The 140,992-nt window shown below is 37.9% G+C and overlaps 2 protein-coding genes, 1 non-coding gene and 4 pseudogenes across 5 annotated transcripts; 2 read left to right on the top strand and 5 right to left on the bottom strand.

Annotated features, from left to right (window-relative positions):
- The first annotated feature begins 1,357 nt into the window (after positions 1 to 1,357).
- On the top strand, positions 1,358 to 1,750 carry LOC143890187 (calvin cycle protein CP12-1, chloroplastic pseudogene; annotated as a pseudogene).
- Positions 1,751 to 4,688: 2,938 nt separating this feature from the next.
- On the bottom strand, positions 4,689 to 5,123 carry LOC143890183 (bZIP transcription factor 53 pseudogene; annotated as a pseudogene).
- Positions 5,124 to 37,468: 32,345 nt separating this feature from the next.
- LOC143883423 (ribosomal RNA small subunit methyltransferase-like) lies at positions 37,469 to 41,322 on the bottom strand (annotated as a pseudogene). The gene is made up of 2 exons (XR_013252382.1): positions 41,018 to 41,322; positions 37,469 to 38,430 (listed from the first exon to the last, which is right to left on the bottom strand). The product of XR_013252382.1 is annotated as a ribosomal RNA small subunit methyltransferase-like (transcript).
- A 1,292-nt stretch (positions 41,323 to 42,614) lies between these two features.
- On the bottom strand, positions 42,615 to 42,686 carry TRNAH-GUG (transfer RNA histidin (anticodon GUG)). The gene has a single exon. It is a non-coding gene; the product is annotated as a tRNA-His (tRNA).
- A 4,959-nt stretch (positions 42,687 to 47,645) lies between these two features.
- LOC143890173 (F-box protein SKIP23-like) lies at positions 47,646 to 49,457 on the bottom strand. Its single transcript, XM_077394751.1, has 3 exons — positions 49,442 to 49,457; positions 48,527 to 48,910; positions 47,646 to 48,367 (listed from the first exon to the last, which is right to left on the bottom strand). Exons 1-3 carry the CDS (start codon positions 49,455 to 49,457, stop codon positions 47,646 to 47,648), a joined length of 1,122 nt encoding a protein of 373 aa, XP_077250866.1.
- Positions 49,458 to 52,261: 2,804 nt separating this feature from the next.
- On the top strand, positions 52,262 to 62,998 carry LOC143851729 (pyrophosphate-energized vacuolar membrane proton pump 1-like; annotated as a pseudogene). Its single transcript, XR_013236493.1, has 9 exons — positions 52,262 to 52,666; positions 55,545 to 55,788; positions 56,835 to 57,165; positions 57,941 to 58,320; positions 58,781 to 58,867; positions 59,005 to 59,335; positions 60,327 to 60,543; positions 60,578 to 60,789; positions 62,455 to 62,998. The product of XR_013236493.1 is annotated as a pyrophosphate-energized vacuolar membrane proton pump 1-like (transcript).
- Positions 62,999 to 64,025: 1,027 nt separating this feature from the next.
- On the bottom strand, positions 64,026 to 129,062 carry LOC143851645 (uncharacterized). Its single transcript, XM_077361157.1, has 25 exons — positions 128,783 to 129,062; positions 125,058 to 125,138; positions 119,031 to 119,130; positions 118,863 to 118,947; positions 118,704 to 118,753; positions 118,542 to 118,607; positions 116,538 to 116,617; positions 114,809 to 114,868; positions 106,675 to 106,774; positions 106,495 to 106,572; positions 101,010 to 101,077; positions 100,866 to 100,934; positions 100,699 to 100,776; positions 100,528 to 100,623; positions 93,762 to 93,832; positions 85,777 to 85,854; positions 85,542 to 85,635; positions 85,144 to 85,242; positions 80,143 to 80,360; positions 79,930 to 80,044; positions 66,500 to 66,631; positions 66,301 to 66,408; positions 65,964 to 66,073; positions 65,783 to 65,881; positions 64,026 to 65,263 (listed from the first exon to the last, which is right to left on the bottom strand). The coding sequence occupies exons 1-25, from the start codon at positions 128,825 to 128,827 to the stop codon at positions 64,741 to 64,743; spliced, it is 2,703 nt and encodes a 900-aa protein (XP_077217272.1). The 5' UTR covers positions 128,828 to 129,062; the 3' UTR covers positions 64,026 to 64,740.
- Between the last annotated feature and the right edge of the window lie 11,930 nt (positions 129,063 to 140,992).

The raw sequence follows: 140,992 nt of genomic DNA, 5'->3' as shown, positions 1-140,992 counted from the left end.
AATTTTGGTAATTTTAAAATTTCGGCCGAAATTCGGTATAAATTTTGGTTCGATATCTTCTTTTTCTACATGTTATTGTAGGTGTTCCATGCATGAGGAACACACCAATCCCAATTTGGGCTAAAAAATCTTAGAAAAAGTTCTGATCGTCCTTTCCAAGCGGTACGAATTTAACTTTGGTGATTCTCCAACAATGTGTTTTATTTCGCATCTTAATTGAAGGGTAATTTCAAATAAAACCCGTTTTCTTATCCTATGAAAGTTAATTCTACAGATATACCAATCAAGATGTTGCATAGTTGCAGTCTTCATGTGAGTATTCATAGATCTTTTGTGCTCTCTTCATGTGGTTTGAGTTACACTGGGGATGTGATAACAAGCATCTTGGGATCATGAGCAAGTTTGTTTACCCATAGGTTAAAAGCATAGATATGGCTTGGGTTTTGGGTTTTGTTTTTTTGTTTTTTAAACCCGACCTGATTCGAGATTGGGCTGGGTTTTTTTGACCTAAAAACTGACCCAAGCCATGACCCATGATGTTTTACCCATGATTTAGAACGGGTAAAACATAACCCAAGTTCCAACCTTACAAAATGAGGTGGAAATACTGGAGACCAAATTTGCAATCATACAACATGAGGTGGAAATAGAGGAAAAGTTGGGAATATTATTTCCTGGAAAGGAAACATTAAAACCTATTTTGTAGCTATGCAATCTATTCTCATTATCCTTTTGCTAGGAAACAATAAAATTAAGGCTCCATTTCTCTCTAGGTAAGATGGGCATAAAACAAATTTTACACCCTTTTTAAATGGAAAATGGGCAGAAAATTTGTTTTACGCCCAATTTATGTTGAAAGAAAAGGAGCCTAAGATACTTAAGTAAAACAAAACTAAGGATTCACTTCATGTTACTAAAGAACATGAATGATTCTTTGATCAACCCCAAAAGGGAGAAATTTATGAGATCTTAGCCGTTCATAAGCTTTAATCCAAAAATTAACCTGATTAGACAATCTTAATCTTCCAATTAGAGGGTTTTTAATTGCTCATATTTCTTTGTTATTGAACACCCAATTCACATTGGACCATTGTTATTCTTTGGTCAAATGAATAGTCAAGGATTTTTATATACTCAGTGAGGGACACCAAACTTTGGTGCTCCTCAAGGACACTGAACTAAACATGTGAACTTTCCAACTGAAATATCTTCAACTTAGACTGACGTGCAAACCTTCTATTATTGCCCATTCTTTAGATAAGATTTGTGTGTACACAAATAAATCATACCACAATCAAAACCCTCTTATTATCATACAAAATTTTATCACAATTCCTCTCAGTTCTCAGCAACAGCAATGGCAACAACAACACTATCTGGGGTGAGTCTCTCTACCACAAGGGTAGTGTCTATAACAAAAGAAGACACACCAAAGCACTCCATTTCCTTCAATTACCCATGGAGGACCACCTACAAAGGTTACCATTGTGCACACGTGCGACCGATCAGTAGCTCCCCGTCTTCCCCTCCGGCGAACCTTTCCGGCAAGATCGAGGAGAGCATTAAGAATGCCGAGGAGGTTTGCTCCGGCGATCCAGTGAGTGGCGAGTGCGCCGCCGCATGGGACGAGGTGGAAGAAGTGAGTGCCGCGGCGAGCCATGCACGTGAGAAGGCTAAGCAGACTGACCCTTTGGAGACTTATTGTAAGGATAACCCGGAGACCATCGAGTGCCGCACGTACGAGGACTAAGGGTGTGTGAGTCACACGTGTGGGCATATTTGAATTTTACTTGAATTATTATGTTATTGTCTGAATTATTAGATGTTTATTAAGAAGGATTAGTGTTTGTGTTTTCTGGTGTTAGCATGCTATAAAACATACCAACATACCATGTTAAATGATTAATTGGTTATAATTAGCTTTGCTAAGTGAGTGAGTTTTCATGTTTATACTTTGTATATATTAGTTTATGCACTTTGGAAAGTACTCATGAATTGTACTGATTTTCATTTTGTACATACACACACTTCTTTTGATAGATACACTCTGTTAAAACCTTTTTGTTTTGTTTTGGCTTGCTGTGTAAAATCGATTTTGGACTAAAATTGATTCTACAGATCAATAATTGCTTTTGGTTGCTTGTAGAATCGATTTAGTCCAAATTCAAATCTACAACTGCTCAGCAAGTGCCCAATTCTGCAAAGAATTGATTTTGGGCTCAAAATCAATTTTAAGTGATGTTTTGGATGATCTTTAGTTCTTTACCCTTTGATTATTGGAGTTTTTATTGCCATGCGATCCATTGAAGGTCTAGGATCACTCTAAATCCCCCATTTTCAAAGCACGGTCTATCTACCCGGCTCTAATCCTGGCTCTAGTTTGGTTCTTCTACGTGAATCATTTTCTTCCATTCTATCCTATCCAAGGTCATGTTCTCTGTTATGTTCCTAGCTATCAAGTCTTTCCTCACTGTTTCTACCCAAGTTGTTTTCGGTCTGCCCCTACCTCTTTTTACTCCATCAATTTGGCACGAGTCGTCTCTTCTCACTGGAGCATCCAGAGGCCTACGTTGGATATGTCCAAACCATCTTAAGCGGTGCTCTCTCATCTTCTCCTCAATCGGTGCCACCCCCACCTTTCTACGAATGTCTTCATTTTTAATTCTACCTAGCCTTGTGTGGCCAACTTATAGTATTTCAGATTGGTCACCATTTAAGTTTCGAATGAATGTCAATTTAGACGCACTTTGGCCCAATAACAGAGTTTCCACTCTCATGTGTAAAAATATAAAACTATCCAACATTGTTGGTATAGTTATATTCCAAGACAAACTACAATTATTTCCAACATCATAAGAAACATGCTAATCAAGCAACCATATATCTCGGACATGGCAGATATGATGTAAAATAGAGAAACAATACAGGCAGTCAACCCAATTTATGTTATTTTCCCATATCAATCTAAATAGGGGAGCGATATCCCCCCCAATGCATGGGTATTTTCCCACCTTTCAACAGAAATCGTTAACTTTTATGCTTTTGGAGTTAACGGTTGCTTCTCCACCCCATTCTCCAATTTTATTCTGTGACACCATGACAACAAATCATCCATATTGTATACATCATAAACTAAATCGATATCAATTCATAATTACATCTATGTATTTCACGAGAAATTATATGATGCCCGACTGTGAAATCCCATCAAGGTGGTAGGTCAGAGGTACCACCCTCATATTTGATCCAACAGCAGCCTCTTAAAAAGTGGTCTGCTGTTGGATCAAATATCAATGGTGGTACCGATTTGACGGTACTTCACAGTCGGGCATCATATAAAAACTCGTATTTTGTAATGATCTTCAAAATAATCTTATGCATGAATTAGAAATAAAACATTCAAAGTAGATGGATTTCAATCCAATACACGATTAATTTTGGGGAATCATTCTAATTCATCTACTTAGAATGATCTAAAACATTCTAAGTAGATGAATTAGAGAGGGGAATGATACAAATCACCCATTTCTAACATTTCCCGCTAGAACCGTTCACTGCTTGAGGATAAATTCATCCCCTTTAACATTTTTCGTTGCCTTTGAAAGTTGATGACGTTGAGGGGGGTTAATTTTGGGAGATGACTTGCCCCCACACACCCGCGGGCCCAAAACCCCTTGGATAATGCGCCCCCCTTTAACGTGAATTGTGGGCAGTTTTTAACGCTTTTTGACATCAAATCACATTACAAGGGGGGCGCATTATCCTACAGGAGGGTGGAAAAATCATCGCCCTTAATTTTCCAATATTGTCATATCCACGACAATCATTCATTGACGAACATTGTTCGAATAATATTACTACTCAGATGCCCAAATTCAGAAAAGTCTCCACCAAAACTCAGCATGAATTTCAGCTTAATAATCCAGAAATTTTCCGTGCATTTTGTACGGCAAAAACAACCAGTTAAATGCTTGTATTTCAGGCCAAGCTATGTTTAATTTCCACCTACTCCAAACCACTGATACATTTCGAAACAAATTAATCTAAATGCATTACTTACATGAGGAAAGTGTTCCTAAGCTATAGCTTAGATAAGCTTATCTAAGCTATAGCAGCTTATCTAAGCTATAGCTCAAAAACACATGTGGCCCCACATTTTTTTGGGGACCCAAAGCATTCATTTGGAAGGCCCTTCCATGGATAACCAAAAATCAGCCTTCATCCTAACTTTGATTGGGTTAGGATGAACCTGTAGGGCTGATTTTTGGTAGACACCCTATCCATATTGAGGGAAAAAATGGGCAAAAATATGGACACAGTGTCTGTCCATTTTCCACTCCACCTTTGATTGGGTTAGGATGAACATGTAGAGCTGATTTTTGGTAGACACCCTATCCATGGAAGGGCCTTCCAAATGAATACTTTGGATCCCCCAAAAAATGTGGGGCACAAGTGTTTTTGAGCTATAGCTTACATAAGCTTAGATAAGCTATAGCTTAGGAACACTTTCCTCTATTTACATTCACCAAACCCACTATTACATCTGTAGTAATACACCAAACACTATCATTTTAATGGGAGAACTAAAACAACAGATACAGCTAAAGTTCAAAACTAAAATGAAAAGGTAAAGAACAAAACAAAAGCAGAATACAAAATAAACTTGGTATTTTCTCAACATACATGATTCAACACTGAAACATGTTTGGAGATGGCATGATAGGCTTGGATGAGCAAGGAAGCTGCCATGGTCTAGGCAGAGGTTCTGGTATTTCAGGGATATCCATTGCGAGCCCACTAATTTCCTCCATAGTATGAAGAAAAGAGCTGTGAGACTTCAATCTCTCAGTCAATTCCGTAACCTCTGTCCTCAAAATTGTATTCTCTGCATCCACATTCAAATACTGTTGGGTAGCAACATTAATCTGTGTCTCAATGTGATTATTATCAATTTTCAACTGAGTCACTCGATTTATCAGATCATTCATATGATTCTGCTTTTTCATTCGCGATCTCCTCGCAGATTCCCTATTAGCAAGCAACTTCCTCTTTTTCCTTAGATCCATCACATTTTGAGGATCTTCATTGGATAGAGAATTTTGGTGTTGTTGTGTAGCATACATTTTTTTTTTTTTTTCGCACAAAAAGACTGAGAAATTATGGAGTTCAAACTTCAAATGTAGAAAGTTTGGTGTTATAAGAAATAGACTAGATCAGAAGATACACAGATCAAAGAAGTAAGAACACATAAAACCAGTAGAGGAATGCGAAGGAGAACGATTGAGGAAGACACATTTTATAGTTCATAAAACCTAGAGATGACTTTTCCACTTTATCAGACTTAAAACCATTGAGAATATGGGCAGAAATACAATCAACAGATCTTCTAAGTAAAAAAAAGAGAAACTAAAAATATAGAATTGAAGAGGCCTAGTTTCAATTCTAGGGTTTGGGGGATAAGTCTAGAATTGAGAAACCCTGGCTATGAATTTAGGGCAAAAGTAATGAAAGGGTTTCAAATCTACAGTTTTTGGGATGAGTTTAGAAAGTGAAAACCCACAAAATATTGAGGAGCAATGCAATTGAGAAACCCTAGCTACTATTTAGGACAACAGTAATGAGACAGAATACAAAGAATAGGAGAATTCACTGAAATCAAAACAAATTGAATCCACAACACAAATAAAAACTATAAACTCAGGATTTTGGAATTAGGGTTCTCTCTAAGCAATAATTCTGAAAACAAAATCAAATCAAAACCCAACCTTTACCCAAAAAACAAAGATTTTTTAACTGGGTTTTTCTCTAAACAAGAAAAAAAAAACAGATTTTTTTTTTCTCAAAACCCAGAAAAAAAAAACAGATTTTTTGTAATTGGGGTTTTTCTCTAAACAAGAAATCTACCAAGAAAGTAGAGGAAAAGCACAAGAATCACCTAAAAACAAGATTTTTGGAACTGGGTTTACTATAAAAGAGTAATCCGTCCAAGAAATCTTAGAAAGACCTGAGAAAATCTCTCACAACCCAAGTAAAAAACAAAGAAAAAAAGGAATACTTAGCTTGAATCAATTTGGGGGTTTGGAAAAAAACAGATTTGAGTGAGGAAAACATGCTCACCTACCCAACCCTTTTTATAGCTGCAAGAACATTTTTAAAAAAGGTAAATATTTTAAAATCAGATAATTACGAGTATATATGGAAGAAAAATCTATCCTTACAGCTTGATAGTGTTATTTTTAGTAAGAACAGCTTCGGTTTCTTCACTCGGCTATGAACGCAGAGATTTCTCATGCAGTAAAAAGTCTATGAAAATTAATATTGGCACTACCCTTGGTTTCTAGAGAATTGACAAATATGACAAGAATTGACAAATATAGCGAGTCCCTTAGACTCCCTTCTAGAGATTTTACATGATGTGTGGCCGTATAAACCCGTATTTTTTAAATACACCTCACTCCTTAGAATGATCCAAACCGTCCATTTATTGAACCTGTAGGTTGTGCTTCAAAAATCATGGATGGATGATCCTAACCCTCCGATCTATAAGAAAAATCCATAATGTGCAGTCCCTCTAGAGATTGGAGGGTTATGATCATCCGTGATTTTTGGGGCACAACCTATTTATGTTGTGGCACAATAAGTGGACGGTTTTGATCATCGCCGCACTTTTTATTATGCAGTCCCTCTAGAGATTGGAGGGTTATGATCATCAATGCTTTTTGGGGCACAGCCTATTTATGTTGTGGCACAATAAGTGGACGGTTTTGATCATTGCCGCACTTTTTTAAAAATGGGGTTTATACTGCCTCACATCATATAAAAGCTCGTCCCATAATCCAACTTCTCCCAATAAATGAAATTTCGCGATCTTGGCTTTTTTAATCTTATGCCCACATTAAAGTTTAATAAATGTCGAATGATTCAAGGGAAATGATTTCAGCACTCCATTGTTTTGATAAGATGCGCGCATCTTGTCGTTTAGTTGGTGTTCGATATTTAAAGGGTTTATAAGAGCTTTTAGAGTACTGTAAAATCCTTCTGACACCCCTTTAAATGCTAAACGATAAGATGCTTCGCGCATCTCATCAAAACATTGCAGTTTTGATATTGAGAGTAGGACCTAAAAGAGGACCGAACAAATTGATTCACACCACAGCATCACTAGTGACGTGAGATTTCTCTTATGTTTAGGGGTTCTGTTAACGAGTGCCTTAAGGTGCAGTTAACGAGTGCCTTAAGGTGCATTGAAAACTAAATCTACACATTCTACTCAAAAACTATGTAAAACTCTTAAATTTTGTGTAAATTTATGATAGATTTAAGTTTTCAATGCACCTTAACAAGTGCCCCCGGGGGCACTCGTTAACAAAACTCTATGTTTAGGGAGATCATAAAAATGTAGATTTTTTTAACACAGCACATTCTCATTGCAGGTCCGCTGCTAGATGGTACTCTTGGTCTCCATATCATTTTCCTTTCGCTAATTCGAACCTCTCTATTTTTTTCTAACTAAACCGTAATTTTATCGAGGGACTTGCTTGGCAATTTTGTGTAAAGCCATTTCGTGGTTCACTTTTCACCTTTTCAGGAAAGAACGGCCACCTCATAGAAAATTTTGTCTTATTCATTTAATTTATCTAAGGGGCTGTTCTCTCTTGAAAAGGTGAGCCGCAAAATGGTTTTATGTGAAATTACCTAGCAAGTCCCAAAAAGGAGCCTTACCTAGTTTTTGAGCCCTCAATTGGACTCAAGGTCCCTAATAAAAGTTGCTTACTCTCCTAGTTAGGGCTGCAACTTGAGCCGGGTTTTACCCGACCTGCATCAACCCGACCCGAAAATAGTCTGGGTTGGGTTGATGTTTCTCGGGTCTTGGGTCGAGCCGGGTTTAGAATAAAAAAGCCCACATGAATCTCGGGTCGAGCCGGGTTTGAAGGGCCCCGACTTGACCCGACCCGACCCGAGATACTTAAGTTTTATAATATGTAAAAGACTAAAATTGTAATACAAAAACGGTAAAAGTAAAAAACCCACGCATGCAAACAAGGACTCTTTCCATCTTCGTTTTCTCTTTTCCCCCTTTGGTACTAGGGTTTCATTGTTTCAAGAGAAGTAGAGAATCAAGGAGATCTCAGATCTGCTATGCTACTCTGCTACAAAACTGAGCCTCACACGAGATCTCAGATCTGCTATGCTACTCTTCTTTCACATTGTTTCTGATATCTTTTCTCTCAATGATTTTGTTTTCTCCACCATGGATCTACTGTCTTTGATTTCATTTCTATCTTTGATATATTCTCCATCTCTCCTTCTCTGGATCTCTACTTTCTCACTTGATTTGGGCTGAGAGAGAAGAAGAGCTCTTTTGAAAAGGGTTTGGAAAAAGAGAAAACAAGAAAACTTCTCTTTCTAGGGTTTGAGGAGAGAAGAGTTGGGGTTTCAAGGTTTGAGAAAAGGTCCTACATGATTTTGCAGAAAGGGGTTTTTGGGCATTTACGGTTTCTAGGTTTAGAGAAGAAGGAAGAAGAAAGGTTGCTCTATCTCTTCATTTTTCTTCCCATTTTCCCCGTCTCCACCTCTCAGCAGCCTCCACATAACAAAGCCCTCTCCATTACTTCGCCCATTTCAGAAACATCTTTCCATCTGATCCGGTCTTGGCGAGTTCCGCCATTCAATTACGAGCAAGGAATTGAACTTGAAACCTTCAACGAAGAACTTTGATAAAGGAACCCAAAGTGCAAAGCCCAATCCATTGCAGAGAGGAACGGGTAATCTTTATTCTTTTCTTTCTATGTCTGCACAGTGGAATGTGTTGGTTGCTTACTTCATCTCTTTGGTAATGTTAGACTAGTTTGCTTCTTTTCCTACTTGGATTGATTTCTTCGATAGAGGGTTTTCTTCCAATATTATTCAGTTTTCACTAAGGCCTTATAAGTTATAACACCCTAGTTTTTTATATCCACGGTTTTCATTTAAAATCTGTTTGGATCCTTGATTTCATAAAAGCCATGACTAAATTTACATGTGTGAACTGTTTTCATTAAAAAAAGAGAGGAAAAGACATAGGTCTGGTATGTAACTAGAAGATTCAAAATGTATGTAAGCTAGGCCTTTAGATTCATTACCTTTTTTTTTTCTTCAATTCCCTTGCAGGTTTGTTCGAAAGCCTCAAAAGATCCCGTCTGATTAGTGATTACACTACACCTCTTTTGAAGTGAGTCCCCTTATTAAATGATGATGGAGGATGATATTGACGAGAACTACGATATTCCGGTGAGAATTGCTTCTTATTTGTTTATTATAACGATGCATTCATTTCATTCTTGTAAGATTTACTTTGTATTTTATTTCCATCAAACTTAAGAAATGATAATTTGTTCATATTTATTTAGGTCTTAGATTCTTCTGAAAATGCTACTAATGCTGTTAGCACTCCTGACGACTCCTCAACACAAACATCTAAAAAAAGGGCATATCCAACCAAATTTGTTGTATGGAATCATTTTACTAAGGAGAAAGGATCTGATGGGCTAAGTGTGAGGGCCAAGTGTAATTATTATAAGAAATCCTTTGCATGCCCAAGTAGTAGTGGCACCAGCAGTCTTAAAAGACATTTGAGTAATGCATGCATCCCTTATACCTCACAAGATAAGAGCCAGAAGTTATTGTCTTTTAAATCCGTTAGAGATGGTGATGATGTGGAGGAAGGGGAGGGTCTTACGCCTTGGATGTTTGACAACGACCGAGCTCGAAGAGAGTTGGCTATTTTGGTAATTAAGCTTGAACTTCCATTTAACATAGTTGACAAGGCTGCCTTTAGAAATTTTTTGATGGTTATCCAACCTCGGCTCAAAGTTATATCACGCACAACTATAAGAAAAGAGCTGTTGAACATATATGGAGATGAGAAACTCAAATTGAAAAGATTGATTGGTGTATGTGTAGACACCCCATTTTGACCGAACCCTAATAGAGTCGTTAGGATGGAAACCCTATCAAACTAGTGTTTTAATGTCCCAAATTTGTTTCTAGAATAGGTTAGGGTCTTATTTAGGTCCCCATAAAATTTCATCAGAATCTGTCACGGTTTGCCTAGCAAACGGACGAGTTGGTACAGTAGTGTAGTGTAGGAATAAGGGTGGCGACTTAGCCAGAAATAGGGGTGCGCTGGAACCTGAAAAACCAGTTCAAATTTTCCGTAATGGGTTGTCCAAGGAGATACAGGGGGTATACGGATTAATGTGTATCAAAATTAGTTAGGGGAGAATCTTAGGAAGCTTCCTTCTTAGGTGGTTAGAAGGCTCCAAATCCTCACAATTGATCATAAAGGGGATTTGGAGGGTTGAGATCTTTTTTCAAAAGAGGATATTTTCACAAAATTTTTCCTCCTGTTTTCTACTTGGGCCGCCTCTTATAGAATAATAGTTGTTATAAATTTGCCAAGGGGGCTTCCTGGAAGGAATGGGGGTACAAATATGTCATTTCCCTTTTCACCTTGGACCACCCCTCGCAGGATAAAAATTGTCAAAAATTTTACTAGAGGGGGCTGTCCAAGTAATGAGTGGGGGGTATGAATTTTTGATTTCTCTTTTTTTTTTAAATACCCAAATCGATTAGGGTTGGGGAGGAGAAGAGAGCCTCAATTTCGTTGAGAAAAAAACCAGAGAGAGGAAGAGAAATTCGCCCATTAACTCCGGCCATCCCCTCCAGCCCCACCATCTTCTCACCTCCGGCTCCATCTCAGCCGCACCACGTCCACCTCTATCCCACCACCTCAACCACCACCATCATCTTCCATCTCCTTTTCCCCTAATCCGAATCCTAGATTTACCCCATCATCCATACTTCTAAACCCACATCCATTAAGAATCACCATCTCCTCTTCTCTGCAAAATCCAAAAAAAAAACCCAAACCCATTTCCGTTGAACCCAAACCTTAACTCCGGGCATCTTGCCGGAATCTGGCCACCCTTCCCTCTGCAAATCATCACTATCATCTATACCTGTGGACCCCGATCCGAGGTGCGGCGAGGGAACGAGTCCCTAACACCCTCTGGATCATCCAAGTGTGAAGGAGAGCTCTACCAAGGAACTCTCAAAACGGATGCCACCCTCATAGCATAGCACGAGTGGCGATATAAAAAGAAAGAGATATGTCTCGATCCGGAGCCAAGGCTCGAAACCAAGACATACCTGAAATAAACTCAGAGTCGCCATCCATGGATATGCCATGGAACCCTAAAATCAAATCCTCTGTGCAATGGATAACCAGAAATATATATGGGTTCGTGCCTGGTTACGAATGGAGAAGGTCTGAGAGCACCCCCAATTCGTCCGAGTGCAAGCACTTGGTCTCTTATGCCATTTATTATTAACTCCAAAGAAGTTTGGGTAAAAATCATGTGAAATGAGAACAATCCTCAGGAATCGTCTACCTAAGCATGCATTTCCTGAGGATAAAGATAATAAACACATATAAAATAAAATGAAAGATGTGTCACCTAAGCATAGCTAGGTTATGAGTGAGAAGCCTAATGACTGTCTAAGTTCTGATGTGCAAACACATGCAAGCTATACCTAAAGGTATAGGATCAGTACAAGGAAGTAAGAAAACATATCAAAACATACAACACAAATCAATCCTATATATGACAGGACAAAACAAGTCCTAACTCTAATGCGACTTGACTCGGACCAAGATGGCCGTCCATCCCAGCTGCTCTACGTATCCCGGCCTCGGGAAGAATCGGAGTCAACGTAGTTCGATGACCTATTCTAACTACGATGCCTAACCATCTAGAACCACTAACCTAGACTCGACTGATTTTAAAGCTTTTTGTATAACTGCTTAAATTCATGTGAATTGTAATTTTTAGGACTCTCTATATGTCCTAACTAATGCAAGTTGATTAGCCTTAAGCTAATGCGGGTGGGTCCTATAACCTATGTGTATCTAGGCTGTGCAACCTAATGAAAACCATGGGCTGACTATATGCTTCCTAGTCTAGCCATTGGTTCGACTAAATGTCTAACCGATCGACTCGAGGCCTCCTAACTCTAGGGACACTCACACGACAGGACACACCATATCAAACAAATCAGGACAGACTCCTAACTCTAAAACAAACCAAACGACTAGGACAGACCCCTAACTCTAGGGGAAGATCTCTTTGAAAAAAGGTTTTGAAGAAGTTTTTGCATTTTTTGAAGGTTTGACAAATTTATTTTTAAAGGTTTGGATGGACTTGGGATAAAGATCCCAAGCTGCACTACGTACCTCGTGAAAGAGGATCAAGCCAACGTAGTTCGAAACGAACTCTCTTAATTACTACTTCTAAAACACTCAACAGTTTAAGCTTTTTTAAGGTTTTTTAAATATTTTTGATGTTTTAAATTTCTACAATTTTTTAAGTTTTGAAATATTCAATGTTTTTGGATTTAAAACTGTTTCCAATGTTTTTGAAAATACAAAGAGTTTTCACCCTTTTGGTCAAAGACCTAAGGGAATATACAAAGCAAAACCCTAGGGTCAAACCCTAAGGCTAACAGGGGAAACCCCTAAACCGAATAAGCTAGCTATCAAAAGTAATGAGATGATCTAAGATTACAACCAAGCAAAGCTCTAATAAGACTGAGTTAGTCTCTAATAAAAGAGAAAAGACACCAAAACTAAAGAGAAACTCCTACTTAAAATACTAAAGAATGAGTCAAAGACTCTCTAAAAGGAGCTGTTCTAATATAAGGCTGGGTAAACCTTCTAAAAAAAGAAAATCCTCTAAATGAGACAAGATTTGTCTCCAAATAGGGGCTCTATAAATGAGGCAAGGCATGCCTCCTATGGGTATACTCTCTACCAAACTAAAGTGACATCCTAAAGCGGGATACTCTAAACAACAAGGCTCGTCTCCAAGGGAGGATTACCTTAATGAGACAAAGCATGTCTCCTATCACGGAACTCGCTAATAAGACCACAATGGTCTCCTAAATGAGGAAGAGAAACTGCCATTTAAAGGTTTCTAAAAGACTGGAGAAGTCTCTAAATAAAAGAGGGGAAACTACACTAAGATTGAGCAAGTCCTCTAAAATAAAGGGCTTGGGCTATAGAGACACAAATTGTCTCTCTAAAGGGGGAGGCTCCGACTATCGCCATCATTGCCCTTGCAATGAATAGAGAACTAACATTTGAAGGCACCCAAAAGATTAGACAATTGCTTCAAATACTCATAGCACACAAAAAGGAGTGGATTATATTCAAAGAAAACATTTCATAACATGCAAACCTGATCAAGTTATAATTACAAAGCCTATAAAACGATTGACAGTAATTATGCATTGATGGACGACAGATATATGCATCTTAACTCAAACAAAATCATAATTATGAAGCATAGAAATTATGGGACAGCAGATATGCGTTTGTGGACAACAGATATGCCTTTTGGCTCAACTAAAAATTTCAATTCTAAAGTAATGAAATTATGGGACAGCAGATACCAATTATGGGACAGCAGATATGCTTTTTAGCTCAACTAAAAATCTCAATTTCAAGATAATGAAATTATGGGACATCAGATACCAATTATGGGACAGCAGATATGCTTTTTTTTAGTTCAACTAAAAATCTCAATTTCAAAGTAATGAAATTATGGGACAACAGATATGTGATTGCGGACAACAGATATGCCTTTTAGCTCAACTAAAAATCTCAATTTCAAAGTAATGAAATAATGGGACAGCAGATATGTGATTGTGGACAGCAGATATGCCTTTTAGCTCAACTAAAAATCTCAATTTCAATGTAATGAAATTATGGGACAGCAGATATGTGATTGTGGACAGCAAATACGTGCAGCTGTGGAATGCATGAGCATACAGAATAACAATTGTGTCATAATATCATCATTTAAGAGCATGCCAAATATTAGCTTTCTCATTGTAATTTTATGATCAGATCATGAATTAATCAATGTAAATGATCACCTAAAATGCAATCTGACACAAATCCATCTATCCAGTAATGTCTTAAACACTATAATTGCTACAAAGTAATTCCAAGCAGTGCTATCCCAAACAAAAAATAAAAATAAAAATGAGATTTATAAAATGAATCTTTTACTCATCAAACGAATGTCAAATATTTAGTACTCCCTTTCAAAGACAACAGCCATACGGCTCATTTGACTCCTAAATTTTAAACAAGCTCAATGTATATAGCTGAATGAAAATTCGATACAACTTCATGAGAATGAGAACAAACTTTCTATGCAATACTTACAGAGGCACATTGGCAAAGGAATTCCAACAGACATACAAATAGGTTATTGCTTTAACTATCCAATCCTTTTGTTTATACAACCATCAAGGGTCATTTCAATACCCCAAAATCAATTCTGAGACAGCAAATAACTTGGACATTTATCAAGCTTGAGCATTTTAAGATCAGATCTAAGGTAATTACTAAAAATAAAGTTCACTTATCCTTAGTCATTGCATATTCTTTCCTTGTGATGATGAAGAAAATACGCACCCACACTCATTTATACACGTAAAAGACACACAACATATGATTTCTGACATATACATCAAAGAATTTCAGCACATTCTAACTGAGCCACAATCATACATCTGAAATGTACATCGGTGACATATTGCTAAATTATGAGTGCCTTTTCATAGCTATTTTCAAATGGAACTACAACCCACTACTATTAAGTGAATCTCAAGGATCACAAAATCCTATCCACATATCCAACAGCGAATAATTATAGAAAATTACCACAAATTGCAAAAGCCTTATTACAAAAATCCAAACAACTGACTAATCATTTATTGTATGAAAACAGACCTATATTAAAGAAGAAGTATCATAAGTTTTAACCAAAGATCATGATCATGTATCACCAAATAAAGATCTCAAAGAAAACTCTTCATCTACAGATCAAAACATTTGCAATTCCTGATAAATTGAAGTTAAGGTCAACATAAGTTCATTCACTGATTATTCAATACTAGGATATGATAAATCACAACATAGTAACATGCTTGAAACTCAAATTTCCATAAATAAATAAATATATATGTGTATTTATATATATATATATATATATAATATATAAGCAAACTTACCTCCCAAAGCTTCTTCAATCTTTTTTAATTTTAACCCCGGAAATGTTCAGATCTAAATGAATTGAAGGCCGATGATGATTGATATCCTCCGAAGCATCAGATCTTAGGCTCTAGGGGTTAGATCTATCAATGGACAATGAGGATCTAGGATTTTGAATGGAAAATGAAAGCTAGGTCGGATTTAGTTTCACAGCTCAGATCTAGGGTTTCGAATGTAGAAAATGAGGTTTAGATGAAGGAGATGATGGCAGATCTTGAAGGAGAAGATCATGGAAAGGTTTTTAATGGAGGAAATTAATAGATCGGGGTTGGATCGGATCTCAGGTGAGATCAATAAGAAATTTGATTTTCTAGATCCAGATCTACTCTCTTTCTTAATCTCTCTTAGATCTTTCAAATAAGGTTTTGAACAAGAACAAGAGTAGAACTAAATCATTTAGAAAAATAAAAGATATCTGACCTGAGAAGAAGAATTCCACCGGAAAATAGTTGGAGATCCACCGGAGTATGGCCGGAGCTAAATCGGAGAAGACGATCGGAGGAAAAAGAAAAACCCAAATCTCTCTCTCTCTCTCTCTCTCTCTCTCTCTCTCTCTGCTTCGGATCAGAGGTTGGATTTCCGATTAATGATCGGAGGAACGATCGGCGGAGGAAGAAAGATGAAAGAAAACCCAAATCACTCTCTTTTTCGCTCTCTCTTTTCTCTGATTTTTTCAACAAGAATGAACAGTTCTTTTTTTATTTTCTTTTCATCGATTTTTATACTTTAAAAATAGCTGCGATATCGGCACTACCATATTGATGGGGGCACAAAATTTGATTGGCGCGCCCGTCAATTTGTCTTATTAGTGCCTGGGTTGGCCCGCTGCAGGATAAATCACCCTCCTTTCACCTTATATATATACAATGACATATTTACCTCCTTTCTCCCGCGGACAAGCCCCCTTTCAGATGAATCACCCTCCTTTTGGGTCTGCATTGCGCTCACTCTCTTGACCTGTTCACTGAGCAAACGTGCTCGAATCTCTACGAAATTTTACGGAGACCTATGGGAGACCTTAAGCTACCCCAGGGTTCAATTCGGGACCCCAGCTCACTGATTTGACAAGGTTTCACACCAACGCTACGAGTTTGGGTCCAGTCAAAATGGGGTGTCTACAATACCACCAAATTCATCACAAACCCCATCTTCCTCTCCATCCAACCCACCTATATTAAATCTTCACAGATCCCAACTCCTCTACTCCCCACACCACCCTCACTCTGCAATTCGTCCGAAACCCATTTTAGCCACCATCAGCTACCATCCCATATCCCCCATCTCCACCTTCTTAGGCGGGGTTGCCGGAATCCGGCGAGAAGCCACCAACCTCCATCCCCGTTATCTCCTCCCATCAGCCCCTTTTCATCAAAAGGGTTTGCAGAGAGAGAGAGAGAGAGAGAGAGAGAGAGAGAGAGAGAGAGAGAGAGAGAGAGAGAGAGAGAGAAATCATCGGGAACTTTGGCTTCTCCGGCAACTTTGCCGGAATCCGGCACCGTCACTCTTCTTTGCCCAATATAACCTCCCATTCACCATTTTCTTTTACCTCTGCCCTACCTTCATGGACACCATTTTTTTCATATATATCTATGAAACCCCATTCCATTTTCCCATCTCCACCACCGGTAGCCATCAACCCATCTATCTCTACCATCTTCTACCATAAACCCTAACTCCGGTGAGCTCACCATTGATTCCGGCAAATTCATTAGAGCCTCATCATCTCCACCTCCATTCACCATTTTCGCCCCAACCACCATCCTCTTCCATCACCTCTTCAATCTCCTCAAAATCTCCCGTCATCTTAACTACCCCTCCATTAACCAAGATTTCTTTTACCTTTGAGTTTACTTTGTTGAAGGAGAGGAGCTGCAACGAAAGCTGCAAGAGGGAGGCTCATCCATGACAACCACCATCTCCCTTGACCCTAATTTTGGCCGGCACCATCTCTACCTCTGTTACCGACCACAATCAAACCTTAATTTCAGCTTCTACCTCTCTTTCTACACCCTCCTTGCTCCTACACTTACCGAAACCGTAATTCTTTCCAACCCTAGCCCGAATCCCATTTCTAACACCATCATACCCATCATTAGACCTAACCCTCTAACCTATTTCAGCAAATCTGAGCGCCCTTTTTGTCAATTCCAACCTAAACTCCATTGCTCTTCAGCCATTATCACAATCACCACCATTAAACCACTTTATTCCTTCCAGCCGCTCCTCTATCACTAGCTCGAACTTTCGTGTGAAAAATTGCAGCAGTAAAACTCCTTTGTGTAAGCAATTTCCACCTTTATCCAAGCTGTTGCTCAGGTATTCGTGTCCCCTTTTCTCTTATTCTTATGAGTGTGAATATGATGGTTGTCATTGGTTATTTCCATTTTTATTATTATTATTTACCAGGTAGTTTTTTTTTAGATCATTGATTGTCTATTTTAATTGTGATCCAAGTATTTAGCTTCTGTCCATAGATTAAGGAGAATATATCTTTCCCTCATGTTTTCTCTGGAAGACCACATTACTTCACTCATCTATTTTTCATTTCCCTGAAATCAATTTCTGGTAGTAGCTTCAAATATGCATCATGTAGTCTATGAAATCAATGTTAAGTCTGTTGAGTAGAGCTAGAAGAGTAGTCATTAAATGTCATAATAAGGGTATTAGTCCTCTGCTATTAATGTTGGCTTCACCATGTTTCAATAAACACGCAAATTCAACCTGTCCTTTCCATTTTAATGGGGTCATCATAGCATTGTTTTGGTGTATGGAGATAACTTTTTGTTATTGTGTCCTTGAAGGAAAGACCGGACGAGTTGTTGTACTTGGAGGAGCATGGTGGTCATAATATTTTCTTTATGACATTTTCATAGGAAACTTACATTTGCATTTCTCCATTCCAGTGAAGCACTATTACACCTTTGATATTGATGAAATCAATTTTGATCACAGATTTAAGTGCATGATATGAGACTTGAATACTCCCCACAGAATTGGAAAGGTGCTTAAATGTTTGGCCCCAGTTTTGGCACAAATCTGTCCCATAGTTTAGCCCCAGTTTTTGCACAATTTCACCCATAAAACAGCCCCTGTTTTGCACAAGATCCCATGAATCGGCTCCTGTTTTGCGCAAAGTGCAGTCCTAGAAATCATTTCCTGTTTTCCATAAATCATTCCTTTTTTTTTTGCACCAAATCAGTTCCCCATCATTCTCTTATTTGGAATTTGGCCTTCAAAAAGGGTAAAACTGAGACGACTATTGGTAAGGTTTAAGGCACAAAATATGCAGGTTTGGTATTTTTGGGATCTATATTGTTCAATTTGTAGCAATGATATGAGATTTGTTGATCTTATTATCATCGGCACAAAAATAAGATCAACAATGGACAGACTAGCGCATGTATCCTTGTTTTATTTGAATGCTTTATTTGAATCAGTGTGAAATGGTTTATTTTAATCCTTGCTATTCTATGGTACTTGAACTCGCTTTTATTATATTCTTGTTTTGATGGTCAATATAGCTGGATTTTGGTATATGTCGTCGTCATTGGAGGGTTTAAAATTTTAACATGGAATTTTGAATAATACTCTTGACAAATGATTAAGATGTGATAGCAATTGCGAGGTAATGTAAGTAGAAGAGTAGTTGAATATTGCTTGTGCTGTTTTAGTCGCCTAAAGTAGGCTTTAGTTTTATAATTCTTTTTGGATATCTTGGATGATCCTTGTTATTTTGAGGATATTATCTTTGGATACCTATGCCTCAACATGTTTATGAATTGAATATGTTTTTCTCAACAGGTTCAAGATTTAAATGGTAATAGGAATGGTAACAGTCATGCATTACATTAGCCTAGCTTGATTATCTCTCATTGCCTTGGTTTGTTGATATCATCACTATGTGTATATCATAGTGAAGCGATGCTTATACTTGAGTCTATCTCATTGAAGTAATATTCGCAATTGTGATCTTTACTTGGTTCAAAAGCACATCACTGTTATCCCACTGCCGTCCCATAGGTTATATGATCGCATTTGTGATTTTTATTTGATTCAAAAGCACACCACTGCTGTCCCACTGCTGTCTCACAGGATGTACACTCGCAAGTGTGATGGTTTATGTGGTTTATAATCTCAGTTGCTGTCCTATAAGCTTATGCACTTTATGGTTATGACTTTTGCTTGATTAAAAGGCACATGTGCAGTAATTATTTGTCGAATTAGGTCGAGTCTCGTCAAGAATGCCCAGAGAAAGATCTATTATTGTGAAGGTGCTAGCCCAAGCCCATCCTTAGGGGACTTGCTCGGTCCAAGTAGTGCTCCCCTCTTTTGTTTAGTAGACTTTTTTAGTCTTTTAGACACCTCTAGACATTAGTTCCCCTTCTCATTGCAAGGGCAATGAAAGAGTCATCTAGAGCCAACCGTAGGAGACATACTTTGTCTCATGAGGCATTTCTCTTTTAGAGACAAGCCTCGTAGTTTAGAGTGTATATCTTAGGAAGTTTACCCTGGTCTTATATAGAGTAAGCTTGTAGGGGGGCATACCTCATTTATAGAACCTCCCCAACTTTTGTAGTTGAAGACTTTTCTTGAAAATGTATTTTTGATCATTTGTTTTGCAAAACCAAATCAGAACTTTTGAAAAGCAAAACTGCATAAATGAAATCTGAAATCAGCCCAAAGATGACCCTTTTCCAGCCACTTCCGGCAAGATCCAGCCAAAATTGTTAACGGAGAAAAGTTTATTTGATCAATTTTATAAAACTTTATAGTTGAACACTTGTCTTGAAAATGTATTTTTCATCATCTGTTTTGCAAAATCAAATCAGAACTTCTGAAAAGCAAAACTGCAGAATTGAAATCTGAAATTTGCCCGCAGATGGTCATTTTTCGGCCCCTTACGGTGAAAACCGGACGGATTGCATAACTAATCAAATGTTCCCCGATGTGTTCCATACAACTTTAATGTGTATCACTTTTTCTAGGTTTGCCATTTGGATAGTGTAATTTTAAATACAAATTTTCAGCTTCCATGTAGAATGCAAATGCGTGCTTTTGATGCTTGATTCATGCTTAGCCTAGTTGGCAATGAAGGCGTTAGCCCAAGCCAATCCTTAGAAGGACCTACTTGGATATGGTAGTACCTTCTTCCCTCTTCTTTTCTCTTTCTTTAGGAAGAAACCTTCTTAGCATTTTAGGTACCCTTAGACCTTAACCCCATTCATTGTGAAAAGGCGATGAAGGCGTTAGCCCAAGCCCATCATCCTTAGGGGACTTGCTCAGTCCAAGTAGTGCTCCCTTATTTATTTAGTAGACTTTCCAAGCCTTTTAGATACCTTTAAATATAGTCTTTCCCTCATTACAAGGGCAATAAAGGAGGTATCTAGAGCCTCGCTAGGAGACACACTCTGTCTCATTGAGGTAATTCTCTTTTAGAGACAAGCCTCATTTAGGACTTACCCTTATGGAGGTCACCTTAGTTACGTTAGAGAGTTTACCCACAGGAGGCATACTTTGCTTCACTTATAGAAACCCCTATTTTGGTGGCTTTATTAGAGTCTTTGACTCATTCATCCCTTTTAATAGTATTGTGTTAGATGTCTTTAACTCACTCATCTTTTAGATAGTATTATTAGAGAGTCTTTGACTCGTTTGTTCTTTTAGTAGTTTTATCAGAGAGTCTTTGACTCATTTGTCCTTTTAAGGATTTTATTAGGGAGTCTTTGACTCATTCCTCCTTCTCCTTTAGGTGATGTTATTAAAGAGTCTTTGACTCATTTGTCTTTTTAGCGTTATTAGATAGTCTTTGATTTGTTTGTTCATCTCCTTAATGTTATCAGTTAGGAGTTTCTCTTTAGTGTTGTTGTCGCTCTTCTTTGTTAGGGACTATCTCAGTCTTATTGGAGTTTTGCCTTTTGGGATCTTTTGATCATTTCATTATCCTCGGTAATTAGCTTTCTTGGTTTAGGGGTTTCCGCCCTAGGGTGTTGCTTTGTGTATCCCCTCAGGTCTTTGACCAAAAGGTGAAAATAGTTAAAAAATCCAGAAAACATCTAAACATTTAAAAATCCCAAAACATTGAAATATCTTAAAATTCAAAAACAGTTGAAAATATCAAAAGATTTTAGTCATCTGAAATGATATAGTTTTAGGAGTATCAGGAGAGTTCGATTTCGAACTACGTTGGCTTGATCCTCTTCCACGAGTTATGTAGTGCAGCTTGGGATTCTTATCCCAGGTCCCGCCAAACCTTTAAAAATAAATATTTCAAACCTTCCAAAAATACAGAACTTCTTCAAAATCTTATCAAAAAATCTTCCCCTAGAGTTAGGAGTCTGTCTTAGATATTTGGGGTGTTTTAGAGTTAGGGGGTTGTCATGTTTGTGTTGGTATGCTGTGTCTTGCCGTGTGAGTGTCCCTAGAGTTAGGAGGCCTCGAGTCATGGTTAGTTAGACATTTAGTCGAACTGATGGCTAGACTAGGAAGCATTTAGTCAGCCCATGATTTTCCTTAGGATGCACAGCCTAGTTACACATAGGATGTAGGGCCCACCTGCATTAGCTTAAGGCCAACCAACTTGCATTAGTTAGGGCATATAGAGAGTCCTAAAAATTACAATTTACTTGAACTTAAGCAATCGTACAAAAAGCTTTAAAAATCAGTCGAGTCTAGTTGATCGAGTCTAGGATAGCGATTCTAGATGGTTAGGCATCGTAGTTTAGAATAGGTCATCGAACTACGTTGATTCTGATTCTTCCCGAAGCCGGGATACGTAGAGCAGCCAGGATGGATGGCCAACCTGGTCCAAGTCAAGTATTGCATTAGAGTTTTAGGGTTCGTCATGTCGAGTTGTGTGTCGAGTCAAGTTGTGCTGTGTGTTTTGATATGTTTTTTTACTTTCTTGTGCAGACTTATACCTTTAGCTGTAGCGTGCATGTGTTTGCTCACTTGAACTTAGATACCAATTAGGCATGACACTTATAACCTAGCTACTCTTAGGTAACACTTCTTTCATTTATTTTGTGTATGATTATTATTTCATCTCCGAGACATGCATGATTAGAGAGACGTCTTCTCGGAGATATATGTTCCCATTTCACATGATTTTGCCCAAAGTTCTTTGGAATTAATAAAAATGGCATAAGAGACCAAGTGTTCGAATTCGGACGAATTGGGGGTGCTCTTCGGACCTTCTCCATTCGTAATCAGGCATGGACCCATATATATTTCTGGTTATCCATTGCACAGAGGATTTGGTTTTGGGTTCCATGGCCTATCCATGGATGGCGACTCTGATTTTGTTTAGATACGTCTCGAATCTGGACTTGTCCCCGAATCGAGAGGTACTTTATTTATATCGCCACTCGTGCTTTGCTATGAGGGTGGCATCCGTTTCGAGAGTTCTTTGGTAGAGCTCTCATTCATGTGGAGATCTAAAGGATGTAGGGACTCGTTTCCTCATCATCCTTAGATCGGGGTCCACAGGCTGGCGACTCTGCTGGGGAGTTCTTGAAACATTGCTTAACTCTGTATAAATGCCATTTTAATTAATTTTGAAGAGAATTGAGCTAAAATCAAGTTAAATGGGAACTCTGTCGTTAGAATCCAGGGGCACAACTAAATGCGTAAATAAAACAAGGGTTTACACACCACTTTCATCAATGCATATATTATCTGCTATGTGGTTACTTTCTGCTATGGTTTGCTGTGGATATACTATCAGATGGCCTATTCGAGATATTATGAGTAGGAGCCGTGAGGACTATACCCGCCTTCTAGTGCCGGTTACTTTCTGCTATGGTTTGCTGTGGATATACTATTAGATGATCTATTCGAGATACTATGAGTAGGAGCCGTGAGGACTATACCCGCCTTCTAGTGCCACTGCACCAGTAGTATACTCAGCACCTGGACACTTCGTGTGTAAAACGGACATAGTTCGTACACTGGACTCTATGTCACAGTGTACAAGTAACTATGCACCCGGCCAGGTGGACCTCGCATCGTTACCCCTTCTATATATTGCAGTGTCCTCTTGTTTGCATATAGGGACGAACATGTGTTGCTTACACATGTGGGGCCTAGAGTTAGGGGCCTTATCCTATTTATAGACTATGGAAGCTCACTTTATATGGCTACAGACGCAGTCTTAATACACTCACCAGTCTGTCATGAGTCAAGACCTCCTTGACTCTGCTAGATTAGACTAGGGATGGTGCCCTTGGTTAGGGTGTATATATATGTACCTATTTATATTGATTATTAGTTTAGGGCTTTCGTATTTAATGAGGGTTCCTTATCTAATTCAAATCAATTATATCAATCCAATTTTTAGATTTAGACCTAGCCTGTGGCTCTTTCTCTGTCACTTTCATGGCCATGGTTTATCTTTTGATCCAGTGGTTACATTCCACTTGTAAATTCATTGGTTACATTCCACCTGTATATCCATTGGTTATGATTTACCTTTTTATAGAGATTCTTTGTACATAAAAATTATTTGCGTGTTCATCTTTCATTCAGATTTTAGATCTGGTCCTTGACCCTACTTTTGTCATTCTTATGGCCATGGTCTATCGTATGAGCCATTGATTATCCATTTGATCTATGTTTTTCCGTCCTTCACTTTGTACTCTTGTATCATACCGTGATCATTAATGGATTGGTTATGTCTTGCCCATCTATCCCATGAGTACGTGATTAATGCTGAGATCAAAACCTATTTAGATTAAGGGTGTTTATCGTTCTTGACTCTACCCAAAGAAAATTTAAAGGAGTTGATTGAGGATTTCTTTGAGACCCAGTTTACTTAGATCATGTCATCATTTTTGACATTTTGACTTGAGGTACCAACAGATATGCTCAAGATTGCTCTTATTTCTACTTGTTCATAACTCTTATCTCATGACTGTTGATCTAGTGTGTGCGCTTCCAAGTCAAGAGTCTGTGTTCAACGAAAGACCATTCCTCCAAAAGACTAACTATGTCCAATCACACTTAATCCAGGTAGTTTATTGCTTCACCCACATTGTCAACATAGCCTTTTGTTGTCCCATTTAACCTAGACCTTGTGGAGTTGCCTTTTCTGAGATTCCTACTCCGGGATCAAACTCTATAGTTTTTATTATCGTGGAGGAAGGCATGCTACTCGTAAATTTTCAGTGCTAATCATTTACTTATAAAAAGATAGTCATTATCCTAAAGTTTGTCTTTTGATGAATAAATGCCAATTCTCAATTCGAAGTTGGCAAGTCAAGTTGTGCCAATATTAGTCTTGAGTGTGTTGAGTCCATTAGTCTTTTCATTGAGTCAATGTTTAGTCTTTTTGAGGCTTGTTAGAAAAAATGTCATGTTTGTCATTGTTGTTCATTCAGAGTCAGTGTTTTGTCCTTTGTTAAATTCAATGTAGAGTCCATTGAGGCGCGTCAAAAATCATCATCAATGTACATGAAATTTTCATTGAAATAAACTCTTGAGTCCAGCATTATCGGTATTCTTATGATTCACTCTTAGATCTAATGTTTAAAATAACTAAATACACCTCTCTCGAACGAGAATGCAGACGAAATTCCCCTCAAGATCTGAAAAATGGTCAAATGAGAGGAAGAGCGTCTAGCATAGCCACTTGAAGAAGAAATCGAAGGCATTAATAGTGGCATCGAAATCCAAAACTCGGGAAAGATGGATTAGCAAAACTTTATCTTCCGAGGAGCGCGAGGAATTGATAAACCTGTTTAGAGGGGTTTGAAGTAGTCTTACTTGATTCTATAAGGATAAACTAGGAGAATGCCATGTTGTGATGCAAAGCAAGACTCTATCAACTTTAAACCACAAGTCAAAGAGCAAAATTCAAAAGAGTGAACATCAAGCATCAAGTGAAGCTGATGAGAACATTGAGAGAAGACTTTTGGATGACAAATTCATATTCATAGAGCATGAGCCCAAAAGAACACCTGGGCTAGGTACCTTAATAGAATTTCAAGCCAAAGCATCCGAGGAATAGGGATATTTCTTAGTCCAAAAGAAAGAGAACATTCAGAAGAAGAAAAAGCACGAGAGAAAGACAAAAAGGAGAAGAGAATATGTCCCTAAGACAACTCCTTAAGAATGTTAAAGACCCAGATGATGGAATCAATAAGATAGATTGAATATGAGAATTGTCTTAAGCATTCAGAGACTAAAGAGAGTTGTAGAATCTTGACCACAAATTCAAGATCTTTAAAATGAGTATACATTTAAGTTGAACACCGTGGTTGAAGTCTTGCCAGAAAACCGTCGGACTTCTCGACAAAAATATTCAAAGTTTTTGAACCTTAAGCAAAAGAGTTTGTACGCCAAATACACCAAGAGGCCATCCTTGGATGTTTGCGCCTTTATAGCCAAAATTCTAACGTTTTAAAATCCTTTTGTGAACCCTTTGGGCCAAAAAGTCAAATCAAATCATTTCCTTCTAACCACATTATAAACCAGGGGCATTTTTTTTTCTAAGAAAAAAAAGTTCATTTTGAACTACGCGGACCTGATCCCCACCTCTTCAGGGGTACGTAGGCAGTCTGATTAATTCAGATTCGGTCAACCTTGGGGATAAAAGCTAAATCATTCCCCTTTTAAAATTTTGAAGCTTAAAAGCTAAACCATTCTTTGCTAAACCCCAAATGGGCAAACTACGCGGATCTGATCCTCCATTTTTGGGGTACGTAGGCAGTCTGGTTAGACCAGATTCGGTCCAAATCGTTTGAACTTTTGATATCTAACCCTTTTGAACCCAAGCCCACCTAGAAAGTCATTCTGGTGAAACAAGCAAAGGTTCAAGGCGAATGGAAAAAAAACAGAAATAAAAGAAAAGAACGAGAGTCTGAAGACCCGCTAGGTTGAAAACCCGAAAGGGCGGCATAGAGAAAAGTGAGAACCATTTTCTTGCTAAGTCTACAACCAAAGGAGTTGGCTTATGCAAAGTGAGGGTAGCGGTTTGATAGATTGAAAACTCAAGAAGGCAATCTAGTCAAAGGCAAGGATTTTCCATAAATAGTGAGCTGATGAGATAAAGGAAGAGTTCCTCAGTTATGAAGAATTCCAAAATTCGAGTGCGAGTAGTGCAGGCAAGAGTTGAGAAAAGTGGTCTGTTAGACCGAAAACATGGAAGAACAATAGTTGTGACTTCTTGGGAAGAGTGAAATCAAAAAGATGGAGAAACAATCACTACACAGGGCAGGATCTTGGAATCCGAGTAGGGTCGACAGGACTTACTTTGACACCTTTCTAAACTAGGGGCATTAAGACTAAGCAATCCGAATGGGGTAATAACCATGACGAAAATCCTAATGGAGGAAATTAGAACCCATTGACATTGTTTTCGAGATTACTCTAAAAGTGGCTAGCCTTACCATAACAAAATAACACATCAGATCTAAGGGTGAATCGAAAGTGAGTCAAGTCCCTTGAATAATCTGCATCTTCTTTGTTGAGTCTTTAGAAGTCTGTTTTTCATTGATATTCATTTTCTTCTAAAGTCCATAGTGTATGGCACTGGAAAAAGCGGGTGTATACCTTCTGAAATGCGAAGAAAATTCAAAGTAGATCCTGGTTTATGAATCAAGGAAGAGGCAAGTCACATTTTGTTCAAACTTGTCAGAGACATCAAAGCCTCAAACATTGAGCAAAAGGAAGAATGCTTACATTCAACCTTTGTGGAGATGGTTTTACCACTATACCAAAGAAAGAACCCATGCAAATTTAAATTTTCCTACTTACCTTGGTTCTGCTTTCTTAAGACTCTTATCATGGAAGCATATCATACTAGGGGAATTAAACAATGATAATTGGGATATCTATTCTTACCAAATAGAGACGAGAGAAGCTTGAACACGCTCTTTGAGTTGAATTCTTTGATTAAATTGTCTCTTTTGGAGTCAAAGTTTCAGAAACTTCAATTCCCAGCGGAGTCTAGAACTTACTCCTACAGTCTTCAATCCTCAGCAAAATCTTCTCACATGTTAAAGAGAGTCATTACCCAAAAATCTCATCAATCTATTTGAGTCAAAGATCATGCACTCTTAGTTACTCTCGACAAGAGATAACTAATCCATTAGTGAAATCAATCAAAGTTGTCAAATTTTTCAATCACTTCTTTACAGTTTTTAATAAGGATAGAAATTGATAGCTCCGTGCTTCGGAGTCTAGCTTTTCTTTCATCATTTTTAATTTTTTTTAATAAGGATAGAAATTGACAGTTTCGTACTTTGGAGTTTGCCATTTCTTCCATCTTTTGAGTTTTTAATAAGGATAGAAATTGACAGCTCTGTGCTTCGGAGTTTGCCTTTTCTTCCATCTTTTGAGTTTTTAATAAGGATAGAAACTGACGGTTCTGTGCTTCGGAGTCTGTTTTTTTTTCCTTCCATCGTTTTTTGAGAAGTTTTCAATAAAGTAGAAAATTACTGGAGTCCGTATTGCGCGGTTTGGTCTTTTTCTTCAGTTTTTGAAAAAAAAAACTCTTTGAGCGTTTAGTTTGTACTTGCTTTGGTAAAGACTCTTTGAGTGTTTGGTTTATACGTGTTTTGGTAAAATTTCAAAAAAAAAACACTCTTTGAATGTTTAGTTTTATACTTGTTTTGGTGAAGTTTTTCATACAACGATAAAAAAAAACTCTTTGAGTGTTTGGTTTTGTACTTGTATGGAGCTGGTTTATGCGGCACCATATAAATCAAGGATGATCGGTAATGTGTCGCTACCTAATTGGTTAGGAGTCAGGCATATCTGCGAAGAGGTTTATATGAAACTGGTTTGTGCTTCATATGAATCTGGATTTACATGGAGCTGGTTTATGCAGCACCATATAAATCTTAGGTGATTCGCTATCTTGAAAGAGAGGAGTCAGAGTTATCCGAGTAGCTAAACAAATGGATTTTCAGCAATGGTGTGTATAGCTATCACCCTAGTCTTTGACCTAATTGATAGTAAAAAAAAAAAACTCTATAAGTGTTTGGTTTTGTGTTTTGTTTTGGTATATCTGTGAAGGGTTCATATGGAGCTGGTTTATGCAGACCAATACGAATCTGAATTTACCTGGAGCTAGTTTATGTGGCACCATTTTTGTTTTGAATTTTGTTTTGATATTTCATATAAAAAGAAACTCTTTGAGTGTTTGGTTTTGTGTTTTGTTTTGGTATATCTGTAAAGGGTTCATATGGAACTGATTTATGCAGAACCATACGGATTTGGATTTACCTAGAGCTGGTTTATGCGGCACCATTTTTGTTTTGAAAAAAGTTTTGATATCTCATATAAAAAAAAACTCTTTGAGTGTTTGGTTTTGTGTTTTGTTTCGGTGTATCTGTGAAAGATTCATACGGAGCTTGTTTATGCAGAACCATACGAATTTGGATTTACCCGGAGCTAGTTTATGCGGCACTATATTTGTTCTGAAAAAAGTTTTGACATCTTATATATAAAAAAATAAAAAACTCTTTGAGCGTTTGGTTTTATGCTTGTTCATATAGATCTGGTTTATGCAGAACCATACGAATCTGGATTTACATGGAGCTGGTTTGTGTGGCGTCATAACTGTTTTTGAAAAGTTTGGTTATCTCATATATAAAAAAAAACTCTTTGAGTGTTTTTGAACTTGTTTTGGTAAAGTTTCAAGGATATAAAAAAAAACTCTTTGAGTGTTTGGTTTTGTATTTATTTTGGTTCAATGTGACGATAAAAAAAAAATTTGACTGATTGATTTGTATTTGTTTAAGTGATTAGTTTGTTTGTTTGGTTTGTGCTCTTTCAGCAATTGTCGTGTTTGCTTTGATATAGTCTCGTTTTTAAAAAAATGTGTTTTATGTTAGCTTGTGTTAATAATAGTCCTTCTTGACTAATTTGGATAGTTAAGTCATGAGTATTAGAGAGAGACCATCTCATTTAGATGTCATGGTTACCATTTTAGAGTCAGTGAGAGGCTATCACTCTATTGCTTGCGGACTTTGAGTTTTGTAGTGTCATTTCATTGTTTTACCCTTGTGAATACTATTTTTAGAACTGAAATTTCAAAAATTTGCTTGCTTTATTTTCAGGTCGATCAAAATGTGTTGTCTATTCAGCTTTGGCATTCGCGCGTCAAGCACGCTCTGCCAAAGAGGGGCATATGTAGACACCCCATTTTGACCGAACTCTTAACCCGTCATTTTGAATAAAAACCCTAATAAATTAGTGCATTAGAGTCCTAAATTTGTCCCTAGAGTAGGTTAGGATCTCATTTAGGTCCCTTTAAAATTTTGTCGAAATCCGCCAAGAAATGGCAAATAAGACGAGTGTAGTTTGTAGCGTTGTGTGGTATAGTGTAGCAGAAGGGGGTGTATTATCCTGGCCAGGGGATTGTGTGGGATAAATAAAACGTGTGTAATTTATAGTGAGGGGTGTCCCTGGGCAATGGAAAGGGCTGAAATTTATTTGCTTAATTTTTTATTAAACTTTTTCCAAATGGCCACCGTTTTACAACAAAAACCAAAGCAAAATTTTTGAAAAGGGGTTGTTCTATAAACTAATGGGGTACAAAAATTAAGGAAAAACTCTATAAATAGAGCATTTGGGCTCTCATTTGAAAAGGATTAGGGCTCTTAATCTAATTTTAGAGAGAGGGAGAGAGAGAGCTTTCTAGAGGGAGAGAAGATTCTAGAGGGAGAGAGAGAGCTTTCTAGAGAGAGAGAGAAGATTCTAGAGAGAGAGAGAGCTTTCTAGAGAGAGAAAGAAAGAGATCTAGAGAGAGAAAGGAGATCTAGAGAGGAAAAGAAGGAAGTCTAGAGAGAGAAAGGAGATCTAGAAAGATAAAGAAGGAGATCTAGAGAGAGAAAGAAGGAGATCTAGAGAGAGAAAGGAGATCTAAAGATAAAAGAAGGAGATCTAGAGAGAGAAAGAAGCTTTCAATGAGAGATCCATGAAGAAGAGTACAAGGTTAGTAGATTTTAAGTTTGATTTTGAATTTTCTTTGAAAATCGAGCCTAAAATGGAAAATCTAAGTGGAAAATGCTTAAAAATAGTTAGATCTAGCAACCTAGGGCTAAAATTTACCAAAATATGTTTAAAAGGAAACCTTGCTGAAATAAAACTCCATTCCAAATGAAAATTTCCCTCTAAAACCCAGAAATGATAGACATCCTTGCCGGAACTCGAAAAACAAGAAAACTCTTAGAAATCCCTCCAAGATAGGAGATTAGGCTGTTAGAGGCGAATTTTTTTTTGGAAATGATAGAGATCCTTGCATAATTCGGATATTCGGATTGTCCTCACTGGAGCAACTACTCAAGGATGAGAGATTAGGCTGCTAGATGTGAAAAAGGCCTTTGTCTATGACTACCTCCAAAGAACTGGTTTTCATGGAGCAACTCACCCCCTTGCCTCTTCACCTGGTTTTATGGATCAAACCCAAACATCACATGTCTGCAAGCCCAAAAATGATCTCTATGGACTTAAGCAAGCCCCTCATACATGGTTTTTATCACCTCATTGCCTTCTTGTTCTCTGTTGGGATCTTCTGCAGCATCGCCGATCCATCTCTTCATTTTCACTCAAAATGAAGCACATTATTCCTTTCCCTTTATGTTGATGATATGATCCTTACCAGAGATGATGCCTCTTTTCTTTATAAATTCATCACTACACTAGGCCGCAAACTTATCTTAAAAGACATGGGCCCACTTCACCTTAATATGGAAGTCACTCCTTCCTCCTGGGGACTGTATCTTTCCCAACATGATATTGTTGAACATGTCCCAATGGGAGATTGTTTGCCTATTTCCATTCCAATGGAAATAGAAAGGAGGAATCTCGCCTGACTCATTGTAAGAGCACTCATTGTAAGAGCATAGTGTTGGATATTTTTAAGATATTTTATTTTGTAAAATAGAAAAATGAGATTTTACAAAGGGACACTTCTTTTATGTGAAAAGGTATTTCTAATCAAAAGACACTTATGTTATGGAAAGGTGTTGTTTTACATGAAAGGGTTCATTTGAAAGGATGCTTTCGTGTCTTTTTACCTTCTATAAAAGAAGACTTGGGATCTCATTTTTAAGGAGTCTTTTTCTCCTCTTTATTCTTTCTATTTTCTTGTTATTTAAGGGCATACTGGTTGCTTTGAACTTGGGGTGCAGCCCTTGTTCTTAGTGTAGGCATTGTATCCTCGGGGCTTATTTTCATAGTAGCCACCTGCATAAGTGGGGAAATTAAAGTCTTTAAGAGAAAGCCTTTAGCTTGCCTTGCCTACTTCTCTTCCTCTCTTATTCTCTTCTAATGATCTTTCTAATTTCCTCTTTGTGTTTCTTGGATTATTTGCATCTCTACCGTTTGACCATTCACTACACCAATTTGTCCCAACACATAGTTGATGCTCTTAAGTACCTAACCTTTACGTGATCTATTCTACAGTTTAAACTTTGTATACCAATTCATTCACGACTCTACAGCGGGTCATTATTAGCTTGTTAAGAGGATTCTACATAATGTTTGAAGCACGCTTCACTTAGGCATTGTATATTCAAGCTTCCTCGTCATTAGATTTGTATGCCTTCTCTAATGTGGTTTGGGTTTGATGCTCTCTTACTCATTGTTCTACTATTGGATTTTGTACGTTCTTTGGTGCAATTTTTTCATGGAGTACTAATTAAGAAGCAAGGGACGGTGGCTCACTCAAGCGCTGAAGCCGAGTAACACGCTATGGCCTTGACGACTGCTGAACTCACATGCTATACATATCTTAACTGACCTCAATGTGCATCGTGGTTGGTATCTTACTCTTTGCTGTGACAACATCGGTGCACACCATATATGACTATGAGCTTGATCTTGCATGTTTTCACTAAACACATCGAGATCAATTTCCATTATATTCGTGGACGAGTCACTCTTGTACTGCTTGTTACATGTTTTGCTTCTCGAAAACTCATATTGCTGATATATTTACCAAACCATTGGATTTTCAAGTAATGGGCTTTAGCTTTCAACTCATTCCAAGTCTGAAGAGAGAGTATTAACAATCATTTGGCTACACTTGACTCTTTTAAATAAGTTGGACCCAGTCAACACCACTTTAAATTATGTTGTATTTTTTGTATATTTTTATTTGAATTCATGTATATCTATTAATACTTTTTTTTGAAATAGCGATTTGCATTAATAAGAAAAAGTGACAAGGGAGCACCCGAGAAGGGGCAACCCAGAGAACAAAAACAAGAAAGAAGAAACAGAGAAGAAGAAGAAAAGATACAATAAAAATAACAGGATTATATTACGGGGGAAGATGATCGAACCAGAGAATACTCTCCCTCCCAACTCCCTGCTTGGCTAACCCATCCGCCTTTTCGTTTGCCGACCTCCAAACTTGATTAAAGACAATAGCGAACCTGCAACAAAATCCTCAATTTCATCAAATAATGCCAAAAATCTCCAAGGAGGAGCTACACCACCCTTCAACCACCGAATGACATTCAATGAATCCCCTTCAACAAAATATAAAAAGGGATGGAAATGCCTAGAAAGAGGATGGAAATTTCAATTCCCTCCTTCTAAATGAGAAAATGAATGATCCACACTGAGAACTAATGGTATGAAATGATAATTTTTAAATAAAATTAAAAAAAGAGCAATATAAGCAACGAAGAATGCGGCACCTGAAAGATAACACTCATACCCAAAATAAGTGTTATCTTTTGGGACTTTCTCTTTTTATATTTTATTTTTGTAAGTTGCCTCCAACTATTCAACATGATCAAAATTCATTGCTTTCGATGATTTTCCTTCTTGAAAACAAAGTGCATGGTTGTGGAATAGTTTATGATAGGGCACTCCTTCACTTTGTGAGTAAAATTCTTTAAAATTTTTATAAGATCACTGCTAGCAAAATGGGAATCCGTTTTGTGAAAAAACAAGGGTTTGACCATTCATGGCACGTCCACAAAAAGACAAAGAAGAGAGTTCAGATCCCCTAAAACACAAAAACACATATCTTGAAAGGGCCAAATCGTTGGATATATCACTACCATCTTTACTTTCCACACGGGATCCCGCTTTGAAGGTGTTTTCCATTTTATAATAATCCCAAGAGGGCTGCAAGCAAAACGGGATCCCGTGCTGAAATATATATATATATATATATATATATATGAGAAAAATGATTATGAGCTTGAAGCTCATATAGCTAATATGAGCTTGAGGGCCCAAACACATGGGCCCCACATTTTTTGTGGTGATCCAAACCATTCATTTGCAAGACCCCATCATAGATAGGGTGTGTACCAAAAATCAGCTCTATTGGATCATCCTAACCCCTCCAAAAGCGGAGGGCAAAAATGGGCAGATTTGTAGCAAACGGTGTATGTCCATTTTGCCCTCCACTTTTGGATGGGTTAGGATGAACCTATGGAGCTGATTTTTTGTACACACCCTATCTATGTAAGGGCCTTTCAAATGAATGCTTTGGATCATTCTAACAATGTGGGCCCACATGTGTTTGGGCTTCAAGCTCACAATCATTTTCCTCTCTCTCTCTCTCTCTATATATATATATATATATATATATATATATATATATATATATATATATATATATAGATTTTTGAATTATTTTTTTTTTTGTAGTTTTTATTTTTTTTTTTAATTTAGAAAAATAATGTAGCTCATGTCTCACACCTCATCTTTTACTACTCACATATGATTTATTCTCTTGTCCAACACGCTTGAGGGATGCTAACCACATCTCAAATTGTCATTATGGTAGTTTCCCCATTCATTGCATGTGATAGAAGCACATTTGTTTGTCCTAAGAAACTTAAATTCATTGTTTTAGCATTATTTATTGCTGTATAAAGGCTTGTTGCCCCATATGTATTGACACCCACAAGTTAAGTCATTTTGCATCTCATCTGTTCTTTTCCTAGTAAGGAAGCTGGGAAGCACAGAGTCTAATTCAATTGATCTTGTTTCACGTACTTCTGGGAAATGATACCCGTGCTTTTTTTCTTTTTCTTTTTCTTTTTGACAAAAGGTAATGTTACGGCCAAGAAAATGTTTTACTTAGGAAATGTTTGGATTGCAGTAATTTTTTGGTAGAGTTTTGAAAGGAAAAATATTTCTAAAATTTCCTACTTTTATTTACACATGGAAAAAGATAACTTGAACCATCCCATTTCAATTTTTTTGGTAGGTAAGATGGGATTGAACCCTCTGACCTCAAGGTTGAAGAACAAAGCCTTGGCCGGTTGAGGTGGAAGCTCAATCCAGTATTCAAGTTTTATTTGGGGACCTTCAATTTATGATGATATCACTCTAAATTAACTGTAAAGACTATTTTTTTTTATCAGAAATGTTTTCCTTGCAATTCAAACTGGGATACTCTTTTTATTTGGGGATACTCAACTGTTTAACCTCGTAGCTCTGAAAAAAAGTTGGAATCTTCTATTTTTAAATTTTCATCTAGAACTCCTTGCATGAAAAATGAGTTAGCATTTATAAATTGCCTTTTAAGTTCGAGAAATTAAAAAGTTCTAGTGAACTCATCTTGAATAAACCTAAGCAAAGCAAGAAATCCTTGCTCGGAATTTCACTCCAATCGTTATCTGCCTTGTGGAATGAACTCGCGGCTGGTGGATTTCCCAAAATTCTGCATGCTTTAGGCCCCGCTCGTTTGAGATTATAGGAACGGATGGTGAGCCTCCAAACCGATTATTGGACTCAAATTACATTAATCTTGAGTATTATTGGTTTGGGGCCTCACCATTGGTTGTCATAATCTCCCTAGTGTAGTTTGATAGAGCGTTGTGCCTCTGAGAAGAAATTCCTTGGGTTGTGAATCAGTCTATGTTCAGGGATATTAAAGTGCTATGTTGCAAGCCGATTGCAAGGGTAGAGGCCTTATCTTCAATCTTTAATCACATCTCAATGTCATTAATAACATTCCATTCTTATCAGTGTTAACATATAGAAAGTGTGCCTAATGCACAACGAGCATCTCTCTAACATATACGTTACTGATAAAATATGGCAAGTGTGCTTAATGCACAGCAACATCTCTCCCATATGTTAATGTTTCTCTTTCTTTACTTAGCTAATTGCCTTACTACTTAATTGCTAGTTGCACAACAACCTCCTTCTCCATTGTATTTTATTTAAAGAATACTGATGTCAATGAAAGCTGAGCAACAATTCTTCTTCCGATCTCGGTCTCTTTAAGAAGTATAGCAGGATCCCATTATATATATCAAGGACTTGTTTGTTCTTGTGATGTATCTGAAACTACTAACTCAACTAATGTGATACTCCTAGCTTAAATCCTGCTGTGGTTCAGGATCAGCCCCTAAATTGGCAAGTGAATCAATGATCCCTCGTTGAATGTAATTCAAGTAGACCGGAGAATTGTGCAGAATTTGAAGTTGTCTAGAGTCTCCCAGGTAAAGGGGATAAGAAAATATGATCCCGGAAAGGCCTGGTTATTGGTAGATCAACAAACAAAAAGGTGTATTTGAGTCAGAGAGTTGAATGACAGTAAGGCTGCCTGTCATAGATATGTTATGCCTGGGGCTCATGCTTTTGATAACACGAAACAGCCTATAAAATTAGCAGTGATCCCATTCAAGCTAGGTTCTAGATCTGAATCAAGAGAGAAGACAAGTAAACAACTACAACATTTTTATTTAATTTTTTTGAAATTTTAAGACAACTACTTCATTAAACAGACTTGCATGGTCAACCGGAAAAAAACTTAGAAAACAACAACAAAAAAGAGTGGACTACATGGCACGGATAGATGATATTGTTGTTAGAGCTAGAGGAAAATATGACAATGACCAAGTAAACTGACCAGATGGAGTTTAATGCAAAAAAAATAAAAGAAAAATAGAAGGACAAAGAGAAAGAGAAAAGCCAGTAAGCCTTATAACGTGATGGAATAGATTATAGAGTCAAGAAACAAAGAATCTCTTATAGTAGTAGAGATTAGAGAATGAGAAGTCGCAGATGGAAATACCAGTAGATATGTGTGATAGAAAGTGAGAAGGAAATACAACACAAGATGAAAAAGTCGTGAAAAATTTCGCCCACTGATAACATGTTAATGACCATGTTGAACAATGAGGAGATCTTTAAGAAACAAAACAGTAGGGTAAAAACCAAATCTGGAATTTGGGTTTTAAGTCTTCATAATGATCGTTTTTTCCTGGTTCTTTCTGGTTCGCTTGGGGTTTTTAGTTGCATGTCTTTCTCTAACATGCATGTTCGATATTGAATTAGTTTTCTTTTGATGGCCTACAAATGGACAGTTAAAAATCATTGTCAACAATCAACATTAATGACCGAAAATCAAACAGTTGGACCTCTAGAATCATCCTATGACTTTGGATCATCTCACACATCTTCTCATCCTGTATGTTTGTTAGCTTTGTTAATGAAGCCAACAAATATAGTGTGATAATGAGAAGCATCATATGATCTCAAAAGGGGCTGTACAAACTAGATGTTTGGGAAATGAATTGTGTTGTGAAATGGCGTAAAAATGGAAACATGTGATTTTTCTCCGATGGAATTGGCTTCTCTATTGAATATGCATCCCTCGGGGTATAATCATATGGGAATGTAAAATTTCTCAGAAAAGAAATAGATATGCTGTTACATTACCTTTTAACATATGCAGTGCCTCAATGGTCACTCGCTCACTTTTCTTCTCCATAAAATGAAGTACCATACAAGGTCAGCTAGCAAATGAGAAGATCACACGAGACTAAAACCATGGCGTGAGAAGGAAAAATTTATATATTGGCAAAGTGACAATCCTCAGGTAATTATACATTGGCAATGTGACAAATATCAGGTAAAGTCCACTATCATATCAGTGATCCACCTTGAGATTTTTCCTTCCTTTCTGATTTGTCGGGAGTTCTCACCCTTAACCATTTGGATCGGATGTACATTATCTTTTCTTCATTAATTAAGCATCCTTACCATTCCAAAAAAATACCCAAAAGTTTTTTCTCGAAGAATGGTGAAAATGAAGAAGTTGGAAATAAAATTTACACATCTTCTTTTAATAATGACACCCATCTACTTAAATTTTCTAGTTAGGTACTAAGAACCGTTATAGTTCCCCAAAAGCTATCAACACCAAATCAGGACGCGTTTAATGAAGTGAGCAGTGCCATTAACCAAATAAAGTAGTGCAAATACCATTTCTTATTGTGTTTATATGCATTTTTTAGGTCATGTCATCTTCTTACACGTGGTGGTAAAGAGAGCTTTGCTTAGTAAGAACCAAAATAAACATAAAAGACTCTGCTATTCCAGTGTAAGAGAACTTTGCTTAAATAGGACAACAAACTCAAAGTGTGTGTATAATAACAGACTTAGTTCCTTCAGATAGGACCAAACTAATCCTACAACCAAAAATTTCCTGCCACCCTCAACAAACTCAAAGTTGAAGGCCTAGTAACCAGGACAAAATTGAAAATGACAAAAAGAAAAGAAAATTTTATAAACTCATCAGCAAGAGTATGAGGAAAAGTGTATACCAGCCTTGTTAAACAGAGAAAGCAGATACAAGAAATCCACTTGTGTGAGCTTCGAAGACCTCTTCTCCTCAAAATCTCCCTGCCTCAAAACACCCATCACCTTGTCTTTGAAGTCAGACCCCTCTCCTCCTTCCAAATCAGCAACCCCCTCCTCCATGTCTTCCTCGTCTCTTCCACCATCAATCTCCATACTTGGGTTCCCACTGGTATCTCCCAAAACAGAAACATCCTCCCCCATTTCTGCATTCTCCGAGTCACCTTTCTGTGAAAGTTGTAGTGCTTGCAAGGTCTTATAGTTCTTCTCCAGCAAAGAGAGGACAGATTTCTGTCTGAAAATCGAGCCTAGTGTTTTATTCTTCCGGTTGAAACAAAGATGAATTAATACATCCCATTCCTTGAAACTTACGGGTGGAAGAGGTTTCCTTGGCTCGATTCAAACTACAGAGGAATCCACCTTAGGTGGAGGCCTAAAGTTGTTTTACCTACTTTAAGGAGATGGGAGACACGAGCCAAGAGTTGGGTGTTGACAGAAAGGCGGCAATAGAGATTGCCACCGGACTTTGCAACAAGTCTCATGGCGAATTCCCTCTGGAACATGATGACTGCACACCTGAAGGCCGGACGGTGTGACAATAAATTGAAGGTGAGAGGGGAAGATATTTGATAAGGGATATTTGCAACACAGATATCGACATAGGGAAGTTCGCATTTGAGTACGTCTCCTTGAATAACCTGTAAAACTCCCAATGGCAAGAAGCAGTCAGCTTCAATTGTTCACAGAAATACAATAAAAAAGGAGAGAACATCAAAGGATTCAACAGAGAAGAGATCATGGATAGAAAATAAGGTTACTTCATCTATTCTCAACTGATAATTGCGGTTCCTTTGGTTACCTTCGGACATGTAACTGTTTTAGTTCTGTTTGATTTTTTGTTTTTTTTTAGTTCTGTTTGAATATCAATGTCATATTATCTGCTTCATTTCCTTCAAAGCAAAAAGTATGTCATTTTGGAAGTAAAGGATTGCATATGGTCATCTGGAAGCACCAAGGATAGAGTGAAGGATGGCTCATCTAGTATTGTTTCAGAAATGTATCTATTTCTTCAACCAAAAAGTAGGAAGCTAAACAAGATATAAGAAATTTGCAATTGGGGTACACAATCAAATATCCTGATTGATTTTTGCTCGACTCCAAAATTTCCATGTGTAACAAAGATGTAGTGTATCAGAGTATTTATAAGTAAGAAGCACCTCCTTCCATGTCACCTCAGACAATCTATGTTATCCCCATGTACCCATAGCATATACCATGGTGTCAACAATATATAGATGCATTTCTGAGTAAACAGAAAGATCAATTCAGAGACTTTGGATTACTTCATCTGTGAAGAGCGACACGGGTGCATATTTAATGGGGTTCAACTTCATACAGATGGATATACAGTATATTTCATGGAATACTTATAATTAAAAATGAAAACTCTAGCAATCCTAACAAAAAAGCTTGTTGATAGAGGCAACTGATGGTTTGCAACTTCTCTATCAAGGGTTCTCTTCTTTTGCTCTTACCTCTTAGTGATTTCTCCCTTTTTTTTTGCAAAACTTCAATTTTTTCAAAATCTACATTTTGTTTCCATCGTATTTCCTAAAATGTACTATTGGTGTTGTTTTCAATAAAAAAAACTTCAAAACTTTGATTTTTTTTATATGCTTTGTTTTATTCAAAAAAAAATCTCTTGAAAAAAAAACTTCAGAGTGGATGGGTGTCCCTCTCCATGAATCCCTCTCTTTTAGGTTTGTCTTCTCTTTCATTTTGGTTCTTTTCCTTTCTGTTTCCTTTTTTTCTTCTTTTCAGTTAGGCTCTTCTCATTAGGGGAAATTTTAATGAACCTAGGGAAATAAATGCTTTTCAAACTCATACTAAGGTCTTGGGTGAAATCTAATGTGTATTGAACTGAGATTTAGTTTTGGATGTGGAAAAAACATAGATTATCTGAATTAGTTTATAGCTATAAATATTCTCATGAGGTTATATCTTAATAAACTCTAAGTTCATCACAAGGACTACTATAATGATAGAGTTTTTCTTTTGTCTTAGGTGATAAAGAACGGACATTGACACCCTTTTGTCCATGTGAACACTCGATAGCACTTTCATAAAAAATTTCTATTTTGATTCTATCCCGATAAGATGTAAGTGCATCACAAAAACTACAAAAATGTAGTTCCTTTGTCAGGGAACTAAGTAGCATGAAAACCTACATAATCAATTACTCAAAAACAAGAACCATAGTCAACCTAAGTAAAATCATGTTGGTCGATGCTCAAAATCAAATGGAACGCTCCAACAATCATTAAATGTCGTATGATTCATCCAAATATGTTAGGTACCTAAACAATATGCCAAAAAACTTAGGACCGATGGAACACGTTAGGCTAGGCCCTTTAAACCTGCCACATACCAAGTTGGATCCCATCTAGTCTCATGCCTAGGCAAGCGCCCACTTAGGAGACCACAACATTCCACCACACTTTCACATCCACTGTCCTCGGTGGCCCTCTCAGTTTCGGCTTTCACTCTAACCTCTTTTCTAGGCAGCCATTTCCACAGGTTGCCCCTTCCGTGGCCGCCCACTAAGTGGTAACTACACTAGAGTCTATGACAGCTTTCACTTTGGCTTTTCTTACAAGTATTCCTTTCCCAGTAGTCCTCAAACACGTGACGTGGTGGCTGCTCTGATACCAAATGTTAGAGTCAGGAAGACCAGTTCCCAGTTCAAAAGTCTCTGATACCAAATGTTAGGATTAGGAAGACCAGTTCAAAAGAAATCAATTGTGATTCCCACTTCAAGGGGTTCATCAAATGTTGCTAAAATTAACGAAAATCCATCATTACAACTCTTTATTCAAGACTCAACAGCTGATTCCTGTACTACTCGAACAGACTCAACACCAGACTTTTATACAACTCAAACTTTATCAAATAAACAACTGAACAACTATAAACATGCATGCAAATAATAGAATCAAATTGCAACAAGACATCTACAATCAATCACAAAACCATCAATCTAATTTGTAAATTACAAACAGATCATAAAAAACCCCTAATCTAGCAAGAAAGAGGGGGAACAACACTGATATGTGCATATAATTATGACGTTTATGGGGTAGTTGAAAAGTAGCTATTATGTAAATGTGGAAATGTGTTTTAGGGTTGTGGTTGTTAGTTATTGCTTGTGTGTCATATAAGTGAGTTAATAGGGTAGTGATGTGGAAATCCTTTGTGTTTGTGTGTTTGTATTTAAGGAGTTGTTACCTTAATGAAAATGTAGAGAATCTGCAACCAAAAGAGAAACTTATGATTCAGGAGAGTTATGGTTCTTCTAGAATTGACCAAACCACTAGGCAGAGCAAAGTTGAACGATATATTCGCCAAGCTGGGGTTGTATGACATACACTCTAGCTTGAGGGTGAATGTTAGAAGAAGAGGTGTGATGTGATCCAGGGAGGGAGAAATAGAAGATAGAGGGGGAAAGGGAATAAGTAGGAGTAGAGAAGAAGAATAGAAAGTGAGAAGAAGAAAGGGTAGAAGAAGAGGGATTGGAGAGAATCACTATTCTCAATTCATTCATCATCAAAATATCTGAAAATCTCTAATACATGTGGCCTATATATTGGCAATGAAAATAAAAATTACATGGAAAATAAAAGCCTTAAAAACTAAACTATGGAAATAATAATCCTATAAAATAAATGACATGGAAATAAAAATCCTAATTCATCTGATTCATATAGTGGGCCATGGTCCAACTATCATGCAATCTCAGCCCTCCAATAATTTGAAATTTTCCTTGCACCATTAGAAACTATGAGATGGGATATAGAACATCTCAATATGTAGGGGTGCAACTCGGGTAGGGTTGGGTCGGGTTGAGGCCAACCCAACCCAACCCGAAAACTTCAACCCCCAATCCTAACCCAACCCAACCCGAGTTTCAACCCGGCTTGGCTAACCCAACCCAACCCAAATTCATTTTTCCCTAACCCGAACCCAACCCGACCCGACCCGATTTCCCAAGTTGGGTCGGGTTGACCATGAGAATCACCAGTTTACTTTTTACTTTAGTTTGTTGGTTTGCCTTTACTTTTTGGATATAAGTTAATAGGAAATATTAAATAAGTATTATATTTGTAAGGATGGAAAGAAAAAACAAAAAAGTCAACAAAAGGTCAAAAACTACAAAAAAAACATGTATACTAACAAACTGTGTATATCTTTGGCGGGTTCACGGGTCGGGTTGGGTTGCCTGAATGCCTGGTCCCCAACCCAACCCAACCCGAATTTAAGTCGGGTTGCCAAATCCCAACCCGGACCCGAACCCAACCCGAAATTGGTCAACCCAACCCGCCCAAAAATCAGGTTCAACCGGACCCAAGTTGCACCCCTATCAATATGGTCTGCAAGATCAACGGTCTTGATTATACATATGTGTAACTATAACCTCCTTTACACTTAGAGGTGTCTGTTAAGTAAAAAAGGGGTGAATATAATATTTCCCTTTTCCAAGTGGTGGAAACAGTGGGAGCCACATTCGGATCGTGGATTTTTTGGGACATGGTCCACATTTTTAGATCAATGAGCGTTTATCCATCTATGTGTTGGCCCACAAACACCCAAAACGTTAATCACACTGGAAAAAGATAATATATAAAAAAAAAAGAAGGATAATGTGGCTCCCAGATCAACGGTCTTGATTATACATTTGTGTATCTTGGAAACAGTGGGAACCACACTGTTTATTGTGAAATTAGGATTGTGGGAGGGTGCGTTAGTCCCCAATTATCCATCTCTATGTGGGCCCTCGAAAACCCAAAACGTTAATCACATTGTAAAAAGATTAAAAAATTAATAATGTGGCTGCTGGGATTCGAGCCCAGGTCTCTACGGCCACAACGTAGAATTCTTACCACTAAACTACAGCCACAATTGGTGACACGTTCCATTATATATTTATATTTATAAAATATAGCTGAGGAGAAAAGTTAATTGTGCAATCTCAGCCATTGAAATTGATCAATATATTGTTAATCATGCCTGTTATGATACAAGTGATTGGGGTCTCCCAATTCTGATATCCCTCCATGTTTGCCGTTAAATCTTATTAGAGATCTTTCATTGGTTTTATAATCGAGCAATGATAGATGCAAGCATGGTTTAAAATTTCGACCGAAACCGGAATTTTCCGAAATTCCATTTTTCGCCCTTTAAGAAATTTCGGTTTAATGACATTATTTATTAAAAAAAAAAAGTGTTACAAAATTTCGGAATTTTGGTCCGGAATTTGGAACCAAATTTTGGTCCCGAATTTGGAACCAAATTTTGGTCCCGAATTTGGAACCAAATTTCGGTTTTTGGTGGGGTCGGAAACGGTTACCGAAACCGAAATTTTAAACCTTGGATGCAAGGGAGCCCTTGCATGAAGAGCTGGAAAAGGGCCCTTGATTGGTTCCACGTCGTTAAGTGTAACTGAATTTACTTTTTCAACTGATTTGAAACGGTTACACTTAACGACGTGAAACCAATCAAGGGCCCTTTTCCAGCTCTTCATGCAAGGGCTCCCTTGCATCTATCATCCCTCTTTATAATCACAAATATGTGTGTAAGAAATTTTCTCAGGAAGAATTTGTTGAGGATATTTAAAAGTTTTTATTTTTGTTAATTTCATTTGGGGGATGATTTTTTCACACACACACCCCCCCCCCCCCCCCCCCCCCTCCCCTAAACGTGATTTGTAGTAAAAAAGTGTAAAGTCTGCCCACAATTCCATTAAGAGGGGGGTGCATAATCCTACAGGAGGTGAAAAAATCATCACCCTTTTATTTTTATATGAGCAAAAAATTGACAAGATAAAATAAAAAAAAAAAAAAAAAAGGACTAGAAATAACATTGTGAATTTATAGCGATATTTTCATGATATTTTCCAAAAAAAAAATATATTATGATATCTCGACGACTTAAAATGTTGAAAAAAAACAATATTTAGTCATTTTTATCATAAAATTACCAAGATATTTTCAAACATATGGGAGATTTTTTTTTTTTGCCTAGACACTCCTTGTTTTTTTCCCTGGTCTTTTTTCTTCCTATGAAATCGAAGAAAAATATATATTATGACAAATCGCACATATGCAACGGCCTGCCTGCAAAATACCTTCTGCGATGGTCCCTAGCAAATCCCTGTACATAATATAATATAATAACACGTCATATATATATATATATATATATATATATATATATATATATATATAGAGAGAGAGAGAGAGAGAGAGAGAGAGAGAGAGAGAGAGAGAGAGAGAAAGAGAGAGAGAGAGAGAACGGTTTCTACACACATGAGAAAACAGTTTCTACACACTAGCTTAAAATACAGTGGAGGCCCACATTGTTTGGGTGATCCAAGCCATTCATTTGATTGGCCCACACATAGATAGGGTGTCCACAAAAAATCAGCTCCATAGTATCATCCTAACCCTTCGAACCGTGGAGGCAAAAAATGGACAGATTTGTTAAGGTTTATAAACGTCCATTTTACCTCCACAAATCGTAGGCTTGGGATGATCCTATAGAGCTGATGTTTTATGGACACCCTATCTATGTGAGGGCTAATCAAATGAATGGTTTGGATCACCCAAACGATATGCCCTCCATTGTATTTTAAGCTAGTGTGTAGAAACTGTTTTCTATATATATATATATATATATATATATATATATATATATATATATAGTTGTTAGGGGTAAAATCGGAGTCCAACCTTCAGATCGGGACACACACCATAGGACCATTGAAGAGCTCTTAGTAAATCACCTTTCACTTTCCTTTGATAACGTACTCCACAATCTCATTCGCCACATCAGCTAAAGTTGTTAGAGGACATGTTTGGCAACCATGAAAAATTATTACATGGAATAATCATGGGCCCAAGTGTGTGAGAAGGGCAGAGAGAGAGAGAGAGAGAGAGAGTTTTGTTGGAAGTGTGTGAAAAAATAGTATTACTTAAAATTGGTGGGATTGGCTAGTGTCCATCGCAGAAGGTGTTTTGCAGATGGTCTTTTGCATGTCAGAGCAGCCATTTGGCTCACTTTTCTGCATATTTTTGCTTTAGGACCAATTACCAATGGGGACAAACATTAGGCAAAATTATTAACAGGACCCATGCTTTTAAAAAATTGTCAGTAAAAGCTGGACAAAAATACCCTTTGGCATTTACAACACGTTTTGACCTTGTTTTCTCCTTCTTCCCTCTTCTTTTACTTTTCCATTATCATTTTTTATTTTGTACCCTACTAGTCATCTTCCTCCTTGTTCAGCCACCATTGTTGCTGGCAAATCTTGAAAACTTGAATGTTGAGTTCTTACCATCTATCTCTTTGTATTTAGGTTTTTTTTTTAGGGTTTTGCACTATTTTTCATTCATTTGTTTCTGATTTATCTTGTTTAGGGTTTAAGCGATTTGCTTTTTAGGGTGAGTTTTGGAGATAATGCATGGATGGCTTCACTCACTTTTTTGGAAGACAAGTGGTTGTATAAGAAAAAGTTGATGTGATACATGAATGGATGGCTACACATTTTTTGATTTACTTAATTTTTTTTTTGTAATACACAAATTGGGATGTAATACATGAAGCACATTTAATGAAAACAACGTCCATTTCTTTTGTTATTTCTATCATGAGCAGAATTATAATGCCATTAGAAGAGTTGCTATGGGCAGGGCGTTTTGTAGCAGAAAGGGTTTATCAACTCTCTGGAAGGGGGTTAGTAACTCTCAAAAGTAGGGTTACTAATTTTCGAATGGGCTTATCAAGTGCTTGAAAATTGGCTGAGGGTACTGGAGTTTTGGAAGAGGGTTTTCAAGTCTCTCTAATTGGGGATATCTAGTATAAAAAATGGGGTCACCAATTTCCGAATGGGGTGATCAAGTCCCTAAAAATTGGCCAAGGGTACTAGAGTTTTGGAAGGAAGTTTTCAAGTATCTGGGATTGGGGTTATCTAGTATAAAAAATGGGGTTACCAATTTCTGAATGGGCTTATCAAGTCCTTGAAAATTGGCCGAGGGTACTGGAGTTTTGGAAGGGGGTTTTCAAGTCTCTAGGATTGGGTTATCAAGTATCAAAATGGGGTTACCAATTTCCGAATGAGCTTATCAAGTCCCTGAAAATTGGCCGAGGGTACTGGAGTTTTGGAAGGGGGTTTTCAAGTCTCTAGGATTGGGGTTATCAAGTATCAAAATGGGGTTACCAATTTCCGAATGGGCTTATCAAGTCCCTTGTGAACACGTTTTTACTTACTGTTTTTTTTTCACTCGTTCATTTTCACGTTTTTTTTCTTTCTACCGTAAGATTCATCTTCCTCATCCTCCATTGAAAGGGAGAAAGAGAAATGCAAAACCCTAAAACAAATGGAAAACAAAACTTAGATATTGAGAGAAAGATGGGAATGAACTCACGTTTCAAATTCTTTAGTTTTCCCACCTCCAATGGTGGCTAAATGATGAAGAAGATGATTAGTAAGGTGAAAAAAACAAAGTTGAAAATGAAAAAGTAAAAAAATAAGAGAGAAAGAAGAGAGAAGAGGGAAAGTGGAAAAGCAAAATGTGTTCTTAAGAAAAGGGCATTTTCGTCCAGCTTTTAATGACATGACCTCTTTTGTCCCTCGTTGATAATTTCTGAAAAGCATGGGCCCTGTTGATAATTCCACCTAATTTTTGTCTTCCATTGGTAATTGATCCTTTGCTTTAAAAACTAGATATATGAAATGTACTGGCTTTTAGGCCACTAACTGTAACAGCAGATAGGTTCATTCTCCCATTACGAGATTGAAAGAAATTAGGCAATAGTCATCTCCATTTTTTGGATTTGATTTTTGAATTCTAGCTCCTGTCCTTATTCACGAGGTGGCTGCTATGACATGGGATAGACCATATGCGAAATGCCTTCTGGGCTAGCTTCTTCTCAATCCCACCTCGACAGACCATGTGAGAAATGCCTTTTGCGCTAGCAAATGCCAAAATTGGTATTTGGTTTTCTTCTCACTCCCACCTCTTTAAGTTTGCCCCTCACCCACCTATCTCTCACAACTTGCCCCGCAAATATTCCATGGAATATTTTTTCCAATGTTGCCAGCCTAAGCATAATTTTGAATCCAGGCCCGGCCCAAAATCAATTCTCAAAATTCCAAACAGAACAGGGCCTATTTACAGGTTATAGGAGAAAAGCAACTTACAAAAATCTCAATCTCAACTCATCCATATAAATCGTCATTGACCATTTCACATATATCCTACCCAAGAATACATGAGACATTAATTAACTCAAATTAGAAGAGGCCTTAGCACCTCTGAATAAATCTATATCTACAAAACCTCAAAACTTAACAAACAATTGGAAATTTCATGAAAAAAAAATACTATGGGCAGTGATAAATCAACCCCAATATATCTTAAAACAACCCCGTGCTGAGAGAGAGAGAGAGAGTTAGGGGGTCGATTTATCACAGCCTAATACTATTTTTATGTATTTTTAAACTTCAAAAACATGTAAATAGGCAAAAAATTCACAAAGTTCTAAAAGTAAACCAGCTTGATGTCTCCATGGAAGAAAAGTTTCAGACTTAGCAAGGCTGAAATTTTTCTAAGAAATCAAAGATATATTTTATCTAAAAAATTACATCATGAGAAAGTTCCTCACACATAATTCATAAAAATCATTATTTAGAAAAATAACATAAGTTAGGTAAGTAGGCATACAATTGCCTCAGAATCCAAACCAATTACCTATGGTTACATTGTGGGCATACAGTTGACTCAGAATCCAAAAATGATCAAACCACTACTAAGCAAAGCTAAGAATAAATAGGCAGCTAATAATAATTAAATGGGATTCAGTTACTAAAATATGGAGTGACCCAAATAGGCTTTGTAATCCAAGTCGAACAGCTGGGATAAAATGGTTCTATACTCTTATCCTCCAAGTTGAAAACGCCATTATCAAGACCCCACGTTGGTAAATCATCACAGTTGTCTGTGAAGTAGATGCAGTTTCTCTTGCACTGGGGAAAGTCAGAAGCTGAGAGAGAGACCGAGTTACCGTATCCCAAGAACAAACTTTGATCGCCTAAGCTTTCAATCTCGATCCACTTTCCGGTCTCTTCGTCCAATTCAAAAACATCGAACCAATCTGTCCTATAAACCCATTCTTGACAATGTTGGAATACTTTTCCATCCTCATCCTCATCATTCTCATAATCAGGATACCATTCGTAATATCTTAAAACCTTCAACAACTTCCCGGAAGATTCCACTAAATAACTCCTGTCAGCAGTTTCTTCTTGAAATGGATGTGTAATTATTGAAAATTTGGGAAAATCATTGGACGCAAAGTCATAAGTTACAATGGCATTGTGACTGGTAATTCCATAGAATTTGTCCTTGTAATATATGACATCTTCGTAATGAATCAATTCATTGTTAGTAGTCCATTTTTCATCCCACGATTTGTAGAAGGACAATTTCCAATCATAAGTGACAATGGTAGCAACGATGTAGTCTTTTGTTGAAATAGGATTTGCCGATAAAACAGTGTTGACAATATACACAATTTCAGCTAATTAGTGAAAATTGTAACAACAACGTAGTCTAGTGTTGAAATAGAATTTGCCAGTACAAAAGTTTGACGATTACCTGTAGTTCCTTGGTACTTCTGGATGAGTAGTATTTTGGTTGTCAGGAAATTTATCGAGTGAGGGAAGCTGAATTTGGTCACTTGTTAAGGGATTTAATAGATGAACGTTATTGGTCTCATCTATTGTGACCACCCATCCTTTAGAAGACACTAAACACCATTTTCCATGAAATTCTGATAATTGAATATCGTAAACCTTATTTTCAGTGATACTATAGAAGCTACGTGTTTCAGTACGCTCTTTATCAGGGAGCATCATAAGTGGAAGTTGGTCTTGAAAGTCTAACCAGTTGCTGTTTTCCTCTGTGAACTGATACCAAGATGAGCACACTGCACCAACCCGGATATAATCGATGAAGAGAGGTAGACGATCGAAGACCATCGCTAATAGATCATTTGGAAGTTCGGACCACTTATCCATGTCACTGTTCCTGTGTGTCTTCTTGCTATTGATGGGATTGCAAGCTAAGAAAAGAAGAAAAAGAATTATGATAGAAAATCAACACAAATCTACTACTATATAGCTAGAGAAAAAAGAATTTCTTTTCCTTTTCTGTGAGAATTACATATCAGCATTAATTTTTCACCGTTTCTTTCCGGTCGACCCCCCGCCCCCCTCCAAAGTATATTTAAATTCCATTTTTTTCCAAAATCGTATTTCCAGTCGTAGCCTATATCTATATCTATCTGAGGGTAAAATCGTGAATTGGATTTTCCCCTCCACACCTCTCCCTCTCTCTCACCCTCAACCCTCTCTTCTTCTTCTTCTCTCTCTCTCTCTCTCTAAATCCTCCAAAAAAATCCCCTAACCCTCTTTCATTTTTTCTCTCTAAATCTCCCAAATAAACTCCCAGAAACCTATCTTCTTCTCTCTTCAAACTCTATCCAGAGTTATTTTCTTCAACCTTTTTTTTTCTATTCTTCAAGGCAAGATGCACAGAAACCCTTTTTTTTTTTTGCAAGATATATAGAAACCCTTTTATTTTCTTCTCAGACCTTTATTTATTACCATTGTTAACCTTAGGCCCTGTTTGGATTGCGAAAAAAACATTTCCGATGGAAACTGTATCTTAGGAATTTTTTTTTTTCTACAATTTTAGAGGGAAATGATATGATTGTAGTTAAATTAGAGGGATATTATCATGAATTTAAGCTCCCTCTAAGTAATAATGGAATAGGGTCTCTTTTTGTGTGTAAGTAAGAAAGAAATTTTAGAAATATTTTTCCTTTACAAACTTTTCTGAAAAAATCTTGGAATTCTTATGGTAAGCTATAGATTTGCATTAGTAAACTGGTTTATTTTGTGCATATATCTAAAATTTTATAAAACTACTATGTAGAAAGTTTTAGCTTTTTATATTCTTAAAGTCTGAATTTCCTATCATCTCTTTTACTTGAAATCTTTGAAGTCAGGATGTCAAAATCAAACCCAGATTGTTGTCTCCAGTTTTCAAATTGGTATCTGCTGTATTCAAATGCATGTTGTTTCTACCAAGCACGGCAACTGTTTGATGGAATGCCTGAACAGAATTTTTTACTTGGTCTTCGATGTTCTCTAATGGAGGAGAAGAGTCTTTTGTGCATCATTATAGAGAAGTCATGCGATCACTTTCATGAAATTTAAGAGTATGTGTAGGATGTTAAGGCCAACTTAAGGCAATTGGGATACTTTATCCATTTGCCCAAATTTATGGGGGTTTCTACAAATTTAAGTCTTTCAGATTTATGCTAGGACCAGATTGGTTTAATCTAATCACTATGTAAAATCCTTCATCTTTTTTTTCACATATCAACGCCTTGGTGCTTCCAAATTCTCACTTTTCACATCCAAGGTATTTGTATTACAGCAACATCGCTTACATTCCTTGCCTTACTCTGCCTTAGAGAGTGAGAATGGTCAATACCACAAGCATTAGCATGGATTTTGTAAGATGGGCCAGATCAACATGTTAAAAGTAAAACTTTCAGTTAGAATCACAACCTAGATGGAGCTTAACAATGGCTGTCTTTTATTTCTGGCTGGGCATAAGTAGTTTGGTCCTCCAAAAATATGTACATGCTCGGCTCGCTTAGTTTGAGGCTCGGCTTGTGTTCGTGACGAGCTTTTTTTCGGCTCGCCAAAATTCAACAAAGCTCGAGCTCGGCTCGTTTAGTAAACAAACGAACCCGAGCCGAGCTTTTAATTAGCCGAGCCGAGCCAGGCTCGAGCTTGGTTGGGTTTAGGTTCAGCTCGTTTTAGTAAACACATCAAATAAATACCATTAAGTAATATATATATATATATTCAATTTTTGAGTATCCAGAATGCCTCTCAATTTTGGGAAATTTTAAAAACACACCTCATGTGGCATGTGAAGTATTATATATTACTTTGGAATTTACTAAATGGCGATGATAAATTTGCCCCCTGTAGGATAATTCGCACCCCTGTAATGTGAATTCACATTTGCATAAAGGGTGCGAATTATCCTGGGGTGAATTTATCATCGCCCTTTACTGAAATATCCTTTTCCAACATAAATGGATATTTCTTGGGAAATGATAAAATTCGCCCCTCTTTTTACATGGGACAGCCAAATCCAGTGTCCATGGCAATCAGGGACGTTAAATCCTTCCGAAGTAAATAAATCCCTCTACAGTCATAGATACACCACAGGTGGCTGTCCGAAGTTAAAAAAAGGGTCCGATATATCACCTTCCTATTTTTTGTGTCTTCTGATTTTTCAAATGACAAAAATGCCCTTCTACCTCTTTTAGCAAGAGGATGATTCTAAGAGTAAAAATAGTTCTATTTTTTAAAATAGAGGTATTCTAAACTGAAGGACGCTTGTAGAAATGGGGTGAAAAGGCGCCCCCATTGGTTGCAAGGAGCATATATGCATTTATAATGGCTGAAAGTCAAAGTGCATTAAATGCAAAATGGCCCCTGGCAGCCAATGGGGGCGCCCTTTCACCCTGGAAGGGCGCCCTTCAGTTTAGGGAAAAGATATCTCTCCTCCATGGTTTTGCTACTTTGTAATAGCATTCCTCACTTCGTTTATTATTTTAATTAGTAGCTGATGACTTTTTAAGACTTATCAACTAGCCTCGAGGCCAACTTCTCTTAGGCCTTTTGTTTTGGATTTTGAGTTCAAAACCGATTATTGGACTCAATGTTGAGTCAAATAATCGGATTTTTAATCAAAATCAGTTCTCAAAATCCCTGTCATGCCACATGTTTGACAAGGTGTGCACATCTTCATCAGAGTCTCATTGATTTGACTTCCACATTTGTTCATACAAAATGAAATAGAGACATCCATAAAGTGACTCTTGTTGTGACTTGTGAGTCATAACCTCTGCATGTAACATTCAATGATAAAGCTGCCACATAGCATCACCACCGTCCAAAACGATAGCCCTTAGATTTCTGGTGGCTTCAAAAGAGCCAAAATTCCAACTTCCACACATGCTATAGGTGGGACCTACAAATATACAAATATATTCACCCCTTTTTTTTAAAATTGGAACAGCACCCTCTATTGTATTTATGAGTTATGACTACTCTTTTACACAAGAGGGGGCTGTCCCAGGTAAAAAGGGGCAGATATATATGTCTATCATTCAATAATCTTCTTTTTCTAAAGAATTTCTCATATAGTACCAATCAAATATTCAAATCTAAGCATAACAAAGGTAATTGTAGTTGAACTGTTAGATAGAAATTTAGTTTGGTAGGTTTTGGGTCTACCAGGGTCAGTTAAAATCTAGTAGTTTAAAAATATGTCCAACACTCATACAAATCACAGTGACTGCCATAGCAAAAGAAGAAGAAAAATTAATAAAATAAAATCATTTTAAAGCAGATATACACAAAAAAATTTAGTCGACATTGATGAGACCACCAACCGTTACTCAAATTTGGACTAAAATCTAAGAGGAAGAGTGTCTTAAAAAGCCTCTCAGTTTTTGAAGTGGGTTTTTGGTAAGAAGGTGGTTTGGAGAGATGGGGTTGATGGGGGAGACCCTCACACACGTTCTGATAGTTTTGGCTTCACTAATTGGGATTGGGTTTGCTTTGGTGCAATGGTTAATGGTTTCATTTGTTAGTGTGTCAAATGATAAAGGATGTGGTTTTGAACAATGGGTATAAAGATAAGTTGATAGAGGATGAGGAGGAGCATGTTGACAGTCATGAAGTTGTTGTCAAATGTGCTGAGATTCAGAATTCTATATCAGTTAGTCAGTGTTTTTCTTTCTCTTCCTTTCTATGATTTTTTTATTTCTGTTGAGATGTGAATTTATTGTGGGTTCTTAGTTCTTTTATTCTTGGGTTTTATTGTTATGTATGAGATTAGTGCATGTTCCTGGCATTAGTGGTTGGATTAGTGTTATTTGATTTTTTTGGTGATTATTACTATTATTTCAACATTTTTTTTTTTTGAAATGATATCATTACAACAATTTTTACTACTATTATTTGAGAGTGTGATTTTAATGGTTTTAGGGGTTTTTACTGTTTATTTTTTGTCCAACATGATTGTTGGATTACTTGTGTAAATTTATTTGTTTTTCATTTTTAGACTTTTATTTAAATAGGTAGATTAAAAATAATTTGAATTTTGATCCGATCTTATTTTCTGTTTCATTTTTTGCTTTCCCCTTTCCCCTATATTATGGAGAATGATAATGTTTTCTATATTAAAAAACAGAACATCATGGCCTAATGGATATATATATATATATATATATATATATATATATATATATATATATATATATATATATATATATATATATATATTGGTAGTTAATGGCCTAATGGATATATGTGCATCTTTTACCCACAAAATCAGAAAAAGGATGGTGATTTTTTGCTTGACTGTCGATGATTTACTTTTTTTTTTTTTTTTTTTTTTGGTAGGTGATTTACTTGTTTTTTTTTGCTTGACTGTCGATGATTTACTTGTTTTGGCACTTTATTATTATTATTATTATTAAATTCATTAATTTTTGCTTTTTTTTTATAATTTGTTGCTATGCCCTCTAGATTTATAAAGCACAAAATTGCATTCTTGGGATTTTTGAGCATGGAAGACTTCCCACACTCGCTCGCTCTCTCTTTCCCTCTCCCCAATTTTTCCTTCTTTTTTTTTTTTTAGCAAATACAGTCGAGGACAGTTGATTTTTGTTTTAGAATTTTATGCATCATTTTTACTTGATTCATGGGTCTTTTGAAGGTTTAGTTTATATTCCACCCTGACCACATCATCATCTTCGTTGGAAACACTCACACACCTCTTTCCCTCTCCCCATTTTTTTGCAAATACAGTCGAGGACAGTTGAATTTTGTTTTAGAGTTGTATGCATCTTTTTTACATGATTTATGGGGTTTTTTTTAGGGCGATGATATTTTCACTCCCCCTGCAGTACGCATTCGCTCCCCTCATTAACGCTTTTTGACGTCAAATCACGTTAAAAGGGGAGCGAATGCGTACTGTAGGTTACTTTAGTTTATATTCCACCGTGATCACGTCATCTTCATTGGAACGGTTAATAAATCAGTGATTTAATTCTTATTTTATTTTTATTAAATGGTCATGTCATGATCTTTATTCAGTATGTCTGCTTAACAAGTAGATGTTCTTCTTTGGAAGCATTTAAAATATATAATTGGTCATGTTAGCGCTCAAACTTCTCTGTTTTCTTGAGTTGTTAATGTTGTTACTGTTTCTTTCTCTGGGTGTTCATCCTGACTATGTAGTTGCATTTTTCCCTTTTGGATTCTCATCTCTTCAAATATTTGAAATTTTCGAATCTAGTTCCAAGAAATGGTTTATCAAATATCTTATTAAATAGTGATGAGTTTTTGGCCAACGTTGAGACTAGAAAATCACATAACTTTGTCGAGGATATAACTTGAGGTAATATAATTTTATGGAGGGTTTACTGTATTTTTTTACATTATCTTGAAATTTCAATTAATTATATGCTATATTTATGTAATACATGTTGATATGTAAGTGATAAGATAAGATTGGAATGAAATGATTAAGACAAGTCAATGCTTTTTGAAAACAGTGGTCTATCTACCAATCCAATATATGCTAGAAGAAGCCTACATGTTTTACAAACAGGTCCCAGTGTCTTACGAAATTTGTTTACCAGTTGTTTGAATTTGATAAATTTGATGAATATAATTAGAACCAATGACTATGACACCAAATGATTATGCATTAATCTAGTGTGAACTGGCACTTCTTATCTAGCCGTTATATGATACACATACAATAAACATACACTTCTTAGTTCTTACTCTATTCTTGTTGTATTTATGCAATTACATAATGCATGGATATATGGATCATCTTGGTCACAGTTGATGTATCTTTAGGGGCCGTTTGGATACGCGGATTTTAGAATCCAGGTTTTTAGTTTGAAAACAGTGCAAAAGAGGGTTCATGATCAAGTAGTTGTATGCTGTCCTGACAATGTTTCTTGGATTTTAAGTGAGAAATTCAGGTTTTAAAAATCTCTCCTGCATCCTGAGATTTCTAAAACCTGGAAATATGGGAGGATCTGCTACTCTCTTGCTGTCATAAAGAAGGGCGAGAAGTCAAAAACAACGGCTGGTCCGCTTCTTCTCTTGTCTCTTAGCGACAATTTTGAAGAAATCCCGGATTCTAAAATCCGCGTATCCAAATAGCTCCTTACTGTTCTATGAAATTGGGTTTCTTATTACTGTTATCAACTCATTAGTTATGATAAAGCTAAAGATTCTTTTTTAAGTTTCTTGACTTTCATGTGATCTTTATTGTTAACTTACCAACTTCTCCATAAGCTAAGCTATTGGAGAAAGGCATTATTTATCTTTTATACTTTAAAACTCCCCCGCACGTGTGGCCCACTTGGCAAACACGTGGCACATGTGATCCCACTTTGGGCCGACCATCGCATGAGGATTTTTGCTATCCAGGAGGTTTGAACTCAAGACCTTTGGCTCTGATACCATGTTAACTTACCAACTTCTCCAAAAGCTTAAGCTATTGGAGAAAGGCGTTATTTATCTTTTATACTTTAACATTTATTAATCTCAGTTTGATTGATATAATGTTCTCAGGGGCAACTTCCTTTCTGTTAACTGAATACAAGTATCTCAGCATTTTCACGGTCACATTTGGTGCGATTATCTTTCTCTTCCTTGGTTCAGTAAAGGGTTTCAGCACTGAGAGTGAACCTTGCACTTATGATAAGGAGAAACTATGTAAACCAGCCCTCGCAAATGCCATATTTACTACCATTGCATTCCTGCTCGGTGCACTGACCTCTGTTCTCTCGGGTTTTCTTGGTATGAAGATTGCAACATATGTATTAATTTTCTGAGAAACCGTGGTATGTGGTTTATTGATCATTGCCCACTATGTCTGCATGATGGGGAATCTGTGGATCACTTGTTTATGCATTGTTCGTTCACTAGGCTCATATGGCAATTCATCTTCATGAGATTTGGGATTTGTTGGGTTTTTCCAAAATCTATTCCGTCACTATTGCACCAATGGGGAGGGGTTCCTTGGAAGGAAAAAGGAAAAACCTTGTGGAATTTTTGTTTACTTGCTACGTGGCGGTCTATATGGAAGGAGAGGAACTCTAGAGTCTTTGAGGGGAAAGCCATGAATCCTCATTGGATTTACTTGAAGATCATCACCTTGGTTATATCTTGGGTGAGATGCCTCCCATCCTTTCGGTTTGTATCGGCTTTTGATCTTTGGGAAGGTTGGCGGGAGGTGTGCTTTAGTGTTGAGCGCAGAGATCTTATTTTGCATAGGTGGAAGCCCCCTGCTCAAAACATGTATAAGGTTAATTTCGATGGTGCGAGTTCCGGCAATCCGGGTCCGGCAGGAGTGGGAGGGGTTTGTCACAATGATAAGGGGGATGTTATGTGGGCATACTACGGCTCTATTGGTGTGTCTGATTCCTCAGATGCGGAAGTGAGGGCGGCACATTTTGGCATTTTGAATATTGATAGAAGGTTGATGGATCAGACCATTGTTGAGGGAGATTCGTTAAATGTGATTCGTTGGCTGAAAGGTGGGGTGGCTCCTCCGTGGAGATTTCTTTCCATTTTTGATGAGATTGAGGACTTAACTGCGGGGTCCGCTATCTGCTTTCAACATATTAGAAGATCGGCAAATGATAAGGCGGATGCGCTAGCTAAGCGTGGTGTCTCCGGTGGTTCTATTCTGTGGTTCGACCACCTTCCTCCCTGAAAAGGGGTTTTCTCTGTATTTTGTTTTTTTTCTTTGTTCCTGTTTCTTTCTTGCTTCCTATTGTAGATATGGGTGGTCCATCTCGGCCTCCTTAATTTGCTATATATTATTATTGCCATTTCAAAAAAAAAAAAGATTGCAACATATGCAAATGCAAGAACAACTTTGGAAGCAAGAAAGGGTGTTGGAAAGGCGTTCATTATAGCTTTTAGGTCTGGCACTGTGATGGGCTTCCTTCTGGCTTCCAATGCTTTGCTTGTTCTGTATATTACTATCAATCTCTTAAGATTGTACTATAAAGATGACTGGGTGGGCCTTTTTGAATCTATTACTGGTTATGGCCTTGGAGGCTCTTCAATGGCACTCTTTGGAAGAGTTGGAGGAGGCATATACACTAAAGCTGCGGATGTTGGTGCTGATCTTGTTGGAAAAGTTGAGAGAAATATTCCCGAAGATGATCCACAAAACCCCGCAGTAAGTTAAGTAACTCATGCACTTACCTATTTCCATTTCCATTTGCTTATTATGTCATTTCTTCTTTATTATCATAGTTTTAAATTTCAGCCGAAATCTAAAATTTCAGTTGAAATATATGAAATTCGCAATGAATCGGATTTTTACAGGATTTGTCGAAATTTCCCTGAAATTTCGGAATTTCAACCAGAATTTCATTTTTCACCCTTAGCTACTAAATTTCCTCCGAAATGTTAAAGATTTCAACCAAAATTTTTAAAATTTCCACCGGAATTTAAAGATTTCAACTGAAATTTTAGAAATGTTTGTGGAAATTTTATGAAATCCGAAATATTATCTTTTTTTGTGCTCCAAATGATTATCGGATGGGTTTGTAATGTGTATTTACTGTTTCATTGGAACTCTCATGGTTTCCCATTGTTTCTTTCCCCACAACGTGATATAACTTTCCTTATGTGAAGTATAAATGATTAAATAACACCAACTGTAACATCTTAAGCTTTTGGAGTATTTGGTTGTTTCAGATGGTATCATAGCTATTTGCCTCATGACAGGCCCCGGGTCAAAACCCAACAACTCCTTGATATTAAAAATCCATGTGTACTGCCAACCAAAAAGGGGACACATGTGCCACGTGAACTGCCAACTGAAAAAAGAGGGGCCACACGTGAGGGGGAGTGTTGAAGTATAAATGATTAAATAACACCAACTCTAACGGCTTAAGCTTTTGGAGGATTTGGTTGTTCCACACCTTACTATTTCTACATTTTTCCAGGTTATTGCAGATAATGTAGGTGATAACATGAGAGATATTGCTGGGATGAGTTCCGATTTATTTGGGTCTTATGCCGAATCTACTTGTGCGGCACTGTTTATTGCATCTATTTCCTCCATTGCCATATACCATGACTTCTCTGCAATGATGTATCCTCCGCTTATAAGCTCGGCGGGAATCATTGTGTGCCTGATCACCACACTTTTTGCTACTGATCTCTTTGAGATCAAGGGTGTAAGTCAGATTGAACCCTCGTTGAATCGACAGCTTCTCATCTCCACTATCCTTATGACCATTGGGGATGCTATTGTCACCTATGTTGCTCTGCCACCCGAATTTACTCTCTTTAACTTTGGTACTGAAAAGCTCGTAAAAAATTGGTATGCTTCTGTTTGTGTTTTCCACCTCGGTTTCAGTCCCTATCGTGAAATAACCAATTACTCCAAAAGCTTAAGCTTTTACAGTTGGTGTTATTTAAACTTTTATACTCCAACACTCCTACTCACGCGTGGCTCATGAATTTTTAATATCAAGGAATTGTTGGGTTTTTAATGCAGGACTTGCCGTGAGGCAATTGCTCTGTTACCATGTGAAGAGCAATTGTCACATAGCAGGTCCTAGGTTCAAAACCCAACAACTCAACCCAAAAGAGGGGCCACATGTGCCGCATGTATGGCCAACCGAAAAAAGAAGAAGGCCCACACGAGGGGGAGTGTTGGAGTATAAATGATTAAATAACACCAACTCTAACAGCTCAAGCTTTTGGAGTAATTGGTTGTTTTACACCTAATGACCTATATGTTTTGCTATTAAAAATATGCTCTTTTTTCTGTTTTGCAGGTTCCTTTTTTTCTGTGTTTCAATCGGCTTGTGGGCTGGGCTTTTTATTGGGTACACTACTGAATATTATACTAGCAATGCTTATAGGTGATCCCCTGCTCTTCCTGAAACTATTATTGTGAATTTAGAATTTATCATCTCTTTCTTTCACAGTTGTGTCATATAGTCCCCCCATCAGGGATAATCGATATGATTTGTTAATTTAAATTTTACGAATCTTGTAGTCCAGTGCAGGATGTGGCTGATTCTTGCAGGACGGGTGCGGCAACGAATGTGATTTTTGGACTGGCTCTGGGATATAAGTCTGTCATAATTCCGATATTCTCCATTGCCGTAGCTATTTATGTGAGTGTCAGCTTAGCTGGCATGTATGGCGTTGCGGTGGCGGCTCTAGGAATGCTAAGCACAATTGCAACTGGGCTTGCAATTGATGCCTATGGACCTATAAGCGACAATGCTGGTGGAATTGCAGAGATGGCTGGGAAGAGTCACCATATCCGTGAGAGAACCGATGCTCTCGATGCAGCTGGGAACACCACTGCCTCAATTGGAAAGGTAAGTTTACTTTTGTGAAACAACCAATTACTCCAAAAGCTTAAGCTGTTGGTGATGATATTATTTAATCTTTTATATTTTAAGACTCCCCCTTACGTGTGACCCCTCTTTTTCAGGGTTGGCCTACATGTGGCATATGTGACCCCTATTTTTGGTTTGCCATTACATGTGGATTTTTAATATCAAGCAGTTTCGAACTCATTACCTTTGCTCTCAATACCATGTGAAACAACCAATTACTCCGAAAGCTCAGGCTGTTGGAGATGGCATTATTTAATCTTTTATACTTTAACAACTTTCTCCGTGTAATGGCCTCACATGTGGATATTCATACTGTTAGGGCTGCAACTTGGGTTGGGTCGGGTTGAGGTGTTGAGCCCTTATCCAAAAAATGAATAGGAATCAACCCGAACCTCGACCGGTTTTAAGGTAGAATCTCAATCTGAATTCCCAAGTTGCACTGCTACATATGGTGTACAATATTATTGTATACAATATGAATATACAGTATCCTATACAGGTGAGGTCAATGCATTTGGCATTTTCATATTGCATTTCTTAATTGCTAATTTAGTACCTATATATAGGCACATGAGGGATGCTAAACTCAAGGACACCCTTGCAAATATCAGCTGAAAGGGTGCTCCCACTGGGTGCACGTCACCAAAGTGCATTAATAACAGCTGTGAAAATGTAAAAGTCGAAAAATATTAAATGCACTTTGGTGACGTGCACCCAATGGGGGCTCCCTTTCAGCTGATATTTGCAAGTCTGCCCCTAAGTTTCGCATTCCTCTAGATACATACAGATACAAATACCATCAAATTTATATACAATAATATTGTACACAGTATGAATTTACAGTATCCCATACAGATGAGGTCATTACACTCCAGTTTCTTCTTATTTTCATCTATTTGTTTGGATTGCAAAATTTTGTACTTATTATTCTCAGTTTGAGATTATTGACATCTTCTGATTTGATCGGCAGGGTTTTGCAATTGGATCGGCTGCTCTTGTTTCTCTTGCTTTATTTGGCGCCTCTGCGAGCAGAGCTGGAATTATGGCTGTTGATGTCTTAAATCCTAAGGTTTTCATTGGTTTGTTTGTGGGTGCAATGCTTCCATACTGGTTTTCCGCCATGACGATGAAGAGTGTTGGCAGCGCAGCTCTAAAGATGGTGGAAGAAGTTCGTCGACAGGAAGAGTGTTGGCAGCGCAGCTCTAAAGATGGTGGAAGAAGTTCGTTGACAGTTCAACACGATCGAGGGACTATTGGAAGGAAGAACAAAACCTGATTACGCAACATGCGTCAAGATATCTACTGATGCTTCATTGAAGGAGATGATTCCTCCTGGTGCACTGGTTATGCTCACACCACTGATTACTGGAACCTTCTTTGGGGTTGAAACTTTAGCAGGGGTTCTTGCTGGGTCACTTGTCTCTGGCGTGCAGGTTTTTCGCTCTACTTTCTTTGCACTATTTTTTATTAGGTCTTATTACAGAAATTATGGGAGGACATTTTTTTTCTGTCCTACCATCTTGTATAAGTCATCTGCTAAATCAGACCTTCCAAACTCCCCCGAGTCGATTACCTGGTAAATGGATAACTATGTGGACCGATGGACTTACCAGCCTTGATAGTTACAGAGGATGAGATTTATGCTATGCATATCATATAGTGATTAAAATTGAGGCTATGCATATATATCCATAAAATCATCAATTGGACTATAATTTGAGGCGTTTTTTTTTTTTGCTTTTCCTTCTTCCACACATTATCGTGGGCTCTCCTGAGTTGATTCGCTTTTACCTGGCTGTGTTCTTGTCGGAGTCCGTGTTTTGCACTATAAAGTAAATCGAAACTCCTTTTGACTCTACTGAGTTATGACCGCATCAACAAGTACTCAGACCCACCAACCGAGTACTCGACCGAAATTTCAGTTTCGATGAGGACCGAAACGTATTCCGAAACCGAAATTTAAAACCTTGGTTATGAGAAGCCAGTCAGGTTTCTATTGCACAGACCAGATTCATGTTACCATTTCAAGGTTTTTGGTTCACTTTGTAAAACTAAGATTGCGTGATTGAAACTAGACCTGGCAAAAAGTGACCCGGACCCGCGGGTCCACCCGGCCCGCCCGTAAATTTACGGGTCCGGGTCACCTATTGGTGACCCGTTAGAAATTGACCCGCGGGTCCACCCGGCCCGTCAAAAGTGGGCCGGGTCGGGTGGACCTGCGGATGCCTGCGGGTGCCCGTGGAAAAGTGCAAAAGACGGTTTTTTTCTTATAATTTTCATATTGTTTTACTTTTTTCCGTAGTTTTCTCAGTAATTGTCATATTTTATATGTAATTTTTGTAATTTTTTTACTTTTGACCTTTTTGCGGTAATTTTTCATTTCAAACTTACAAATTCTGAGAATCTTTCAAAAATCCTTAATGATTACTTCTCTTTATTCTCTTTATTGCTAGCCACCTTTGACCCACACCGTACTTCACCCAATCTTTGCAGCAAAGGAGGGGCTACAAGCCGAAAAATAGCCCAGGAGAAGGTGGCTAGCAAATCCCTAAATAAAAAAAAAATTCTTAAAAAATACGTCAAAAATCCGGGTGACCCGCGGGTCGACCCGGCCCGTACGGGCCGGGTGCGGGTCCAATGTCAATGACCCGTAGAATTTTCCGGGTCACTTTGACCCGGACCCGTACGGGCCGGGTCAAATCCGGCCCGGCCCGCCCGTTTGCCAGGTCTAATTGAAACCAAGATTGTAAAACTAAGATTGTTTGATTACTCTTGATTGTTATCAAATATTCTTTACAATCCAGTTTTTACAAGAGCCAAAACATGTGCTATGAAAGGTTTTTGGTTCAGTTTGTAAAACTAAGATTGTGTGATCGAAACCAAGATTGTAAAACTAAGATTGTTTGATTGCTCTTTACTATAATCATTCTCTACAATCCAGTTTTTACAAAAGCCAAAACATGTGCTACGCTAGTCCATAAAATCCTTCACAGTTCTCTGTCAAGTACACCATTTCGAAAGTTACTATAGCTCTATATGAAATTCATGTTCTTAATTTTGTACATTGATCTCTGATTTTGAATATGGTCTATTTCCAGGCTGGTGCTTCAGAACATGCAAGGTCATTGGGTCCAAAGGGATCAGACCCACACAAGGCTGCTGTGATAGGTGATACAATTGGCGATCCGCTGAAGGACACTTCTGGGCCATCCCTCAACATCTTGATTAAGTTCATGGCAGTGGAGTCATTGGTGTTCGCTCCGTTCTTCGCAACCCATGGAGGATTGCTTTTTAAATTGTTCTGAAGTGAAATTCTCAGTGGGATCAGAATTATCTGTGCATCAATTAGAAAACATCCAGCAGTGATGATGGCCGCGGTTTTGTCTTAGTTTGTAGTTTCAGGAGACCCATAGACCGATATCCAAGTAGAAGTATAAAAGGTATGGTTTTTGCTTACTGTATCTCCACTGCCTAATGAATCAAAATAACATACAGAGCTGACATATTTGTATACAGATCCTTTTGCTGTCTTTCTTTTATCCAAGGTCTGAAATCCCTGAACTCATCTCAGACCTGATAAGGGCTTTTTCTTACCAAAAATAATGGCTATATCAAGCCATTTTCTCTTACCATTGGAGAGTGATAGGTGTTATCATATAATGTAGCTCAGTCTATGAAAGGAAGAGTAAAATGAGAGAAAGATCTTTGCTTGATGCTGGCAAGATCATGCTTGTTCAAGGGCTCTTATATTGCCTTGAGATGCTTGTTTAAGAGTAAAAAACACAAATTAGGTTTACTTTTTTGCTAGTTGGAGCCGGTATTTTCTAGCCTCTATGGGTTAAACTTGCCCAAGTTTAGGAATTTTCCGATGCAAGTTTGAAGTATATATTTTAAGCCCATAAAATAAGGGGAGCAGGGGTCTACCTATATTTGAGGGTAAGATTTTTTATGGTAATTTGGTTTCTGATAAGGTCTCTCTCCCTGCAGAAACTCTGGGAGGATATCAAAAGGCTTATTTTAGAAGGGAAATGATACATTCACCCCCTTTTCTTACTTGGGCCACCCCCTTGTGGTGTAAAACGAGTAGTCATAAATTGACTTTTGGGGGGATTGGCCTGGGAAAGAAAATGGGAGAATTTATCACTTCCATTCAAAAACCAGTGCTTTTCTTCCCATCAATAATACTATGTAACTGACGTTCTAGCAAACTTCTCTTGTGAGCAAAAGGCCATGAGCAATCAGGCTTCCAGATTACTGCTAATCTTCGATTTCTCTTCCTTCAATACGACTAGCTACAAATCAAACAGCAAATACACAAAACCCAGAATTGGAATTCAAGGAAAGATGAAGAACAGAAAAATGAAGAGATAAACAAAGACATGGGGAAAATGGAGATCATATACAGTACATGATCACTCCAAAATCCCAAAAACAAAGGAAGAAGTACTGCTACATGGAAAAATTAGTAGGAAACAGGGAACTGCCGTTGCATTTAATGATGCCATAAGTTGTAATGTTATCACAACATAATGGGTGTACCGCATCATATACTCTCGGGTGAATTTCATATACACTGGATATTCAGTTTATGTTATCACTCCAACAGCCAAAAAAAGGAAGAAAAAAGGTAGGACACCTGATCCCTGCCCTGCTACATGGGAAAATAATATGAAACGTTAACACAACATAGCTACCGGCCTTTGCATCCATTAATGCCAATCAGTTGCAATGTTATCACAACCAATTTCACAACCTAAGGACTCCCACCAAATCTAATGTACAATATGGTCTACAAATGTTGAGTTATTTACTCAATTGTGATATAGCTTACATCTGTTATTTTCTGCTGAAAGCAACCCCTATATGCCCCTTCACCTGAATCCCAACAAAACTCAATTCACAGCCCCACAAAAATCGAAGATGGGAGAAGAAAAAGAAAAGAAAAAAAGAGAAATGGGGGCAGATAATTTAGCACCCTGTTAACATGGCTCACAAAGAAAAAAAAAATGGGGGCAGATATTTTAGCACCCTTCTAACATAGCTCACAAAGAAACGGCAAGCCTTGAGATAAGTAAAAATATTAGACTGATGAATGTTTTACACAAGAAAACAGTAGTGTTCAACAGCAGCATCAACTGACGATGGGAGAGACCAAATCAAGGGATTTGGGCTGCTTTGTGTTAAGATATTAATCAAATTTCTGCCACAGGTAGGAAAGCACCTTGTAGAAACCTGTAGACATAGGACTCCCAATTATCGCTGAACCGCGGTCATTCATCAGCCCTTCCACCACCGCTCCATGGGTCTTTACATCTTTAGAATAAGAGGCGGTTGAATCTGATTGCAACTTTGATTTCTTCAGCTCACAAAGATGTAAAACTGAATTATCGTACTGAATATGGCTCTGAACCAGCAACATTTGGAGCGTTGACGCCTATCTCTGATGGAGTGTTATTGATTGGCATCAATGGATCATCCTCCTCCCCACTTGATTGTCTGGTGTCTGGAGTGTTGGGTGAGCAATTAGAACAATTTTTTGAAACCATGAGTTCCTTTTCACTATGGAGTTCATTTGAACCATTGTTCCCATCATTTGAACCCTTGTTCCCATCTACAGTGTGAGGACTGCAAGGAGTGGCTGACTTTTTACCAGAAGAATCAACATTAGTGCAGGCTGAACAGGCAACAGTGACACCACCATTAGGGTTTTTATCCAGCTTGTGTTTCTTTATTATCTGAAGCTCTTCATCATTGTTGTCGGCATTAGAAGAAGATTTGCGTTTCGACTTGGGAGAGTTTATCGCACTTTCGTCTTTAGTAGAAGTTTCCTGCTTACTCCCTGATGGTGGATTGTAGTCTTCATCATCGTCGTCGTCATCATAGTCAACAAGCCCAGCAGATCCAGGGCTACAAAATGCACCAGACAAACATACATAGATGAATAACTAGTATTCTAGGCCCATGCTATGCATGGGAGTAAAATGGTGGGCCCCATACTAATTCATAGGGTTGCGTAGAAATAGTGGACTCCACGTCATAATAACGTTAGAAGTTAAATGGTAGGCCCCATCCTAAGCATAGGTTTGGGTATAGACGGTGGGCCCATCCATGCTAGGAATGATCATAAAATGTTGGGCCCCAACCCATCACAGCATGTGGTGTTAAATAGTGGGCCGGTAGATTTGGAGAACCCTGTGGCCCCTACTCATGCTATGCTTAGGTATAATGTCGGCCCCCTCACTATCAAAATGAAATATGAGGAATAAAGAAAAGTTTTTCCAAGAAAAAGTTTTCGTGGAAAAGGTGAATGCAAAATGGAAACTTACGTGCTTAGTATAGATTATAGAAGATAGATAGATAGATTATAGATAGATACATACAACATAGATGTAGAGAGCAAGAGCACAAGAACACCAATTCCATTACCTAAATGATGGGTAACTGGCACCGGTTCCATTGGGCAAAACACGTGCTGGTTGACTCCGAGTACGAGAAGCACGGGCAGATGCGGAATCTTCTTCGTCGCTGATAAAACATCAAGTTAGTGGCTAAATTGCCCATAAGGAAATCATTTATACGAGCACCATTACAAATAATAGGTACAAACCTATCCTCATTGAAGTAGTCCTCTTCTTCTTTCTCAAGCGCACGATCCTCAACCCTCTTTCTCGGATCTGCCATGCTAATAGCATTTCTCGTTTCACAGTTTTCTAGGGACTAATAAAATGCAACAGGGTCAGGAAACAGGAAGAAATATACCGAAAACGTCAAGCTACTTAAATAGAAGCCCCGAAAACTTGTAAATTAAAAAAGAAGACCAAATTACGTAATTGTTTCTACTAGAAAAATTATGCTTTTTATCTTTTATTTTTTGGGCTCGTTCAACCATGAGGTGCATCTTCACTGTCCAATAAAAGCATAATCCACCAGGAGAGAGACTCCACCTGCTCATATTTAACTTTTAGTGCATGAATGGTCCCCAAATACTCGAACTTTGCTAACTGATCCCAGAAACAATCAACTATGTAAAAAATTAAGGTTTTGAGGTTCTCCTGCACAAAAAAGTGAAATGACAAACAAATAAATTTCAGTACAGAAGTAATAATGCAGGAGAGAATAAGGAGGCAAAAGAGAGATAAGCACCTTACGGATATACTCTAGAAGTTCTAGAACGGCCGAGTTCAGCAGATTATATCGATTACCATTACCAATGAAAGCCTCTACAACTGGTTTCAAAAGATTATTCTTAACAATATAGCGGATTAGATGCTCATCCTGCAAATTAACAAAAAATCAATAATTATTTCATCCACCAGGAAAAACATAAATGAAGGAGAGAACGAATAAATGAAAGTTTTTAATTATATAGAGCAAAAATTAAAGATTATAAGACACACAAACAGACAATTTATGGAAAAAAATAATTACATTGTTTCCAGTAATATACTGGGTCTAGTAGTTCAGCTAACTCAACTATGCTGGGATGTCAGCTAGTTACGTCAGATTTCTTAGAACTATATTTGACCGTCTGTATTCTGGATGGTATTTTATCAAATTTAGTAGAATTTCAAATACTTTATCACATGATTAGGAGTGCAACGTGGGCCGATTTTTGGGAATTCATGCTGAGCTTTTACTGTAAAATCGGACCAGATTCGGGTTGATTCCAATTCAATATTTAGCAAAAGCTCAACCCGACCCTACGCAAGTTGCACCCCTACCCATGAAGACACTTGACAAGGTTATGGCCTTGCCACAGGTTCAATAAATCTTACTGCTTTTTGACAAAAGTAGAAAACGCCTGCTTCACTTGGTGAAAAATGCATATGAGGAGGTTTGCAATTGGGAGAAGATAAGATATTTCACAGAATGTTATGTGTGTTCGTAGTCATGTATTACATTAACTATAGATGTTCTCTAAATTCAGTTTTGAGTTGAAAAACATGAGGAATTCATCAAAACCCAAAATGAAAATCATGGAATAAATCAATCCTTACGAGTATTAGGCTAGATCAAGAAAGCAAAAAAGACATAATGAGTTGCTGCTCCAATGGAGAAAACCAGATTACAATGATATTCAATCGAATAGTAGTATAGGTGGAATTTTTTATTTATTTCATTTTTTTAAATGACAGAGATATATTAAAAATCATACGAGGATTACATGCGAGAGGAACCAAGACTCCCCCTATGTACTACAGCATATGAGGACTCGGGAGGAAACTCCCAAGCCCATGAAAAAGAAAAAGAGAACAGAAAAAACCCAATAATCATTTCCCCCTATTCCTTTCCCCTATACATCTATCATTCCATACCAACAACAAAAAAAACAGTTCCTGCCACCTTCCTAGGTCCTTCTTCATCATTTTTCAGAACTTTTAGCTACCTCTGATAAAACTATCAAAAATCTTTGCGATCTTCAAGTGAAGATCTTGAAAACAACTGCTAGTAGCACTACTCAAAAAATTTCCCATCAATAAGTCCAAACAGACTCCCCCTCAAGCTGTACACTTTCCCAGTTCCTTCAACAGATACTTAATCTCAAAGCCAAAAACTTCTTCATCCAACACAATGGCAGAGAGATCCTCAGGCTTCGGTTCCCTACCTTCGGAGGCCTTTCTTGCAGCAATCTTGTCTTCCAATTTTTGTGTCCCCATCGCTTTCTTCGCCTCCCATTGAAGACGCCTTAAGCTCCTCTCATCCGCCAAAGATTTGGTGAAGAAAGGATGTTTATGCATTGGCGTATGAGTTTCCTTTACGTTGTAGGTCCCTGTTAGACTGAAAAAAACCTCCCCTTTCCAATTAACCTCATCCTTAAAAAGCGTCCACTGCCGTTTGAGGAAATAATTGATAATTTTCCTAGGAGTCGGCGAGAACCTAGAAGCGATATCTTCATTGTAAACCATGTCCCTTATCCTGCACAAGGTTTCCTCCATCTCCAAAAGCTCCATGGACCGCTTTCTTTTTCGGCTAATGGCCAGGTCGTTCAAGGAAGATAATGGGATTAGAGGAATTATCTTTCTGTTGATCCATTTTTTTAGTTTTTTCAAAGAGGAAACGAAAAGTCGAAAGCTACACTTTTTCAAATCTACCAAACCCAGACTCCTTTTTTTAAAAGAGCAACCGCCTACAATGACCAATAACCGACCCCCTCACCTCCCATGATAGCGTTTGGAAAAAGATTTCCCATACTTCGATAGAAAGGCATTTATGGTGCCAAATACAATTGGTTTTCCTGACAGATAGCCTTTCTCCCTCTTCGATTTCCAATGACTTATAGATAGTAGGACAAGAATTTTTGTACATATTGGACCTGATATTGTTCCTGACAGATCTCTAATCATCTCCTTCGACTTCCACTAACGCTTTTAATGTTGTACAATATCCGATGATGATTAGCGCCACTTTTGAGAAAAAGCGACATCTCCACATTGCCATTTACAATGATGCAGTGAAAAACCTCGCTTTAGGTGTTTTTCAATCCAATTGCGTATGAAGCAATCTTTTGCTTTGTTCAAGGACACCATTCCACCCTTCTCCCCACCTCCTATAATAAGGATGCCCACCAGGTGTCCATCATTCATTTCCTTTTAATTCGTACCCCTTTTATTCCCCCCCACCCCCCAAAAAAAAATCCTCGAAACCATCTGGTTTCCTTAGCAGCGGGGCTAGAGGAACCCCAATGACTTTTCTCTCTACTCACTGAAGGGCTACGCATGCCCTAGAAAAAAGATTGTGTAAAATCATGCTTTTTTAGAACCCACTCAACCATTTTATCCTTCGGGACACTTCCTGAAAGTGGCTTTGTAATGTATTCCCCATGTTTTTTCAGAGACTCCTCCCAAGATGGTCCCCTGAAAGTTCTAGACCAACTCTCCGCTTCCATAGAGAGCAAGAATTAGAATTTCGAACCTTGGAAATCGTTCCAGAAGAGCGTTGTCCGGATCTCCCATTTTTAAACATGCCCAAAATCTTTTTTGATTTCGAATTCATTCCAGCAGGCTCCTTAGGTTTAATTGATTTAGTTCGCTTAGATCGATGATCGAGACTAAAGCCCGCCCTCCCAAGTACTCCTTTTGGTATAAACAAGTCATTCCTTTTAGAGGAGACAATAGGCCAGTCAGGCGAAGGACCATTTTGTCCAAAACGATTGGCTACGGGACCAGAGACATTTCCATCAGATTCTAGAGGACCAGGGGATTCTTGGGAAATACCCCTTTCTCTTTTCCTTTTTTTGCCTTTGGTTGGTGAGGTTTGAATTTTGAATTCAAGAGGGTGGGCCCCAAAGGTTCAACGGTCTTCCTTCCAAGGATCCTCTAGTCAGACAATGGATGACTTTTAAAAGGAGTCGTCGGCGGTCTAGCACGATCAAGCTTACGACCCACAGTAGAATCCATTCGATCCAGAACCGGTGAATTCAATGGATATGACATATTTAGGTTGATTTTATGTGGGAATCGATGCTGAGGTAATCCAAGCATGATTGGGACCCAATACTATCTATAGGATGGGATACTTCAATTCCTATGGTAGAAGGCATTTCGCAGATAGCCTGTTGCATGTGAGAGCAACCACACGGGCTCACTTTTCATGTGAGAGCAGCCACCTCATGAATAGGTTCATAAGCTTACTCGCCGGAAGTTGGGAGCAGATCGGATGGCTTACTCGCCGGAAGTTGGGAGCGGATCTCTTAGGTGGTCTTCGGGTGGTTCGTAAGCTGCTTGAAGTGCTTCTGAGTTAGGTGGTAGAGTAGTGGGGTTTCGTTGCCGGCGAGGTCCTCTTGAGGTGGTGGGGTTTTGATCCTCTTCCCTTGGTGTTTCTCCTAGTTCAGCCATTATCTCTCCCCATTCAGAATCGGATTCTGAAGTTTCTGTTGCAGATTCTTCAACTTCATACACATTCAGTTCATCGAGCTCTTCTGATTCCTCTGTATTTTCTTCAGTCTCACTCTCTGTTTCTGAGTCTCCACTGGTTTCGGTACTGGATCCTGGTGGTTCTTCCCCAAGGAGTGGCCTGCACATTTCTTCTGGATTTGGTTTGGGTGGATTTATGTTTGCAATATCCAGGATATAGTGAGGAATTGAGGAGTTTGTGAAGAATATGCGCTCGAATGGGTTGGAGAAGAGCCGGAATGGTTTCCAGCCCAGGATTTGGAAACATAACAATGGAGGCCATATTAAAGAACACTTCAATGGGGGGAAAAGCACAGGAGAAATTTGGAAAGTGAAAAGAAGTAGAAGGGAGGAGTGATTGCAAAGGATAGCAATAAGAAGAAAAGAAGGTAACCTGGGGGACTGGAAGTGCTCAAAGTGTCATTTTGTTAATTTCAGAAGAAGATCAGAATGTTTCAGATGCAGGAAGGTGTGGTCTGGCTTTGATTTCAACTTCCCCATCAGCTTCCATAAGAAGTTTCCTCTGCAAAGCTCTCATGGAGTCACTAAGGAGCAGCTACCCAGAGATATTATAAATAGTAGAGCGGTGGAGATTGTATCAAATGGTCCAGTAGAGGAAGGTGGTAGTCAGGGTGAGGAAGAAGTTGACGAGTCAGCACCGGAATCAATCAAATCTTTAACTAAGTGCCCTGAAGAAATATGGGCAGAATCCATAGAGTTGGGCTCTAGATTTTGCATCAAGAGAACCATATGGGGTAAAACTAAATATGGTGCAGATATTGATTCTCTGGAGTTGAAGAGGTGGCTAGAGAAAACTTCGGGGACTACAGATGAATATGAGGTCCTGCAGATTGCTAATGGGGAGTTCGCTATAACTTCATCTTCGGATTCTTCGTCTGTTGATTGCAAGATACAATGGTCTAATGCAGAGGATAACCCTTTTGAAGAGTTATGTGACTAGAAGGACAGATTACAGGGAATTTTGCTTCTTCGTGGCGGTCGATTGAAGGTCTCCCTCCTCATGCATGGATAGTGGAAAATTTCAGAAAGATTGGATGTCAAATTGGAAGTCTTGGCAACAGATGGCTCCTATGATGAAGGTGGCGGCTACGGGAAAGCGTTGATCCTGCTTATGACTTCATTATCAGCCCCAGATTTTATAAAGCTTCCGGTCTATATTGATGAAACAGTATATTGGGTGGTGGCGTCAAGAAGTTTCAATCGTCCTTCTGTATCTAATGTTCGACAATCGGAGGAAACAACTGCTTTATTTCAACAACCTTGGTCGGGTTCTCTCAGTTTCTCTGGAATGGGTCAGCCGAAGAAGATGGTGGCGCTAGGTAGTACTCAAGAGTCATTGGGGCTAACAGGCGCTTCTTCCTCTTTTCACCAACCATGCTATGTGTCACCTATTGCAAGCGATAGCGTGAGAAATATGGAAGATGCGACAGGCGATAAGTACGAAGGTTTTGGGTTAAAGTGGATGGGTGACGTGTCGCGTGTTGAATGCTCTTCCATTCGGCGGAAAACAGCATTTCATTTTTCAAATCCTTTTGCTGATTCATCTCCGTTGATTAGATTGGAGGGATCCCCATCGTCCGATACTTTTAATATTTCTTCTTGGGAAGCCCGGAGTCCGCGAGATGTGATGGGCTTGTCAGAAAGTTAATTTTATGGGCTTTCGCCTTTTGAGATGTCATGGACAACGAAAAGGGGTGAAGTCCATCATAGATTATTAAAAGTCTATGATTGCAGTTCATCTCCACCGTTGATTCGATTGACGGTGTCTGTCGATCCCCTTCTCAAGCATCCAGAATCTAGTATTGTCTTGCACGGCGATAAGGGCGTTTATGGAAACTCTCGTCTATTTGTAAATCTCATTGACGATTTTACTGAAGTTTCCCATGATGTGCACAGCTTAGGAGATGGTCAAGGGGGATTAGATCCATTAAAGGGTGTGTGCCAGAGTCAATATTGGTTGGAATCTACAGAACCGGGCAATATTTCTCTTGTTTCAAGTGAATCGATGCAAAACTTCAGGGAGGACCGAAGGGTTTTTGATTCATTAAAGGGAGTATGTCATGGTCAATTATGGTTGGAATCGGCAGAGCAGGGCTTTAATTCTCGTCGTCTCAGTGATCCGCCGGTTGGTATTGTTCAGATCGATAAATAGGAGAATATGGATGAGGAAGCATATAGAGGTAGTGAGTCATCCCCCCGATCCAATTCAGATAGGAATAGCCTAGCTTTGGTCATAGGTGTGGAGGAAAATCTAAGACCCATTTCCTGGGTTGACCCTAAATCTGAAATTTTAGAGATTTTTGTGAATCATATCATATCCACTAACAGGGTTTTGGGTTTGTCATATTCAGGGCCGGAAGAACAGTTGAGGAATATGTTCAGAGTCACGGAGGGAAGAGAATTAGATCAGAGGATTTGTTCTGATCCTTCAAGCTTTGAAGGGGTCAGGAAGTTGCTACGGGAGTTAGCAAAACTTAAATCGGATGTGAATTATGGAGACTTTGCCACTAGTAAGCAGGATGTTAGAAATTCGAGGGGTAACAGAAGAAATTGCCCTAGGGGAAGTGTAACTATGTCATCTGGTTTTCCATGAAGATAATATCATGGAATGTAAACGGTCTGGGGTCTATAGAAAAAAAAGGCTCAGGTTAAAGAAGTAGTAAAATTTAATAAGCCTGTCTTAGTTTGTATTCAAGAAACGAAGATGGGGGCGGTTAACAGAGCTATAGTCAAGAGTTTAGGAGGAAATGCGAACTGGGATTTTTCTTATCTTTGGATGCAGTTGGAGGTGCTGGAGTATGTAGGATCAATCAAAATGGGAGATCCAAGATTCTTGGCTAGGCAATTTTTCTGTTTCAATAGTTCTCAGAAAGGTGGGAGAATCGATTTTGGTTACTTTTTCAGGTATTTATGGTCCTCCAGATAGGGTGGAGAAGCAAAAGCTGTGGGAGGAACTTACTATAGTTAGAAGTAAATGGGTTAATCCTTGGTGTTTGGGGGGAGATTTTAATGAAATTAGATGTGTCGAAGAAAGGCTGGGGTGTAGAAGATCCACTCAGAATATGGTTGATTTCTCAGACTTCATTGCTGAGAATGAATTGCTTGATATTCCAATGATGGGGGCTAAATTTTCTTGGTCAAGAAATCCCAGTAAAAGTCGTTTAAATCGTTTTTTGTTTTGTCCATATTGGATATCCCTCTTCCCGGATGTGTGCCAGAAGGCGCTCGTCCATTCTGTTTCGGATCATTGCCCGCTTTTGTTGGATCCAAGACTGGATTCGTGGGGCCATTCTCCGTTCAGGTTCGATTTAGCGTGGTTAGAAATTTCGAAAATTGAAGAGATGATGGGGGGATGGTGGGTATCACACAAGGTTGAAGGGGCGGCGGATTTTATTATTGGGAAGAAACTCAGATATGTGAAAAAGAGACTCAAACTGTGGAATTCCCACAGGTTAGGGGCAATCTCTGAGAAAAAGTTATGGTTATAAAATCGAATCAGGGATATCTCTTTGGCTGATGAGGGAGAGTTAGCCTCAGAGGAGGATTTGAATGATCTGGGTAGAGCAAAGGAGGAACACAGAGGTCTTCTATTGCAGGAAGAAATATCATGGAGGAAAAAATCCAGAGCAAATTGGTTAAAGGAGGGTGATAAAAACACTACTTACTTTCACAGCATTGCAAGTGCCAGGAGAAGAAACAATAGAATCGAGGCTTTGGACGTTAATGGAACCTTATCTTACAGCAAAGATGTGATTTCAAAGGAAATTGTGGACTATTACAGATCGTTATATTCTGCGGAAGAATTAGTCAGGCCTAGACTAGATGAGGTGGTTTTTAAATCTCTTGATGAGAATTCTAAATTGGCTTTGGAAAGGCCTTTTTCCAAGGAGGAGGTGGAGAAAGGGGTTTTTTCGATGAATCGTGATAAAGCTCCGGGGCCGGATGGCTTTTGCCTAGCTTTCTTTCAGGCATGTTGGGAGAATGTGAAGGAAGATATATTGACATTTTTCCGAGAATTTTTCGATGGCATGGAGCTGGAAAGAGGTACTGGAGCTACTTTTATTGCTCTATTGCCAAAAATTAAAGGTGTTGTGAAGGTTTCTGACTTCAGGCCTATCAGTCTTGTGGGTTGCCTTTATAAGGTTTTGTCAAAAGTTTTGGCAGATCGTATAAAGGTGGTCCTTCCTCTTATTATCTCTGAGAATCAGTGCCCTTTTGTTAGTCAGAGGCAGACATTGGATTGCTCGTTGGTGACAAATGAGATGGTGGATTGGATGGCAAAAACAGGTGAGGAAGGTGTTATTTGCAAGTTGGACATGGAAAAAGCTTATGACAGAGTGGAATGGCACTGCTTAGATTATTTTCTTGGAAGGATGGGTTTCGATAATAGATTGCGGGGTTGGATTAGAAGTTGTTTATCTTCTGCCTGGTTCTCCATTCTTATAAATGGCTCTCCAAAAGGTTTTTTCAAATCTTTGAGAGGTTTGCGCCAAGGGGATCCTTTATCTCCCTTTCTATTTGTGATTGTAGCTGAAGCTTTGAGTCTGTTGATGGAGAAAGGAAGATCTTTGGGTCTTCTCTCTGGGGTTAAATGTAGCCAGAAGGGGATGGAGGTGTCGCACTTGCAATTCGCGGACGATACTTTACTTTTTAGCTCACCTCAGATTTCGAAGATCCTTAACCTTAAGGCAATTCTCAGATGTTATGAAATTGTTACAGGGCAAAGATCAAATTTCTCAAAATCAAGGTTGTATGCTGTGAATGTTGAAGAGGTAGAAGCCACTAGCCTAGCCAATCTTATGGGTTGCCCCTTGGAAAGGCTGCCTTCTTCTTATTTGGGCCTCCCTTTGGGGATGGGAAGACCTCAAAAAGGTGCGTGGGATCCCATTGTGGAAAGAATTGAAAGAAGACTAGATACTTGGAAAAGGAATTTGGTCGCTAAAGGAGGAAGGTTAACTTTGATTAAGGCAGTGTTGTCTAATGTTCCCATTTATCAGTTATCTTTATTTAAATGTCCTGTGAGTGTTGTCAAGCGTATTGAACAGATTCAGATTCAAAGAAGATTTTTGTGGGGGGAATCGGAGAAGAAGAGGTCTTTGACTTTAGTCAGCTGGGAAAATGTCTGCAAGCCAGTCAAAGGAGGCGGCCTAGGTATTAGAAGGATAAAGCAGGTCAATCAAGCATTGATGGGAAAATGGCTGTGGAGGTTTGAGGAGGAGCAATCGCAGCTATGGGCTAAAGTAATATGGTGTTGAACCAGGTAATTGGTGTTCTTTAAACTGTTTTTGCAAACCTGGAGTGACAATCTGGAGGGATGTTCTATGTTTGAGTTCCAGTTTCAATCGTGGTGTTAGATATAGTGTATTCTGGAGACAGGATTTCCTTCTGGACCATGCGATGGTGCTCTCTTTCTCCTTTAAAAGATTTATTCCCTGATCTTTTCTTAGTTGCTGTTGATAAGTTAGTGTTGGTGAAAGATTGTTTTGAGAGAGTAGATGGTAAAGTTATTTGGAAACCTACTTTTCGGAGGAATTTCTTTGATAGAGAACTGCCTTCGGTGCTCAGATTCTTCCAGGTTCTTGAAGAAATGTACATCAGCTTTTCAGGGGTTGATAAAAGGCTTTGGGTTTTAGAATCTTCCGGTTTCTTTTCGGTCAAGTCTTTTTATAAGGGTCTAGTTCCTTATCAGGAAAATCCAATGATAGCAAGGGTGTGGAAGATAAAGGCTCCGCCAAGAGTCTGTTTCTTTGGCTGGTCTGCGATATGCGGTCGGATCCAAATGGTGGACTTTCTGAGAAAGAGGAATATGCTAATTGTTTATCATTGTGCTTTGTGTATAGAATCAGGGGAGTCGATGGATCACATTTTCATTCACTGCAAAGTCGCGCGTGAGGTATGGGGCGGGATATTATCAAGGTTTGGAATTGATTGGGTTTTTCCTTCCAATCTTAAAGATTTATTTGAAGGTTGGACCTGTAATCCTTGGAGGAAAAAAGGAAAGGTATTATGGTCGCATTCATTGGCGGCCACAATGTGGGTTCTGTGGATCGAAAGGAATAATAGAGTTTTTGAAGGTAAAACTAAATCTTCTTATTTTCTGTTTATCAAGGCCGTTGCTTTAACTATTTCTTGGGCTAAGGCTCTCCCGCTTTTCAAATTTGTTTCGGCTTTCGAACTTTGGGAGGGTTGAAGAGTAGTTTGCAATAGTAAGGAAAATGTTGATGTTATTCTTTAGGCCTGGCGTCCTCCCCCTGTTGGGCTCTTAAAGTTAAATTTCGATGGTTCTAGTATGGGTAATCCTGACCCAGCCGGGATAGGGGGTTTCCTGAGAGACTCTGCCGGAGAGGTCATTAAGGCTTATTCAGGTCCGATTGGGACAGCCGATTCGAGTGAAGCTGAGGTAAGAGCAGTTTATCAAGGCTTTTTGTGTGTGGAAAGAAATAGGCTGAGCAGTTACATTGTAGAGGGTGATTCGCTTAATGTCATAAGGTGGCTCAGGGGCTCCTTGGTTCCTCCGTGGAGATTTCTTCATTTCTTTGATGAGATAAAAGACATATTGGAAGGGCTTTCGATCTTATATCAGCATACGAGAAGATCTGCTAATGATATTGCAGATCAGTTGGCAAAAGATGGAGTTTCTAAGCAAGTTTTAGAGCTTTTTGATTTTTTACCGCCCTAATTTTATAGCGCGGTGTTGTCTCTGTTTCTCTGGGTTTGTAATTGGTGTCTTTGTACTTGGGGGGGACCTTCTCAGTCTTCCTTTTTTAATGAATTCTGTTACCATTCAAAAAAAAATTCCTATGGTGAAACAGTCATCCAATATCCAAAGATGAACAAAAGGACAGGATAGCTTCCATCTAGGAACGGGGATTTTAGCCGATGCAAAACGCATACATTGACTATGGCTTCCTTCCATCTTTACTTCCAAAACAGGACCAAAGATGTTTCCTAAACCTTCAACCGTTGAACTGGCCATAAATGTACAACATTAAAGGCGCTAATCAACATCAGATATCGTACAACATTAAAGGCGTTAGTGGAAATCAAAGGAGAGGATTAGAGGTCTGTCAGGAACAATATCAGGTCCCATAAATGACTTTGCTATCTAAGTACAGAAATTCTTGTCCTACTACCTATGAGTCAATTGACGCTTTTTAAGGATGAGGCTAATCGGAAAGGGGAGGTCTTTTTCAGTCTAACAGGGACCTACAACGTGAAGGAAACTCATACGCCAATGCATAAACACCCTTTCTTCATCAAATCTTTAGCGGATGAGAGGCGCTTAAGGTGTCTTCAATGGGAGACGGAGAAAACGGTGGGGACACAAAAAATTGGAAGACAAGATTGCTGCAAGAAAGGCCTCTGAAGGTAGGGAACTGAAGCCTGCGAATCTCTCTGCCATCGTGTCGGATGAAGAAGTTTTTGGCTTTGAGATTAAGTATCAGTTGAAGGTACTAGGAAAGTGTACAGCTTGAGGGGGAGTCTGTTTGGACTTATTGATGGGAAGTTTTTTGAATAGTACTAGTAGAAGTTGTTTTCAAGATCTTCGCAGGAAGATCGCATAGATTTTTGATAGTTTTATCAGGGGTAGCTAAAAGTTCTGAAAATGATGAAGAAAGACCTTCTAAGAAGGTGGCAGAAACTGGTTTTTTTTTAATCTGGAATGGTGGACGTATAGGAGAAAGGAATAGGGGGAATGATTATTAGTTTTTTTCTGTTTTCTTTTTCTGTTTTCCTGGGCTTGGGAGTTTCCTCCCAGGTCCTCATACGTTGTAGTACATAGGGGGACTCATGGTCCCTCTCGTATATAATCCTCGAATGATTTTTTATATATCTTTGTCAATTCTCAAAAAACAACGTTGAAGTGGCCCATGCATGCAGCAGGATCTCGTAAAAATTAACCCAAGTTTCATCCGCACCCTGAACAAAGTTCTGATCCCAAGCTGAAAGAGAGCAGAGAGCAACTGATTCCCACATGCCTCAACCCCCTTGGCCAGAATTTTGGCAACCAGATCCACTGATTCGAACATAAAAAGAACTTCATTTCTTACTAAGGCACAGGGACATGTGAGGGTAAGAATATCCCAAAATCTTTTAGCCCAATGCCAAAGATCATCTAAAGTCCCATTTTTATCCTTCTTCCTACCAACCAAACACGTTTTTAGGATATCAATTCGCACTTCCACTTCCTTACCTGAGACAAGTAATGACGGGATCCCTTCCTCAACAGTTGTTGAGATCACCCGGGAGTCCGGCCACCAAATGCCCTCACCACCAGCGCTAGCCGATGGCTTCTGTGGATGAATGATGGGAGTGGAACCAAGTGTGTGTGTGTGGGGTGCCGGGCGGGGGAGGGGGGTTGTTTTTGTCCTGATAGCACCATCGACACCGATTCCGCCATTTGAAGTTATGGTATTCACAGGATGAGCAAGCCCAATCCCCAGGCCACCTACGCATTTTTGCATTCTTATTCCCTTTATCTTTAGGCATCCCTCCGACTTTTTTTTAGCTTCTCCCTATTCCTCCCCAACTTTTCTTTAGCTTCTCTCTGTTCCTCCCAGTGGTCAACCGCTTTAAGAGCTTTTTGTACCGGTGGAAATTTCAATCAGTTATCTCTATATAACTTCCATTCTCACTTGATTCTCTTCAATTCTACTCCTTGCCCAACTGCGATTTCAAGACTCATATTTTGATAGAAAACTCATAAACCCCATCTCCCAAAATAGAACAACCTAAGAAACCTATTTAGACCTTGGAGTACTAACTTACAATTTCTGACCTCAACTCAGACTACAAGATACTTTCTTAAGTCCTACTAATAGCAATCCAAGTTAAATTCAGAAACAAACGAGCCCCCAAAACTATTTCACATTTTATATTGAGTGCCTAGAAACCTACTTAAACTATAAAAAAAATCAATGTCTCAATAAATTACATTAACATCACTCTCAAATTCCAGACCTGTTATCCAAGAACCACTGCAGAAGTCAACAGTATGGTCACACACTGCCATTCAAAAACAAGAAAAAAAACATTTGAGTCCAAATTTTGCCTGAGTTAGTGAAAAAATGATTCGGCTCAGTTTAACCATTAAGTCTGAATTTTGCCCTACCAAGTAAATCAAAAACTCCTTTTGTTTGTCCGAGTTATTGAACTCCTTTTGCTTGCAAGAGTTAATGAAAAATTGAATCAAATCAATCATTGATTTTCCCCACCAACACCTTTTTACCTTGGCCGAGATCTTGTCCAATAGTCCGAGGTTTTAAACACTCTTCCTGTAAAAGTTAGATAGTGGAAGACTAGTAGAAGAACGTTATAAGGTTAAACCAATTCTAGACAAAAGATGTGCCATCCCTCTCCAAAGGGACAGCACCATCCCTCTCCAAAGGAGGAGGAGGGTTTGGAGTTCCGGCCAAGCTTCTTGCCCCACCAACAGATTTTCACCTCACTTTGCATGCAACATTCAAGAAATAATGACTATGATTATTTCAACATATTCAATCCATCTAAAGGACAGGGTTTGAAATTTCGGTTTGGGTGGTAATTTCGGTTTCGGCAGAAATTTTGGTGTAAATCTTAAAATTTCAGCCGAAATATTTTGGTTTCGGTGTAAATTTCGGCCCAGGATCCATGCTAAATGATAGAAACATAACTACTCACGTTGCGGGATATAATAGTGCGGAGGAAGCGAACAGCAGCGACCACCAGATATTTTTCCTTTCTGCGAGTTAGAAACAAAACTTTCTCTATGATATTATTGAGAAGAAAGTTGCACCTACAGAAAAAAAAAAAAACATGTTATGGAGTCAAACAGCATAACAAATCAAATACATCAGAAAATTATCAACTAGACATTACAAAACGGAAGCTTACTTTATCCTGTAGGGATGGTGATGCACACAGAAACACAACAGTTCACAGATGTTTAATAAAATTTCAGGCTTAGTGACAGCCTGACTTTCAACCGCTCTGCCAGAGCCATCTGATTTACCAATTGTTCGAGCAGTGCCTCTCAGAGGACATGATACTATTAAAACATCTACTAACTGGTCCAAATGCTTTTCATAGAAAATCTCTATTATTGAGTCTCTCTGCAAAAAAAAGGAACAAAGTTGATTACATGCCCTGTTGCATATGCTGTTAACAGAGAAAAGTAAGACAATAATACAGCACATAGAAGAGTGAACGCAGAAATATTCTTATGTGTCAATTCGGTAGTAAAAAAATTTCAACAATTCAGACTCCAAAAAAACAAAAAAAATTAATACAAATGAACAATGAATCAAATAAACTCGGATATATAGCATATACCGTAATTAAAACCTAGATCATGCTATTGGCATAGTCACAAAATATGTCTCCGGAATTTCTCAGGAAGGTTGTATCTCAGAGATACATTAATTTTTACTTGTTAATTTTCAATTTATATCAGGAGAAAAAACTATAAAAATAAATATTTAAAATACATAAAATTATAAAATTTAGGAACAAAATCAGAACAACAAATAATATCATGATATTTTCATGGTAAAAAATAAATATGATATAACTAGATGATTATTAAAAATCTGGGGAAATTTTCGAGATTTTGCCATTTTATCAAAAAAATCATAAAATATCGAAATATTTTTGGAAATATCGGAGATATTTGTGACTATGTTATTAGGTTATGGAACAAGAGAATTTATACGGTGGCCGACCGTCAAGTCCCGTGAAGGTGGTACGTCAGACGTACCACCCTTGATATTTGATCCAACAGCAATGTCTCATTGTAGTGAAGCCCAAGGTTTTAAATTTGGTAAAAACATTTCGTTTTGGTCGAAATATTTCGATTTCGGCTGCTACTGAAACGAAAACCACGTGGTTTCGGAAAAATACAAGATTTTGCCCGAAATTTTGGGATTTCATTCACAACATGTAAGTTTTTAGAAAAATAGTAAAATTTCTATTGAAATATCGACAATACAATAAAACCCTGAGAAAAAATAACTCCACCCGCAGAAAGAGAAAAACAACGAGATTCCTCTAAGTTATTCTTAAAAAGCGACAAAAAATAAAAAGAAAAAGTAGTGGTGAAGAATCTTATCTTGATTTCGGCAATAAATTTGTACCAAAATGTTTGTGATTTTATAATATTTCAACTGAAATTTTGCACCGAAACTGAGATGTTTCTGTTTCGATGATGACCGGAACCGAAATTTAAAACCTTGGTCAAGCCCATGTTCTTGATTGTATCCCTTGTCTACTAATTTGGCTTCAAATCTAAATATGGCCCCATTAGGTCTTTGCTTTAGCTTATAGATCCATTTACAGCTTTAGCTTGTAGATCCATTTACAACCTACCACATTCTTATTTATCGGTATGGTTACAATCACCCATGTGTAATTTAGGTAAAGTGCACCCATTTCTTTTCCACAGCTTTTATCCACCTATCAATATATAATGTACACACATAATGTTTCTACTATGGCAACATGATGTGTTATCCATTACTATGACATAAGGTAGATTATGGAGTTGCAATATGTGTAGCCAGAGGAGTCGAAGCTGCATTAAAAGTAATTGCAGCTCAGGACATCTCCCTCTTAATCTCACAACCAATATTTGGCGCATTATAGAAATGTGATACATTGAATGAAACATGGCAGGAGATTAGTAACTTACAAGAAGAGAGGAACGCAGATATCATTATACCCAACAAAAATTTATGGGGGACCATCCAAGATGCCGTGAAGAATAAAAAGTTAAGATGGGGTAATCATTAGTGTTAACAAGTTTTGGTTAGTTTTTAGAGTGTTATTTAGTCTTTTTAAGTCATAGGGGGTATTAGAGTCTTTTTTCATCAAAATAGCTTAAGTTCTTTGAGTTATGTCTGTTTTAAATAGGTCTCGCACATGTATTATGGGATTTTAAAGTAGGGAGGAAGTTTTTAAGTCATTAGAGGGTATTTTGGACCAAAAGTATTACCTTTTTTAGGGTTTTAGAACTTTTTAGTTCTCTTCTTTTCTTATATATTGTATGCCTCATGACACTTTTCATTTTATTCTGTGTTATACTATGGATGAATGAATGAGGTAGCTAACATGATTCATGAGAGAGTTTAGTGGTGACAAGTTTAGGTATTAGACGAAAGGGAGGAGGAAGAAAACAATAGGGAAACATATCATGGGGATTAGAAAAAACAATAGAAAATAAAGGTGTTAAAAGTAGAAAGATTATATTCCCCTAGAAAAGAGAAAGTGATGAAAGAAGGATAGAAAGATAAACATGGGGAGTAAAAGGTGTGAAAGTGAAGTGATGATATACGGGGGCATCCTACAATTTGACTGGGGGGCTAGGGTTTGGAAATTTTCAAATTATTTTTGTGGGGTTTGGAATTTTTTGCGGGGTTTACGCAAAAATGCACTTACTTCTAAGTTGAGGTGGTAAAATGACCACGTTTTAAGTGACAAAAGGTGACCCTAAAAATTTTAAAAGAAAAGCTATGCACTAACAAGCACCTCCCTTTGAGTGAGGCTTAAGTTAGCAAAGGGATAGAAGGGACTAGAATTTGAGTGAAATCATAGTTGCAACAGTGGGAAGAGAATGCGAGAAGTGATGTGGAAAGCGACAAACGGAAATGATAAGTGAGGGTTTTAAAAACGAGAAACCATAGGAAGCAAATGTGTGGGTTTTAAAAATGAGGAAAGTAAAGAAGTAAAGTGTAGGAAGCATTATGGGAAGTAAACATGAAGCATGTAATAAGCCTCATTATAAGCGAATGGATAACATATAGAAAGAGATAGGCTTACAATAGGTTAGGGAGAACCGGTAAATGTAAGTTAGGGTTACAGGTGGTTAAAGATGACTTCATGTTTGAATAGAATTACAAGACTTAGATGTTAATAGTTTTACTTTTACAAGCTCGATGTTTCATTCATTTAGATTTTAAGATGAGATTTTATTCGAATCTTAAGATGAGATTTTAAGTTTTAAATGCACTCCATTTCTAGATACTCTTTTGGCAATACCAAAAGGGGAAAACACTCTTTTAGGAAAAAAATAATCACCTAAATAGGAAGCATACTCTTATTTAAGAGAAAGAGTTTTGGAAGCACACTTCATTAAAATTGGGAAGCAAGAAGAATTAGCTTCCAATCCAAAATGGGAGCTTTTGGTAACAATGGGAAAGCTATACCAAAGATAAAGAGGAATGGCAAGAAGAAAATTAAAGAAAATAAAAGATCGAGATTTTTTAGGTTTGAGTGGAATGAAACAAGTTATGAGAAGGGACTTAGGGTATGGGTGAAGATAATTTACGAAGAAGAAAGATGTAGATGAGATGAGGATTATAAGTACCTTTGTGAAGAAAGTGAATGCTCTGAATGGGCTCTAATACCATGAAAAACCTACCACTAAAGTATATATATATATATATATATATATATATATATAGAGAGAGAGAGAGAGAGATTTTGTGGAGTCATCTTAACTGGATGAGATTATCTTCATATGGACATAATATCACACAACCAAGATCAATTTGTAAGATTCAAACAGCTGAGAGGTCACAATGACAAAAATACCATTACTATAGAATTTGAGCAGTTCTAACAAAGTGTATGTAAAAGATCCAAAAGGAAAATAAACAAAATTTTTGTGGTCACTAACTTTTCATTGAAAGCCATCACCCCTTTCTCCTCTTTCAGAGATATGCAAAAACTAGAAAAGGCAAGGACCTCTAAATTTGAAATTTCAAAATGCAAGCAGTGCGGCACTCGTAACACTTCAATGTTAGCCCCGAATTAGCCTAACACCAGGTGGCCTAAGTTGGAACACAGTAAGTAGGAAATAGACTCACACAAAGGAAACACGCAAGAGTGAATGGAAGGACGTGCATGCTCTCGAGTAGGAATGCTTGCAAGTTACGAGAATCAGAGGTGATTTGCAAATGAGGAGGTTTCACCTACTTATAAGCTTCCTCGACTTATTTAAACAACATTGATCATGCCACAAAGAAATCATCCAACGGTCAAGGACCAACCTAGAGACTTCTAGACTTCCTAGAACTCTCCCCTCTTGTCTTTAAGAAGGTTCTACAAGAACACTAGAAATTTCTACAATCTCTAAAAATATCTACATGCTTCCAAGTTCCAAGTCTTTTAAGTCTTCTACACAATTATAGACTTCTTGAAGGTTCATTATTTTCCCATGGCCTGCTTGAGCCTCCTTTGGGCTTTTAAAGGAAATCAAGTGAGCCCAATTGTTACCCTGTGACAAAATGTCAAAGGTTACAGTATTGATGATACTTCATCCCACCACAATTGGATGAAATACTAGCTGATAATATCTCCTTAAAAAGCAAAGAGACAAATCAGGCATTACAAACACTATAAACCAAGCTCAGACAAAGTGCAATAATGGTCGTTCTTCCATTAAACGAACTGATTCAGTATTCATACATGACAACGCCCACTTGTTGACCGATGTCTTTTGTGTCAGTTTATAGCCCGAAATGATTAATAGTTGCGTATGACATGTTCAACATACTTCATAAAGTAACTGGATGTAAATCTAGCCGCGAATAGGCAGGTAAAAAGAATCTCAGTGTGCTAATATACCCCATGCATAAGTTATATGTTTCTTCTTTGTTATCTGAAGGCATGGCATCTAACAAAACAAACCATAAAAAAAAGAGCAATCCAGCAAAGACATTGTGCAATTACCTTAAGGCATGGCATATACTATAACAAACCATAAAAATGAGCAATCAAGCAAAGACATTGTGCACTGAGTAAGAACATATTAGAAAAAGTTCATTCCAAGCATAATCATTCAACATGGGAAAGTCGAGAAAGGAAATTATTAATTAAGTAAATTATAATCCAGCGCACCTGTGATCCAGATAATGTGTATGAGTCCAACAAAATGCGGATAATTTCAAGAAACTGGCAATGCATGTCCTCCCCAAAGTCTGTTATCATCCCCTTAACCTGCAAATGGAACTCCGCCAATTAATACATCCATTGATATTAAAAATTCACAACTAACAAGTGTATGCTATTTATAAAAGGCAATGCATCTTGGACTGGATGCAAAGAACTCAGAGAGACAAGCATAACAGTGAAAAGTATGGGAGTGTACACAAGGTAAAACAATTCCAACAGAAAGGCTCAAATTAGTTAGTGACTTGGTGAAAAAATGAAAACAACTGAATTGGAAACTGAGACTAAGGGTGCATATTTACTGCATGTAAATTAAGACATGATAACAGATCCATCAACTTGCATACCAGAAGCCCAAGAAGGGTATTGCCTTCCTGTTGAATGACATATGTCCTAAGAAGGTTCGGATCTTGGTTAAGGAAAAGAATAAGGATGTCTGTCCTGCATTCCCAGTAGATGGCCAGATTATGTTTTTGAGACAATTAAATTGAGAACTAACAAAAGCATAAGTCCCAATGCCAGAAACTTCCAAGCATAAATTTAAAGAAAAATCTAAAAGAATCTGAAAGAAAATTCAATTACCCAGTTAATACAAGCCTTTTATCTTGACTCTGCAATACATCAGTGATGATGTCAAAGATGCCTTCGTTCACAAGATCCCTGTGGGCATATATAATTTTAGAACATGGACAATAAGAGGCCAATGATCAACATATTTGAAGAAATTTTCATCTTTTTAAAGGATTGAAGAAATTTTCATAAATGTGACATTTTGCACAAAATTGAATCTAATACCTTCTCAACAATGTTTCATTTTATTGTTCAAAAAAAAAAATACCTTCCCAACATCATACATCACAAACTGTGATGCCCGAATACAGATATGGATACAAACATGGATAATGGGAGTGGTTATATCAATTGGTATTTTCCATACTCGGACACTGAAAATAGAGAGGTCGTTGCATACCAAGAGAAATGAAATGGACACAAAAAAATAAATAAATAGAAAACTTAACAGTTATAACTTAGAAAATGATTAAGCCATGAATGATTTATAGTTTCCACTAACATTTGTTTCTGAAAGTTATTGGAGTTTCAAATGCAGTAAAATCTAGTTTAAAAACAAGGGTTTTCTTCAATCTACAATTTTATTTTTTTTCAAAAATGGAAGCCAACAAGATTAATAGAAAGGACCGAGATGGTCAAGATACAAAGACAATATGAAGATACAACGACAATAAGAAAATAGAACAGCATGAAAAAGACTACAATAGAAAAGATAGCAGCGGGAGAAAACCAAAGAGAGCTAGAGAATCCTTGAAGACTCATTCTCTAGCTAAACTGTCAGCCACCTGATTAGCATATCGTTGAACATGATTAAACGCAACCTCCATGGGCCTCACCCAATCAAACATCTCATCGAATAACCTATCAAATCTCCAGGGAGCTTTGTGAACACCTTTAAGCCAACTAATAACATTTGATGAGTCTCTTTCTATCACTACATTATCAAGGTTGTTTTTCTTAACCAGCTCCAGACCTTCATATACTTTTCACACCTCTGCCTCTGAAGCGTCAGGCGTCCCAATAGGCCCTGCAAAAGCCCAAAGAACCGCTCAATACTCATTTCTAAGAACTCCCCCAACTCCTGCTGGATCAGGATTCCCCAAGCTCAAAGTTCAGCTTTAAAGAACCCGGCGGAGGGGGCATCCAATTTTGAACCATTTCCTCTCCACATTAACACAAATGTCCTTCCACCTTTCCCAAAGGTGCAAACTCAAACTTGAATAAGGCGAGTGATTTTACCCATGAAATAGTTAAAGCAATCACTTTGAGGAATAAGTATGACGAGTTCTTGGACTTATAGCTTTGAAAACCCTAGCATTTCTTTCCTTCCAAATGACCCATAGAGTGGCAAGGAAAGAAACATACCCGAGAATTTTGCCTCTTCCTATCCACGGGTTAGAGCCCTCCACCCTAGTAGAAAATCTAGAAGAGATTAAAAAAAAACCCAAGATATACGAAATCTACTTATCAACTTGCCCCACATGTCTCTAGCGAACTTGCAATAGATGAATAAGTGACTGACGGATTCCCCCGCCTCTATGCAAAGAGCGCAATGATCAATAATAAGGATCTTCCCTTTTCTATGACTATGTCACAAATATCGGTCTCGGAAATTTATTTTTATTTTTATTTTTTTGGGTTTATATCGGGAAAAATGATAAAAATAAAATTATTTAAAAATATATATAAATATAAAAAATTTAAGAAAAATAATAAATTATAAATATCACGATAATATCAATAAAAATGAAATATCGCTATATTTTTAAAATAACGGGATTATTTTGAGATTTTGTCTTTTTATCAAAATGTCGTGATAAAAACACGATATTTTGAAAATACCAGAGATATTTGTGACATAGTTCTAAGAAAGTCTACCGTTTGGATTCTTTCATTTAGGGTTGCCCATCCAAATGTGCCGACTCTAAGAGGGATCGATATAGTCCACACTCTAGCCTCCCTGGAGGACGCCAGACTAGTCACTAGATGATGATAGAAAGACTTGATTGTGAATTCGCCGGATGTATTCCAGATCCATCTTTTGTCTTTCCCGTCCTCTTTATGTAACCCCCTTCAAGTAATGGTAACTCACGGTCAAAGAAATTCCTTCTGACCTGCGGATTCCAAACTACACAGCCATTACTCCTTTCCATATTTTCCTTTACAAAACTATCCTTGGCCGAAGACACTACAAATAAATCTGACAACATCTCTTTTAGAGGTCTAGCCGAGCACCATACATCATGCCAAAATCGGATTCTGTCACCCGAATACACCCTGAACTTAACTCCAATTGAGAACAGATGATTAAATTTCATAATGTCTCTCCAAATGGTTACTCCTTGGACTATGGAGTTGTCACCTGAAGACTAATTCCCGGAGTAGCACCATACTTACTTTCAATGACCCTCACCAAAAGAGAAGAGGCTTCCTCACCAAATCTCCATAACCATTTATCCAAAAAAGCAATATTTGGTTCCTTAACTCTCTTTATCCCTAAACCTCCACCTTTAATTATCTTGCACACATCCTCCCACTTTACTAATGGAATACCATGTTTGTCGTCAGTACCCCCCATAGGAACTGCATTTGAATTTGCTCAATTCTATACACAACAGCTGATGGGCGTTTAAAAACCGACATTTGGTAAATCGGAATATTGGCCAACTACATTACTATATGAATTCTTTTACATTTCCTCTGTTAAATTTATTTTTATCCATAGTTACCGGAAGCTTCCTTTTTTCTTTTTTTTGAAAAGTGACATATTTCATTAATATTCAGATAGCAATCGGGACCAGGACTCCCAGTGTGCAATACAAAATATTAAAGTGAATTGGAACGGGTATACCCGAGACCAATTCAAAGGTAACCAAAAACCAACAGTTATAGTAGAGTGTAAGCATTCCTATTCTCTAATTTGTAGATTGCATTCTTTACATCTTTCTAGCAAGCGTGTGTAGCTATCACTTGTACCTGTTGAGACTACAACTAACTCCTAACCAGCAACCTGGGAACTCCTAACCAGCACCCTCTTGGACTTTCAAGCTGATTGAAGCATCTGAAACTACCAAAATCTGCCTCCTAAAACTCCAGCACTCCAGAACTAAAAGACTCCCAAAAGGAATAGCAAAGCTAAAATATCCAGACAAGAGACCTTAGCGAAAGAACGAATCTCTCAAGATAAGGCTATGAAAAAGTAATTTATGGATAACAACAAGTCATTCACAATGCTATTTTGACGATAGATTCCTGGGGTAAAGCAAAAGGAATTCATCCTTCAAAGACCTACAATCCCTAATTCTAAAGCTTCAATAAAACCCTCAAATTAGAAGCAAAACAAACTACCACCAAGAGGCACAGTCCAGGCTTAAATTTTCTTAATTAGTTCTTTTTCCTTTCTTCTTCATTTCTGTATCTATTCTTTTTCTGTTCCTCCTCTATATTTATATTTTTCCTCTCTCTTTTTCCTCCTCTTTCTTTCCTCCTAGTTCTTTTTCTCTTTTCCTACCTCTTTTCTGTCTCCTCTTTTTTTCTTTTTTTTTTTCTTTTTTTTCCCCCGGGGCCGGAAGGCCTTTCATTCAGGGTTACTACCATCGGCCCCCTTATCCCCATCATCCTTTCCAACTTCTCTTCGCTCCTTCAGGTCCCTAATAGCCATAGAACGAAAGAAATTTTTAGTGGCTTCCAGATTATCATCAAAACCTATTTTGAAAACATCTCCTATTGCCAGCAGCTCATCCATTTCCTCAGAAGGAACGACTTTATCTTCTTCAGATTCCAGAAAGACCACCAACCTTGAATCCGATTCCTGTCTATCCTCAACCACACCCATCCGATTTCGAACTTCCATACTAACTACCCGCTCCGGAAGCTAAATTCTTTTCCCCTCCCAAATTTAGAGGAAGCATGCTTCCTACACGCTTCCCCTTAATTAAGCGCACAGTACTTGTTTAGCCTTTTAACCAGCGCTTGTCGAGGGAATTGTTTCTAAGCCGACAAAGGCTCTTTTGCTGGGAGGGAAGAGTAAAGTCAAAAAGAAGAGTGATATTGGCACGCACCGAAAAAAGTCTATCTTTGTTTGGTCAGTGCATTAGCGTTAGGTTATTATTATTATTTTCCTAAAAGAGTATTTTCTTCCTTTGATGATGCCGATTAAGTGTATTTAAAACTTAAAATCTCAACTTAAGTTTGAAATAAAACTTATGTCAATCTTTCCCAAAAACATAACATTAAATCTACATGTTTCATTTTTAATAAATTTATTATTTTTTAATAAATTATAGATCCATAAAATTTGTAATTCTAATCAATTGAGTCATCTTTACTGTATGTAACCCTAACTTACATTAACCCTTCCTTCGTAACCTACTATAACCCTATCTATTCCTAGATGCTTCTTGTTTGCTTTTAACGAGGCTTACTATATGTTTTATGTTGACTTTTGATGACGCTTCCCACAATACTTAGAAATTTTCACTTGTCACATTTTCTCTTTCTAGATTCCTCACTTCCCGCTCCCACTTGCTTCCCCTTTGGCAAATATGGTTTTATCCCATGATATTCCAATTTTGAAAATCTAAAATTACTAAAAAGATGGTTAGCTTACAGGAATGTTAATAGTTATAGTAATATCCAACTAAGGTTTCATAGTTGGCAAATATGGTTCCAAGGGTAAAAATCCTTCCAAGATTCAAATTTGTCTCTGCCCTTGACTTGTGGCATGGTTGGAGGGAGGTGTGCGAAAGTTCAGAGTCAAAGGCTTCGGTAGTGCAGAATTGGGAGCCTCTGCCTGAAGGATTACTAAAGCTCAATGTTGATGGATCAAACGTCGGTAATCCAGGTCCGGCAGGTATTGGGGGAGTTCTTAGAGATGAAGGGGGTGATGTGAATTGGGCTTTTGCAGGCCCAGTCGGGGTGGCAGATTCAAATGAAGTGGAGGTATGCGCAGTCCACCAAGGAATTAAGCTTCTACAGGGGGTGAACCTGGATCAAGTGATGATTGAAGGGGACTCCCTTAACGTTATTCGTAGGATGAGCAGATTCCATGTTTTCCCTTGGAGAATTGCGGAGTTTTTTTGACGAAATCAAGGACATTGTGGGTCATTCATCCATTTCATTTCATCACGTAAGGAGATCGACGAATGGGGTGGCGGATAGGCTTGCTAGGGAAGGGGTACAAATGGAGTCCCTTTGGCAGTTTGATTTCTTACCTCCTTGACCTATTATGGTCTTGGAGTCTTTCTCCCCATTTTATTCTTGTATTTCTGTCCATCTTTTTGTATCTCCTTGTTTGTTGTATTCGACCATCTCGGTCCTTTCTTTAATGAATTTTCCTCCATTGCCATTCAAAAAAAAAGTTATAGTAATATCCAACATAACAAGATACAAGGATTTACCTTTTTATAATTTTGTATTTTTCATTATATGAATATCAATATGACTATTCTAGACATATTGTGAGAACAATTGGATATGGTGTATGTTGTGTCTATGACACATTCCATACCTCTTCATGTTATCATATCGGCACTGGTACTCGAGGCTGCTACAAGTATCCAGCTGCCATACTTCACAAGTAATAAACTCCAAAATCCAAAGATTAGTTCTTGAAATGACAAGGCTAGATCTCCGGGATAGACTTTCTTTAGCATCAATAAAGATGATAAAAAAAAGTCAGCGACCTTCCAGGCCTTGGGAAGAAAGGAGTTAGGAGGCATCTCAGCATAAGGATTGTGGCAGTGAGATATTGATTTCATTGCATCCTATTCTTGATCTTAGCCGAAAGGACAACAAAGGTATAAACTGCATCCTACTCTCAAGGCAATATAGCTTAAAATACATGGTATCTCTTTGGGAGACGTGTGGCGGGCCTATATTGGAGGGTGCTTAGGGATAGTGGTAAGGGTGTCAATTTTGGCTCGGGCTCGGAAGCTCGCTAGAGCTCGGCTCGAGCTCGGCTCGAATCCTTAACGAGCCGAGCCGAGCCCGAGTTAGGCCAGGCTCGGCTCGGCTCGTTAAGGCTCGTTAAGAATTTAATATATTTAAATATATATATTATATATTAATATATACACTAAAAGGGTTGTCTAGTGAGTGAAAGGGGGAGGCAAAATATGTCACTTCTTTTTTGGACCCCATTTGTTACTTGGACCACCCCCCTAGTGTAAAAAGAGTAATAAAAAAACACTAGATAGGGCTGTCAAGGGAAAATGAGGGGTGTAAAATTAATATAATTCAAGCTCGATAAGGCTCGCGAGCCGCTCGCGAGCCTGACCGAGCCGACCCGAGCCGAGCCGACCCGAGCCTGGCTTTTGAGCTTAACAAGCCGAGTCGAGCCTGGCCAAGCTCGGCTCGGCTCGTTTACACCCCTAGATAGTGGAGACGTAATCTTTCAACATCGAACAAAATTGACAGAGTATTCAGTGGTGGATAGCCACTCTCTGTTGTACCTCCCGGTGACTTGTGCTCGATTTACCAAGGGTTCAAATTTCGGTTTCGGTCGCCACGGAAACGGAAACGTTTTGGTTTCGGTTGGAAATTTTGGTGGAAATCTTGTCAAAAATATAGGAAACATATGCAAATGATAGAATGAAACTTAATAAGCACAAATAAACATTTAGAAACAAATCACATAAGCAAGAAAACCGTCCGCAATGGTTTAAAAGCATTGAACACCTAGGGGCATGCATTGTCGCACAAGTCTAATAATTTAATTTATACCAAATTTCACATGCAATTCATACAAATATTTATACATAATGCATGCATCACATTTTATATGACATTCATATAAATATAATTATGTAATACATATTGATATAGTATACCACTATTACACTAATGATTTTGGTTTATGCATTTAGGTCATTTCGGTTTCGATTTTGGTAGGTAAGCTCAATGTCATTTGCATCATGAGATTTAAATCCGATAGGCGCATCCCAAAATGGTCATTTGGTGAGTTCTCAATGAAGTCCATGTATTCGAAGATGTTGTCAAGAGGTTCTCGAGATTTTCCTTCTTTCAGGTTGTGGTCTATTCTTTCTACATCCCAGATGATCGACTTTTGATGGAGTACCTGTTTGGGCAAAATTCTAACATTGGATCACCTCATCCATCCTAGGTGTGCTGCGTGCAATTGTCAACCATTGCTCCTTTTTTTTTGAAATGGAAAAAAAAAAAAATTTGAAATGGAAAAGGGCAAAACCAACCATTGCTCCTTGTGCTATGTCGATGCGAATTTTGGGGATTATCTTCTCATCCATTGCATGGAGGCTAGGTCCTTGTGGAACTTTACTTCTCTCTGTTTGGCGTCACATTGGTTATGCCTAGATAGTAGGCGGATCTCTTGGAGGCATGGACTTTATTTATGATTCGTTTGGGAGAAAATTGTTGTGGAGTTTCTGCTTCCCCGGCATTTTTCGTCGTTATGGAAGGAGAGGATTTTCTTCAATGGTAGGATTAATCCCATGTTCATGATAAAAAAAAGGAATGTTCAACCTTGGCCTCTGAGGTCTTTGAGCGAGTTTCATGCTCCTACCTAAGGCACGAATTTTTGGAGATCGAGATATGTAAGTAAAGAGGTCCTTCCCCTTGATGGGCCCCCTGCCATCGAGTACTACCAAGTTGATTTTTTAGGGTTCTGACATTGGCGACCCAGGCCAACTGGATTTGGGAGAATCTTTACGGGGCATGAAGGGGTTATCAAACCTGCCTTCTTGGGGTCCCGGGCCCGATTGGGAGAATCCTTACGATGTATGAAGGGGTGAACAAAATATGTCATGTTCTTGGGAAAGCAAATTAATTATGTATTGGCCCTTGCCCGAATTTTCACCCTTTAAAGCAAGGTAAGAGTCAAAATTTTCACATATAGCCATAACAAATTCTAAAGATCGGTTTCTTTTTCTTTTTTGGAAGGGTTCTAAAGATCAGTTTCTATGTACTGATAACCAAAAACTACATCAAAGCCAAATCAGGTAACTACAATAATCACATACCGAAATAGTCGCAATTGCTGGACCAACTGCAGGCTCTTGGTTAAACTGCAGAACTCTTGCAAAAATAAAACCTGTTTGAGAAAAGGTTTGTACAGAATCAGTTCTCAAAAAAATACCAGATAAAGAATAAATAAATCACCAAAAGAAACACTTATTCAACTATTGGGGGAATGAAAAAACTTATTAGTAAAAAACTGCTCCACAAATAATTCTAAATCTTATAAGATTACATTCTTTTGCAACGTAACTACAATTATTTTATAATTTTGCATATAAGCAGCTTCAATATTTGTCCACATCATCTTGAGTGCAACTTGCAAATTTGCAGGTTTATAAGTTTTTACAAATATCTTGTACATGTGAAAGTGCAAACGCTTACCTGTTTTTGTTTCATCGATTAATGAAAAAAAATTATTGAAGCAAAACAAGATGCAAGGATGGGACTACATGCCAGGAAAGAAAAGAAATATATAAAAAAAATCATGTAGTGCTAACTAGGGGTGCAACTCGGGCGAGTCGGGTTCAGGTTGAGGCCAACCCGAACCAAACCCGAGCAACCATTTACTCAACCCGAACCCGACCCGACCCGAGTTCCAACCCGACCCGACCCAAGCAGCCCTTTTTGCCAACCCGAACCCGATCCAACCCGAGTTCAACCCGAGATTTTAAGCTTAAAGACTAAAAAAATTATTAAAAAATTCGGGTTGAACTCGGGTCGGGTTGCCCAAGCCCTCAACCCGAACCCGAACTCAACCCGGGTTGAGAAAACCCAACCCAAACCCGACTTGAACTCAACCCAACCCGAGTTTTTTCCGGGTTGAACCCGCCGGGTTCGGGTTGAGCCCGCCCAAGTTGCAACCCTTACTGCTAACCTATACTACAATGGAAACAAACCTCCAATAGTCAATATATCCCTTTCCACACCCTCTAGCTACACCATCCACCAATTCATTGCCGATCTTTGAATATTATAAAATAATGAACGGATTTCCTGAATGATGTGAAATATTTCCAAAATGAATTTCACTAATATCAACAGCCCCGGAAAGTCTCTTAAATTCTTATCCACCCAATCACATTCTTTGAATCCCAGTCAACAACCAACAAATTGCGCAGTTCCTCCCTGAAGATGAAAAGATCATCGAGGAGGACTCTTGAGTCCATTTCAATTGAATCGGTTTCCAACTGGCCCATAGTAAGATTATATTAATTTCACTAGAATCTCTAAATACTCTACCTACTCCATCTAAACAAAACTACCATGAGGGCTCCCATCGGGCACTATCCAGGCTCCAATCTTGATGTAGGTACATTACTCATGGCAACCACCTTTCAACTTATACGAATATTCTCAGCTAAGAATCCCCAGAAGATCTACGGCATACTAGCCCATCATATAATGAAAATTTTCATAAATCATTAGTCTTCTATCAGACAGAGTTATGCTTAAAAACCCTCTCATTTTGCCACTCTACAAATAATTTTACCCTTGTTTCCAAAAGGGCCCACTCTCTAATAAAAAGAATGCCCTATAGATCTAGAGCAGACTCGTGTGGTACCAAAACATGATGGATTTCGCCCCTCCAATCATAAAGGCTATGACGATGTAATAAAGGGCTGGTAAAGTCATCCACTAATAACCTAAGAAGCGGTGATAAACATCTCCAACATGAGCAAGAGGGGATAAATGATCCTTCACTGACAAGCGAAGAATAGAGAAAAGTTTTAACTGAGCACCTCGGGGTCCTACTATCCGAATTCGCTAATCAAGATCAAAAGAAAGAATGTGCACTTCTTCTAACAGTATACGAAAGGAAATGAAGATGCATAGTCCACATATTTAAGATTTCTCCTATAAAGAAGAGACCAAACAATCTTACCCTTCCACTCCTAACAATATTTTACACTCACCCCTCTAAGAGAAAGTAAACGGTAAAGGTTTGAAAAAAGTATGGCATAAATGCAACTTCCCTAACCAAAGGTCTTTGCAAAAACTAATGCCCCGGCCCTTCCCCACACCCACTCTAAACCTAATCCTAGTAATGATTCTAAAGAACAAATGGACCACCATAACAAGACCTTTCCTAAAAGGGTACCTACTTCCTACACTGCCTTCCACCCCATCCTACCTCCTATTAATCCTAATCGATTATGTGCTATCAGGCATTTTTTCCTTGTCCAAACCTACATAACCATTTCCCCAAAGTGTGTTATTATTCTTCATCTTGATATCCCAAATTTTCATCCCTCCCTTAGTTTTGGTTGAGACATCCTTCTACTCAATCGAGTGATTTAGTTTCTTAGTTTTCTCCTCGCCCCATATGAAATATATATAGAGTTTTTCCAATTTCAAGATGATTTTTCTAAGAAATTTAAATAATGAAACTAAATAATCCTCCTCCCAATCAAAAGTAGCTTTTATTTGTTTACTATGAATTTGTCTTTCGTTCATCAACTATTACTTAAATTATGATTTTTTTTTTTAATGACAGCCAATTTTATTTCAAAATCAAACTAAAGGACCGAGATGGTCAAACTACAAACAAGGAAGAAAAAGAAGAGTCTACTAAACACAAATACAAATGAAAATCAAGGAGATAAAGAGTCAAAACAAAGCTAAAGACTCCGTAGACACTCCTTCTCTAGCTAAGGCCAAGGTTTTAAGTTTCGGTTTCGGGGTTAATTTCGGACCCCACAGAAACTGAAATTTCAGCCGAAATTTGGTAATGGGGTGCGAAATTTCGAGTTTTTGGACCGAAAATTCGGTTGAAATTTGGTAAAGGATTTAAAAATTAATTTTTTAATTGGAATTTTGGCGAAATTACCAAAATTTCTACCGAAATAAGTTACATTTCGAGGATTTCGGATTTCGCCCATTTCGATTTCGGTCTTGGGCGAAATCCGAAATTTCGGATTTCGGCCAAAATTTAAAACCTTGGCTAAGGCATCCGCCACCGAATTGGCGGAACGACGAACATGATGAAACACCACTAATGAGGAGTGCACCCAATCAAACATCTCATCGAAAAGCCTATCAAATCTCCAAGGATGACACTGCAAAATTTTGAGCCAACAGATGGCATTCAAGGAATCCTCTTCCACGACCACATTATTAGCCTGATCTCTCACCAAAAGTTTCAAGCCTCGGTAAACTGCACACACTTCTGCCACAGTTGCATCCGCTTCCCAATGGGTCCCGCAAAGGTCCATAAAACTACCCCAAGCTCATTCCTCAAGACTCCACCAAGGCACCAATCCCTGCTGGCCCAGGATTTCCTCAAGACTCCCACCATCAAAATTCAACTTCACAAAGCCTGGAGGACGGCGATCCCACTCTTCACTAGTTTTTCTGCATATATTCCACGCTATAACAGACTTCTCTCCAACCTTCCCAAAGGTCATAGCCGGATAAAAATTTAAAGCTTGGGAGTGATTTTACCCATGAGATCGTCAAAGCTATCACTATAATGAAAGTGAAATTTGGTCTTCTTTTTTTTAAAGATGACGAAATTTCATTAACACTCTAAAATTACATTGGGGACCAGGAGTCCCTCCTGCCATTACATACAAACAGACAAAGCTGGCCAGGACATGCCCTAAGCCAGAAAGTCGAACAAAAACAACAGAAATCAAGACCCTTTCTTCCTGCACCAGACCTTACACTACACCCAGACCAAAAACTCAATTCCCTTCCAAAACCCACATCACCCAAGCATCTCCAAGTGTCAATAGGAATACCATCAGGCCCCATAGCCTTACCTATTTTCATATTTTCGTTGCTACACTTACCTCTGATGTTCGGATTCTACGAACAAACCTCTGGTTGGTATCATCAAAACTGTTATCAAGTTCTCCCAAATTCGCTACGGGTTCCCCATTAAACAACTTATCGAAGTAACTTTTCCACCTCTCTTTAACGCATTTTATATATTTCAAGTCATTGCTCTTACTTTCTCTCATCTTAGTAAGCTTGTAAACATCTTTTTCAACCTCTTTCGTCCCTAACCTGTGGTACAAATCCTCATAGGCCTTGCCTCTAGCTTCCCTACCTGCCTTTTGAGCTTCTTTTTTAGCCAATTTATACTTCTCAATGTTTTCCTCATTTCTACACTTATGCAAACATTTATAACACTCCCTTTTAGACATAATCGCATTTTGGATCTCCTCATTCCACCACCACGTATCTTTAGACGGCGGCCTACTTCCTCTAGATTCTCCAAGTACCTCTCTAGCCACTTTTCTGATATAACTAGACATCACATTCCACATAATATTAGTCCCTTCGTCACGACTCAAAGGTCCTTCTTTAAGCAGTCTATCCTTAAACATATTTAATTTTTTTCCCTTTGAGATCCCACCACCTGGTCATTGGATGTCTAACATCTCTATCTTCTCTCTTCCAACGTTTAATGCATATATCCAACACCACCAGCCTATGTTGGGTGACTAAACACTCCCCGGGTATGACTTTACAATCTTCACATGCAGCTATGTCCTCTCTTCTAGTGAGGATAAAATCTATCTGGCTACAGTTGGTGCCACTGCTAAAGGTTATCAAGTGTGAATCTCTTTTCTTAAAAAAAGTATTTGTTAACATCAAATCATATGCCACTGCAAACTACAAAATACCTTCTCTTGCCTCATTCCTATTGTCAAAACCCAGTCCTCCATGAACCCTCTCAAAACCTCCACTAGTTCTTCCCACATGCCCGTTTAAATCCCCTCCTATATATAACTTCTCTCCATGTGGTATTCCTTGGACTACTTCATCCATATCCTCCTAAAATTGCCTCTTGACAGAATCATTTAATCCTATTTGAGGGGCATACGCAGTAATAACATTAATCGTCTCTTTACCTCATATTAATTTAATTAGAATAATTCTATCACCCTTCCTTTTAACATCTACAACCTCATTTATTAGGCTCTTATCTATTATAATCACTACACCATTTTTATTCCTCTCTTTCCCTGTATACCAAATCTTGAATCCCGTATTTTCTATTTCTCTAGATTTTTCTCCTACCAATTTAGTCTCCTGAAGGCAAGCTATATTAACTCTCCTTCTACTCAACGTATCAACTAATTCTCTCAGCTGACCTATTAGTGAACCTATGTTCCAACTGGCTAAACGAAACCTACTCTCTTGGACTAGCTTCCTTACCCCCACACCCGTCCAATAAAGTGCGAGGACCCTTGCTCATTTTTCACCACACCCGGGCGCCGATGTGGAGAGTCACTAAGGGAGTAACAGCCCAGGACTAGCGCCCCCCCCCCCCCCAACCCCTTCCCCGGCGGGTGCAAGGAACCTTGCTCATTTAACATTACATCCGGGAGCCGATGCAGCACGTCGCTAAGAGGGTTATGCCCCAACGAATTTTCTATAGAATACAAACAATTTATTTTTTTGAAAGGCAAGAAGGCAAACAAAATAACGTTCAGGCGATGCAATAAAGATGATCTTTAGGGTTAGGTGCGTGACGTTGTGCTTCATTGTGTTTAGTTAGTACCCAACGAAACAGAGCAAAACACCTTGCTCTGGACAAAATCACATTGATAATCTGGAAAACTCTAAATTTGTAATTTGTTTCAAATTTTCCAATTTTAATCCCATTTCTTGACTTCGACTGTTTGAAGGACATTTGATATCTTTTAACCCTCTCGAATGAATGTGAGAGTTAAAAACACATCATGACTTATTACTTTTGCAAAACACATATTTTCTCAAAAACCCTACTGAAGCTTGAAAACAAAGATCTCTGGTCATTTTCTTGTGCAATCTCTTCCTCCATCACATTCTACACCAAGGAGAACTTTCAATAATTTAAAACTTGATTTTTTTTAATGGTAAATTTAAAATTTAATTTATGCTGTTAATATTTATAGTTGGTGTTTGCTGTGATGGATGGTGATTTTTTTTTTTAAATGGTGATGTGTGGTGAATTTTATTGATATTTTTCACCAAATTTGATATTAGTTAGTCCAATTTAGAGCCAACTGCATGCCTACGGTAGATGTTTTAAGTTGAAAAATATGTTAAATATGGCAGTTGTAATGGTTTCTAAAATTGTTCTAAATATTTGGTATTTGTTTTGACCTTTTTTAATATTAAATTAAAAAAAAAAAATCGATCATAAGTCCGGAAAATCTTTTACGAGAACATCGGACAAAGCATCAGTATACTTCGTTCCAACGAGAAAATTTAAACGTGTATCGAAACAGAACTAAAAACAGAGGGAGCACTCTTCTAATAGTGAACGAGGTCAATTTGGATTGAATGGCAAGGAGAAGAGTTCTTGGCACAAATGTTGACTACGTTAAAGAATGAACAAAAGGCATTTGAGATCCACTCTCAAAGAAATATCTGAATTTCAAAGAACCATTTGCAAAACCATGCTTAAATGCCACATAGAAAGATCATTGTCCTCTTAGATGACACCAAAAGGGAGAAGCCAATATGCCTCGTGAATGATATTCAAAAGTATAGCCAAGTCTGGTGACATGTAGTGATGATGTAGCAATGCCATGATACATCAAATTCCTCCCCTCTAATTTGGAGCACGATAAGGGATTTGACAGGATTTGATGCAAAAGGAAGAACCGCATGCAAGCAATAATAAAGACAATTAATAAGTATTATTCCAGCACATGGTGGCACATTATTTGTGGTTCCAGTCCAAAACCAAATGATGCAACAATGACAAGACGTAGCCAAAGCTTAGAGACTTGAGACATGAAGATAACTACAAGTCTATCACAAAATTACCAAATTCCTCTTTGATTCTGCCGAAGTGGTGGAAGATTTCATCCTTGCAAACAGTTCTTGAATAAAAGTACTATCATCCTTCAACGAAGAAACAACCTACAATAAAATAGCATATTAAATTAAAATATGATAAAAATAAAATCAATCAAGAATTGAAGTTGAGAATCTTACAACGGCATTGTTTCCATGAATTATGGAATTGAGATTTGCAACCGTTGCATCGTCCAGTACTCGTGGTAAAATGACATCCTACGAGGAGGGTGAATATACTAAGAACACCAACACAAGAAATAGATAATAATCGTATCACCCAAAAGTCCAAATAAAATCTTCCAAACCTTTATATAACTAACTCTGTATGTTTGATGAATCTTTGACAATACTATGGGATCCTTAATGGGGATGGCCTACAAAAAGATAAGCACAATATGTCACTTGGTGAGAATCACCTCACAATAAGGAGAAAAAATATAATAGACTACCTCCTTAAAAACCACATGCTCTTTTAGGAAAGCACGATGTTGGTGGACTTGAGAAACCTCGGGATCATCTGTAGAGCATTAGATATTGATAAAAGCAGAAAATGTTAGCATCATATTTTTTGTTTGGCATCATAATAAATACCACAAAAATAGCAACAATTATTGCTGCCATTAAAAAAAAGCAACCATTATATTTCCATCCCATGATATAAATCACAAGAAAAGTAAGTAACTTAACTGCTGCATATACGTACAGATTCAATGCAAAATAGTTATGGTGTGTTCATTTCTTGGGAACAGATTGAGGTTCATTAGGCTGAACAAAAAATGACAGAACAAATAATAGAGATAAAGAATTTATCCTTCATGAGAGAAAAACAAATAAAAGAAACGCCATCCATGCCAATGTCAACAACACCATCACTTCATTATGAATGTCAAAAGTCCAAGTACAGCTAACATGAGAAAGAATTAACAGAAGCTTGAGAGGTGTAAAAACTGACACAAGGATGAAAACTGAACACCAAGTAATCCACCTTCTAATCATATCACCAGAGGATCAAATCATAGCAGAAATTTAACTGTCTAGACTCACTTTTGGGGTTCACAAGTGTCGCATGAGGCTGACAACTACAGGGTCCTCACCACAATGTGTAAGATCATTCGATATAATACACAGAAGGACGAGGTATGCCTCTCCAAATTAGAAAAACACAATCCCAACTCATGCCAAAAGGTAAACTGTTAGAAGTTACGTAATTATCAGATCAACCCACTATTTCCAATAAATTCAAATACAAGAAAATTAGAAAAAGTAGCTCTGAACCGGTGAAGACAAAGATGGACCATGAAGAAGTGGCGAATCAGAATGCAACTAGACATAGTAAACAAACTCAAATGCAGTGAACTGACAATGAGAGAGACTTTGCATATAAGACTATCAGAGAAAATATGCAAAATAGAGAATATCTATGAAGCATTTCTTTTTCATAGAATGTAGCAAGGATTAGAGTAATATTATTGGTATTATTAAAAGAAATAAATCACATAAAACGAACCAAAAACAAAGGCATTGTAAGTGGCTCCAAAAAACAAAGGTGCTCACTTCCCCTAAATAGTTCATATTCACTCCCAAATCACATTACAAAATGCATGTTTTTCTCGACTCTTGAGATTGGGATTATCATTTTCTAACCAAGAAGTGTCCTTTCTTCAATTCAAAGATAGTTTTCTAATCAATAGATTTTAAACAAGATTTTAAATTCCTGTTTTGGTTTCGGTATTAGTAGCAACAAAAATGGAAATGTTTCGTCTTCGTCTTTGGTTGAAAATTTCCGTGGAAATACTGTAAAATCACATAAACGTATACAAACATATGCAAATGATAAAATTTTAAGATGAAACTTTAAGAAATGTAAGAATAAGCACAAATATAATCTTAGAAATCATCACATAAACAAGACAATCATCTATAATGGTTTAACAACATCGAATACCTAATGACTGCATGGTCACGCAGGTCTCATAATTCAATACATACAACATTTTGTATGTATTTCATATAAACATGTATACATAATACATATACCACATTTTACATGCAATTCATATAAATATAATTATGTGACACATTGCAAGCGTTGGCATGAACATGTCGCCATAGTTTCTCACAATCAAAAGTTGCTTTCGAATATCCACAAATCACACTAACGGAAATCCCAATGCCTATGAAAGTCATTCCTTCATAAAGTTGGAGTATCTAAGTATTTGATAAGGATTGTAGGATGAAGATACATATACACTTGATCTTACACTATTGCACTTTTTTTTTTCTTTTTTTCTTTTTTGATGCCATGGAGAAGGCCTATTCATGGGAACTGAACTGGATTCTTTAATTCTGAACTAGGATACATTGTATTGAAAGCTTTTGCCTTTTTTTTTAAATGGTTGCAAATTCCATTCAAGAAAAAGAGAAGACCGAAATGGTCAACCGAAGAGTACAGAAAGAAGATGGAAGAAAACATTAAAAAAAAAAAGCTACAAAATAAAGACAGAGATCAAGGGGGAAGGAAATCAAACATCTCCAACTCCTGCTTCCCCACACCTTCCCTCGCAAGTCCATCTGCCACACCATTAGCGGACCTTCTGATATGTTTAAAAATGATAGAAAACCCTTCCACCCAGTCTTGGATCTCGTCGAAGAACTCCGCAAATCTCCATGGACGGACACTCGATTCACTGAGCCACCGAATAACATTCCTGGAGTCTCCCTCAACTATCACTTGATCCATCCAGTCTTTATTCAAATACTTTATACCCTGATGAACGGCTCTAACCTCTGCCGCATTTGCGTCTGCAATCCCAAGGGGCCCAGAAAAGGACCAAAAGACAACACCACTAGAGTCTATAGAACACCACACATACCTGTTGGGCCGGGGTTCCCCATGCTAGAACCATCAAAGTTTAGCTTAAGCATCCCTTCCGCTAGAGCCTCCCGATCCTGAACAATCAAAGGGCACCTCTCCATGCTAAAGCACACTTCCCTCCAACCCTCCCATAGATCGAAGGACGAAACGAACATAAAAGAGGGGATAACTCTTACCCAAGCAATAGTTGTTGCAATCACTTAAATAAATAAGAAATGAGGAGACTTGGCAACACCTTCAAAGACTAAAATTTCTTTCTTTCTAAAGGAACCAAAAGGTAGCTAAGAGCGAAACGTTCCACAACATTTTTCCCTTTTCCTACCTAGGAACCAGCGACCACCCTTCCAGAAGATCTACAAGCTTGGATGGACATACCCGATAAATTCCAAACCTGGCTAGAATACCGCTCCAAACCTTTCTGGCTACCTTACAGTGAATTTCGGTTAAAAATTCGGATTCTTCAAGAAAAAAATTACCAAATTTCAGCCGAAATTTAGATTTCTGCCAAGGCCGAAACCGATACAGAAACCGAAATTTTGAAACCTTGGGACGAACTAGGTTTGAGAAAAGCCAATCCTCATGCCTACCGATATGTTGAGCTGGATTCACAAAGGAATGCACACATTAATAATATGATATTGAAAATATTTTGAATATTATTAGTTTGAAGGTTGTCTCTTTCTTGGGTGCCTATTTCCCTTGTGACTTGATCCGCCAATTTGACCTTTTCACGCAAGACCTTCCCTCCCTCTTTCTTGCTTGTAGGGCATGGATTTGACAATTGACAAGTCAGATCTTGGCTCGGTATGAAGTCTAGGAATAATTTCGAGATAAAAATGCCCATGTGCAGCACAAGATAACATTACTAAAATTCTAAATCCTCATCTCCCTACAATTACAAAGTTAGGCAGGGTACGTAAGGTTGAAATGTACCCATAAAGAACTATTAATGGTCAAGGGACACCAAGTGTATATACTGCACTACGCGAAAATGTAGAAGGAATGGTAACAATCATTTCCACCCTCCTATCTGTAGAAAGACCAAGCACAGTGACAAGTACTACCCCAGTTCAGATCAGCCACCATCCAAGCCAAAATATGAAAACCACAGATCCCAAAGGGAATCTCTTGTCGTATCCCCCTCCCAGCGATGAAATGAAAGACAACATGCAATAAAAGACAACAGAAAATCACGAGGACACATTGCTAGTCGATAATAAATTAATAATTGCTCACACATCCCAAAGGACAGGAAGCAGCCACAAAATATTCTTTTATTATTTACAGAGATTTAAAACTGAGGTACAATCCAACAACATTTTCCATAATAAATGTTAGGTGAATTGTGTGCGTGTAAAAGTTAAAAAGTTCAATGCCAAAAATGCAGATGAAAGAGCTAAACATTCACTCCTGCACAACTAAAAGTGTTGCGTGACATCAGTGCCAGATAATTACAAAGGTCAGAATGCCACAAAAAATGGTATTGGATTTGTTGAAGTATAAAAGATTAAATAACGCCATCTCCAACAGCTTAAGCTTTTGGAGTAATTGGTTGTTTCAAATGGTATCAGAGCAAAGGTCCTGGGTTCAAAACTCCTTGATATTAAAAATCCACATGTAATGGCAAAGCCCAAAAAGAGGGGCCATGTGTAGGCCAACCCTAAAAAGAGGGGCCACACATGAGGGGTAAAGTATAAATGATTAAATAACACCATCTCCAACAGCTTAAGCTTTTGGAGTAATTGGTTGTTTCACAGGATTAATGGGAAACTTCCAGTCTTCCACAAAAGGCCTAATGCATCGAGTGGCTATGCTACCATGCAAAGCTGCATGTGAATCAGCAACACAACCAACAGCGACAAATAAGATTAAATCACCTAAAGCAAAATGGTCGCATTCATGTGGGACTGAAGAAGATTAAGATGCATTGTAGAAACCAATAAGTTGACGAACAAAATTTTATGAACAAAGTCGGTAATTGGCAGAAGAAAAAAAACAGGCGAGTTGTTACTGTTCTAAAATCTACAAGCAATAGGAAGCATAACATTTAGTATCAAGTCCATGAAAACTAGAAAAAGAAATTAAACCGAGCAAGTTGAACCAAGATGACCAGCCTGACTCCTGCATAGTATCAAGGTTTTAAATTTCGGTTTCGGTTTTGGTCGTCATGGAAACGGAAACGTTTCAGTTTCAATTGGAAATTTGAGTGGGAAAATTCGGTGGAAATCCTGTAAAATCACAGAAACATATGGAAATAAATGCAAATGATAGAATTTGAAGATGAAACGTCAAGAAATGCAGGAATAAGCACAAATACACATTTAGAAACCATCACATAAGCAAGACAATCATCCATAATGGTTTTAAACATTTAACGCATAGTGATATGCATTGTCGCGCATATCTGATAACTCAGTACATACCAAATTTTATATGTAATTCATATAAATATTTAAACATAATACATGCAATTCATACGAATATAATTATGTAATACTTATTGATATAGTATGCCACTATTACACTAACGATTTTGGTTTATACATTTACGCCATTTCAGTTTCAATTTCGGTAGGGATGGAATAAGAAACATTTAGGTTGTTCGTGTCAGTTTCGGTGGAAATTTAAAACCGTGCATAGTATGTCATGTCACATGAACCGGTATAAATTACTACTGTTAGCTAAGAATGGCAAAATCACCTGGATGACCATGAGTCGCTTGACATGCAAACTACAACAGTAAATATTGGCATCATTATCCAACCGATAGACTAATCTTCTCGTGTCAACCACCACACAAGGTAGAATATGTATGTCACGATATCATAAATCAGTTCAAAATATATAACAAGAGCAAGACATATAAATTGTGTAATTTAAAAAATAAAATAAAAAACCCAACTGCACTCAAGGGAGCCCATAATATCCATGATGAATTCACCCCCAAATAGTTTATCAAAGATCTGAGGACTATTAATTAAAACTCATCACAAATCTTGTTTAAAATATGCAACAAGAGCAAGGCATATAAATTGCGAAATCAAAAGAAAAGAACTTACACTCAAGGGAGCCAATAACATCCAAGATGAATTCATCCCCAAATAGTTTATCAAAGATCTGAGGGCTATTAATTAAAACTGCAGACAACCAAAAATAAGGATGTTACATAGTGACAATAATAGGCAAGAAAAAATAATAAAATTAAATGGAATAGAATAGTAAAAAGTACAAGCACTGACTGATGCCCTTGACCAATTTGAATATCATGTGAAGACTCTCAATATTTTCAAGGTCCTCACAAATCCTAAACAAGTCCATCAGCTTTGGAAAAAAATCTTGCTGCAGGAAAGACAAAGAAAACAGAAAACATATTCAGTAATACACATTAGTCCAAAGCCTATTAATAACAATGAGAAGAAAAGGAAGGGAAGAGCAGAAAAAATGAAAAGGTCAAATAACAATTCTAAGTATAAAAACCAACAGTAAAAAAACAAAATGAACCTTAATAAAATAATGCATAGTTGAAGATGAAACCCACGCATATGTGACATCTATAATTCTATATCATAAGTTCAATTGCTAAACCCACGCATATGTGACATCTATAATTCTATATCACAAGTTCGATTGCTAAACTGAAATGAAAACGAGTACAAGGTAATTACACTGCAGAAAACAAAACCAAAACCAAAAATGGAAAAAAAGAGTAGATAATGCTAAAGACTGTTAGATGTCATAACTTTAGATCTTATGATCAATGATTTATGGACACGGACACGAGTGTCGCATGTCACCACTGACACGAAGTGTCGGATACGGCAAACCCCCGAAATTTAGCAAAGGGGGCACGGCTAAAATAGAAAGTATATAGGATACAGCAAACCCTCGAAATTTAGAAACGGGGGCACGGCTAAAATAGAAAGTGTATATAATCATAAGTTATCGATATAGGATAAGAATCATTTCATTTGACAGGGAAACATCTAAAAATCTAGAAATGGTGACACGTACATACACACAAAATTATTGATTATCACAAATACGTGTCTACACGCGCACATTAACTCTAACACTCCTGGCAATACATTTAAAAGTGTCGAAAGGAGTGTCGACGTGTGTGAACACGTGTGTCGTGTCGGACACGGCAAGACACATGCCAACAATAAATTCTAAGTGTCGGCTAAATCATAGCTTATGATATAGACGTCAATTGCTATACTTGAATGAAAAAGAGCGTGGGGAGATGATTTGGGCCTTCGCGGGTCCCATAGGGGTGGCAGATGCTAATGAGGCCGAGATGAGAGCAATTCATCAAGTTATAAAACTGTTAGATAGAGGCCAAATGGATAAAATAGTGATTGAATGGGACTCCCTAAGGCTAATTGTTATCCGTTGGCTAAAAGCTTTCACCCAATCACCCCATGATTTGATAGATTTTTTGAAGAAATGCAAGATTGGGTGGGATCTTCCTCTATCATTTATTAGCATATTCACCGTTCCGCTAAAGGGGTAACTGATGGGCTTGCTAAAGAAGGGGTTTCAAAGGGAACTTTGGCGCTTTTTTATTCTCTTCCTCCTTGATTTGTTTTGTATTTTGATTTTCTTTTTCTTTCTTTCTTTGTGTTGCTTCTTGTATTGACCATCTCGGCCATTCTTTTATGGAATAAAATTGGCTACCATTCAAAAAAAATGATAATGCTAAAGCCATTTCTACTATGAGAACTCAGAAATGAGACATATACTGCATTATGGTAAGGCAGAGCGAAAAACATAATTGTTCAGAACTTGAGCCCAACGTTTCAATCCAATATATTTCTAAGATTCCCAGCATTAATTTGATTTATAACATATTAAATGCATTGCACACTGACGAATGGTTAAAGGCATTACTCAAAGCTTCAGAAGAATAAGGGGAGCTCTCAAGGAATCAGGCGAATAGGCTACTCAAGCAGAATTTTCAAAAGCGATATAGGCTAACAATAAAATATGAAAGGTTCTCTAGAATTTATTTGTTCTCTTTAACTAAGAAAGGCTAACAAGGAACAAAATAACCAACAATCTCAATGTTATTTAGGATGGTCAGCGATTCTGTAGGTTTGGTTGTATGCGAGGTTATGCAGGGTACGCTTTTGGGGGGCTGGTCGACTCGAATCAGGCTTGGATGAGATTGTGCATCTCGGATTGAAGATTTCAAGTGAATGAGGTTGAGTTTAGATGGGAGTGAAATTATCAAGTCATAAATAATCAAGGTGCCCACACAAAGCTTGAAAGTCTCTCTCGACAAAACTTTGCCACCCACTAAAGGACTTGTGCGTGGGAGATGAAGGGGGAAGCGGAAGGCAAAAATCAAAAATAATTTGAGATTTTAGGACAGAAAAGGATTACAAAGAAGAGAAACTGTTTACATTAATCCTGAATTGGATCTGCACGGGGATATGGATCTTGATCTTGGTCTACAAAAATTACTGAACCTTGAAGTACAAGGGCCTTTGATCTTTGCAGGGTAATGGCTGGATATGTACATGATGGCCGCACTTCTTTGCTTCCATTTTATCGAATCTATACAGGTTACATTTTGGTATCCAGGACCGGGAATGGCAACCTAACGTTAGATGGATGGATACACAGAGGATAAGGATTCTTTCTCTCTTTTTTATATGCATTAAGGGGTACAAATTTGAGAACAAAAATAAGAATTTGATGAGGCCATTGGTTCTTCACAACATTAGGTTTATCCATCTTGAGATATAATGATTTAGATGTTGGTTCCTTGCATCTAAACAGGGCATGTATTGATCTGCAGAAAAATGAAATTTAGCTACGTGATCAAGTACAGGGAATTAAGCCTCCTCAAATGAAAGCTCTTGATGTAGATCATCTCCTTTGTCTCTAAGAGATGTGTGCAAATGGACACAGATACATTGCATCCATGTAGTGTTATTAGCCCTACTTGATGCAGATTGTAGGCCTACGTTAGGGATTTATTTCCATGTTATTTACTTTCAAGGATTTTTATTTCCATGTTTTAGTTCTAAGGCTTTTATTTTCCATGTTATTTAGAATTAGGGAATTTGATTATTTTCCATGGCATTTTATTTCAGTTGCCTATAAATAGGCCTTATGTAGTAGAGATTTTCAGTTTTTGATGAATTGAATATTGATTGAGATTCTCGTCTCTAATCCCCTCTCTTCTTCTCCCTCTCTTCTCCTCTTTCTCTTCTATTCTTCTCCTATTCTCCTCTTCTCCTCTTCTTCTCCTCTTTCTTCTATTTATCTTCCATTTCTTCTATTTCTCATCCCGGTCCTACATCAATTTGGTATCAGAGCAAAGGATCCAAGATACATGCAAGTTCCCTCCAATTTGTGCAAGTTACAAAGAAGCGGACTCGCCACAATTCCAGGTAATTCTCAGCCCATCTCCACGCAACCCTAGGAAAATTCAACCAACCCATCCAAAATCAGTCCCAATAACAGTCCCTTAATCCCTCTTGAAACCCTAACCCAAAAGACCCACTTTCATCCCACTTATCACAGCCCAAAACATCCCCTGGAATCCCTACAACCCTGTTTTTTTTTCCCTAGAACCCGTCCCTTATCACAGAACCCAACATCTCCACCGTAATTTTCAGCCTTCACTAGCCTTCTCGTTCGCAGCCTCAACACCAAAAAAATCAGACCACCTATCATGTTCAACCCAGCCCCATCTCCCTGAAACATAACCCTAAACTGTAATCGTACAAACCCACCACATCAGCCCTTCCAAACCACCTCCACAAACCCTTCTTTTTACAGCCAAGTCACCCCTACCCCAAAACTTGTCCCAAAATACAACCACAACCAGCCACAAATATTTGTCTTCACCCTAGTCCTATACAACCCCTAGAACTGACATTCATCTTGGCCGCTTGATCCACCCAGAAACCACCTTCATCAAGTTCCGTTCCAAACCCTAATTCCCTTCTCCAATCAAAAGAAAAAAAGAAAGGGGGGGTGTTGTATTCGCATCGTCGGAGCACCACATTGTTGCCGCCGGAGCTTCCGATCCCGCCGCCGCCCTTCTAATCCTCCGTGCGCCACCCCCGCCCCCCGCACGTTGCCGCTGCAATCCCCGGCCAGGAGTCCAACCCGAAGAAAAAACTCTCTCCCGTCGTGACAGACAAGAAACTGAGAGTTTGTTTTATTTTCTAAGTCTTTATTAATATGTAACCCCCCAACCCCTCTTTCTTCCCTTGGACAACCCCCCTTTCTTAGCTTTCATTAAAGTGAGTAACGTGAGATACTCTGTCACGTGATGTCAGTCATGTAACTAGTTTTCTCCTCTCTTATCACCCTCTTTCTCTCTACACTTTCTCTCGCCTCTCTCCTTTAGTTTTTCTCTCTTCTTCCGGGCTATTTCCGCTCCAACACAGAAGTTGTTCCATGCAACCAGCATAACACATCCATCTAGTTTTCAGCAACAGACAGCAACTATAAGCCCAGTTTCAGGAGAAATCTCAGTCGTCGATCACGTTCCATCATCCGATCAGCAGCTTTGAGACATCCGATCAACAATCCGTGAAAAGCATTGTATTTCTTTCGATGTGACAGAAAGATCAGACGGTTGATTTCATTTTTCGACACCGATCCAAATGGCTCAACTATTTGTTCCACATTTTGATGGGTACGGCGATCGATATTTGCAAGGCTACACTCACTATAGCTATTATGAGGATGCTTGCCTAAAGTGGATCAATGCTCTAGATGCTTATTATGAGTAATATGGCTATGATCACAGAGCGCCCATCTACTGAGTTAAAGAAACTGCGAGATGACAAGCCCAGTTATTCTTGACACACATTGTGACGCAGAACCGTAACTTAGGCAGACCTCCATTCCGGCGATGGGAGGAGGTTTGTTATGAGTTTATGAGAGCTTATGCGAGCAGAGGTGGTTACAAGAAGCCGAGAATGAAGCAGCTCATCGTAAACGAGAAGTTGTAGCTAGATGTTAACAAGAAGCCGAGAATGAAGCAGCAAACAGATATCTAGAGCATCGCATACATGAGTGGGATTTGCATAGCCACTTCGCTACTTCTCCCTTATCACCTATCGATGATGTTAGCTCTCAAGAAGGAGAGAAGGAATTTGCTAACACTGCTGAGGAGCCGCATGATGATCCAGCTGACATTGGATGATAACATTATAATTGTTGAGCCCGAGATTATGTCGGATACAGATTCCATGATGGCAAATACAGAATCAGAGATAACAGATATAGAGCCAATGTCTAGTGATTGATGAGGCATTGCCAGAGCATGGAGAGCACATGCAGTCAACCGAGGATGCCGATTCCATATCATTACATGAGCACAATGACAGTATTGATTCTACAATAGGAGCTCCGATCGAGATGATTGTGGAGGTTGAGACAGAGGATTTCAGTGCACATGATAATCATCAGGAGAATTGTCGGCCTGACATCATTGAACCAAATATGGTTCCAGCAGATGACTTTATTGTTGATTTCATTAAGCCAGATGAGATACCAGCAAACGATGACCTTATTGAGGCTGGTTATGGATAAGTACTGCCCATAGTTATCTTGCTGATTCAGGAGGAGTATGCTGCTATCTTCCCAATTAGTTTACTTCTTTAGAGTGGTTTGTGTTCTTATTATTCTACATGGGTGATTTCATCACTATCGCTCCGCCGGCATTTCATACTATTCTCACAGATGTGGCGATTATTAGACATCAGGAGTGCCTCCAATGGATTCTGACACCTACTACTCGAGTTGATCATCTACATATTTGATCCAGGCAGACTATAACTCGAGGGCGAGTGGTTTTCAAGAGGGGGAGAATGATGCCGATTGTAGGCCCACGTTAGGGATTTATTTCCATGTTATTTACTTTCTAGGATTTTTATTTCCATCTTTTAGTTTTAGGGCTTTTATTTTCCATGTTATTTAGAATTAGGAAATTTGATTATTTTTCATGGAATTTTATTTAGTTGCCTATAAACCCTTATGTAGTAGAGATTTTCATTTTTTGATGAACAGAATATTGATTGAGATTCTCCCCTCTAATTTCCTCTCTTTTTCTCCCTCAAAACTTCTTCACCTCTTTATCTTCTATTCTCTTCTTCCCCAATTCTTCTTCTCTTCTTTTCCTCTCCTTCTCCTCTTTCTTCTATTTATCTTCCCTTTCTTCTATTTCTCTTCCCGGTCCTACATCCCACTCACAATTAGATCAATATGATTCAGATCTTAGAATGCTGATCCAACGGGGCCCACTATGGGGATGTCCAAACAAAAAAGCACGGTGATTATACAATCGTAGACATCGGATAAAAGAACTTTTGCAGCCATTTGCAGTCCAGCATTCGAATGGTTAAAATATCCCATCAGAATAATACCATGCATGCATAGTCTGTATCATGCTGATATCATGTGTTTGTGCCAAGCACTACAGCTCATAGAAAACAGAGAGCTCTTAAATATATTTATTCCATAGTTTCCCCTGAAATATATAAACAATAAACATTAAATGTTTCCAAGGGATGGCACCGAAGTAAAATACAAATTATGAATGTGCTATATATGTGCATACAAATGCTAAGAAACAATTACCACAAAAAATTACTATAAAAATGAATATGCTCAACTCAACTCAACTAAGCCTTTGTCCCCAAACTAGTTGGGGTCGGCTAATAAATCCTTTAGAAAAATTTCATAAAGAAGGTGAAAGGATCTACCCGGCTCAAATTGACTAAGTCTAATCCCGACACTAGTTGGGTTCATCTACATGGATCATTTTCTTCCATTCTCTCCTGTCCAAGGTCATGTTCTCTGTTATGTTCCTAACCCTCAAGTCTTTCCTTACTGTTTCTACCCAAGTTGTTTTCGGTCTGCCGTACCTCTTTTTACTTCATCAACTTGGCACGAGTCACTTCTTCTCACTGGAGCATCCAAAGGCCTACGTTGGATATGCCCAAACCATCTTAAGCGATGCTCTCTCATCTTCTCCTCAATTGGTGCCACCCCCACCTTTTTACGGATGTCTTCATTTTTAATTCGATCTAACCTTGTGTGCCCGCACATCCATTTAAGCATTCGCATCTCCGCTACACTCATCTTATGCACATGATGCTTTTTTGTGGCCCAACATTCTGAACCGTACAACATGGCTAGCCTCACAGCTGTCTTATAAAACTTTCCCTTCAACTTGGTAGGTATTTTATGGTCGCACAGAGCTCCTGAAGCATGCTTCCATTTCAACCAACCTACTCTTATTCCGTGGTTAACATCCTCTTCAATCTTCCCTTCCTTGTGTAGGATTGAACCAAGATAGCAAAAGATATCCCTCTTAGGTACCTCTTGTCCAGTCATATTTACTACATCCTCGCCCCGCCTCCTTACATTATTAAAGTTGCCCTCCATATACTCTATCTTAGTCCTGCTCAGGCTAAAACCTTTGGATTCCAAAGTAGTTCTCCATAACTCTAACTTAGCATTAGCTCCTGCTTTGGTTTCGTCAATTAATACTATGTCATCTGCAAATAACATACACCACGGCACCTCGTCCTGGATATCCTCCGTAAGTTCCCCATAACTAGAGTAAAAAGATAAGGGCTTAGAGATGATCCTTGGTGTAGTCCTATTGTTATGGGAAACTCACTAGACATGCCATCCGTAGTTCTAACACTAGTTGCTGCTCCATCGTACATATCCTTAATCATATCAAAAGTGAATATGATCTACGTCAAAAAAAAAATTAATAGCATCAACCAGCTCTACAAAGAAAAAAGGGTCATAGCATCCATATCCCATCCCTACTGCTTTGCTAGCCAAATTATGCTCTACCCTAATAACATCCTATTGACAACGAGCATGTAAGGAAAACCTGACACTGGGATAAGATGCCCATATCTTATCCAAATTTCCAATTATAAAAAGAAGAGAAAGACAATATCCCAAATAAGTTAAATGCCTTCTTTCTGATATTTTTCTGAATTCAATGCATCTCAACCTTTATCAATTAAGTAGTATCACGAAAAAGACTGTTTACAGACAAACATTCTGGAATTTAACTCCCAGATTTCCAGATACGCCCACATTTGATTGTTTTTTTTAATAGCAATACCTAAAACTGGACACTTTACACTTCTCTTTTAACATATATAACTAACTAACATGTACTAGTGAAAGAGCCATAATGTACAAATGATACATCAAAAGGCAATCATTCTCACAGAAAATATCACAACATAGGAACAATGTTAAGCAAATATACTCATCGTTCATTAGATTTTTTCGATAAATACTATCATACAATTGTCCAGAGCAAGAAGCATGTTTTTTCAAATCAAGCTTGTAAACTTTATAAAAGCATACATCTTGTAATATAAGCTCCACCACACGCATCTGATCCGCAACACCACTCTCCACGACAGTCTGCATCCACATCAGAAGTTTTTTAGCACATAACCATGTCTCCAAAAGGTACAAGGAAAAACAAAATAAATAGGATGAATCTTTTCTAATGACCAATCAATATAACTAGGATGCAGTAAAGCCAAGTAATATATGCAGACGTGACAAAATTACGTCCCATTCCAAGGGACAAGAAGAAAAATGTCAGGATTTGCTTTTGAAAACTATCAACTCCCCAGGAATTCCATTACGCACAGAGAGAAACAGAAACTTGTTGGAATCAATTCGAGTATCGTGGCCACAGTTTTGAAATTACAGAAACTAGTTGGAATCAATGCGGTTGTTGTCGCCATAGTTGTGAAATTCATTTGAAACAACTCGCACCAGTTCCAAAACCAGTACACAAGATGGGAACAAAACAACCCAGCCGGGAATTTGTTCTGTACCAGTCAGTTTCCTTCATTTCGGACGAAACAAGGCAAAATGTGCATTGTTTCATATCCAAATAATTATCCCTCCGGAACAAAGTGCTTTTGTTAAAGGCAGGAATGACTTTATGGATCCTTTAGAAATTTGAATAAGAACACTGAACACTATTTCCAATATTTGGTTTTCTATATGAATTAACATATAACCAAAAAGCTTCTTAAAATCGACGAGGGGCCTCCGCCGAGGGATATTTTAGCTCCTTACCTCTTTATTATTGTTGAAAAGTACTGAGCAAGGTTCTCACGAAGTTGTATCAAGAAACGCAAGCAGGTTACTATTTTTGTTTCATAGGGCGTATAAAGAGACAATGCAATCATTTTTTTCCAGTGGTAGAAAGAGATAAATTGAGACAATATGAGATTTTTGGCATCATATGAAGCAGCGTCTGGTCATATGGCAAATAAGGGAAAAGTACCTTCTCCTGCTCTGATAAAATTCCTTTGGCTAGAAGGAGAATAATAGAGATGGCTACATACTTTCCTCTCAAAATAGGGTTCTCAACATCTCGCAAAGTTCCAAATAGAGTTAAGATTTTTTATTCACAATATTACTTCCAGATCTCATCAGCCTCCTTAACGTTAAAATTCGATCTTTTGTCGGTATTCTTGGTAAATATTTGTACTTTAACTGATCTTTCATCTTTCGGAAAAAGTGATTGGTGGTAGTCCTACCCTTTAATTTTTCTCTCCGTCAAGCGTTGGCAAGATCAATCAATTTTATCTTAACAAATCTCACACGGACTAATCAAAATACTCTTCTATGACATCTACCTTTTTTATAGGTAAAAAAAGGTAGATGTCTGTAAAAAAAGGTAGATATCATAAAGGAGTAGAAGTGGCAGAGTTTGATGAAAATACTGATGCACAACTATTCCTTGATTATATCCCATACGATCCATAGGCTTGAATCAGTTTTGTTAGCGTAGCTTATGAATGAGGAGCCTACTTTCATATGACAACTTGGAGCACAAGAAGTACTAAGAACAAAAAGACCATCAAGGAGTATAATAACACGGATGTATCAAGTAAAAATATTAAAGAGAAACAAGCATTTGCTAGATGCAATGGCCAAACATGATAGAAGTTTAAAAAAATAAACAAACACCTCATGTGTGGCAATGGAAAAGAAGAGCTAGGTCAAAGAAATCAACCCAAAAAAAAAAACAAGAAGAAGAAGAAGAATTAGAGAGGTTCATTAGCACCTTTAAAATCAAAGGGAGTGTGGACAGCTCAATAGAAGGGAACTCTCTCAAATCGCTGGTAATGCTATGAAATGCCTCATCTGCAGAAATAACATAAGAATGGTTTATAAATTCAGTGATACACATAACATCCATACACAATATTATCCAAAGCATAATGGTAGCAAAATGAAAAAACAGACATGCCAGTTACTATAAATAATATGACCTGTGTATAAACAATGGTAGCTCAAAACATAACTTGGACTACAAAAAATGATATCTCTTGTAGTTTGAGATGTGTTCCCTTTTTCAGGTAATCCCTGGTTTCTGTGGGCCTTTTTTTTTTTTTTTTTTTTTTTGGCTTTTTTTGGCTCCATGCTGTGCTCAATTTGGCCATGAGTGGTCTGCTGTTTTTCTTGTTTTCCTTTCTTTTTATAATAATGCAATCATTCAAATATATATATATATATATATATATATATATATATATATATATGAGGAAAAGGATTGTACGCTCGAGTGTACCTAACCTTAGGTACGCTCGAGTGCCAAATCACATGGGTCCCACATTTGTTTTGGTCATCTGAACCATTCATTTGCAAGGCCCCGTCATAGATAGGATGTGTACCAAAAATCAGCACCATTGAATCATCCTAACCCCTCCAAAATTGGAGGGCAAAATGGGCAGATTTGTGGACAAACAGTATCTGTCCATTTTGACCTCCACAAATGCATGGGTTAGGATGATCCTATGGAGCTGATTTTTGGTATGCACCCTATCTATGATGGGGCCTTGCAAATGAATGGTTTATATGACCAAAACAAATGTGGGACCCATGTGATTAGGCACTCGAGCGTACCTAAGGTTAGGTACACTCGAGCGTACAATCCTTTTCCTCTATATATATATATATATATATATATATATATATATATATCTCCAATGGTAATTATAAACAACAAAAGAAAAAAAAACAATTTGGATGCATAAGCAACTCATCTATAAAAGACGAAATAACATTACAAACAAAAACAAAAGCAACAGAAGGAAGTCTGTAGTAGTATCCCGTGCGTTGAGTTGCATGGACAATTACACAGATTAGTACGGGAAAAGGGGACATGGTTTTGGAGTAGTACACATGCACTCAAACAATTTTACAAAGGCATAAGTGAGTATCTCATAGGCACAGGAAAAATGCAACTAATATCATAGCTTGAACATGCATATGGTCTGTTTAAGTAATCAGAAATACAGTGTTGAATCGTGGTTGCCAAGTCCATGGCTACTTTGTAGACTTCCCTATTACGCCATTGCCATCACAAACATCAGGTGTATTATCAAAAAAGAAAAAAGAAAAAGAAAGAAAGAAAACTTAGGTCAAGCCCAACAGGCAAAACACCAGTATCTGTGTTGCAAAGATTCTTCCAAACAGGCAAAGTACCCATGTAACACTTTTGATGGCGAGACATTTCTTTGACTTCTTGTTTTGTTTTACTTTCTGAATCACATAATATAATGTTACATTTACACTACTCCAGAGAGAGAATTACATTTATCAACCTTCCCTATTAAACCACTGCATTCCTAACAGGAGGTGTATTATTATTAAAAAACAGAAAATTTAGGCCAAGCCCAACAGACAAAGTCCAGGCATCTGTGTTGCAAAGATTCTTCTAAACTGCCGAAGTACCCGTACAGGCTTACAGCTATCTAGCGGAGTATTTCTATAGAATATACTTCAATTGATTAGTCAAATGGATATGTAATACACTCCATTCAATCATTTCTACACAAATGACACCAAAAGGAGCAAAAAAGGGCAGTAGGAAGGCTAATATATATGTCATTTGGATATACACCGGCGAGGGAGAGAGACAACGAGAGAGGTCAGCACCTCAGTATCAAGTTGCCATTACATGACTAAGAATGCATGTAAAAGGAAAAATCATCTACTAAGCCCCATAGCTCTGTTATAGCAAGTACAGGAACAAATATGGAAATCCAAGCAAGGAGAGAAGTACCATTCACTTGTGATGTCCCGGATGTCTCCTGAGTCTCTGCCGTTGGACGGGGTCCATTCTCCAGACCTATAGAATAAGGCAAACGTACATGATTTTATAAATAAATCACACTGAACAAAAGGTAGATACTAATACACAAGAACCACAACCACATATACTTACTACTCATAGTATTAAAATGCAGGTTTCTCTGGACGTTACAGATGTTGTCCCTATGGAACACCACAAAAAAATATGGAAGAAATAATATAATCACATGAACTAGCCAAAGTTACAATATGCTCATGCAAAGAACATAGAAATATACGACGATAAGATTACCATATATAAGAGCAACCCGTAGGCTCCTGAAAGCTAAGAGCTAATTCTGTAGAAAACTCTGTATCTCGCCAAGAAATGATAGTGTCTGAAAGCAAATCAAGAATTACTCCAAACTAGTCAAGGTGAAGGTAACTAAAGAATCACATAGATGCTTAACCACAAACGAACCTTCTTGCTTTCGATAGATCTCATCAGAAGAGATAGGGTGCACGAGTAATGTGGCATTATCTTCCTCATCAATGACAAATAAACCAAGATCTTCCGATCTCTGCAAATCAAACATTTATATCCAGATCAAAATACTGGAAACAATAAATAGCTTTGCAAGATGAGAGAACAATTCATACAGTTTTTAATTCATCATAATTTTGTAAAAAATATCAGAAAGCATGAGAGGAGAAAAGTTTCCACGTTGTACAAAACTCGGGTAGTTCTTGGAGATGGTTTAAAAATTTAAACCACGTAAGCCAGCGGGTAATGTATTTGGACCCTAAAGACCCAGAAACAGCATAAATTCCTCATTTTCAGGGAAACAGTAAATAGTTCTGTGAGATAGGACAGTATACTGTCTTCCATTCCATCCTTTTCAAATTTGTAAACAAATATCAGAAAGCAAGATAGCAAAATAGTTTCCAATCATTATATTACAAATAAAAAAGCCAGTAATGCTCCAAGAGAGTTTAAAGCGTCGACCCCAGGCAGGCATCGCATCTGCTGGTCCCCAGCACAACATAAAGGCATCCTGGGGTCTGACTTGGCTGCTAGAAGTAGCAGGAAGTGTGAGCGTGAACAAGAAATTCATGGACATTCCAAGGGAAACCATGAGTTTCGTAACCCAAGGCCGGTCACTCCCCCAAAAAAAGTGAGAATAAGAACAGATATGACATCACGGGGAAAAACGAACAAATATCATATGCAAATTTTATGATTATATAGTAACATTAGAACAAATATTCAGGGGGGAAGATTAAAAATTATTAGAGATATTGATAGTGATCCGCAAGGCTTTATAAAAGAATTGATTGCATGATTTCACAGAACCTACTCAAAGTAATATATATATATATATATATATATATATATATATATATATATATATATATATATATATATATATATATATATGAGAAAACTGTTGGTGCGCTTAAGCTCACCATTTTTTTGGTGTGCTGAAGTTGTTATAATGCCTCCCATTCATTTAAATGTTTGGGTCCCGCTTAAGCGCACCAATGGGAGGCGTTATAACAACTTAAGCGCACCAAAAAAATGGTGCGCTTAAGCTCACCAACAGCTCTCTCTCTCTCTCTCTCTCTCTCTCTCTATATATATATATATATATATATATATATATATATATATATATAGAGGAAAAGGACAGTACGCTCGAGCGTACCAAGCTTATGGTACGCTCGAGTGCCCCAATCACATGGGTCCCACATTTTTTGTGGTGATCCAAAGCATTCATTTGCAAGGCCCTATCATAGATAGGGTGTGTACCAAAAATCAGCTCCATTGAATCATCCTAACCCCTCCAAAAGTGGAGGGCAAAAATGGGCAGATTTGTGGTCTGTCCATTTTGCCCTCCACAAATGGATGGGTTAGGATGATCCTATGGAGCTGATTTTTGGTACACACCCCATCTATGTAAGGGCCTTTCAAATGAATGCTTTGGATCATCCTAACAAAGTGGGCCCATATGTGATTGGGCACTCGAGCGTAGCATAAGCTTGGTACGCTCGAGCGTACAATCCTTTTCCTCATATATATATATATATATATATAGATCTCAAACCATTTACCTAAAAAGTGAGCGTATTCAGTCAAGTAGATAATCTTATCTACTCGCTCGGTGAAAAACAATGGGGGGTCCACATTTTTTGGGTGATTCAAACCATTCATTTGAAAGGTCCTTACCTAGATAGGGTGTCCACAAAAAATCAGCCCCATAGGATCATCCTAACCCATCAAAGAGTGGAGGGGAAAATGGGCAGATTTGTGGACAAAATGTGTGTCCAGTTTTCCCTCCACATTTGGATGGGTTAGGATGATCCTATGGATCTGATTTTTTGTGGACACCCTATGTAGGAAAGGGCCTTTCAAATGAATGGTTTGGATCACCCAAACAATGTGAGCCCCCACTGGTTTTAGCCGACCAATTAGATAAGCTTATCTACTCGACCGAGTACGCTCACTTTTCCCATATATATATATATATGAGAGTAGAGTTGCTGCACTTGAGCGCAGCTAATCTTAGCTGGGCTCGAGCACAGAAACAGGGGTGGCCCACATTTTTGGTGGGATCCAAAGCATTCATTTGATGGGCCCTTTCATGGGTGTGGTTAGACCTGGCAAAAGCGACCCGTGCCCGCGGGTCGACCCGACCCACCCGCAAATTTGCGGGCACGGGTCTAAGTTTTAGTGACCCGTCAAAACTAACCCGCGGATGACCCAACCCGCAAAAACACGGGTCGGGTCGGGTCAACCTGCGGGCACACGCATTTTTACCGTTTTTTTTTTTTTTTTTTTTTAATGTTATCAACACTACTGTTTTTTATGAGGGAACTCCTCACTTTATAAAAAGTACGGTATGGCCCGCACCATAAGATTATCCAAACCGTCCATTAGATGGGCCATAGCCTAAATAGGTTATGCCCCAAAATTATTTCCATTGGTTGATTCTAACCCTCCGATCTATAGAGGGTTAGGATCAACCCTCTAACATTCAGATTGGAGGGTTAGGATCATCCTATGGAAATGATTTTTGGAGCATAACCTATTTAGGCTATGGCCCATCTAATGGACGGTTTGGATCATCCTATGGTGTGGGCCATACCATACTTTTAATAAAGTGAGAGTGCGCTCATAAGAAAACAGTAGTGTTAATAACATTTCCTTCTGTTTTTTAATTTATAAGAATTTGCTACCAAACTTCTCCTATGGCAACTTCTCGGCATGTGGCCATCGTGGTGCAAAGATGCGCACATGGCAAATGTTGCTAGCAAACAAAAAAAAGTAATCATTACACAAAAAAAGTAAAATAGCTAAAGTTATAAAGTTTTAAATGAAAAATTACCTAGAAATGGTTATAAAGTTGTAAAATTACGAAAAAAATACCAATAAAATATAAAAAATTATGACAATTACGGAAAAAACAGATGCGGTCAAATCAGGAGAATTATTACAATCCCCATATTTGCGGGTGACCCGCGGGTTGACCATTCCCACCCGCGCGGGTCACCTAAATTCTGACCCGCAAAAATGCGGGTCATTTCCTCACGCGACCTGTGGACCCGCACCCGCATCACCCGCGGGTTGACCCGGCCCGACCCACCCGTTTGCCAGGTCTAGGTAGGGTGTCCACCAAAAATCAGCTCCATTGGATCACCTTAGGGTGTCTATTTGTGGGGTCAAAATGGACAGATTTGTGGACAAATGTCCATTTGTGGGGTCAAAAATGAACAAATTTGTGGACAAACAGTATCTGTCCATTTTTGGCCCCACAAATGGACACCCATTGGTGATCCAATGGAGCGGATTTTTGGTAGGCCCCCCATCCATGATGGGGCCTTCCAAATGAATGGTTAGGATCACCCCCCCCCCAATGGCCCCAACCGAGCGCAGCAACCCTTTATATATATATATATATATATAGGAAACTGTTCTCACCAAACTTATGGTGAGCTTAAGCGCCCAATCACATGGGGGGCCACTTTGTTAGGATGATCCAAAGCATTCATTTTAAAGTCCCTTACATAGATATCCTCCACAAATGGAGGGGTTAGGATGATCCTATGGAGCTGATTTTGGGTACACCCCCTATCTATCATAAGGCCTTGCAAATGAATGGTTTGGATCACCACATGTGATTGGGGAGCTTAAGCGCACCATAGGTTGGTGCGCTTAAGCTCACCAACAGTTTCCTCATATATATATGAGAGAACATTTCCTACACACTACCTTAAAATACAGTGGGGGCCCACATTGTTTGGGTGATCCAAACAATTCATTTGAATGGTCCTCACATAGATAGGGTGTCCACAAAAAATCAGATCCATAGGATCATCCTAACCATTCAAACTATGGAGGCAAAAAATGGACTAATTTGTGAAGGTTTATACACGTCCATTTTACCTCCACAAATCGTAGGGTTGGGATGATCCTATGGATCTGATTTTTTGTGGACACCCTATCTATGTGAGGACCATTCAAATGAATTGTTTGGATCACCCAAACAATGTGGGCCCCCACTGTATTTTAAGGTAGTGTGTAGGTAACTTACCTACACAAGTGTGTAGGAAATGTTCTCTCTCATATATATATATATATATATAGAATTTATATGATGCCCGACCGTCAAAACATAAAGGGCGCATATAGGGCGCATATAGACAAAACCTGCTGCCTTGAGAACTGAACCAAGGAAAAGTCAAAAAAGGGGGTTTCTCTTGGATTAAAAATCAAGGGAGAGATGGTTCTCTCTCTCCGCCCTTTAGGTTTTGACGGTCGGGCACCATATAAGTTCTCATATATATATATATATATATATATATATATACACAGAGAGAGAGAGGAGAAGGTATATATATATATATACATATATATATATATATATATATATACATACAGAGAGAGAGAGAGAGGAGAAGGTACTCCCTGGAGTAGATAACTTATCTACTCCCTGGAGTAGATAACTTATCTACTCCCTACCTTAAAATAACAGTTGGGCCCACATTGTTTGGGTGATCCAAAGCATTCATTTGATGGACCTCACATAGATAGGGTGTGCCCAAAAAATCAGCTCGATAGGATCATCCTAACCCTATGAACTGTGGAGGCAAAAAATGTACAGATTTGTGCAGGTTTATACCGTCCATTTTTGCCTCCACAGTTCATAGGGTTAGGATGATCCTATCGAGCTGATTTTTGGACACACCCTATCTATGTGAGGGCCCATCAAATGAATGCTTTGGATCACCCAAACAATGTGGCCCCAACTGTTATTTTTATTTTAAGGTAGGGAGTAGATAAGTTATCTACTCCAGGAAGTACCTTCTCTTTTCTCATATATATAAGGAATGATAGATACAAGGGAGCCCTTGCATAAAGAGCCAAAAAAGGGCTCTTGATTGGATCCACGTCATCAAATGTAACTGATTTTACTTTTTCAACCAATTGTAAATTGTAACTGAAAATGACGTGGATCCAATGAAGAGCCCTTTTGCTGCTCTTTATGCAAGGGCTCCCTTGTATCTATCATTGCTCATATATATATATATATATAAGCTTATCTGAGCAGAGCTCACAAACCATTGGGGGGGTAGGGGGGTCATTTTTTGGGGTATCCAAAGCATTCATTAGGAAGGCCCTTCCATGGTAGGGTGTGTACCAAAAATCAGCCCTATAGGATCATCCTAACCCAATCAAAGGTAGAGGGGAAAATGTGCAGACACTGTGTGTCCATGTTTCTGCCCTTTTTCCCCTCCACAAATGGCAGGGTTAGGATGATCCTATAGGGCTGATTTTTGGTACACACCCTATCCATGGAAGGGCCTTCCAAATGAATGCTTTGGATCCCCCCAAAAATGTGGCCCCCCTATGGTTTGTGAGCTCTGCTCAGATAAGCTTATCTGAGCAGCTGCTCACAAACCATCCATACCTACTCAAAGTAATATATATATATATATATATATATATATATATATAGAGAGAGAGAGAGAGAGGAAAATGATTGTGAGCTTGAAGCTCATACAGCTTATATGAGCTTGAGGGCCAAATACATGTGGGCCCACATTGTTATGATGATCCAAAGCATTCATTTGACAGGCCCTTACATAGATAGTGTGTGTACAAAAAATCAGCTCCATTGGATCATCCTAACCCATCCAAAAGTGGATGGCAAAATGGACAGACACCGTTTGCCACAAATCTGCCCATTTTTGCCCTCCGCTTTTCGAGGGGTTAGGATGATCCAATGGAGCTGACTTTTGGTACACACCATATCTATGATGGGGCCTTGCAAATGAATGGCTTGGATCACCACAAAAAATGTGGGACCCATGTGTTTGGGCCCTCAAGCTCATATAAGCTATATGACCTTCAAGCTCACAATCATTTTCCTCATATATATACATATATATATATATATAACAGGTGATGAGTAAAAGCGAAATCATGGAAAAAAGAAAAAGAATGAACCTCCAGATAATCAACGGAAACATGGCCAGTTCCACGATCCTCCCATTTCCCACCATCATTCAAACGGTAGACCTTGACACGCTGAAAAGTTTGAGTCAATTAGACAAACCATGTTTAATAGGAATTGGATGGAACATGCATATAGTATCAAGAAAGCTGTCAAAAACAAGTATTTGCAATCCAACATAATAATGGAAAGTAAAAAAACAAAGCATAAATCTAAAACCAGCCATCAACTGTATTAAGAAATGCCAATAGGATAAGAAACAATGCCCCGTGTATTGACGTAATGCCCCATTACTTGTGTAAATGTCCATCATTTGAGAGGTAACCAAGCATAACAATGAAATCAAGCAGTTAAGAATCGATCAAACACATTTGTATAGATCAAACGCATTTGTTAAGCAACCAAGGCACTGGAATTGCCTAAAATTGATGAAAAGCTCGAGAGTAATGCAAGGCTTTTCCACCATAGTAAGTATAAAAGAAGGGGAAAGAGTTACCAAACAGGCATAAAGCGGCACACGCTTAAAATAGCTCTATTTACAAGCTCGAGCAAGGGAATCAGTTACCTCATCATCTCCTCTCATAATGTGCAAGAAAGAAATGCAATGGTTACATGATCAAGCCCAATGATTTGTTAGAAAGATTCGGAGAGTAGGGAAGTCTGGAAAGATGAAGTTGTGCAATAAAAGAGGTGGGGGAAAGAAAAAGTGGAGAGGGAAACAAAGTATTGTCTACAGTCAAACTATAATATAATACAGAAAATGTGGAAGAGTCTGAAGAAAATTGGCATGAATGAGAAGGATTAATGAATCAATAAGAATTGAAGATACTGCTTTTGAATACAGGGGATGGAAAGTTAAAATTATATGGATGTGCATCTTGTAAAAAAAAGCTCATTAATAAGCACAGGGTGGTCATGCTAATGCTTCAAAAATCAAAATGAGATAATAAAGAAGAATCCAGTGACTCAGTGAGTCTAAGATGTGTGTTGGGTAGGGAGGATGGCACAAAAGAACAACTCTTAAGACTTCAGGTGTTGAGCCTAGTGATTTGGTAGGATAACATTCTGCAAATGGAACAATACCATATCAAGCAGCTTTTGGTTTCAGCCAAAATGCTGTCAATAACAATTGACTTTCAGTGTGTTTTGTCAATGAGAAGAATCTAAAACAAGGGTATTTAGATCATTGGAACAATTTTTTATCCTGTGCCATTTAGATTTGAATATGCAGCTTAATGTCCAAGGGTTTTAAGAGTTGGCAAAGGGATGACAAGTATCTTTTAGGTTAAAGATTGGGTGGGCTTTAGGCTCATGAAAAAGCTTAAATTGATAAAAGTTATCATTCAATACCATACATGTTTTGGGGGCTACCAATTCAAAAACACCAATGAATTGTTTTATGAGGGCTTTCAAGAGTACCATCTCAATAAAAACATGACTTGGACTCACATCAGATAATATGACTAAATTGACTAAATTTTATGTTAAACCCGTATGGCATATTGAGCTTTAGTTTAGTAAATTCCATAATGACCCAAACTTTAAAAGGTACAGCAACTACACAAGTGTCACTAGTATTGATTTTGAAAAGCGAGAAATAATTTAGGATTCTAAAGCAGGATGACTTATTGACACATTTTCAGTAAGACATGAATTGGATACTGTTGCATGTGAACATTGCATGGAAAAGAACAATGTCATTGATGGTGATGGTGATTATGATGTCCCCTAACCATGATGAACTATTTCAAAGTTTCAAACCGCATGTCAAGTCTAATATTTTTTAGGACATTATAAATTTTGAAATGATGCACCATGTATGAGCCCAGGGAATCAACTTATCAATTGCAGTTTCAAAACCATTTTTTATATGAGAGAGAGAGTTACAATCAACAAAGATGGTCTAGACACTCCAGCTGTTGTAAGCAAATCTGCATACTCATTTGCTTCCCCGTGAACATGATGAAAACTAATCTCTAAGCCCAGATCTCTTCTATCAAGTTCACAAATTTCCATGGATTCATCTTGCCTTCCCAACTCCTGACCCATCTAATAACATAAAGAATTAGAAGAGCCTCCCTTCACAAAATAGGCTTCAAAATATACAAAGAGTAATACCCCTAACACTGCCAAAGTCTGCAGTTCAAAAAAAAAATAAAAGCACACAAACACACACAGTCAAAGTAATATATACGAGCTGCCAACAAAAACTGTCTCATCTTGATACTTTGCCAATGATATACAATCGCTTTACACTCTCTTTTTTTTTAGAATGGTACACTTTACACTGTTATGAAGATCAAATACTTTATAATCACGGAATCCCTTACACGCCACGGCATATAAAATAATTCAAGGAAGTGGAAGTACGTAATGGAAGTTTACGAAAGCCCATGGAAATCTTTTAAAAATCATGGAAATTGATGGGAGTTCATGCAAACGATAGAAATTTAAGATGAAACTTTAAAAAATGCTACAATAAGCACAATTACACACTTAAAAACAGTCACATGAACAAGACAGCCATAATGGTTTAACAATATCAAACACCAAGTGGCATGCACTATCGCGCGTGTTTAAAACAATTTTGAAAACGGATGAACATGAAATTTCTCAAACTTTTCAACTTACTCATCTTATTAATGGAATGGGCATTAATATTTCCTCGATTCAGGGGTTTTTGGTTATGCGGGTGTATGCAAGGAATCAAACTTCAGATTTCAATATGGGCTTTGAATTTTGGCCCCCATAGAAGTCGAAACGTGTCGGTGGAAGTTTAAAGCCATGATCCCTCGTTTCTAATGACACCCACATTTGGATCTTAAAAAACACTTTATTACATTCTTCGTAAAGAATATGTCCACAACGTACGGTTTACAAATGGGAGTGGCACAACAGTAAAAAAAATTGCTTCTAACATCGTCCAATCCACACCAGAAAAAGCAAGATGGCCCAAGGTTTTTTTCCAAGTTGAAGACTACTTCAAATAATAAGCATCATAGTAACGAAGTAAAAATTGAAGAAGATCGAGCTACAAAACCCAGGACGACAAATTGTGTACTCCATTTGTTTGATATAACATCATATAGAGATTAGGTTAATGGTTTTACTATACTTATTGCTCATATAAATCCCAATTAGAAGAGCACGACAATCGTTCAATAGATTATTAAGTAAAAAGTACTCAATATCCTGGATAGATAACCTGAAAAGGTCGAAATGAGTATCTATCCCTATTTGGCTCTCCAAAAGGGATTTCCTCATTATCTCTTCAAACTCGTGGGCTAAATATTTCCTCAATATCTCTTTAAGGAGGAATAAATCGATGAAATGTAAAATTGATCCCTAATTTCCATGAAAAAGTGATAATTGAACTCGAAATCCTTGTTAAATTGAAATCACAGTCCAAGTAAGCCCTAGTTTAGTGAACTACCATGTCAAAATAAATGAAAAAACTTCACTACCTAAATCAAATTCAAATGAAATTAAGATTAACCAAAACAAGATAAGATCCCTAATTTACATGAACCAGTAACAATTAAACTCGAAATCCTTGTTAAAGTGAAATCAAAAGTTCTACTAAAACATTGAAAATTCGAAAAATCGAAATCAACAAGAGGAGAAATACAAAACCCTGATTAGTTTGATTCTAGGGCAAAAAATGAAGAATGAAGAAATAGATAATAGGAAGGTTGTAGAAACATTGAAGAAGACTTACTTGCATGGAATTAGAAGATGCTAGGGTTTTGCCTTGTGCGCCCATCACTGTTTTACTGCTAGTGAGATGAAAATTTTGCGAGAAAATTTGGAAAGAGGAAGAAAGAGGAGGAATTTAAGGAGGGGATTGAAGAAGAATTTGGGAAGAAATATAGAGGAAAGTGGGGGAGATTTTTTATTGGGGAATAGAAAACCCCAATCTCCATTAACGGAATAGAGAACCCTCGTTTTCTTCTCTCTCTCTCTCTCTCTCTCTGTATTCGTTTTTTCTGAGTACTTTCCCCCGCTGACGGTAGAAATATCGACCAAATATATATAGAAGTATTGGAGTATGTAAAAAACGTGTAACCAAGATGATAAATTCGTACCACCTTTAGGATAATTCAAACCCCTTTTACCGTGAAAAAGCGTCAGAAGAGGGTATGCCGTATGCGGCAGACGCTTTTTTTAGTCAATTCACCCGACAATGGTGCGAATTATCCTGTAAGGGGTGCGAATTTGTCATCTCACTTTTTCTTTTTTGCCAAGTAAGAAAATGAGTTGGTTTGATGGAGATTATTGGGTCATTGGATTATTATTTTTCTAATTATTTGCAATTAATTTTAAATTTATTTTAATATAGGATTATATCAAAATACATCACTCAACAATAAAGATTGGGCAGTGATAAATCGACCCCTTAATATCTTAAATTGACCCCCATCTCTCTCTCTCCTCCCTCTCTATCTCTCTCTCTCTCTAAGCACTGCCCATGTTGGGATCGATCTAGATATATGTGGTTAGATTTATCACTGCCTAGGTAGATAAATTTTAGAGGTACCCAATGTTGGATTTTAATCCAGTGTATGGTTTCGAATTCTAGAAATCGAGAATGATGGCTTTTCATATTCGTTGAAACTCCAGCAGTCATGTCTTGGATAAGTGAATGAGTTAGACTAACGACTCTATTTAATGGTTCACATATATTTAATGGTAGCCATACATACATGCCAGTATTAAGTAACACAATTTATTTTGGCTAACTTCGTAGATTCTTTTCGTAAGCGTTTGTGGGAAAATTGTTGGCTAGTTTTATTGCTTTCCAGAATTTCAATTTCATTTACAGTTTTTCAATTTTGCCTGGACAATTTATACAAAATATATAGATATGTAAAGGGTCAAAAAATGCCATGTTGTACATGGAAATGGGATTAATGTAAAGCATACAAATCACATAGATGAAAATTAGATGATTAACATAGACAAAAGACTGGAAAAAATAAACGATTTACCGTAATCACAAGGTTACCAATGTGTCCCAATGCTATACAGTGATATGAATCTAATTCGATATACAAATGTTTTTATCATTTTATCAGGATATATATATATATATATATATATATATATATATATATATATATATATATATATATATATATATATTGCCAATTTCAATATAAAAAAATATTTTTATAGATATTTAAAATATTATATTTTTATTTATAAATTTTAAATAGCAATATACTATATTACAGCCAAATTCCCTGACTTAACTTTTTATGAGTGCTGTTACACAAAAAATAATTAAGGATTGGATAGGAGGACCTTTTGGTAATTTCATGCTTTAACAATACATATTATACATCTACATGGAAATTATAAAATGCCAATACCTTGAATATGCTAATATTGTGAAATTATATTGACGAATATACTAAACATATATCACTATAGCCTTTGGGAATTTTTCTAAAAATATTATAACTATTATTTATGAATAACTATATTTAATTTTAAAATTATTTGCATATAGGATTATATGTAAATATTTTTTAGAGGTATCCAGAGAGGCCCTTAATGGAGTATCTTCCCATGAATCATCAGTCTTATATGTTTGGACCACATTAGTGTAGGATGTCTTGTAGCTACTTTGTGATTTTTCTTGTAATTAGCCAATTAAAAGATGACTTTAGTTGTCTTTTTGTGATTTGGGATAGTTTGGACATCCATCGTTTTGTTAGGAGTAGTTTAGGAATTTTATGTTGTATTAGGAGCTACCTATATAAGTCCTCTTTCCTCTCGTTTGTACTAAGTTTTGGAATTGAAAATTTTGGATAAAGATTCTCCTAAGAGAGAATTTTGAGATAGATCTTGGCTGTTCTCTTTATCTTTCATATTTTTCTCTTATGACTATGGAATTTGAAGATTAGTGTCCTAATCTTTGTTCCATATCTTCTATTTCTCATTTTCTTGTTGAATGCAATAATGGAATTTTGCGATTGATAGATCTCATGTGTCCTCTCGCTCGTGGCGTAAATCAAATCATATGATGATTCTATGCTTCATCGAGCTCATGCATCCCCTCGCTCGTGCCGTAGATCAAGTTCTATAATTCTCTGTAAATAAAGGGGGGAAATTTACAGATCTATCCGATCTCCAAGATTGTCGACGAACGCTTTCGAACCCAACTGCGCTAGCCCTATTCCTTTCGAGGTTAAGTAATTACGTGTCAATGCACCAAACAACTTCAAAGTTTCATTATGTCAACTGGTATGAACTGGAAATTTAGTTACTACTACAAAATATTAAGAAGAGACTTGTGTTGACTAACATAATGTATTCAAGTTATCTACCTAATTTTTTTTCTTTTAAGCAATTGCGTAGAAATCGTTGACAAGTTTTATTGCCTTCTAGATTCTAACGAGTGCTACTATGAAAACCAGTTACCTAACAAAGTGCAAAACCGAACAAATCCTTACACGCCACATGGCATAGGAAGGGGTCATTTTGATAATTTAACAAAAAAATCAAGAAAAAGAAAATACAACAAAGCCAAGTAGTTGTCAAATTGCACAGGATCAGGCTACATTTTTGTTTCCATACTCTATTCCCACCTCAGTTACCATACCACCATTCAATTTTAATTTTATTTACTAAAGTTTTATAACCAAAATTATGTATCACGTGGCGCAGCGTGTGTACATTACTCCCAATAGCGTCGTACGAAATCAACAAATATGCTGATAAAAGGCTAAAGCTTTCACTATAAGCTAATCCTATTAAAGTGGCCATCAACTTAATTTTTATAAGCTCTAATTTGACTAAATGATACCTCTTCAATCGTATACTTCACGATATTCAAATGCTTTTAAGTCATTTTATCTACGTATATTGCCTATTTCAAGATTTTTTTTACTTTTTCCAATATTTTATATTTTAATTAATATTAGATTAATAGATATATTTATATTTTTAAAGTTGTTATATAATATATCGTAGATAAATTCCCAAATTAAACTTTTTGTGTGTGAGAGATGGGATAAGAAGACATTTTGTTCATTTAATGCTTTAACAAATACATCATACATAAATGGAAGTTATAAAATGCCAATACCTTGAATCCATGCTAGCTATGGGAATACTCCGAAATGATATCGACTCCTACCCAAGGTTTTAAATTTTGGTTTCGGTACCGGTTTCGGCACCGATTTCGGACCCCACCGAAATCCGAAATTTGGTAAAAATTAAAAAAGATTATTTAATTCATTTCGAAAATTTGGACAAAATTTTGTAACATTAAAAAAATATTTTATTGAAATTTCGGAAGTCTAAAATTTCGTCGGCCGAAATTTAAAACCATGCTCCTACCTTATACGTATGTCAGTGTTACCTCCGGGACGTTTTCAAATTTTAACGATTTTGTATATTTCTTATAGTGATTTGCTAGCGTCCATCGCAAAAGGCTTTTCGCAGATGATCTGTTGCATCTGACAGCAGCCACCTTGTGAAAGAAGAATAAATTTGCTAAAAAGTGAGCCTGTGTGGCTGTTGTCTGCGAAATGCCTTTTGCTATGGACGCTAGCAAATCCCTTTTTCCTGAAATGTATTTAAGACCTTTAGGAGAGCTCTTCCCTCCCTTTTTTTTAATAGGTACCTAATCTGAAAAAAAAACAGGGAAACCAGGTAAAATGAGGTTTGTGTCTATATCACGGGGAAGACTTCAAGCGTTTCTGATGAGATCTTGACCATTTCTTAATAGGCACTTTTGGAAGAGAAAGCCTGACTCCAATAAACAATTTTGGACTCACCATCCGATCTCAAAGTCCAAAACAAACAAGGTTTAGAGTTCTATTGTGTGTTGTTCTGTTCTAGTCTTCTCCTGCCAAGTTCTAGCAAAGCTTCAGTCCAACCATGGATGTCCAAAACCTTCCTTCTTGTGAAGATCCTGACGTGGATTCTTCACCTCAACCCTTTGGCAATCTGAACAATTGGTCTCTAGGTACTCAACTAAAAGTTCATCCTTCAGAACCATCTGACCCTATGGATTCTGGACCAGAGACCACTATAGAAATAATTGGGTCCCATGGACCCCCTGATTCCATCTTGACTCCTGTTGCTGATGATCCTAAACTTGAAATCTCCTTCACCCAGCTCATTCAACACAAGCTTATGAGTGTTTCTCTGATGTCAGATAGGTTATGGAAACTAAAAAATCTCATCAACACTCATAGCATTGATCATTTTTCAGTGGGTCCAAAATGGATATCTTGAAGGCTATTAAGGAGGAGACCACACCTGTTTCTGATCCACATAGCAAAGGTAAAGCTTATGTCTCCTCCTCCAGGAAGAATAAGAAGAAGTCCAAGCTCTCCTCAAGGAAAATCAGCCAAAAAAGAAAGATCATTAAACTCTCTCATTGCAGAATAAGAGGTTTTATTCGCTAACTTTGGGTACTTCATTGGGAAGCGGCCCTATTTTGTTTCCCTTCGTGAAGCTCCTAGCAGGAAATGGGCTCCAAGGTTCCCTCCAGATGTTCACCTTGGAACATGGTTTTTTCCTTTTCAAATTTTCTTCGAGAGAGGATTGCACAAGGGTTCTAGAGGACACGGGCCAAAGTTATAGTGGAAGACCCCTAATCCTCCAACGGGGGAACCCAGAGGTATCGATGGAGGAAAAGAAATTAAAGGAGATTTCAATTTGGGTCAAACTTCATGGGCTTCATTTGAAATTTTGAAATCCTCAGTGTCTTAGTAGAATAGCAAGTTTTATTGGAAAACCACTCTACATGGATACCCAAACTACGGAGACTTGAAGGCTAAATTATGATAAATTCTGTGTGTTGGTAAATGCAGAGCATCCTCTTCCAGATAATATCAAGCTTCGCACCTTCTCGGGTGAAATAAACCAACCAATTTCATATGACTGGAAACCCGAGCTTGCCCTCAATGTAAAGATTTCAGTCATACTTATGAGAACTGTCATCTTCAATCGAATCAGGTGCAACCTCTGCCATCGAAAGTCTGGAGGCCAGTTAAAAAAGTTCATTTGGTTACTGCTCCAAATAATTTTGAATCATCTGGGCCCCCTCAAAACCAGCAATCAGGCAATCCCAAGAGCATAGCCTCAAGTCCAGCCCTGGTAACTACAAATAGATTTTAAGTTTTAAAAGGCTTTGAAGATGAAGTTTCTATTCAGAAAAAACCTCATCAGCCAAAGAATCAGAATCTCGTTCACTCTCAGCTGCCTCAGTTGGGCTCTCATGGTGAAGATGAAAATTGGCAAAAGGTCCTGTCCAAAAAGGATAAAATGGGTAAATCCCCTATAACTCTCTTGCGTCCATCTCCTACCAGCATTCTGCCCTACATTGCCAAACCCCCCAAACTGGGTAACTTCAGTGCTGATGGGGTTTGTTTTGTTCTGCTATGGCTGTTGTCTTCTTTTGTTTTTTCTCCCCCCTGTTTGTCTTTGGGCTTTCCTTTTGGGGTTTTGTATATGTGCTTTTGTTCCCCTCTCCCTGTAGAGGGTTTGCTTCTCAAGCTTTTTTTGTATCTTCCTTTTATTTATAAATCTGGTAGGAGTCTTGCCTAACCCCAGCTTACTAATTAAAAAAAAAAAACTTCCCTATCTGTACAGCACACATTTTTGCCTACTATCCCTAAGCCCATTGTACAAGTGGCATGCAATAGTATACTAAGAGGAAATGATATATGTGCCTCAATTTCATTCTCATGCCATCCCCTCGTAGTGTAAAAATAGTAGTCATAACTCATAAATACACCTGAGGGGGTGGCTGGAGGAAGAAAAGGGAGTGATTGTATGACTTCCCTAATAAAATAGATCATCATGTGGGCCACAACTAGATCATCCCATTCATACAATTTCACCTTGTTCTACCCCGAAAGGATTTTCATCCTCTTTTATATAATCACAAACCCCATATCATCAAGCCAATTTTCTCATCTAGCATGCAAGATTGACAATCGATATGGGACTATAAGTGGGACACTCTCGTAAGGCCCACAAGATTAAAATATCAAGAGAAGTGATATATTTGCCCCCTTTTCTTCCCCTGGCCACCCACTCTATTGCATTTATGAGTTATGACTTATGACTGCTCTTTCACACTACAACGGGGTGGCCTGGGGAAGAAAAGGGGATGAATATACCAATGAGCCTGACCCCACATGCTAGTTGGGTCCCAAATTTTATTTTAATCGGACCTGATTTGGATATTGGGTTATTATATTTTTGACTTAATCCAGCCCATGTACGAAGTCCACTGTAGTGGGTCCGGGAGTAGAACAGGGAGCAGATTTGGAAGGATATGAATACTTAAAAAGGGTAGTTTGGTAATTTGAAGACATGTCGAACTGTCTCAAAGAGGAAGTGAGCTGGGGTTTGACTATTGACACGTGTCAGGTTGATTTTTAGTGGGGGATTAGGCAGCATGTACTTTCTCATTCATTTCCTTCTCATTTCGTAGCTGGTCGGTGGACACGTGCGGAAACACGTCTCTTCTCACCATGTAGTTCCGTTTTTTCTAGAAGGAATGTTTTTTTCTATGCATTTTTGTGGGAAAGGGGTTTGGTAAGCATTTTTATACCAATGGAAGGTAATTCTCACGTGAAGACTATGCAAGTAATGAACCCACCTAATGCCTAATCAAAATAGTGTTGTAAGCTCTTATAGTCCCTTATTTTTCAGAAAGTAATGTACGGACCACAATATAGGATGATCCAAACCGTCCATGTGATGGGCGACAACGTAAATAGGTTGTGCTCCAAAAATCATTACCATAGGATGATCCCCAGCCTTCCGATCTATTGAACACAACCCATCACATGGACAGTTTGGATCATCCTATATTGTGGTCCGTAGATTACTTTCTGAAAAATAAGGGACTATAAGGGATTACACCATATAGAATCTCTAGACAGGTGTATGTGAAAAAATGCATAGCTTTCTCGAGTTTTTATATGTGTCCGACCGTCAAGTCCCGTATCGGTCTCAGCAAACATTTTAGGGAAGTTATATTAAACACATTGGATCCAGAACGGTGAAACCTGATTGAATGTATATTTATTGATTTTGATCCTTCTCTTATGGTTCATTCGTTGGATTACGGTGAAACCTAATTCAATGTATATTTATTGATTTTGATCCTTCTCTTATGGTTCTTTCGTTGGATCGCGCTGCCATCAGTCCTCAATCGGAGATTCGTGACGGTAGCGTCATGATCAAAGACATGTAATGCACACACCTACATGTATTGGTTTCCAAAATATATTGTAATTATTATTTTGTTAAAAATGGTTTTTTAAATGTGTGTTTTTATCAATCTCATAGAATGTGCATTGATGGATAAGCTTGGTGACGGTGACTCATCAGGTGGTTGATGGTATCTGACCTAGCGGGAGGAGGTGGGTGTGATCGGTGGTCATGACCTTTGTGGAGATGATACAAGTCTCTCCAGATTTGGAGATGAAAAGTCTCGTCATCGATCAGCGAACATATAAAATAAGTGCGTGATTGATATAATTGAAGTATCGTGCAGTAGTCTATTATGATCATAGACTCTGCTTGCTATTGAAAATTATAGGGTGATGATATTTTCACCCCCTGCATTATGCATGCGTCCCCCTTATAACGTGATTTGACGTCAAAAAGCGTTAAAGTTGCGCACTTTTCACGTCAAATCACGTTATAAGGGGAGCGTGCGCGTAATACAAGGGAGAGTGAAAATATCATCTCCCAAATCCTTTACTAGTCAAAAGGGAAAATCCCTGAAAAATTGTCTGCTTCTTTCCTGCTATTGCCTTATGTGTCCCACCTTAATTTCTGTAAAACTCCCATCTGTGTCCTTTTTCACTACTTCTTTTTCGTCATTTCCCCTTCTCATACGCCCTTGCACATGAGTTTAAAAAAAAGAAGCCAGCTGTCTCCTTTTATGCCTTTTTTGTTCCATAATTGTCATAATTTTTTCAATTTTATTTGCAGTTTTGACCGTAATTGTCATATTTTAGTACCTTCGTTCGGTATTTTCTTCGTAATTTTTCTACTTTGCTTCCATGTTCCCGTAATTTTTCATTTAAAACTTAGTACCCGCACACGATTATTATTTATTGCTATTATGTATTGCTAAACACCTTTGCACAAATCGCACTTCTACCAATCTTTGCAGCAAAGGATGGGCGACAAGCAGAAAAGTACGCTCAGCGAAGGTGGCTAGCAAATCCCTATACAAAAAAAAGGAAAATGTTATCCGCACTACTGTATTTTGATGAGGGCACTCCTCACTTTATTAAAAGTACGGTATGGCCATACGTCAAAAATCCATTTGACCCGCGGGCCGACCCGGCCCTCACGGGGCGGGTGCGGGTCCAAGCCAAATGACCCGTAAAAATTTTCGCGTCACTTTGACCCGGTCCGCTTGACCCGTTTCCCCATGATTTTAGAGGGAAATGATGTGATTATGAGAGTTTTTATATATAGTGTAAGTCCTTACAGTGAGTATTGTTTTTCAAAAGTACTGTATGGCTTACATCGTAGGATGATCCAAACCATACATTTGATGGGCCACAATGTAAGTAGGTTGAGTGCCAAAATTCATTTCCATAGGATAATTACAACCCTCCAATCAATAAATGTTTCCTAAATATGTCGTTCCTCTATAGACTGCAAGGCTAGGATCATCGCATGGCAATGTGTTTTTTCGGAACATCCTATTTACGATGTGGCCCATCAATTGGACGGTTTGGATCATCCTATGGTGTAAGTTAAACAGTCCTTTTTTTTAATAAAGAGTGTAAGAAATATGTTTTTGGTTTGCAAGCTTTGTCACAAAATTCTTATTACAATATGGGAAAGGTGTGCGTACTCGGTCGAGTAGATAAGCTTATCTACTCGGTCGGGTTAAAAATAGTGGGGGCCCACATTTTTGGGGTGATCCAAACCATTCATTTGAAAGGCCCTTACCTAGATAGGGTGTCCACAAAAAATCAGCCCCATAGGATCATCCTAACCCATCCAACAGTGGAGGGAAAAATGGACAAACACAGCTTGTCCACAAATCTGCCCATTTTTCCCTCCACTGTTGGATGGGTTAGGATGATCCTATGAGGCTGATTTTTTGTGGACACCCTATCTAGGTAAGGGCCTTTCAAATGAATGGTTTGGATCACCCAAAAAATGTGGGCCCCCACTGTTTTTAACCCGACCGAGTAGATAAGCTTATCTACTCGACCGAGTACGCACACCTTTCCCTTACAATATATATGGTGTAAGCCCATGTAGTGAACTATTTTTAATAAGCCGGTAGGGGTCCTCACAAAACCTCAACTTAACTATAAAAAATTGGAGTGAATATTTTACGGCCTATACCATAGGATGATCCAAACCATCCATTTGATCATTCCCAAAGGAGGATCGCATCCCTACAATCTATAGATAAATGACATATTTTGGAAACCCCGTAACGGTTGGGATCATCCTATGGAAATGATTTTTGGCATACAACCAATGGTGTAAGTCTGTACTATCAAGTATTTTTCAAAAGAATCGTACGCCCTGTATCATTGGATGATCCAAACCGTCCATTTAATGGGCCACAATATAAATTGATTGTTCCCACAAAATAATGTACATATGATAATTCCATGCCCTTCTTTTAGAAAAACTTCCTACTGTATCCTATTAGCTGGGGCATTTATGTCATTTTGATGCTAGAAGTTTGTCTGAATGAGAAATGATTTGAGGGTACAATCGTCAATTGCATACGAAAAGTACCGTCATATGGTACCTGTCTATGACAATTATAGAAAAAAACTACGAAAAAGAGGTATAGACATATGACAATGACGAAAAAACTACGTTATATGACGCATTCGAGACAAGTTACAAAATATTGACGGATGCCGAGCACCTGAAGAGGAACAACAATTATGGAAACCTCTATCGATTGGAGGGCTACGATCAGCCTACGAAAATGATTTTACAAGCACAACTGATTGATGATGTGTTCCATCACATGGACGATTTGGATCAACCTATAACCCTCTATAGATCGGAGGGTTATGATCAACCTATGAAAATTATTTTTAGGGCACAACCTATTTAGGCAGTGACCCATCTAATGGACGGTTTGGATCATCCTATGGTACGGGCCATACTGTACATTTTAATAAAGTGAGGAGTGCGATCATCAAAATATGGTGAGTAGTGCCATTATAAAATATGGCAGTGAGGACATTAGCACTATATATAATTTGAAACTATCGCTGTTACTTAGATGTTCCCACGTGGGTCGGGTTCAACCCGAATTTGGGTTGGGTTGGGTTAAGATTTTTCTCAAATCGGGTTGGGTTGGGTTGGGAAAAATCAACCTGAATTGGAAATCGGGTTGGGGTGTCGGGCAACCCGACCCGAAACCTGAATTTGGGTTCCATCTGAAGAAGTTCTGTATATGTATTTTTCTTTTTCAACATTGAAATAGTCCCCACAGTCCACAATGGATGGTTTGGATAATCTTATGGTGCGGGCTATACCGTACTTTAATCAAGTGAGGATTGTGATCATCAAAATATAGTAGTGCGGATAACATTTTCCTTTGTTAATTATTAGTCCCTGTTTGTTTTGGATTTTGAGAACCGATTGTGAGTTAAAAACTGATTATTGGTGACTCACTATTGGTTCCCAAAATCCAAAACAACTCGGCTTGAGTTGAGGTGGTTACCATATCAAATCGGGTCAACCCGACCCAACGCGAGCCAACCCAACCCGAATTGGAAATCGGGTTGGTTCGGGTTGAGGAAATTGCAAATCGGGTTGGGTTGGGTTGAACCCAGCCGGGTTGGACATCGGGTTGGGTTGGAAAAATGGGTTCCTCGGGTTGGGTCGGGTTGGCCTCAACCCGACCCAACCTGACTCGAGTTACACCCCTTACGATGACGAAAAAACTACTTTTCCTTATTCACTATGTGAGGGTCAAATTACAAAAAAGTTTGATATTACGAAAGACACTTTTTTTTCCAAACAACAAAAAAACTGGTCATAAAAGTAATGGAATAGAGTAGGTCAGTCCTTACGAAACAACGAAAGACACTTAGGAGCCAAGAGGATTGATCTTCCCTCTAAGAAGATCAATCACGTTAGGCAATATCTGAAACCATTTATAATCCCACATGCATATGATACCAACAAAAAATAATTATTACCCACCACTTGACATTTCATAAGGGATGACCTACTCTATTCCATTACTTTTCATGGAGGAGTTAGAAGGACAAAAAAAATGAATTGCCAAAGTGCCCGTCGAATAGAAAATGGATTCCGAAGTTTTTGTACAAACTTCTTGTTTTACCTTAAAATTCACAACGATCTCTCCTATTCTGGACAAGTAGATTCAATCCCCTATAGTTGAAAGCTTTGAAGACTATGTGGCTCTCCACCTTGTGATTTGTTTTCTATATTCGGACCATCTCGTCTCCTCTTTTTTTGCAATAAAGTTGGCTACCATTTGAAAAAAAATGAATTGCCAAAGTGCTCGTCGAATAGAAAATGGATTCCAAAGTCTTTGTACAAACTTCTTGTTAATACGTTGAAATAAACAAATTGAAATAAACAACGAAAGACACTTTTTTTCATGAAAAGGTCAAATTACTTTTCCTTATTCACTGTGCTTTTTTTAACCAAACTGATCATAAAAAAACTTTTATCTTTTTACCTTTTCTTTCCACGCAAAATTGTACGTAAAACAAATTTTATGCCCATTTTAAAGGTTTGTAAAACAAAATTTATACTCATTTTATTTTTACGCCCATTTTAGGGAGCTTGGCTATTAGTAGGGGTGTAAATGGATATTCAGAAATTCGATTACCGTCCGCATCCGAACCCGTTTAAAGTGAATATTATCCGAATCTGTTTCAAGCTGATATTATCCGAATCCGTTTAT

Source organism: Tasmannia lanceolata, unplaced genomic scaffold (assembly GCF_043159265.1).
Source record: "Tasmannia lanceolata isolate RefF3 unplaced genomic scaffold, GAP_Taslan_0.1 ptg000002l, whole genome shotgun sequence".
Lineage (NCBI taxonomy): Eukaryota > Viridiplantae > Streptophyta > Magnoliopsida > Canellales > Winteraceae > Tasmannia > Tasmannia lanceolata.
The sequence above is the reverse complement of the archived record's forward strand: the minus strand, read 5'-3'. Positions and strand labels throughout refer to the sequence as shown.

Coding starts and splice junctions, on each gene's coding strand:
- LOC143890173 (XM_077394751.1), bottom strand. Junction 48,368..48,526: donor TCTATTAAATCCCTTAACAA/GTGACCAAATTC, acceptor TTCACTAATTAG/CTGAAATTGTGTATATTGTC.
- LOC143851645 (XM_077361157.1), bottom strand. CDS start 128,827: ATGGGCGCACAAGGCAAAACCCTAGCATCTTCTAATTCCATGCAA. Junction 118,948..119,030: donor GATCTATCGAAAGCAAGAAG/GTTCGTTTGTGG, acceptor ATTTGCTTTCAG/ACACTATCATTTCTTGGCGA. Junction 118,608..118,703: donor GCATTTTAATACTATGAGTA/GTAAGTATATGT, acceptor CTTATTCTATAG/GTCTGGAGAATGGACCCCGT.